The 114,082-nt window shown below is 47.8% G+C and overlaps 3 protein-coding genes across 9 annotated transcripts in view; 2 read left to right on the top strand and 1 right to left on the bottom strand.

Moving 5' to 3' along the window:
- Positions 1-26,602, top strand: part of Rnf8 (ring finger protein 8) — a 26,871-nt gene extending 269 nt beyond the window's left edge. Inside the window, exons 2-9 of one of the 4 annotated variants that reach the window (XM_085832849.1) lie at positions 4,161-4,458; positions 6,098-6,226; positions 11,785-12,528; positions 14,302-14,364; positions 16,847-16,936; positions 19,810-19,917; positions 20,884-21,088; positions 25,998-26,602. In XM_085832849.1, coding sequence (XP_085688975.1) covers positions 6,158-6,226; positions 11,785-12,528; positions 14,302-14,364; positions 16,847-16,936; positions 19,810-19,917; positions 20,884-21,088; positions 25,998-26,110 — 1,392 coding nt within the window. In that variant the 5' untranslated portion in view covers positions 4,161-4,458; positions 6,098-6,157 and the 3' untranslated portion in view covers positions 26,111-26,602. The other 3 variants (XM_085832848.1, XM_021149871.2, XM_029470956.2) reach the window with 3 other exon arrangements.
- Positions 26,603-47,521: 20,919 nt separating this feature from the next.
- Cmtr1 (cap methyltransferase 1) lies at positions 47,522-90,402 on the top strand. Its single transcript, XM_021149870.2, has 24 exons — positions 47,522-47,670; positions 50,238-50,372; positions 61,178-61,329; positions 63,530-63,688; positions 66,442-66,534; positions 68,231-68,302; positions 69,533-69,627; positions 69,736-69,808; positions 73,846-74,044; positions 75,029-75,147; positions 77,213-77,309; positions 77,625-77,757; positions 78,546-78,725; positions 81,603-81,659; positions 82,166-82,223; positions 82,797-82,865; positions 84,089-84,220; positions 84,953-85,075; positions 85,644-85,735; positions 86,258-86,326; positions 87,297-87,344; positions 88,021-88,133; positions 88,531-88,639; positions 89,201-90,402. Exons 2-24 carry the CDS (start codon positions 50,243-50,245, stop codon positions 89,340-89,342), a joined length of 2,514 nt encoding a protein of 837 aa, XP_021005529.1. The 5' UTR covers positions 47,522-47,670; positions 50,238-50,242; the 3' UTR covers positions 89,343-90,402.
- Ccdc167 (coiled-coil domain containing 167) lies at positions 82,469-103,912 on the bottom strand. 4 transcript variants are annotated; one of them, XM_085832850.1, is made up of 5 exons: positions 103,825-103,912; positions 92,686-92,780; positions 92,459-92,511; positions 91,516-91,615; positions 82,469-82,558 (listed from the first exon to the last, which is right to left on the bottom strand). In XM_085832850.1, the coding sequence occupies exons 1-5, from the start codon at positions 103,864-103,866 to the stop codon at positions 82,537-82,539; spliced, it is 312 nt and encodes a 103-aa protein (XP_085688976.1). In that variant the 5' UTR covers positions 103,867-103,912; the 3' UTR covers positions 82,469-82,536. The 4 variants fall into 4 exon arrangements, with proteins under 4 accessions (XP_085688976.1, XP_021005531.1, XP_029326817.1 ...); XM_021149872.3 differs by lacking the exon at positions 82,469-82,558 and adding an exon at positions 90,607-91,231; XM_029470957.2 differs by lacking the exon at positions 82,469-82,558 and adding an exon at positions 90,607-90,845.
- Positions 103,913-114,082: the final 10,170 nt, after the last annotated feature.

The raw sequence follows: 114,082 nt of genomic DNA, 5'->3' as shown, positions 1-114,082 counted from the left end.
AGCGGGGGAAGGCCGCGCACAACCCGGCCGGCGGGGAGGCGCCGAGGCAGCGGGCTCCGGCCACCTCAGGGCCCGGAGGGACCGGGCCGCGAGGCCAGGCGAGTCCGCGGCTTGAGGCCCGAGCTGGAGGGCGGCTGCGCGGGAGCGGGACCCGTGCCGGAGCCGCTGTAACGGACGCGGGCCTCCCAGCGAGGAGAAGGATGGGGTCGAGAACAGGCACGGTCCCTGTTAAGGGTCTATCAGAGACGGGGAAACTGAGGCAGAGGCGTCCCCACTGACTCCTAGGAGTGGCGAACCTGTCTAGGGAGTCTGAAGATGGACGCCCGGAAAGCTGCGGCGGGCGTGGACTCTCTGGAGTTGATTTTAAGTGTGATCGCGAGTTTAAGGGTAGCATGCCTAAAGCCCTCGAACTGTAATACTAAAAATAAAAGTCTTCCATTCCATCTCCGAGGGGAACTGGAGCGTCGGGGTGGGCCATTCCTGAAGTGGGTCAGAGACTGTCAGCCTTCTCTCCAGAAACTGCTCACAATGTAAGGCTGACTTAAAAGGCCTGTGCTGGGGATTGAACGCAGGGTCTCAGAACTTGGAAGGCAAGGACTCTACCAAATGAGCTGTATCTGCAGCTCCACAAACGCAAAATTAGAAACAAAGACAAAGGGGGAGGAACAGTTCTAAGTGGGGGAGAGGTGCTGGGTGCTGTTGTGGGCTTTCTATCCTTGCAGTCTGCTCTGGAAGCAGAACTGGGTCAGGGATGCGCTTGCCATGTAGAATCCTTGAGGTTTTGGAAAGCCTGTACAGTACTGAATGTTGGTCATGTGTGCTGGCTGGTCTTTTGTCAGCTTGGCACACAAGCCAGAGTCCTCTGAAAGGAGGGAACCTTAATTGAGCAAATGTCTCCATAAGATCCGGCTGTAAGGCATTTTCTTAATTAGTGATTGATAGGGGAGGGCCCAGCCCATTGTGAGTGGGGTTGTCCCTTGCCTGATGCCCCTGTTTTCTGTAAGAAGCAGGCTGAGCAAGCCAGTCAGCAGTACCCCTCCATGGCCTCTGCATCAGCTCCCACCTCCAGGTTCCTGCCCTGTGTGAGTTTCTGTCCTGACTTCCTTTGATGAGGGACTGCACTTCAGAAGTGTAAGCTGGGGGGAAAAAAAAAACCACCCTTTCTTCCCCAACTTGCTTTTTGGTCATGGTGTTTCCTTGCAAGAATAATAACCCTGAGACATCATATAAGATAAATTCAATGAATTGGTAAGTTCGGTTTTTCTGATAAGCTGTATATTCTCAATTGAGAGGCTAGTGTAGGGATTTATGGTTTGAGCTAGGGGAAGAGAATTTACACAGTGAAGGAGCCTGAGAACGTCAGGGTGGGCCAAAATGTGGCTTATTTAGTGATATTCTAGAGCAGGTCCTGCTTTAAATTAGGCATTAGAGGGCTGTTTATTTTTACCTATGAGGTTTTACTATTTTTCATCTGCATTAATCTGATCCCTGAGCATTTACTAGTCTCTCACAACCCTAGAGGGAAACTTAAGTGTTGACTTCTTCACTGAGACTCAGTTCTGTGGACTAATGTATTACTCCTGGCTAGTTGGACAGCCCTGGAGTAACGAGGGCAAGAGGACCGACTGTAAAGCACTATTGAACATACTCAGTACTGTTCCATTGATCTGTGTGGAATTACATCTATGAGACCCAAACAAACCAAGAGAAAGCTGAGGGCCTTGGGGGCCTGTGTGTAAGGGAAGCCTGCCTGGTGACCTGCAAAGTCAGGTTGCTGGCAGCATTTGGAGCATAGCCTGCAGTGTATAAAGAGTTTGACTCAAAGCCAGGATGAGATCTGACTGTGGCTCTCAGGTGATATAGCCCAGGTGGGTTTGCAAAAGGTTTTGAGAGGCGTGCCTGGTATCAGCCAATCATAACAGCTAAAGCAGGTTGGCTCCTGCCTTCCCAGATCCCCTCAAAGCTTCACTGTGCAGATAGAAACCTCTTAAGAACATGGACAGATCTAAATATCACACCGAAGGGAATCCTTCAGTTAATTATATGTCTTTAAGCTTCCTGAACCAATCTGGAGAGTTTGGTGTAAGCACAAATGAACAGGGATTGATTGCAGGTGAGCGAGCTGCAGGCCTGCAGGGAACAGCTGTGCAGGATGCCTGCTGCCTGCCACCTGCCACCTGCCTACCTGCTTCTCTTGTGTTTGGTTTCCATGACTCTTGAGTGAGTGGGGAAGGGGAAGAGGTGAGATAGCTCCCGAGTGCATCCTGGTTCTCTCAGCATCAGGGCCCTGCAGAAGAGGACGGGGCTGGTGATGGTGGTCAAGAGCAAGGACATGTCTAGACCTGTCTGTGCTAAAGGCTGGAAGGGCAGCAGCTACTGTGGGGAGTGGTGCTGAAATGGAAGCAGTGTGAAGGCCAGGACAGGGAAGGGGAGGAGGATGGAGGGCATTTCCTCTCTCTGAACTCTAAGTCCTCTCAGAACAAGGTGCTTTCCTGCTCTGATGGCAGACAGGCTGTCTCCCATCATGTCAAATGGAATATGGAAGACTTTCTCTACAGTTGCTCAGAACTGTAAGGTCCTCTTCCCAGCCTCACCCCCTCAGGGCCTACTCTAATTACTTTCACTTGCTACCAGAGATGGCAGTTGTTAGTGGATAGGAACAGTCGGTGGTCCCCAAACACTCCCTCCCCCATCATCACGCTAGTCCTCAACCCTGGACATTCTCCATTTGAAAACATTGTGTGGGTGTGGCTGTCTGCATGCTGCGGTGAATACAGTGTATATGTACAGGTCAGAGGACAACTTCCAGGAGTCCGTTCTCTCCTACCATGTGGGCCAAGATGTTGAACTCAGGCTGTCAGGCTTGGTAGCAAGTGCCTTTACCCACTGAGCTATCTTGGTGGCTTCTGATATAAAATAAGACTCAAACATCACCCATTTTGGAATCTGGGCCTATTCTATAGACAGGCGGGCATCCTCTCCCTGTCTCCACCTCCTAAGTGCTAGGGCTCTAGGGGTTTCTCACCACTCAGGGTTTGGGCAACACCCCTGTGTTCTCAAGTATCTGCTGCGCACTGTGTTGGAAAGCAGTGCCAGATGCGGTTCGTACTCTAGGAAACAGGGCGGGCGGGATGGATGGTACAGTGAGGTACTTCAGGGCTGTACTAAGCGTATGCGAGTAACATGAACTGTGCCTTACCACTCTTAGGTAAGTGTAGTTAGTGTAGGCCCTGAGTGGGGTGAGACTGGGAATAGGAGCTTTCAGTTCTGAGGAAAGAGCATTTTAAGCAGAGAGTATATATGAAAAGGCCCTGTGGTCGACTGGAGCGTGGACAGCTTTAGGTTAAGGCGGGTGTTGAAGAAGAGAGGTGATCTAACCTTTTTTCTTTTTCCCTCTTCAGCTGCTATGGGAAGAGAAAGACTCAGGTGCTGGAAACCCTGGCTGGGTGGACTGAGAGAGGGCAGTGGAGAGACCCAGGGCAGAAATGACCCCAAGACTAGGACTAGGTACAGTAGGACTCGGGAATGAAGGACATGGAATCAAAGGTGACTTCTGTGTTCTCAGCCGAGGCCTCACTCGATGATCGTGTCCACTACAAAGCGTTTAAAAGCAACTAATAAACTAGGCCAGAGCTGTCGCTGGTCTTTAAGGAGCCCAAAGATATCATTCCGAAGGATTTACAAAAGGAGGAACCAAGGCGTGTGGTAGAAAACCACAGACCATCCACGCCTTTAATCCCAGAACTCAGGAGGCAGAGGTGGGAGGTTCTCTGAGTTCTAGGCCAGCCTGGTCTACAGAGAGAGTTCAGACCAGTGAAGGATATATAGTGAGACCCTGTCTCACACAGGAAAGAGAAAGAGAAAACCATAACCTTGACTGTTTTCTGCTAAAGTCACTGTATAGGTCAGTCAGTGCAAGGCCAGCCTGGTCTACAGAGTGAGTCCCAGGACAGCCAGGACTACACAGAGAAACCCTGTCTAGAAAAAACAAAACAAACCAACCAAACAAACAAACAAAGATGGCTTAAGCACAGAAAAGAAGAAAGTAAGACCTGGATCTCAGAAGAACCTTATTTCCTTCCCTCACGTGGTTGTGATTAGACAGGTATACCAGGAAATGTGGCAGATGGGAATCTGAGCTTCGTTTCTATCTTCTACAGAAACTCAAGCTGTTCTTGTGGGGAAGCTCAGACCCAGGACTCAAAAGACTTTAGTTGTAGACTACTAGCTACTCTGAAGAGGGTATACTCCACTGTGACAGGGGCTGCAGAGGTCAGAAGAGGGCACTGAGTCTGGATTTGGAGTCATGAGCTCTTGGCCACTGAGCACCTCTCCAGTCCCCACTTATTTTGTGTACATCTTGACTGAAGGCACAATATCAACTGCCATATCAGTTTCCTGGGAATCTACAGCTGCAAGGAACATGTCTGTCTGTCTGTCTGGTGGCAGATCAAAAAGGTAAAAAGCCTCACCAAGGCAGTGTGACAAGATGACAGTGAACGAGTGAACGAAGTCAGCTTTAGGTCCTGCATTTGAATGCACATTTGCCAGCTAGTCAGGTATAGAGACACAGCATAGTAGTCTTGGGAGAGGAGGATCAAGAAATATAGTCATGGGGCTGGAGAGATGGCTCAGTGAATACGGACACTTGGACTGTTCTTCCAGAGGACTGGGTTTCAAATCCCAGCACCTGAATGGCAGCTCACAACTGTAACTCCAAGACATGACACTCTCACGTAGACATATATACATGCAAAACACCAATGCACATAAAATAAAGGTAATAAAATTTTAAAAATTGTTAAAAAAAGAATGCCATTCTTTTTTCGAAAAACCAAAAAAAAAAAAAGAGTGCTCAGATGCATGGTAGTGTGACTCCCATCTCACCAATGGTAGGAATAAATGACCTTTCGGGTTGTACATTAGCTCTTATTTATTTATTTTTGATTTTTTTTCTTTTTCTTTTTCTTTTTTTTTTTTTTTTTTTTTTGGTTTTTCGAGACAGGGTTTCTCTGTGTAGCCCTGGCTGTCCTAGCACTCACTCTGTAGACCAACTTAGAAATCCGCCTGCCTCTGCCTCCCGAGTGCTGGGGTTAAAGGTGTACGCCACTTTTTTATTTTTTTTATTAATATATTATGTGTGTGATTGTTTTGGCTGTGTGTGTGTTGTACACACACAGGTCTGGTGCCTGAGCTTGAGGTATGGGCAGAAGGCATCAGATCTGCTGCAACTAGAATTACGAATGGTTATAAGCTACCGTGTGGCTGTTGGGAAAACAAATTTGGTCTTGTGGGAGAACAGCCAGTGACTACCCAGCTGTCTCTCCAGCCCTCCATGGTTAACTCTGTTGTTGTTGTTTGTGTTTGGTTTTTGAGACAGGGTTCTCTGTGTAACCCTGGCTGTCCTGGAACTCACTATGTAGACCAGGCTGGCCTTGAACTCATGGAGTTCTGCCTGCCTCTGCTGGAACTAAAGGTGTGTGCCACCACTACTGCCTGGCTTTTACCCACTTTTGGTTATTGTTAACTCTTGTTTTTTTGTTTTTTTGTTTTTCGAGACAGGGTTTCTCTGTATAACCCTGGCTGTCCTGGAACTCACTTTGTAGACCAGGCTGGCCTCGAACTCAGAAATCCGCCTGCCTCTGCCTCCCAAGTGCTGGGATTAAAGGCGTGCACCACCACTGCCTAGCTACTGTTAACTTTTTTTTTTTTTTTTTTTTTTTTGGTTTTTCGAGACAGGGTTTCTCTGTATAGCCCTGGCTGTCCTGGAACTCACTCTGTAGACCAGGCTGGCCTCGAACTCAGAAATCCGCCTGCCTCTGCCTCCCAAGTGCTGGGATTAAAGGCGTGCGCCACCACGCCCGGCTACTGTTAACTCTTAAGTGGTCTCTTATCACAACATCTAGCTTTTTTCTGTGTGGCGGTTGTGGAGGAGAGGGGGATGGAGGAGGAAGAGGAGAGCAGATGAACAGTTTAGGGTCCACAGGTGTCTGGTTTCCTAAGTCAGGACTTGTGTTTGCAGCTGGTTGGTAAGACTGCAAAGAACCTCCCTGTTAGCATAGTGACGGATTGTGTCTTGACTGCCTTTGTCTTTCAGGTGACCATAGGACGGGGATTTAGTGTCACATACCAGCTTATATCAAAGGTTTGCCCTCTGATGATTTCCCGAAGCCACTGTGTTCTGAAGCAGAATCCTGAGGGACAGTGGACCATTATGGACAATAAGGTACAAGAGCTCACACAACCTAAGGCTTCTATTGAGTTGTGTGGATTTTTAACAATTGTATATTATTTTAACTTATGTGTGCTTTGGGGAGGGACGGTATGTGAATGTCCGTGCATGTGCCAGCCCAGCCTAGTGTTGCCAGATCCCTCTGGAACTAGAGTTGAAGCCGTGGGCCACTCTGTGCATTCTGGGAACTGAGCGGGAGATGTGTGATGCTCTTAACCACTGAGCCATCTCTCCAGCCCAGGATTTTTCTGCTTTAAACATCTTTTTTTGATTTTTGATTTTTGTATTATTTGCATGTGTCTTTTATGTACATTTGTATGCAGAGGCTTGAGGCTAGAAGACAGGTTTGGGTTCTCTAGAGCTGGAGTTACAGGCAGTTGGGAGATGCCCTGTGTAGGCGGTGGATGTTTCCAGAGGATCTAGGGTTCTCTGGAAAAGGAGCAAGCCATCACTTCAGTTCCCTTTAAATACAACTTACAGTCAGTGGCTTGTTAGGACATTTACAGAAGCCTGGACCGAGGAAACAGGTAAGGTGCCCCAGCATACGCAAGCACCCTGAGGGATGATGAAAACGGGCCATGGATAGGGGGCTTTTTTTTTTTTTTATAGATGGGAGTGGGGGAGGTCTTGTTATGTAGACCAGGTTAGCCACAGATCATCTGCTGCTTGGTGATTTCTACCTTTGTGTGATAGAATCTGGCTTCTTAGGGTCTTCTGCTTGGATAGTTAAGCTTCAGGTCTGCTAGTGTCAACAGCAACCCGTGGCCTTTATCAGACAGACATGTTTTATTTTACGTGTATGGGTGCTTTGTCTGCATGTGTGTCTGTGGACTACATTCATGCAGTGCTTGTGGAAGCCAGAAGAGGGAAACAGATTCCCTGGAATTGCAGTCACAGATGGTTGTGAGCCACCTTATGGGCTGGGAATTGAACCTGGGTCCTCTGCTTTTAACTACTGAGCCACCTCTCCCGTCTGGCATACCTCTGAAGAAGTTGGATGACGGGCTGAGGGCATGGCTCAGCAGGTAGAGCTCTTGCCACACGAGCATGAAGACCTGAGTTTGGCTCTCCAGGACCCGTGTTAAGGCCGTGAACTACCTGTCTCATGTCTATAATCCCTGTGCTCCTATCGCAAGATGAGAGGCAGAGGAGAATCCCCAGAGCAGCAGCTGTGAGACCCTGTCCCATACCAGGGGGAGGGGGCCTAAAAATATTGGATGTAGTATAATAAAATTAAGATATTTCTGTTCCTCAAAAGACACCATTAAGAAAAAGATGAGCCCAAGGTGAAAGTGATTGCTGTATATTCACAGTTGATGACACCTGGGCATGTGTGTACAGAATTCCAAATTGGGTTTTCCCAAAAGACAGATATAACCCAGTTTCTAAAATAATGAAAATAGGGACATCACAAAATAGTGTACTGAATTCCCACCATCCACGAGAAGTTGTTTAATTCAGTGCTCAAGGAAATTCAAATCCAAACCACAAGGGAATGCCACCACACATTCTAAAGTGGCTAAACTAAAGACTGGTGACACTGGGTACCAGCTAGGATGAGGGACAAGGACACTTTCTCCTTCAGAGGGAAGGCCAGTAGGCACAGGTACTGTGATAGTCTGACTCATCCCACTGTGTGTGTGTGCTCGTGTGACCGTGTGTGTGTCTGTAGGAAACATTTGTGATGCCCACCCACAGTAGAATGTATAAATATTTATTTCTACGGTGTAGTTCTACAGTGCACACTACTGTGCTGACCATGGATGAGTCTTAGAATCGTGACATTAAGTGAAAAAGGCTTCGCAGCAAGTTGGCACACATGCTAATATTTGCCTGTAACCCCAGAACTGGGCGATGGGGCAAGAGATTCTGACTCCCACACTAACCTGGGTTATATTGCCAGACGCTGTCTCAAAGAAACAAAGTAAGGGGTTAGGGAGATTGCAAGACAGGCAGTCTATGTGTCTAAAACCAGAGCTGTGGAGGCAGGCAGGAAGAGAGGGAGTTCTAGAACTCACGGTCTTATCAGTCAGCCTGATTGCTGAGTTCTAGCGGTGAGAGACCATGCTCTTGCCCTCAGAAGGCCTGGGTTCAGTGCCCAGAACCCACCTCAGGCACGTCACCTGTAACTCCAGTGCTGGGGATCCTCTGACCTCTGTAGACATTTGCACTCAAAGGTGCCCTTTTAGCACTGGGGAGGCAGAAGCAGGGAGATTTTGTGAATTTTGGGCCAGCCTGGTCTACAAAGCAATTTTTTAGGCCAGCCAGAGCTATAGAGTAAGATCCTGTTTCAAAAAAATAAAAATAAAAGTAAAAATAAATATAAAAGCAAAAATAAAAGCAAAAGCAAAAGAAAGCCAGGCAGCAAGCAGAGGTTCACACCTTTAATCCCAGCACTCGGGAGGCAGAGGCAGGCGGATTTCTGAGTTTGAGGCCAGCCTGGTCTACAGAGTGAGTTCCAGGATAACCAGGGCTCCACAGAGAAACCATGACTTGGAAAACAAAAGCAAACGGCAAAATAACAATTGTAAGGGGAAAGGGTGCTGCAGAGATGGCTCTGGTTAAGAAAGCCCACTGCCCAGTGGACTCAGTTCCGAGCATATACCGTGGTGGCTCACCACTGTCCGCAGCTCTGGGTCTCGGGAGTCTGATACTCTCTTCTGACCTCCATGGACACCAGGTATGCACAGACATCCATATACACAGAATATACACATGCAGAGTGAAGAGCACCTGAGGAAAGCACTCAGTGCTGCACTGGCCTCGTACACACGTACACATAGAGAGTATGATTTATATGGTGTCCAGAACTAGGTGAAGCCATTGTGCCAGGATCCTAGTCCCCTTGTGAGGGAAGGAGGGACGGGGTCATTGGATGCTGTGAAAAGCTTTTAAAGCCACGTTGTAGACAGGGCTGAGGTGTACACCTTGTGATTCTTCATCTAGCTGTACATTTATGATTTATCCATTAACATTGCGTACTGTGCTTTGTTCAAGATATTTAAAATATTGACTTGATACTTTTAACAGATTGCTAACCTAAAAAGTACACTGTAAATGTCAGTCTTGTGTCAGTTCAGCAGTGAGTTTAATCTCTAGTCTTTCCCAGTGTTAGAGTCCTCCCAGGATCTGGTTAGCTCTACAGTCTGTCTCAGGGCTTGTCACTCCATTTAGCTAACCCGCCTCCACATGGCACCCTTTGCTGTGCTGTAGGATTCCATTCTTAGCTGTTTCCTTGTCCTGTTTTTTCCACAAATAGCTGCTAAAAGCTATTTTGTCCTTGGTGTCTTTACCTGCTGTCTTACTTGGGGTTTTCATTGCTGTGAACAGACACCATGACCACAGTGACTCTTTTTTTTTTTCCTTAAGACAGGGTTTCTCTGTGTAACCCTGGCTGTCCTGGAAACTCACTTTGTTTCTGAAGACCACTTTGACATACATCAGCCATGGAGATGCAGAGTTTGGAGTTTGCCCAGCTGGTTTCCTGCCTTGCTTTGGGGATTACAGTTAATTAAGTTGAATGAATCTCAGAAGAGACCTTGAACTTTGGACTTTTAACATTGTTGCAACTGCTATAGACTATGAGGACTTTGAAAGTTGCACTAAATGCATTTTGCATTATGCAATGTTTAAGTATGGCCCCCATAGACTCATGTTTTTGAAGAAGTCTATGGGGACCAGGGAGTGGAATGTGATGGTTTGTATATCCTTGGACCAGGGAGTGGCACCATCTGAAGGTGTGGCCTTGTTGGAATAGGTGTGACCTGGTTGGAATGGGTGTGTCACTGTGGGTGTGGGTATAAGATCCTCACCCTAGTTGCCTGGAAGTCAGTCTTCCACTAGCAGCCTTTGGATGAAGACATAGAACTCTCAGCTCCTGCTGCACCATGCCTGCCTGGATACTGCCATGCTCCCACCTTGATGATAATGGACTGAACCTCTGAAGCTGTAAGCCAGCCCCAATTAAATGTTGTTTTTTTATAAGACTTGCCTTGGTCATGGTGTCTGTTCACAGCAGTAAAACCCTAACTAAGACAGTGTCTTTACCTGCTGTCTTACTTGGGGTTTTCATTGCTGTGAACAGACACCATGACCACAGTGACTCTTTTTTTTTTTCCTTAAGACAGGGTTTCTCTGTGTAACCCTGGCTGTCCTGGAAACTCACTTTGTAGACCAGGCTGGCCTCGAACTCAGAAATCCGCCAGCCTCTGCCTCCCGAGTGCTGGGATTAAAGGCATGCACCACCATGCCCGGCTTAAACATTGGTTAGATGCCCACACCTGGCCACAGCGACTCTTATAAAGGAAAATACTTAATTGGGACTGGCTTACAGTTTCAGAGGCTTAGTCCATTGTCATCATAGTGGGGAGCATGGCAGCAGGCAGGAGCCAAGAGGTCTACATCTTGATCCACAGGCAGTAGGGAGAGACTTGTCACACTGAATGCAGCTGGAGTGTAGGAAACCTCAAAGCCCACCTCCCTAGTGACACTTCCAACAACAAGGCCACACCTCCTAATAGTTCCACTCCCTATCCAAGCATTCAAACACATGATGAGTCTATGGGGCCATTCCTGTTGATACCTGGTAGGCTGGTGAGCACAGAGGTAAAGTGATATCAGTTATGCCAGGTAGTCTTCTAAGTATGCAACACATGCTGAATTCACTCAGGGATCACCAGAAAGATTATCATCTGATAGACACAGGAACCAAGTCTGCCCAGTGTCATTCAGCTCTTAAGTGGTGGACACATTGCCAATGCAGGCAGTCTAATCCAAGACTCCAGTGTTGGGCTTGAACCGGGTCTTCCTATGCTACCCCAGAGCTCAGCCCCTCCCCATCCATGTTCTCAACAATGTCATTTCACTGAGACAAGAAGTTCGGGATCTGAGACTTACGGTATTGGAGTGCTGTGCTGTGCATTTTACAAGACTTCTCATTGTGTAGACAAAACTGAGACACAGAGGGGTTGCGAAAAGTATGTAGCTAATAGAGCCAAGCATTGGATTTGGTCTGTGAGCCCAAGGGAGAGCCCCAGCTCTGCTTGCTACACTACAGCTCAGGTACACGGCTACTGGTGTTCCTTGGGTCAGACTCCGCAGTACACCTGTACTGTCCTCTTAGCATTTGTACACTGTCAAGGGCCCGCGTGCAGAGCGTGGGTGGCTCCTGCCTGAGCCTGGCCATGGTTGGCTGTGCCGCTGCTTCCCTCCCTAGGAGCGGTTTCTCCAGTCTTGCCGCATTGCCGGAGTTTAGGTCAATAGAGGGATTGAGTTTGAGTGTTGTTGAGTGTGTCGCTGGGTTTTAGAAAGGAGAGCTTGGCCTGTTACACAGGCGTTCTCTGTGGAGATATGAAGGTGACATAGGTAGGAAGGCAGAGCACTGTGTGCGCGGTGCTCTTTCCAGAGATGGTGCTTTACGACCCTTTCATTTCTGTTTGTTCTCAAGGGTTTTCCTTCTGAAAAGGCAGAAGGTTTTGCAGCAGCAAGAGAGAGATTCCATTAAGAGGAGGGAAATTGTGAGCTTATTTTTGTTTTTCTTTCTTTTTCCCCAGAGTCTGAATGGTGTTTGGCTGAACAGAGAACGTCTGGCACCATTACAGAGTTTTTGCATCCGTAAGGGAGACCATATCCAGCTCGGTGTGCCGCTGGAAAACAGGGAGACGGCGGAGTATGAATACGAAGTCACTGAAGAAGACTGGGAGAGTCTGGCTCCCTGCCTTGCCCCGAAGAATGACCAGAGAATGGAAAAACATAAAGGCTCGAGAACTAAGAGGAAATTCAGTTCGCCTGGGTTAGAGAATCTTCCAGCAGAGGGCTCCTCAGATCTCAGATGCCCACTGACTAATGTCTCCAGTAAACCCGTTGAGCCAGAGAAGTTGCATGGCACAGGTGACGCAGCGAGTCAGTCCTTGGGATGCTTGTGTCCTGCGCTGAATTCTCTGAAGGCGAGTGAGAGGGCTGCCGGGCCTCATGCTTGCTCTGCTCTTCCAAAGGTCCTTGAACTCAGTTGTCCTAAGAAGCAGAAGGCCTGCAGACCATCCGCATCTCAGAACAGCTTAGAACTGTTTAAGGTGACCATGTCCAGGATGCTGAAGCTGAAAACACAGATGCAGGAGAAGCAGATAGCTGTCCTAAACGTCAAGAGGCAGACTCGGAAGGGGAGCTCAAAGAAGATCGTTAGGATGGAGAAGGAGCTGCGAAACTTACAGTCTCAGCTGTATGCAGAGCAGGCTCAGCAGCAAGCCAGAGTGGAGCAGCTAGAAAAGACTTTCCAGGAGGAGGCCCATTACCTCCAGGTACCTTAGAGGCTGGAGGCAGGGTGTCCCCGAGTGGGCGGGCGGGCGGGCGCTTCAGGAGCTCCTGCCTAGAGTTTTCTGTGACACAGGGACTGAATGCTAAGTGCAGGAGACAGAGTGAGGGTGGAGCTTGGGAAAGATTGGGGTTTCAGCACACTGGTGAGGTCAGGAGCCAGGCAGGCTGCCGGGGTGAGCAAGGTGACTGAGCAGGCAGCCTGGGGACAGCTGGGCTCTGCGTCAGGGAGAGGTTGGATGACGGCTAGGATGCCAGGAGACCGTGTCCCCAGGGCTTTGCTCTTTGCTGTCAGAGCAGGTGCAGGTCAGCCAGGTCCCCTGTGTGTACATGGCAACACTTTGGCACTGCGATTGGCTCTGGCTCCCCTGGGGAGTGGGTGGCAGCAGCAGAGAATGGTTTTGTTCCTGTCCTGACCAATCAGAGCGCCACGGAGGTGTAGCTGGCTGAGTGACAAGCCACTGTCACCCTCCTGGAAGGTAAAAGAAGGAAGTACCTGAGTGGACCAAATGTGTCCTCAACTCTAAATCATTTGCTTTGCTGACAAGCTCTTGCATAAAGCTTCAGGCTGGAGTTGATCCTGTTCCTGCTTAAAATGTCAGTTCCCGTGTGGCAGGAACCGTGTGGGTCACACCCCAGCTGCTTAGGTAATGGCGAATGTCAGGAATTCCCTATTGTTGACTTAAAACCAAAAAGGACCAGTCACAGCTGAAGTGCAAAGGTGGTGGTTTATCTTGCTTGGCTCTCTCTGGGCAAGGAACAGCCTGTAGTGGTGCTGACTTGTTTCTGAAGAGTTTATACTTTTCTTTCTAACCTCTGCTATCTCCTTGAGCTGGTAGGGTTAGCAAAAGCCATGGATTACACTATGGGCATGCTTGGTGGGTGTTCATAGCTTCTGCTCCCCTTGTTCAGCGCAGACCACTGTAAGTTAACAGAGGGTGAGACTCTCTGTTTAGGGTGTCATGCCATCACTGAGCAGAATTCTCTTTAAAGGATAGTGGGTTCAGAGAGGAGAGTGTGCCTGGAATTACTATCCATGGCTACTCTGTGCTGAAGGGACAACTGCGAAGTCTTTCCTGGGGCACACGGTTAAAGGCAGAAGGGACTGGTTGAGATGCATGCCTGATGCTGCGTGGGAGCTCAGCTCCCTCTGCCCTCACGGGAACCTGGCCTGACATTGGGTTTGGAATTCTGCTTGGTATTAAAAACCCAATTTTTTTTAATCATTAAGTAATTTGTGTTCCCTATTAGCACATTGGAAGAATGTTTGGCACATCAAATTCCAAATGAGTTGAAATCCCCCACCCTGTAGGTAATCCCTAAGAACAGAGACTGCCTGAAAGAAGCTGGCGGAAAGAAAGGCAGCGGAGGCTCAGGCCAGGGCAGAGAGTGCTTGGAGAGGGTGGGCGGTGCGGAGGGACAAGACAGGGAAGGAGTGTGGGGCCAGCCTTGGGGATGTATCTGAGTTTGGATGTTTGTGGCTCTGTTCTCAGACTCCATTTATTTGAGTATTATGGCAATAAAAGCAACTTAAGACTGTCACTCCGTGGTGCTTCAGAGCTGCCTGAAGCCCACTCCTGAGGCGGGTGATGGTAGTGGAGCAGATAATACTGCTCACATCCCTTGCTGAGAGCAGTTTGAAGTAAACTGGGGTCTTCATGCCCGCTTCCTGCCCCATGTTCCTTGTGGTGACGGCTCCTAGGTTTTGTTATCTTACCCCCTTGACTGCAGAAACCTTCCATTTCATTTTGGCTTTTCAGGGTTTGGAGAAAGAGCAAGGAGAGTGTGACCTGAAGCAACAGCTGGTGCAGGCCCTGCAGGAGGTAACATAATCTCTCCCCCTTCCTTCCAGAGGCTGTGGTGGTTGTGAGTGGGGAGCAGCTAGGCACCACATGGCCACTAGCTGCCTCTGCCTCTGAGCCACTCGCATGTGTTACCGCCAGGCTGCAGATAGAACAGGTGCCAGATGCTTACACCATCAGGCTGGAGATTTGGAGCTTCACAGACACACACCAGATCTCATCGTGGAAGCTTACGGCTTCATCACGGCGCCTGGTGATGACAGAAGAGCCTGTAGACGCTCTCTGGGATGGGGCTCTACTTCAGATTAGTGGGGGCAACAGTTAGCCATGCCTGGGCCTTAGGGCCCGAGAGCGCCTGTGTGCCTCCCCATTCCTACACTGTGGCATCCAGAAACCATTCAAGAGGATTCTCCTCTAAAAACAAAACAAAACCCTATTAACAGAATAGTGCTCCTTCTGGTGTGAAGTTCTCCAACAGACCGCCAGTGGTTTATTTCACTAAACCCTAGTGTTGGGGCCGGCCAGTGGCTCACATATCCGGGTTCGAGCCTGGAAGGCATCTTGGAATCTGGAAGAAAAGAGGGAGCCTAGGCAGGTTGAGAAATAATGGAACCAAGACAACTAGTCTGCTCAAGGTTCACATGTTTAATGGTGGACATGCTTTATAAAAGGGGGGGGGGAGTCCATTCCCGCCAGTTCATCCCTGGAGCCTGGAACCAGCTGCAGGTGATGTTGGCGCAGGATAGGGGGAGGTCTCCGGAATAGCTCCGGGGCCTCTCAGAAGGTAGCAGTATCTTGAAGAGGAACAGTGGCAGTGGCAGAACAATAGAGTGATCTAGGGAGGAAGGCTCCACCCTAGGTGATCTCCTTAGTGGCAGCAAAGTCAAGTTCTGGCTCAGCCTGCTTCAGGTTTATGGGAGGCTACACCCTAGGGCTTGACTGCCTTTTATGTGCTCTTCATACCTTTAAATCTTGCTTCAGCTGGGTATGGCAGCACACACCTTTAACCTCAGAGGCAGAGGCAGGTACATCTCTTGAGTTCAAGGCCAGCCAGGTCTACATAGTGAGACCCTGACTCATAAAACAACAAAAACTTGCTTCATCTTTGAGCTTTGACTGTGATCTGTAATTTGGTGGAATTTCAGCCGAAAGGTTAGTAAGATGGTTAAAGTCTCATTGAGCACAGTGAGCAGCTTACATATAATTTGTTCAGGGTTATCTCTCTGTTTGCTTATTACAGACCTATCAGCCTCATCGGTACTAACAGTTATGTGAGAGGGAACCTGCCTAGATTTGCTTGTGGGTAGATGCATAAATGGCTTCAGAAATAATTAGGTGAAAATTCTATTTGGATTTTATTTTTTGAACTTATCTACTTCATGGGTTGAAAGGATAGGCATTGTTCCCATCTGAGTATTTAAATATATGTTTATTTTACTGTCTGTGTGTGTGTGTGTGTGTGTGTGTGTGTGTGTGTGTACAAGCATTCACATGGCACTGGAGACTTGGTTGCCAGCACTCAGACAGCATACAGCCCCTTTAACTCCAGCTTCCGGAGACTGGATACAGTCTTCTGCCTCCCAAGTCATGTGAACATGTATGGCTTATACTCATACACACACAGTAAATAAAGACATTGTGTGTGACCACGGGTGCTTGTGTACCACAGTATGTGTGTGTGACGGGAGCTTTGGGGAGTGGGTTCCCCCCTTCTCCATATGGACTCCAGAAGTCAAACTCAGGTCTGCAGGCTGCACTGCAAACACCTTTACCCAATGAGCCAGCGCACTGGCTTCCTAGTGGGTTTTTTTGTTTGTTTTGTTTTTTTCAAGACAGGGTTTCTCTGTGCAGCCCTGGCTGTCCTGGAACTCACTCTGTAGACCAGGCTGGCCTCGAACTCAGAAATCTGCTTGTCTCTGCCTCTCAAGTGCTGGGATTAAAGGCATGTGCCACCACCGCCCGGCGCTTTCTAGTGTTTTTAAACTAGTGCTTAGATGCTTTGAAACTGGCCAGAGAGTCAGGCTTTGCCCCGCTGTGAGGAAGGCCCAGGGTTTTCTGCTCCCTTGTAGCTCTAGCACCGCACCTGCTCTAACACGTGTCTCGAGGCTTGGTCATGCAGTCACGCATCAGTCTGACATGGTATCAGGGCATTCTTTCTGATGTCGTGCTTGTACTGGTGTGGATGACCCCTTTGAAAATACTCTCTTGTTCACACTGCTAGAAGAACTGTAGAACCCATAGTCACAGTGACACTGCTGCTGGCACTTGGGCGTGCCAGCTCGTAGACGACACTGGCTGGGTTAGTTCCAAAGGACTAATCCATCTGCTGTTCCCTCTCCCCTATCCTGAGCCATCCATCCTGAATAAAAGAAGGCTGGTTTTGAAATTGTCATCACTGGTCCCTAAAGCAAAGCAACCGAGCAGAGGGAGGAAGCAAAGATGTATGGCTAGCAAGAGGGTTGTGACGCAGCTCATCCTGATGGCTTACCTGCTCTTTCTGTAGCATCAGGCTCTAATGGAAGAACTAAATTGCAGCAAGAAGGACTTTGAGAAAATCATTCAAGCCAAGAACAAAGAATTGGAGCAGACCAAGGTACGGGATGGAGGACAGAGTGAGTGCAGTGCGTGTGGCCCAGCATTCTGTAGAGTTCGTGGTTGCTGTGGTGAATGCAGACGGTTGTTCCTTACCTCAGGGAGATAATCTATAGTTACTCACTGTGAGGCAGCATCCCTGTCCTCCTTTGGACCCTGCATGCTAGCCTTTGTCTAGGGGGGAGTCTCCATTAGAAGCTGTCTGTTCCCCATCAGATCAGTAGAATTCTTAAGTTATATGTTGCAAACATCAGTGCCTCCCAGAGCCAGACCAGTAATAAAAGTAAGGGAAGTGGCCTGAGTGTCAGAACACTGGGGGCTGCGAGGCTGGGCGTGCTTCCGCCTCCTTCCCAGAGGGCAGCTCTTCTCTTCTCAGTCAGAAGCCACCCAGCACTGCAAGTCCAGTCTTCTCAGATCCAGTTCTCTCATAGGAGGCAGAAACCCAGATATGTAAGTGAAATGTTTTTCTTTAAGCTTGTGTAACCATAAAATATATACTTAGGCGGAATTGTGATGTTTGAATGTACGTACAATTTCAGGGCCCCGGGTCACAGTTTCTAACCTCGAATGCATCTTTTTTTTTTTTTTTTTTTTTTTTTGGTTTTTCGAGACAGGGTTCTCTCTGTAGCCTTGGCTGCCCTGGAACTCACTCTGTAGACCAGGCTGGCCTCGAACTCAGAAATCTGCCTGCCCCTGCCTCCCAAGTGCTGAGATTAAAGGCATGCGCCGCCACCGCCCGGCTCTGGAATACGTCTGAAATCAGATTGTATCTCGCCCTACTGGGGTCAGAGCTGGAGCTGAGGACAGAAAGGAAGACATCTTCTGGCAGATCCGATGTCCCTATCCCTGGTGAAATCGGTACCTTTTATTTTGGGGTGGGGTGTGTGTTTGCTAGGGATGGTCCAGGGCCTCGGGCATCCTGGGCAAGCTCTCAGTTTTCCGAGACAGGATTTTACTGTATAACCTTGGCCGGTCAGTAACCTATTAGGGTCACTGTTGTACACCACCCACACCTGCCTCCAGCATCCTAACAGGTCCTTTTTTTTTTTGAGGTGGGATCTCATAGTCCAGGCTGGCTTCAATCTTTTACTCTGTAGCTAATATGACATTGAACTCATTTTCTCTTAAAATATATTATGAACTCATTTTTTCTCTTAAAAATATATTGTGATTATATATAATTTTGCTTGCATATGTACACATATGTATGTAGTACCTGAAGAGGCCAGAAGAAGGTGTTGGATTCCCTGGAACTGGAGTTACAGACTCCATGTAAGCTTCATGTGGGTAATAAGAGTTGAACTCGGGTCCTCTGGAAGGGCATCCAATGCTGTTACCCACTGAGCCATCTCTCCAGCCCAGTTCTACCTCTGCTTTAAACTCTTAATCCTGTTTCCAACTCCCAAGTTGCTATCATTTTGCTTTACCACATATTTTAAAACTGAGGAACTTAAAATTTTCTACAGTGGTCTGAAGAGATGGCTCAGTGGTTAAGAATACTTGTTGCGCCGGGCGTGGTGGCGCACGCCTTTAATCCCAGCACTCTGGAGGCAGAGGCAGGCGGATTTCTGAGTTCGAGGCCAGCCTGGTCTACAAAGTGAGTGCCAGGACAGCCAGGGCTACACAGAGAAACCCTGTCTCGAAAAACCAAAAAAAAAAAAAAAAGAATACTTGTTGCTTTTCCAGTGGTCCAGGTCCCAGCACCCCATATGGTGGCTCACAGCTATCTATAACTGGTTAGAAAACCTGGGGATCCAACCTCTCCACCAGTGCACATACATGTGCACAGTCATACATACAGAACACCCATATACATAAAACAAATCTTAGAAAGAAAGCATCTCAGAGATCATGGCTTTAGCCTGATCTTCCTCCTCTGTGTGACTTAGTAGTCTTGATTAGAAGAGAAAAAGACAAAAAGAGCCAACTGCTCACATGTAATTTGAGTGGCTTTTCCTCTTTGTCTTGGACTCCTGTTGCTTCCTGTTTGGGGGGTGAAGACATAACTAATTTTCAACATAAAGAGCATAGGTAGGGTCTTTCCTAACAGTAAGCCCACGGGTGTCCTGACCTCGGGGATAGAGGGGAACAGAAGCAGGAGGTGGCAAGCGTCGGAGGGTTGGACTTGTTTCCAGCCATGGCTGGGGGTCGGGGTTAGGGGGATAGGAGAGATGGGTATTCTTCTGTCCTCAAAGACAGCTGCTAACTACACCAGGGACTGCACACTCACTCAGGCCCCTGCCTCTAGAGTGCTCTGCCTCTCTCGTCCTGTGAAACTATAGTTTTGGGGAAAAGTTTTTAGCACTCAGGTTGTGACTTGCTAGTACCAAGCCCCCACCTTGGCTATTCGTGGAAAGGAACAAATTGCATATAGAGCAGATACCGAGAAAGTAGGGTTTCGTTCCTCCAGGCCGCTGCAGCTAAAACACTGTGAATCGGGCAGCTAATGAGCAACAGCAATGTATCTTCCAAAGTTCTGCAGGCCTAGGAGTCCTGGAAGGCACTGGCAGATGAGGCTGGAGTCTGGCAAGGACATAATTTTGGTCCTCAGCTGATATTTCTCACTGTGTCTTCACACGGAGAAGAGCAGAACCAGCCTCTGCAGCCTTGGTTCTAAGCCACTTATCCTGTCCTGCCCATCCTCCTAGCAACCTCGAGGCTTCTCCTAACTGTCAGCAGGTTAGCGTTGAGCACACAGGGATGAGGGAGGCAGGGAGCCAGCTTCTGTGTCAGGAGGCAACTCTTGGGGAAGGGTGCCCACAGGGAGAGTTCCATCTTTACACAGGCCCCTGATCCCACCGCGCTCCGCCAGCCTTGCTCCGGCCTGTCCTGCATTCTGCAGTTTCCCTGTGACTGGAGGTGTTGTCTTTGCAGGAAGAAAAGGACAAGGTGCAAGCACAGAAGGAGGAGGTTCTCAGCCACATGAATGACTTGCTGGAGAACGAGCTCCAGTGCATTATCTGCTCGGAGTACTTCATCGAGGTAAGTGTGCGGCGCTCGATCATTCTTTAGACAAGACAGACGCGGTCCTCACTGTGCTGCCCCTCCTTAGACACTTACGTGCACAGTTACTGTTTAACTGCAGTGAAACCCTGGGGACCATTGAGCCTGAGGGTTTGCCCACTGCTGCTGCTGTTCCTTTCCTCCGGGTGGGCATGGCACGCCGTGTGGACTTGTGGTTTGGCTTTGAAGCAGGGTAGTGAGTGTCATTGATTGTGTGGTCACTGTGGGTATCAGGCACCAGAATGAATCTATTTCATGGCTTTGTGGGTCCTTTTGAAAAGCAAACACCCAGCTGGGTGTGATGGCACACGCCTTTAATCCCAGCACTAGGGAGGCAGAGGCAGGCGGATTTCTGAGTTTGAGGCGAGCCTGGTCTACAGAGTGAGTTCCAGGACATCCAGGACTCCACAGAGAAACCCTGTCTGGAAAAAACCAAACCAAACCAAACCAAAACAACAAAAAAAGATAAGCAAACACCTGTCTCCTAGGCTACTTTGCCATGTTATCACACCAGCTGTTTTAATTTTCATACATTTTCATACCATTTGTAACCAATTCATTTTATGCTAAGTGTTATGCTTATGCAGTTGAGTAGCAGGTGAGTTTTAGTCTTTTTTACACCTTTGGAAAGGAAGATGGGTGTGCAGAGAGACTGCTGTTCCTAGGCAGCGCCTAGGAAGATTGGGTGTGTCGGCCTCCTGCAGGAAGAGCAGGTCTTTGACTGGAGTCACTTAGGCTACAAGTCATCGTTCCCTTAGTCTCCATTCTGATGGTGGAGAAGTTTAGCGTTGCTCAGGACTGTGGGAGCTGGAGGGGAGGGTGCTGAGCCAGCCGGAGCAGAGTGAGCGCCTCTGTGAGGCGGGGCTGTGGTGAGTCTGCCCATGGGCCTGGGAGATTCTCTCTGTTGTGCTTTGAGAAAGTAAGAGTGTCCCTTTCACATTGCAGGCTGTCACCCTGAACTGTGCTCACAGTTTCTGCTCCTTCTGTATCAATGAATGGATGAAACGGAAAGTAGAGTGTCCCATTTGTCGAAAGGACATTGAGTCCAGAACCAACTCCCTGGTTCTGGACAACTGCATTAGTAAGATGGTGGATAACCTAAGCTCAGACGTGAAGGAAAGAAGAAGTGTCCTTATTAGGGAACGGAGAGGTGAGTGGCTCTGAACTCCTACTCCCTGACAAAGGGCTTCCTTAGCCACAGCAGGTGTTTTTACAGGGTGAAGTTGGACAATAGAGTTTAGTAGATGTTTTGGGGGTACAGGCAGGAGAAATGGGAGTATCTGCAGAGTTCAGGTAGCCCGCATGGGAAAGAACCGAATTAGAGTTAGTCTCTGTTGTTTGAGCTCCACCTGGTAGGTGTGTCCCGCTTGCTCTGGAGCCAAAAGCTGGGCCGGGAAAACAGTCAAAAGGTTTGCCGTCTGCACACCAGGTGGTGCTGTTGCTGAAGGCAGCCGGCCAGTTAGAGATGGAAACAAATACATAGCTCCGTAAGGGCCCAGGGCTGGGGTGTAGTCAGCCACGAGGCCCTGGGCTCAGACCCTAGCACCACTATTCACACACACACACATTATTGCGTCCTGGTGGGTTTGATAACACATCTCCAGTCAGGGGACTTGGGGTGAAAAGATTGGGGATGGCGAGTGTTCCTGAACTGTCCCTCCTAGTGAACATCTGTCCATTTAAGTCAGTGGTTCTCAACATCCCTAATGCTGCAACCCTTTAAAATAGTCCCTCTTGTTCTGACTGACAACCATAAAATTAATTTGGTTACTACTTCATAGCCATCTGTACGTCTGCTACTGTTATGAATCACAATGTAAATATCTGTTTCTGGTGGTCTTGGGGGTCGTGCCCACAGGTTGAGGGCCGCTGGTTTAAGTGATGCTGCCACACTAGGGGCTTGCTGTGTTAATGCTGCAGAAAGCCACTGCTTCATGTTGCAGCAGAAGATTCTTGGTGCAGAACAAGGAAGCTGCTGGGTATTACATAGAGAGCCATGGCACAAGAGGTGGGGTGTCCGTGGCCGTTGTGTTCTGTCGCTACCTTCTGGGAATTGGAAATTAACTCAGCTCCTGTCTGTGATGCTGTCACGTGACCAGTGTGTGGGTGTGTGCGTGGGGTGGCCTGGTTATACTCCTGAGCTGAGAGATGCTGGGCAGCATAGAGGCCAGATGCTGGTCATAGCAGTCGAGTGGCCCTACGGGAACCAGCTTTTCCAGGTAGGGACAGGGATCTGTTGCTGACACATGTGCATCCATAGTGTGAGACTGGACTGGGTGCTGTGGATGCTGAGCAGGAAGGGTTCCTGGCTAGGAGTGTGAGCTGACCCTTGACGTGCATGCTTGCTGCTTTCCTGATACCTGATAGAGTATTTTGCTCAGTTTAGAGTCTCTATAAGTGTTACCTCTGCCCTTGGTTCTGGCAGAAGCCCATTGTTCTTCATTTTCACCTGTATTTCCATAGGAACATGATACTAGCCCGGGAAGAGAGATAGCATCTCACTTCCTCTCTCGATTACCTGAAGGTGCTGTGTGGCTTCAGAGGAAGGACCGCTTACGTGGGTCTGGGCAGGTGGAGATGAGAGAGGATCCAGTAGAGGAAGCCATGTTTATGCCAAGCCTTACAGCTTTCTGGATGCTTGCTTTCCAAGCCAAGGACATGACACATGTTTGCAGAACAGCCAAAACTGGGAGGGGCCTGCCAGTGGCTTGCTTCTGTCTTCCTGGGAGTCAGGTTAGATACGGAGCAGGCTATGACTTTTGAGCGGAAGTGTGTTGTCTGGGTCAGGGTGGGATGCCTAGGAGAGTTTCTTTTCTTTTTTTTAAAGATTTATTTATTTATTATGTAAGTACACTGTAGCTGTCTTCAGACACACCAGAAGAGGGCATCAGATCTCATTAAGGATAGTGTATATGGGTGCTGGGATTTGAACTCAGGACCTCTGGAAGAGCAGTCAGTGCTCTTAACCGCTGAGCCATCTCTCCAGCCCCCACTAGGAGAGTTTCTTTGCCCAGCCTATGTTGTTCTTCAGCTGATGACTGGAAGAGCCCAAGTCCGCCTCTGTCCTCTTATGGAGAGTCACTTGCATAGACTAAGGACCCCAGTCCTTCCTCCCTTCTCTGCAGAGGCTAAGCAGGCTACCCCTGGGCGCCTCTGGAAAGAGGAGTGACTATTCAGGAAACAGCGCCCTGTTGCACACCCTGATCACAGCATGTCTGGCAGCCAGTTCTCACCACAAGTGCAGCTCTGCGACGTTCTTTAGACAGGCAGAAGGTTCTGTGCCTTGATTTAGGAAAAGATGTACCAGAGCCACCAGCAGCGTTGTTGGGCTGCAGTGTGGGGCCAGCTCGCTGTGAGTGTTCTGGGGCCATTTGAAAGCTGGTTTATTCCTTAGTGCGTGAGAATTTTTAAAAAGAACTTAGGATCTGGAATGGAAGAGAGTGTTCAGTGGTCAAGAGTACTTTCTGCTCTTCCAGAAGAGCTGTGTTCAATTCCCAGCACCCACATGCTGGCTTACAACTGCCTGTAACTCCAATCCAAAGGGATCTGACATGTTTTGGCTGTTTTAGGCACCAAGAATGCACATGGTGTGCATACATGTGTAGGTAAAACACCCATACACATAAATACAACAAACCAAGCGAATACACAAAGAACACAGGCTCTAGGTTTAGGCAAGGGTTTGGTTGATTCTCACGCAGATGTCCTTTGCTCTCCAAGAGCAGGGCCTTCCTCAGCTTCCCTGACTGTAGGTTTAGGTCCCAGTGGGAACAGCACCTCCTGACTGGTTAGCTGTTGGGGATGGGAGATAGTAGGAGGCTGGATTAAAGCAGGATTAAAGAAGCATGCCTTGCAGGTGGGGTAAATAGCGACATTTGTACCAGGGTCACTGTGGCAGGCACCTTCTGAAGGAAAAGGGTTGAAATTCCCCGTGGGGAGATGGTAAGGGGAAGACCATTCTTGTCAGATTCTCCCTCCCCTGTTTTCTCTGCTCCCCTTAAATTAACTATGTTCACACTGTTTCCCCAGCCGTGTCTCCTCCTCCCCTTTTCCTCCAGGTTTTGTGGTGGCTGTAGGGTGGGTTTGAGAGTCCGACTCTAGGCCAGCCTGAAACTCACAGCCCTCTTCCCTCTGGACTTCCCAAGTGTTGGGATCTTAGGCTTGAGGTGCTGTGCTCAACTTCCTTCGAAAATGAAGGAAGTGGGGCTGGAGACAGCTGGAGGGTTGGGGTCCTCACTCAGCACGGGAGGAGAGGCATAGGAACCCAAAAGATCTGGAGGTGAATTGTTCTTTCTTTCTCAGCTCTGGCTCCTACAGACTGCATCCTCCCAACCCTCCCCCCCAACCCCTGTTCCCTTGCTATTGTAACACTAAGTTGAAGCTCTTGATGAATGTATGTGGAGAGAAGGCACCATGAATCTGTGAGATGGGCTGTTCTGAGTTGAAGGCCCCTAGGAAGATCCACCTTACCTGTGACTTCAGCCGCCCCTGTTTAGCTAAAGGAAGGTGGTGTAGAGAACAGAGAAACAGCAAGGGTCCCAGACTCCAAACAGGTCTTTCCGCTCCCCTGGAAGTGTATCTGATGTTGCCCAGCTCCTTTCTTGGAAGCCAGCTTTGACAGGATTGCTTGGTGGGTTAGTAGCCGTCAGTCTAGTGAAGAACCAGCCGGAGAGAGTGTTAGATTGCAGACACTCTGAGCCCTGTCCTGAGACTGCTGTTTACCCCAAATCAACATGTAGGGTATGGACTGTGTGCCCAAGGAAACGGCTCAGCAAACTTGCACTCAAGGTCTGGGATTGTTTATGGAGGTAGGGTCTGCTGTGTAGACTAAGCTAACCTCTAACTCACAAGAGATCCACCTGCCGCAGCCTCCCCTAGTGCCACCATGCCCAGATGGACGGTTTTGATTTTTTTTTTTTTTAAATTTAATTTTTGTTTTGTTTGTTTATTTTCGAGACAGGGTTTCTCTGTATAGCCTTGGCTGTCCTGGAACTCACTTTGTAGACCAGGCTGGCCTTGAACTCAGAAGTCTGCCTGCTTCTGCCTCCCAAGTGCTGGGATTAAAGGCGTGCACCACCACTGCCCGGCTTGTTTTTGACTTTTTAAAAAAATTTATGCTTTGCAAAATTATTGCTGGGTAAGAGTTAACAGATGTTACTAGACGCATTTGTCTGTGTGGCTTCTTCATTATTTAAAGCGAGAATTGTCTTCTTGAATTCCTTTCTCTTCCTCCTTATTGAGAGCGCAAATACAGTTTGAGATGACAGGAAGGCTGGGGGATGGCAGAGTGCTCACAAGATGAGAACCCAAGTCTCACCCCCAGAGTTAATTAAGCTGGGCGTGGTGGAACTTAAAATCCCAGCGTTGGGTAGTAGAGATGGGCTTGTCCTTGAGGCTTGCTGGGAGCTTCCTCAGTGAGCCTCAGGCCATGGTGAAAGAAAGACTGCCTCAAAGAACCAGGTGGACAGCTGAGGAGAGACACCTAGGCGCTGAGAGAGTTGACCAGCCTCCCCTCTCATGCACAGACGCATGTCTCCCTGCAGGCTTACACATCCACCGGTGGGAGTGCCTGCGTCCAGCGTGTACATAGTAGTAGCATCACAGGAACTGGTAGAGAAAGCACTGTGCTGTGGCGGTCAGCTCTGGGGCTATGTGGATTGCATGAACTAGTGACCCAGAAAGTACTGGCACCTCAGGCTTCTTGCCAGTCTGTAGTCCTTGTGATCGCAGAAACTGCCTTCTGCAAACAGTTGAGAGCTGACTTAGTGACCTGTAGTGAGAGCTCTTTGCCATGTCATCAGAAGCTGCCGTCTGTTTGGAAGCACCCAGGAGAGCTTCCCCAGCTGAGAAGACTGGCCTTCCCAAGTGATGTCAGTCCTCTTCTGTCCAAAGACAGTCGAGAGAACCGGGTGTTCAAGAACAGGCAGTGGGATGACCTTGAGTGTAGGCCCACCTCACATTTAAATATGCCTAGTGCATGGTCTGGTATGGAGAGTAGCGACCCGCCTGTGTGAAGGGGAAGACCTGCTGGCTCAAGCTGGATCCTCTTGTTGCTGGAGGCTGCCTGAGCATCACCATCAGCCCGCAGCCACTAGGGGCAAGCTTCCTTTCTCCCTTTACTCTACTGGCTGTGGAGAACAGGCAAAGAAGGCAGAGATGGACGGGGCTGTGAGCCAGTGAAACATGGGCTGCTCCTTCACATTTTTCTTTCTCTTCAAAGCAAAGAGACTGTCATGAAGGTCATGCTGCAAGGACATGTGCGAGACTCTAGGGGGATGGTGGCTTGTCATGTTCTAGAGGATTCCCTGAGGCTGCTCTGGACATCATCTGGAAGCCATGCGCTGCAGAGACTGAGTCAGGAAGTCTGTGCCACTGGCCTTCCGTCATGCTGGCCCTGCTGCCACCACCCTCCAACGTGTGCTGGGACCCCGTTCGGACCACCTGACTGTGCATTAAATGAGTTGAGTTCTGTGTTTCTTAATTTGTTGATTGTTTTTGATACCTCATGCACCCTCTTGACATCATTGTGGACAGCTGGGTGTGTCCTGTGGCTGCGTGGAAGGTAGCCTGCATTTTGAGAGTCTGGTTTACCTTTTTATGAAAACATGATGTCATTTCTTGGAAATAAAATGTAGAAAACCCGCAGTTGCTCAGCTGGGCTTCAGTGTGTTTACTTTCCTTTGTCTCCCGCTACCTCAGTCTCCTAGGTAAACACTGGCAGCTCAGCCGGGCGTGGTGGCGCACGCCTTTAATCCCAGCACTTGGGAGGCAGAGGCAGGTCGATTTCTGAGTTCGAGGCCAGCCTGGTCTACAGAGTGAGTTCCAGGACAGCCAGGGCTACACAGAGAAACTCTGTCTCGGGGGGGGAAGAGTAAGACAGCTACCCTGTTGCTCGTATCTGCCTCTTACAAAGGTATAAAAAGTGTGTTCTTTCTTTCTTCTGGGCTCTTCTCTGGCCTGCGGCCTGAGAGGGGAGTCCCCAACATATTGGGATAATAAAAATCCTCATACGGTTGCAGCAATGGCGGTCTCTGCGGTCTTTGTGAGTGAGGATCTTTTGACAAACTCCAACAAGGACCTCTGGAAGAGCAGGCAGTGCTCTTAACCACTGAGCCATCTCTCCAGCCCTTAAAAGCTTTTTTTGAGACCGTTTAAAGTAGCCCAGGCTGGCCCCAAACTGTGTAACTGAGGGAGACTTTGCCCTTTGTCTCCTCCCACCTCTGTCTCCTGGGTGCTGGGCTCACAACTGTGCCAGTTTGTGTGTCACCAGTGTTAACTGATGAGAACGAGAGGAACCTGTTCCTGTAGTGGTGATGCAAAGCTGTTCATTCCATCACACATCGAGCGCCCAATCCCCTCTGCCCGCAGCACAAGCGTGTTAAAGTGTCAACCTAAATTATTTCCAGGTGTCCCCCTTGTTTTTTTATTTGTTTTAAGACTGGTTTTTAATACTGGCTGTCCTGGAACCAACTATGTAGCCAGGCTGGCCTTGAATTCAGAGATCCACCTGCCTAGCTACCTGAGTGCAGAGATTAAAGGCGTGCCCCACCCCCAGCCCCAGCCCCAGCCTCCACACTATGTTTTGAGATTGGGTCTCATTAGCCTGGAGCTTGCCAAGTAGGCCTGGCTGCCAGTGAGTCCCAGAGGTCTTCCTTCCTCTGCCTCCCAGGGTTTTAGTTAGGCACCATGCCGGAATCAGATTGTTTCTGAGGATCGGACTTGGGCCTTCAAGTTTGCATGGCAACTATTGGGTGGGCTGAGCTCTGATCTCAACCCTTCTATTTTTAGTTCTGTATACCCTGTCAATGTTTGGGAACTATGGAAGAACAACAGTAGTAGAGACTTGCAGAGAGCTACATTGTAACATTTCTGGGAACGTGGAAAACAGAAGCTATCCCTGCTGTATTATTCCTGTGTAACAGTTTCCTGCTCCTTACACATGCATGTGTCTTACATGGTTGCATGGGGATGTATGTTTGCATACAGTCTATCTTTTCAAATGTGTGTGTTGGTGTCTGCTGCTCTGTATGTGTTCCAAGTGCTCACAGGAGCCTCTGGATCCTCTGGAACTGGAGTTACAATTGTGAGCTACCATGTCAGTACTGGGACCTGAACCTAGGTCCTCTGCAAGAGCAGCATAGCTCTTAATCACTGAGCCATCTCTCCAGCCCCTGTAGTTTATATTTTTAAAGTTCACAACACATCTTCTCAGAATACAGATAGTTTTATGGAGTGTGACACCAGACTCGGCTTCTAGCTGCTCTTGATAGAAATCCAGGTTGCCTCAAACTTTTTTTTTTTTTAAAAGATTTTATTTATTTATTTTTTTATATATGACGAGTACACTGTAGCTGTATTCAGAGACACCAGAAGAAGGCATCAGATCCCATTACAGATGGTTGTGAGCCACCATGTGGTTGCTGGGAATTGAACTCAGGACCTCTGGAAGAACAGTCAATGCTCTTAACCGCTGTGCCATCTCTCCAGCCCCCCCTTTGTTTTTTCAAACTTTTTAAATAAGTATTTGTGGGTATGTGTGTGTGCCTGAGTGTGTGAACATAGCCATGTATACTATGCAGGGCCCCACAGAAGCAAGAGAAGGCACCAGATGCCCTGGGACAGTTTATAGGTGGTTGTGAGCAGCCATGCATGATGATAATGCCCTGGTCCTGAAGGCACTGAGAGAGTGCTCTGAACCACTGAGCCCTCTCTCCAGCCCCAAACTTCTTAAACCAGCCAACACCTCTGCACGTGTATCATCAGAGGCAAAATGCTTCAACACCTTGGCTTTGCAACTGCGGGCTTGTCTACCTGGATCCCAGTTCCCAAATAACGACGCTGAGGCGTATTTATGAATAGACCGTACACTAGGCTGGCTCCCTGACTCTCAACTTTTTTTTTTTTAAGATTTATTTAGTTATTATATGTAAATACACTGTAGCTGTCTTCAGACACACCAGAAGAGAGCATCAGATCTCATTACAGATGGCTGTGAGCCACCATGTGGTTGCTGGGATTTGAACTCGGGACCTTTGGAAGAGCAGTCAGTGCTCCTAACCCAACTCTCAACTTCTTATCCCATTTATTTTAACCTAAGTTGAGCCACATGGCTGGCTTCCTCAGAGTCCAGATGGCAGATCCTTCTGGTCCGTCCACGTGGTCTCTCCCCTTTACTTTTTTTCTCAGCGCCCCCCCACCCCCCCAACCCCCAGACTGGGGTTGGAAGACCTGCCCTATTCTCTTCTGCCCAGCTACTGACTGATCAGCACTTGATTAACTAATCAGAAGTGACGGAGAACAATTTTTACACAACATTGAGACAGACCAGAGATGCATAGCAAACATCTGCACTGCAAACAGATGTGTGAGCATAGAAATCCACCCCAGAATACACAGTGCGTGGAACTATCCCCCAACGGGCTTGAGCTGGAATTCCGTCTACAGAGATGGACCACTCACTATTAATTATACTTTGTCCCTTCTGAACACCACATTCCTTATCATGCCACAGCTGGAGAAAAGAACTGTTGTGAACAGAGGAAGCTCGGAATGCATGTGTGCTGTCACTGTGAGCACAGCCAGGTCAGGGACCCATGGGAATGGTAACATCTTCCCCTGGCAAGCTTGGGAAATGGCAGCTGAGACTAAGGCCTTTCACTAACCTCCGGTGGAGACCAGCTAAACAAACTAGCTAACCACTGTGCTATACATAATAAACTGTTGAGTTTTTAGTTTTATAGTAGGTGAAATCTCCATCACAAAGAGCTCAGCCAGCCTGATCCCAGCCGCATGTGAGTGTGTGTGTGTGTGTGTGTGTGTGTGTGTAGGTGAGTGGGTGGTGGTGGAGGAGGTGGAGTCTTCATTCTCATGCCACTGCCTCCTCCCACCTCAGGCTCCCACAGCAAGCTACAGGATGCATCAAAGTTAATGAAAACAAACTTAAGGCTAGGCTGCTAGGGTTAAGGTCCCAGTCCCACTGATTATAACCTTGTGGCCTTAGACATGTTATCCACATCCCTGAGCCCTGATTACACCAGCTCTAAGTTGGTCCCCACCTCTAAGTTATTACAAAATGAGGCCTAAATTATATCCTAAGTATTGTTGCAATGCTCACAAGCCAGAATGCACTTTTGGGTTTAGTTTAGTTTGTTTGTTTGGTTATTTTTTGGGTTGTTTGTTTGATTTTTGAAATTGGGTCTCCGTTTATAGCTTGGGCTGCCCTGGAACTCACTATGTAGACCAAGCTAATCTCAAACTACGCCTTTAATCCCAGCACTTGGGAGGCAGAGGCAGGCAGATTTCTGAGTTCGAGGCCAGCCTGGTCTACAAAGTGAGTTCTAAGACAGCCAGGGCTACACAGAGAAACCCTGTCTTGAAAAAAACAAAAACAAACAAACAAAAAAGAAAATCCTAATTTGAAAAGATACAAAAATTAACCCAGACTTCCATGTGTTTCAGGATATTTCTTGCCTGGAGAGATGGTAGATATCAAACATCTTTCTCACCTACAATGACATGCTAGCTCTCCTACCTACCCTGTAGCAGGAGCATGGTGCAGTGGTGCCAGTGAAAGAACCTAGTGGGGAAACCTCCACTCAATTCCCGTTCGGCCTGTACCCAAGAATCACGAACAGACGACCATTTTGATGTAAAAGCATGAGGTAGTTTAATGACTGAGCTCCGGGCTGACACATATCTCCCGCAGGAGACAGAGGTGTCGGCCATTTTGGCCGATCTCCAGGTCGAACCGTATCTCATGCAGGAAACAGTGGATACGACCCCGAGGCTTGGAAGTTAGGGGTTTTTTTTTATAGAAAAGGGGTGGGGCTGGGGGAGGAATTGGCGTGGTTTCACATGATTGGTCCATTTAAACATTAGCAGCCTGTTAACATTTAACTTAGGTCAGAAGGGTGGGAGATAGGGAGGTGCCGGGCCAGTCCAGCATGTCTGGCATGCCATTCTCTTTATCTCTCTTTATCTTTAGGGCCAAGCAGCCTCAGGAATGTCTTAACGATGGGCAGGCCAGTCGTTATATGTCCTGACTGGCCTGGTGCCTCCCTATATCCCACCCTTCTGACAGTCTGTTGATGTTTAAATGGACCAATCATGTGAAACCGCACCAATTCCTCCCTGCCGATGTTTAAATGAACCATTCATGTGAAACCTCGCCAATTCCACCCCCATCCCCACCCCTTTTCTATAAAAACCTCTAGCTTCCAAGGCTCAGGGTCAAATCCACTGTCTCCTGCGTGAGATATGGTTCGACCCGGAGCTCCGCCATTATGGCTCCACCATGTGGTCGACACCTCTGTCTCCTGCGGGAGATATGTGTAGGCCCGGAGCTCTGTCATTAAACTACCTCATTCTTTTACATCAAGATGGTCATCTGTTCGTGATTCTTGGGTGCACACGGAATGGGAATTGAGTGGGGGTTTCCCCACTAGGTTCTTTCACAGTGAGTGACAAGAGACATTTCCCTCTGTGGGCTGCATAGATGAAAGCCTATCTTCTGTTTCTTTGATTGGAAGCCCCTTTTATTAAAAAGAACCCTCAAATAATTCTTACATTAGTAGGAGTGTCTCTTGTCACTCTCTTCTCCTGTGAACTACCAGAGTGCTTACTTAGACTAGATAGCTCGTGCCAACTGCCCGTGTGTGTTTCATAGTCTTCCTCTCCATCCCTCATCTGAGGATCAGCTGAAGTAGAGGGAGCCCCAGCAGTGCTTTGGTGACATCCATTCTAGCATGCCTCTGATGAATGCTAAATACAGAAATTAAGAGGAACTCTTAACTTCCATTGTGGTCTTCATCTAAGAAGAACCTAAGAAGATGAGAAGATTCTGGGATTCTCTTGAGCCTATTAGTCTTGTTAGAGGAGATGTGGGGCCTGATCTGAGTGGGATGCAGCCGTTGACTACAGCAGGCCATGGCCTGTTCTGAACACTGTTAATCTCATTCAGAGGAAAAAAAAAAACTTTGGTTGAATTTTGTTTTGTTTTTTTCGAGACAGGGTTTCTCTGTGTAGCCATGGCTGTCCTGGAACTCACTCTGTAGACCAGGCTGACCTCAAACTCAGAAATCTGCCTGCCTCTGCCTCCCAAGTGCTGGGATTAAAGGTGTGCGCCACCACCGACAGACTGGCTGAATTTTCTTTTTATTTATTTTGCAAATGGGAGTTGCCAGTAGGCACAGGTGGCTTCTCTGATGAAGGTATGACCTTGGGGATGAAAACGAATGAACTGTCCTATTCAGCCCTTTAACTGCAGTGTAGCAACAGGCTGGGCATCTGATAGATTCTTAGCAAACACTCAGATGCCCACAGGCTATCCCCTCCATGATGGGCTAACCTGAGCTCAAGGAGTCTCCATAAAGTTCAGCCCAGTTTCCCTGCTGCTTAACTTACTCTTGAGTGTTGAGAATACTCAAAACTGGTCTTTTGTTTTTGTTGTTGTTAATACAATGATCTTTCAATAAATACAATTAAGTCATAGTTACTTAATTCTTATTTTAAATTGTATGCACATGATTTTGAAAGTTTATGTGTTCCACCTGCTTGCAGGAGCCTAAGAAGGCCAGAAGAGGGTCAGCTCCCTGTAACTGGAGTTACAGGCAGTTGTTAACTGCCCCGTGGGTGTTGAGAACTTAACCTAGATCTGTAAGAGCAGTAAGCCATTCCCTCAGAGTTACTGAATTCTTCGTTTTGTTTTTCCAGACCAGAGTTCCTCTGTAGACCAGGCTGGCCTCAAACTCACAGGCTGCCTCTGCCTCCAGAGTGCTGGGATTAAAGGCGTGTGCTGACACCACCCAGGCTAATTACTGAATTCCTAAAAACACTTGGGTGCACAAACTTTAATATTTGTTATGGTAATAGTAGGCTGCTACATCCTAGCACCGGGTTTGTAGGTCAAAGGCAAGTCTCTCAGTGGCATGATCATTCCACAGGCTTCCTACAGAACTAACTTACAAGGTTCTTCACATTTCTCAGCATCCAGACAGATGGGGCCTGCATGCTACACTGCATCCTCCCCATACTCACAGGTAGTATCTCACACTTGGTTAGGCCAAGAGGTGTAGGAACCACCACTCAGAGTTCACTGGCCTGTTCCCAATTCCATAGCTGGGATGAGTTTGGACTCTCCACATGAAGACTAGGCCCAGAATCTATCCAACATGTTCTTGTTCTTTCTGGAAATCCTAAACACTTGTCTCATCCTCTAAACACTTGTCTCATCCTCTGTGGAACAAAAATTACCCTCATCCTACAACCTAAGAAGCCAGGTACTTCCCCAGCATGCTGGAAGCTAGACTGTTTACCTGATAATGATCTTTTAATTTAGTGACCCTCAAGCGCTGCAGTGGACACTTGTGATGCACAGAAGCCAGGATCCATTGTGTGACAGTTCCTGGGTGTGTGTGAGTGTGATCTAATGCCTACTTATTCAAGTCACCAAAGTCCAACTTGATGAATCAATGATTGTATCAGGACTAATTAGAGGAATGTAGGTAAAGGGTTACATACAGAAGCAGGAAATGACTCAAAGCCCACCCTAACATGGTGACAGGTCTCAAAAGCCGGAAACCTGGATCAAACTTCACAATTTAGAGGCTGATCAACAGGTTAGAGAGTGTCCTTTCCAGGTAGCTCAGTGGGTCTGACCTTTTGGGCAGTTGGGCCTGTCCAGGAGTATGTAATGGTTGGGGAAAAGGCTGGCTGGCAAGAGCTAGTAAATCTGCTCAGTTTCATGGACTTCCTGAGACCTTTGAGTTAACTTCCTGAGATTAAGGAGCTTCCCTGAGGATGGACTGTCTCAACCTCTCCTTAGAGCAACCTGATTCTTAACAAGCTTCCTTCCAACTGGCCAGTATTATATGGGAGGAAATTGGTACACAACAGGGTTAGGTGAGGATAGGGGCTGATTGTCTAGTTTCTAGAGACATCCGTAGCCATGATACTCATAGTATTGCCCACAGTCAAGGATATTTGCTATTCAAACTTTGATGCAGGTACCCTGGTGTCAGAGGTTGTGACTTCAGATCTAGTCTATTTCATTTGGAGAATTGTTTCCACCTGCATAGCTGCCAAGCCATTTTTCTTTCTTTCTTTTTTCTTTTTCTTTCCTTTTCTCCTCCTCCCTCTCCTTTCTCTTCTTCCTCTTCCTCCTCCTCCTCTTCCTTCCCCCCTCTCTGTCTCTCATCTCTACATCATTTTAATCCCTGTGATGATATAGTCTTTTTTTTTTATTTAATATACTCAGAATTTATTTCCAGTACATACAGGGCCTGGTCCAGTCTTGCCTCAGTTCTATGCACTAGGCTATTTATTCTATGCAACCATTTGCTTTTAGTTTGCATCTGAGACCTATTTGTATTAGGTAGCACATGTATTGGTCCCAGGGATGGGGGAAAAAGATTATTTTCTTCAAAGGACATTATGAGACAACTGGTAAGGCATAAATGAGGTTTATGGGTTACTGAGTCATATTAATAATGTTAACTTGCTTGTTTTGATAATTAAGGATAAGTAAGGGCCTATCCTTGTTTTTATGATGCGAACACTGTCGTGTTTTGGCATAAGAAAGCATTTTGCCCACAATCTCATTATTTATAAAAAATAATCTATATGCTCATATAGAAAAATGAACATATAATAATACAGAAAACTATAGCAGATTGGTATTATTATATGTAGGAAGAAAAGGGTAACCAGGCATGATAGCACATCCCTTTGATCCCAGCACTTGGGAAGCAGAAGCAGGTAGGTTCTCTGTGAGTTCAAGGCCAGCCTGATCTACAGAGTAAGTTCTAGGCCACCAGGCCTACACAGTGAAACACTGTCAAACAAAACAAAACAATAACAATAAAAGGGTATGTATGTGGAAATAATCTGTATTATTCCTAACCTTTTCTCTTAACTGAAATAATTTCAAAATGAAAAATCTTAAATGAGTTGAACCGATTCTATCTTGCCTTCATCTTGTGTGTATTATTTACTTGTGGAAAGGATCTCTCTGGCTGGCCTGAAATTCACGCTGCCTCTGTTGTATGTTGTGACTCTGTCTCCTGCCCTCTCCCCTACCCCCTCCTTAAAGGTGTATACTTCTGTATGGTTTAAACTTTTTTAAAATTTTATTTATTTTATATATTTGAGTACACTGTAGCTCTCTTCAGACACACAAGAAGAAGGCATCAGATCCCATTACAGATGGTTGTGAGCCACCATGTGGTTGCTGGAATGAACTCAGGACCTCTAGAAGAGCAGTCACTGCTCTTTTTTTTATGAATACAACATTCTGCCTGCATGTATGCCTGCAGGCCAGAAGAAGGCACCAGATCTCATTAGAGATGGTTATGAGCCATCATGTGGGTGTTAGGAATTGAACTCAGAACCCCTGAAAGAGTAGTCAGTGCTCTTAACCTCTGAGCCATCTCTTCAGCCCATGGTATAAACTTTTGTTTTTTGGTTTTTGGTTTTTTGAGACAGGGTTTCTCTGGTAGCCCTGGCTGGCCTGGAACTCACTTGTAGACCAGGCTGGCCTCGAACTCAAGAAATCCGCTTGCCTCTGCCTCCCAAGTGCTGGCATCCACCCGCCACGTTCGCCACTACGCCCGGCTAGTTTAAACTTTTTTTTTTTTTTTTTTTGGTTTTTTGAGACAGGGTTTCTCTGTGTAGCCCTGGCCGTCCTGGCCGTCCTGGAACTCACTCTGTAGACCAGGCTGACCTTGAACTCAGAAATTCTTCTGCCTCTGCCTCTCAAGTGCTGGGATTAGTTTAAACTTTTAAATTTGTTTATTTATGTATTTTTATTTATTATTTTTTTTTTTTTTTGGTTTTTCGAGACAGGGTTTCTCTGTGTAGTCCTGACTGTCCTGGAACTCACTCTGTAGACCAGGCTGGCCTCGAACTCAGAAATCCGCCTGCCTCTACCTCCCAAGTGCTGGGATTAAAGGCGTGCGCCACCACGCCCAGCTTATTTATGTATTTTTTTAATGTAGGAGTGCTCTGTCTTCATGTACACCTACATGGTCAGAAGAGGAGATCAGATCCCTTTATAGCCCTGAGCCACCATACGGTTGCTGGGAATCCAAGGCAAAACATCTCAAAAGTAGCCAGTGTTCCTAACTGCTGAACTATCTTACCAGCTCTTATTTTGCTTTTTTGAGACAAGGTCTCAAGTCCTGACCTCGAACTCTATGTAGATCAGGCTATCCTCAAACTCAGTGATCTACCTCTCTCAAGTCTCCTGAATCCTGGGATTTAAGGCTTGTGGCACTGGCTTAGGTTATTATTTTATATTTTTTGGTGAATTTTTATTTTATTGTTTTGTTTGGTTTTGGTTTTTTGAGACAGGGTTTCTCTGTGTAGCCTTTTGTTTGGTTTTTATGACCTCAATTAAAAAAAAAACAGTATCAATGAAAAGCAGAATGATAAAAATCATGTATTACATTGTTTCATTTCTATTTTTGATTTGAGAGAAAAGCATTCCAGCCAGGTTTGTGGTGGAAGCCTTTGGTCCCAGCACTATGCAAGTAGAGGTGAAAGACCCCCGAAGGGAGACCCTCACTCAAGTCTCGGGATAATAGCAGACCCCCAAGAACTCAGGAGAGACCAAGCTTGATGCAAACCACTTTATTCGGCTTTATTCGGAAAAGCCAGAGCTCTGGGGACGACTCTTATCCCATGCAGGGGTAGAGGAGTTGACCCCGAGGGGAAAGGGGTCCCAGTTTTTATAGGCCCTCAGGGGGAGAAGGAGAAGGAAGGAGTAGGGGATTTCCAGATCTAAACAATATCTATTCTAAAATGATTTCTCAAGAAATGGGTATGGGAGGGGTACAAGGAAAGAATCTGGTGCAGGTGCAGCAACTCCAGATTGGCCCCGGCTGTGGTTGCCGTGGAGATTTTCCGACTCTTCCCCAGCAACCAATATCACAAACACCTTGCAATGGGCTTCATCAGTGGGGGTACACACGGGTTCAAGGAGCGGCCAGAGCATTGTGCACCTCTATTTTTCCAAATCAGTGAAGCTAGTTCTGCTAACAATGAAATGTATTTTGCCAATTTCAGGGTTTCTGTGACCTTTTACATTCTGTCAGGATCTTTCAGAGGCAGGCAGAGTTCTGAGTTCGAGGCCAACCTGGTCTACGTAGTAGTTTCCAGGACAGCCAGGGCTACAAAGAGAAACCCTGTCTCGAAAAAAAAAAAAAAACAACAGAGAGAGAGAGAGAGAGAGAGAGAGGGACAGAGGTTGTGTGGTTGTTTGTGTGTGTGTGTGTGTATGCGAGAATTAATTAATTTATTATTTATTTATTATATGTAAGTATACTGTAGCTGTCCTCAGATACACTAAAAGAGAGCATCAGATCTCATTACAGATGTTTGTGAGCTACCATGTGGTTGCTGAGATTTGAACTCAGGACCTCTGGAAGAGCAGTCAGTGCTCTTAACTGCTGAGCCATCTCTCCAGCCCCAAGAATTAATTTTTTTTCCGCTTCAGCCTCCCCTCCCCGAAAATTAATTTTTTTTTTTTTTTTTTTTTTGGTTTTCTGGGAACTCACTCTGTAGACAGACCAGGCTGGCCTCGAACTCATAAATCCGCCTGCCTCTGCCTCCCAAGTGCTGGGATTAAAGGCGTGCCCCACCACGTCCGGCTGAGAATTAATTTTAATTGAGGTTTGATACCAGCAAAATTGAATGTGCACATCCCATCTCCCCACCTTGAAAGGTGTGATTGTTTATATATTCTTGGACCAGGGAGTGGCATCATCTGGAGGTGTGGCCTGGTTGGAATAGGTGTGTCACTGTGTATGTTGGTTTAAGACTCTCACCCCAGTTGCCTGGAAGTCAGTCTTCAACTAGCAGCCTTTGGATGAAGATGTAGAACTCTCAGCTCTGCCTGTGTCATGACAGCCTAGATGCTGCCATGCTTCCACCTTGATGATAATGGACTGAACCTCTGAACCTGTAAGCTAGCCCCAATTAAATGTTGTTTTTTATAAGACTTGCCTTGGTCATGGTGTCTGTTCACAGCAGTAAAACCCTAACTAAGACAAAAGGCTATCTCAGTAAGCTGTGCATCCAACAGGCATCTCTTTATGTAGTTAGCTCTCTCCTTTCTTGTGTGCACACTGAACCCATCAAAGAATTCCCATGTTATGCATCCTTTTGCAGACTATGAAGAAGGCTTTGAACAGTTTGAAAACAGTAAAAAGGACTTTTTTTTCTTCCTGCCAAATAAATTTTGGAAATAAACCCTTGCCACTATGCACAGAAGGGACAGCCAGCGTGCCTAGTAATGTATCTAGCAGACTGATTTAATGAGAGTGGACTTCACGTTGGCATTATTATCTATGTATCTATCTATATTTATATCTATCTATATATCTAGATGTGTATAATTTATTTACACATATATTTTTTCATGGATGAGCACCACAAAGATTCTTCTTACAAGCCTGTGAAAGAAGTTTTGTCAACAGCCTTAAATGTCATCAACAAAGCAGGTTTCCGAGTCAAGCAAACACATTTAAACAGCATTTTGAAAGATACTAGGAGAAAGCACGAATTGCTTTTGTGTCTCACAGAAGTCTGCAGCCACCCTATCATGAAAATATGTCTTGAAGTGCTTTTCTGAGCAAAAAGCAGAAATATTTACTTTAACTGAAATAAAAAAGAATGAACGAAAAGAGAAAACTCACTCCATGGACATTATTAAAAAGGAATTTTATTGATGTATCGGCTTGCCTGGAGGATTCTTTTAACCACGAGAATGAGTATAACCTTTCAATTCAGGGTTAGGAAGTGAAGATTATGGGCGCTACTAAAAAATATTGGAACATTCTCGGCCAAGTGGTGGATATGGAAGGACCCACCTTCTTAATGTACAATCCTAGTATTTCCTTTTAAAAGGAATACTTCAGAATTCTTTCAAAGCTGTTTCCACCTTGATGACTTCTAGGTTGAGTCATAGTTACACAGTCTGTTTCTTTCTTACATAAAGTGATTCAGAAGTCTTAAAGATATTGACTTACGGGATGATGAATTCTTAATCTTCAGAGAAAAGAAATACAACGGACCTACAAAAATCCTGGAGAACTACCAGATTTCTTCAGAGCAGATTATTCTTGCTTTTATTTCTTTTTTTTTTTTTAAAGATTTATTGATTGATTATATGTAAGTACACTGTAGCTGTCTTCAGACACTCCAGAAGAGGGAGTCAGATCTCATTACGGATGGTTGTGAGCCACCATGTGGTTGCTGGGATTTGAACTAAGGACCTTTGGAAGAGCAGTCGGGTGCTCTTACCTGCTGAGCCATCTCACCAGCCCTTGCTTTTATTTCTAAAAAGGAAAGTCTGGAAGCTTTAGTTTTACCTTTACAATGCTCTTTTCAAATTTAGCCATAAAAATGTCCCTATCGTTGGTCACTGAAACAAGTTAAACATTAAATGTCAGGGTTAGAGAGATAGCCCAGTATTTAAGGGCACTGGCTGCTCTTGCAGAGCACTAACGTTTGGTCCTCTGCCACCCACCTTGGGCTGCTCAAGATGCCTGTGGCTTCAACTTCAGCGGATCTGACATCCCCTTCTGGCTGTTGTGAATACCTGTGCTCACATGTGTCCATGCTTACACACACACACACACAAATAAAATTAGAATATTTTTAAAAACTAAACACATCACCAGGCAGTGGTAGTGCACACCTTTGATCCCAGTACTAGAACCTGGGAGGCAGAGGCCAGGTGGATCTCTGAGTTCAAGGCCAACCTGCTCTACAGAGTGAGTTCCAGGACATAGTAAGACCCTGTCTCAAAATAAGATAAACAAATGAATAAATAAATGAGTAGGAGGTGACTTAATGGTTAAAAGTAGTGACTTCTTTTTCAGATCCCGTGCATTCTTCTGGTTTCTATGTATACCACACAAGCACAAGGTACACAGACATGCATGCAGTCAAAAACACCGGAAAAGAAAATAATCTTTTTAAAATAATTTGATGTCTACAAAACATGCATGTCGAAAACAATCTTACAATTGAAATTTCTTATGTAAACCAAGTAGTAGCCTTCTCTGTTTTGCATTTTAGATATATTATGTCTGTATATGTATACATGTATGTATGTGTGCATGTGTGCATGCACATGTACACATGTCACAGTTCACACGTGGAGGCCAGAGGACAACTTAGAGAATTCAGTTCTGCCTTTCCATCCTCTGGGTTCCTGGGGGGGTGGACCTCTCACTGGTCCCAGCCACAGCCTGCTCAGTGCCTTCATTCACCTACATGTTAACTTTGCTTTGCTGAGGTGAAGTTACAGGAGTGCAATCACCAGTCTTCAGGGAAAAACAGTTGAGGGAGTTTTGACTGCGAATTTACTTCCACCATCACTGCGACAATCACACTTGTGGCCAGTACATTTTTCTTTGGCTCAGAACCAACCACTGCCCTGGCATCAAGAGTCCTTTGCATTGCTCTTGAGCTTTATGTGAACCATACATATGACTTTGAGGAATTGTCTTGATTGTTCGTTGATGTGGGTGGCGCCATTCTCTAGGATAGTGGTCCTGGGCTATTAAGTGTGGAGAGTGAGCTGAGCATCAACAACTCTTCTGTGCCCGGCTTCTTTCATGCAGTCTTACATCTCTGATGTGACATAAACAAAACCAGGGGTATGCATGTGCCAGGTCTTTACATACCCACTCCTAATGAGTACTGTACTACATGTAGATATGGAAAAGTGAACCCCCAGACTTGTTCTGCTGGGTGTTTTGTTTTGTTTTTGTTTTTCGAGATAAGAGTTTCTCTGTAAAGCCCTAGCTGTCCTGGAACTCACTCTGTAGACCAGGCTGGCCTTGAACTCAAAAACCTGCCTGCCTCTGCCTCCCAAGTGCTGGGATTAAAGGTGTGTGCCACCACTGCCTGGCTCAGTCTGCTCATATTTTGTTTCTATACTCATGAAGGACATTGCTCTACAAGTTCTTCTGTTGTCTGAATCTGTTCTTGATAGCAGGGTCATGCTGGCTTTGTAGAATATTCTAGAAAGTGTTCCTCTTATAAAATATTCTCCAGAAGAGATTGTACAGAGTTGGTGTCACTTCTTTATGTTTGTGGTTGTCACCAGCGAAGCCGGCTTTGATGCTTAGTTCCTGTTGCCAGTTTGCATGACCTAAAATTATGTGGAAAGAGAGAGGCTTCATGAGGGAATGCCAGACTGCCTTGTGAATATGACTTTGAGGGATTGTCTTGACTGTTCATGTGGGGAGACCCAGCCTACTGTGGGCAGCACCATCCCCTAGGCTGATGGTCCTGAGCTATTAAGTGTAGGGGGTGAGCTGAGCATTACAAGCATGCATGCACTTCACAGTGGGTGTGATTTGACCAGCTGCTTCAAGATCCTAATGCCTTGACTCCCCTTTGATGATGGACTGCAACCATTGTAGCTAAAGTGAGCCCTTTCTCCCCTAGATTTTTGTTTGTTTGTTCTGTTTTTGCTAGGGTGTTTTATCTCAGTAACAGAAATGAAACTAAAGGGTCATTGGATTTCAAGCTTTTAAAGGATGCTTAAAAAGAAAACAATTATGAAAGCAATTTCTTTAGTAGATATAGGACTAGTCAGTTGTCTAATTTGTCTTGGGTAAATTCCAGTAATTTGTAGTGGTTAAGGAATTGTCCGAAATCAGTCAGCCTATAGAAGGTCTCAGAATGTCTTTAGAAAGTCTTAACATCTGCAAAACTATTTAACATCTGTATGATGTCCCCTGCTTCAGCCTGGCATTGGTAATTTTGTAACCTTTTGTTGCTGTCTGGTAATCTGGAAAGAAATGCAGCAAAGTTACTAATTTTTGTCCATAAAAACCCCAGCTTTTTGTTGTTAAGCAGGGTTTCATGTAGCCTAGGGTGGTCTAAAACTTACTGCTGAGATGTGTTTGAAATCTCCATCCTTCTTCCTCTGTCTCCCAAGTATGTGGATTGCAGCTGTGCCCTTGGGATGACTAAACATTTATTTTTAAATAATATTTAAAGATTTAGTTATTTTATTTCTATGAATCCACTGTCACTGTCTTCAGACACACCAGAAGAGGGGATTAAATCCCATTACAGACGGTTGTGAACCACCATGTGGTTGCTGGGAATTGAACTCAGGACCTCTGGAAGAGCAGTCAATGCTCTTAACCACTGAGCCATCTCTCCAGCCCCTTTAAATAAATTTTTTTAAAGTTTTTTTTGTTTTGTTTTGTTTTTGTTTTTTGTTTTTTTTTTTTTTTTGGTTTTTCGAGACAGGGTTTCTCTTTATAGCTCTGGCTGTCCTGGAGCTCACTTTGTAGACCAGGCTGGCCTCGAACTCAGAAATCCGCCTGCCTCTGCCTCCCGAGTGCTGGGATTAAAGGCGTGCGCCACCACGCCTGGCTTGTTTTTGTTTTTTGAGACAGGGTTTCTCTGTGTAGCCCTGGCTGTCCTGGAACTCACTCTGTAGACCAGGCTGGCCTCGAACTCAGAAATCCGCCTGCCTCTGGCTCCCGGGTGCTGGTATTAAAGGCGTGTACCACCATGCCCGGCAAAAGTTTTTTTTTTTTTTTTTTAAATGGGGGATTGTCATATAGATATTAACTTTACATTGAATTTAAAAATCACTATCTTCCCTCTTCCAGTGAAATATAGAAAGCTTACCTCTCAGTTCCTTTTAGAATCTTTCTGAGAATTATTACATCTATTAATACATTTCAATGTATTATATACATTGAAACCTCCACCAAACAACATATTTGCTTTCAGCTATTATGTATATATTTAAGAATTTGAAAGTATGAAAAATGATCCACATTATGCTTACCTAGTTGGGGGTATTTATGGTTTAAAATTATTATTAAATAATTATGCAAAATGTTAAATAACATAACAAATATGATAAATATAACAAACACTAATAAAAATAATAAAATTATTAAATAATATAATATATTATAAATTTTTTTTGTTTGTTTTGTTTTTGGTTTTTGAGACAGGGTTTCTCTGTGTAGCCCTGGCTGTCCTGGAACTCACTTTGTAGACCAGGCTGACCTCGAACTCAGAAATCCACCTGCCTTTGCCTCCCGAGTGCTGGGATTAAAGGCGTGCGCCACCACGCCCGGCCTAATATATTATTATTATAATTATAATTATTATTATTATTGAGAGTTTCACAATATAACTCTGGCTGGCCTTGAACTCAGAGATTCTTCTGCCTCTGCCTGCTGAGGTCTGGGATTAAGGGTGTGTGCCACTCCTCTTTCTTTAGGTAGATTTTCATTCTGTACCCAGGCTGGTCCAGAACTCAATATATCAATATGTAGCATAGTGCTGTCTTAGACTTGTGGCAGCCCAAGGCTACAAGACCCTGAGTTAAAAATATTTTTTTCTGTATCAAATTTTTTTTTCTTTTTAAAGATTTATTTATTTATTTATTTATTTATTTTTGTTTTTTTCTTTTTCCTTTTTTTTGTTTGTTTTTTTGTTTTTTGTTTTGATTTTTTGAGACAGGGTTTCTCTGTATATCCCTGGCTGTTCTGGAACTCACTATGTAGACCAGGTTGGCCTCGAACTCAGAAATCCACCTGTCTCTGCCTCCCAAGTGCTGGGATCAAAGGTGTGCGCCACCATGCCTGGCAAGATTTATTTATTTTATGTATATGAATATACTATTGCTGTCTTCAAACACACCAGAAAAGGGCATCAGATCTCATTATAGACAGTTGTGAGCCATGTGGTTGCTGGGAATTAAACTCAGGACCTCTGGAAGAACAACCAGTGCTCTTAAGCGCCTGAGCCCACCTTATGAAATAGTTGTTGATACTGTTTCCCTGCCCCATTCCTCTCCCACTCCCTCTTCCTTCCTCCCTCCCTCCCTCCGTCCCTCCCTCTATTCCTTGGTTTTTGAGACAGGGTCTCCCTGGTTGGCCTGGAATTCAGGTGTGTAGAGCAGGCTGGACTCAAACTCAGAGATCTGCCTGCTGCTGTTTTCAATTGATTAATTTCTCAGTCAGTTATTTTTTTTTTCATCTTCTGTCTCTCTACTGACAGTGACTTTCTATATTTTAAGATTCTTCCTGCTGGGCGTGGTGAAGCACACCTTTAGTCCCAGCACTCCGAGGCAGAGGCAGGCAGATTTCTGAGTTTGAGGCCAGCCTGGTCTACAAAGTGAGTTCCAGGACAGCAAGGGCTACACAGAGAAACCCTGTCTCAAAAAAACAAAACAAAACAAAACAAAACAAAACAAAAAGATTCTTCAGGGGTCAATGGCTCAGAGTCTAATCCACTTTCTGCCAAGCCTCATAAATTTAGAGTCTTTTTTGATGGTGTCTTAGGGTTTTACTGCTGTGAACAGACACCATGACCAAGGCAAGTCTTATAAAAAACAACATTTAATTGGGGCTGGCTTACAGGTTCAGAGGTTCAGTCCATTATCATCAAGGTGGGAGCATGGCAGTATCCAGGCAGGCATGGCGCAGGAGGAGCTGAGAGTTCTATGTCTTCATCCAAAGGCTGCTAGTGGAAGACTGACTTCCAGGCAACTAGGGTGACAATCTTATACCCACACCCACAGTGACACACCCATTCCAACCAGGTCACACCTATTCCAACAAGGCCACACCTTCAGATGTTGCCACTCCCTGGTCCAAGGATATACAAACCATCACAGATGGGTATGGTGTGGTGGGAGGCAGGATGCAGTGCCTGCTAGTTTTCCTAAATGGAGGTGATGGTAAATACCCTTGTGAACTCTGGAAAGGTTTCCACAGGGGAAAGTGCTAAACCCATTGTTTCAAGCGGGACCATAGGGATGCGTGGTAAATACACACAGTATAACAAGAATTCTGTTTTATTATGCTGAGGGTCATCACACAAGATTCACACTCTAAATTCCTAACTATGGCCCCAAGCTTATCTCCCCAGGGCCGCTCACCTGTGTGACGTATCCTAGCTGAGGGTCAGGTCCAGTCTCTAACAGAAGTCTCTGATTCGATGGTCAGGATCCTGGGGTCGGGGGTGGGGAGACTCTTCAGCTATAGGGAAGATCATGGTATTGTCTCTCCAGATGTGCAGAGCAGAGCATTGCTTTTGGTCTCTGCATGCATACTGTCCAGTGGACGTCATGGGGTTCTAGGATTGTCTGGTTATCTTAAGTGAGTGATGTCACTGGGTTCTGCTTATCTGGGACAGCCTTGGGTGTAGAGGGGATCCTGACTAAGCTATTTTTACTTATCTAAAATGCATATTTTACTATCACCACTACACTCAAACTGGAGAGGTAAGTGGTCATTAGCATCATGAAGGGAAAGGATGGTCCATTGAGAGAAAGCAGGGAGAGAAACCCTAGGGACAAGGTGTTTGAGAAAGACGGCACCAGGAGGGTGAGAAGTGATGGGCTAGTAGGACAAGGCTGAAGGGCTTTGAGGCCACCCAGAGAACATTGGTGTCATCCTAAGAGCAGTGGGAAGTCACTGGCAGGGTCGAGTCACTGATGGGTTGCCATAGGCTCACACATGATAATACAAACAAAGCTTCAAACAGAAATGCTTGGAGACAGGCATCATAACTTGGAGATTACTGCCAAAACTTTAGGGGTGGGGAAGAGAGGGAGAAGGAGGGTTGGGAAGGGGGAGAGGGGAGGGGAAGGGGAGGGGGAGGATGAGGTGTGATAGGGTAGGAGATGTTTACCTGACAATTAGAAGGCAAACTTGAACTCAAGTCTCAAGTGCATTGTTGGCTTCAGGGAAATGAAGAAAAGGTAAACTCATCAGATCTCTGGACAAATAAACAGACTGAATCATATAGTGCCAGCCACCTGGGAAAGGGGCTGCAGAGATGGTTCAGGGGTTAAGAGCACTTACCGCTCTTCCAGACCTGGGTTCAGCACAGCACCCACAGCTATCTGTAATTCAAGTTCCAGGGGATCCAATGCTGTCTTCTGGCTTACAAGGATACTATATGCATGTGGCATACATACATATGTGTATGCAGGACACGCATACACATAAAATAAAAATAAAATCCTTTTTTTTTAAAAGCAGCATTATGGGAGAACATATGTTGACATTTGAATTCTCGGGGTTTAAGAGACAAACGCAGCTGAGATGTCCAACAAAGTTATATTGGTCTGAAAATGGGAAGAGGAGTTAGAGTCACAGTCCATCTCAGTGCATATGGTCAAATGCCACCGACGCCATTATTTCTTTTAGTCTGCGGCATTGAGAATCAGACCTAGGATCTGGTGTGTACCGGGCAAACAGTCTTGACACTGAGCTATGCCTAGTCCACTGTTAAATATGTCCTATGGAACAGGGACAGGTCTTGACCTTGGCCAGCTTGTGTCTCTGACTGTATTCTTTTTGTTTGTTTGTTTGTTTGTTTTTTGAGACAGAGATTCTCTGTGTAGCCCTGGCTGTCCTGGAACTCACTTTGTAGACCAGGCTGGCCTCGAACTCAGAAATCCGCCTGCCTCTGCCTCCCGAGTGCTGGGATTAAAGGTGTGTGCCACCACGCCCGGCTCCTCAGACTGTATTCTTAAATCTATATAATGACGATACTGTAGAGAGCTACCAAACTACAGTTATGTCATGTTGTGAAACACTTTCTAGGATTTTTTTTCCCACTTTCCAAGTCAGGGTCTTACAATATATCCCTGGCTGTCCTGGAACTAGCTATGTAGACTAGGCTGGCCTCGAACTCACAGAGATATGCCTGTCTCTGCTTTCTGAGTGCTGGCATTAAAGGTGTACGTCACTACCACCTAGCTCCTAAGAATACTTTCATTGCTAAAACTATCTTGGGCAAAAATTCGTCTCCGGTCACTTCGACCAGTCATTAAATCTTATGCTAAACTGGTCTCTTGATCAGCCATAAATTTTTTTTTTTTTTAATTGGTTTTTCGAGACAGGGTTTCTCTGTATAGACCTGGTTGTCCTGGAACTCACTCTGTAGACCAGGCTGGCCTCGAACTAAGAAATCCGCCTGCCTCTGCCTCCCCAGTGCTGGGATTAAAGGCGTGCGCCACCACGCCCGGCTCAGCCATAAATATCTATACCATGTGATTGTGATTCTGACCTAAAGGTTAACTGCCTCACCATTTGTTATCTCTCTGCTTCTGAAAAGAAAAAAAAAAAAAGCAATGTTTGCTTGTTGCACATGTTTGGAGCTGCCTTTCTGTATACATCACAGTTGCAGTCCTTGTCTTTAAAATGTCGAACAAACTGGAGGTCCGAGGGTGCTTCCCGCTCCTCTGCCTGAGACAGCCCCACCGGTGGTAATAAATAATACAGACTCCACATGATTTATTAAGACATCTTGGGAGTTTTCCCTCTTCAGGTACTCCATAAGAAGATGAATAAACTGAGGTGAAGTATTGATTTCTCTTCTTTATGGCGGGAGTAGACAAGGGTTACTTTCCTAGTGGGTTTTCTCTGCCCCCCATTCTTTTAAGGTCCCCCTTCCGCGCAGGCGCCTCGGGTCCTGCGCGCTGAGCGACCTGGGCAGTTCCCCAGGGGCCAAGCTTGAGCCCAGCGGGGGCGGGGCTGGCGGGCTCGTGACGTTATCAAGCGGCGCCGCCCGCGGGGCGGGTTCCGAGCGCGACCGCGCAGCTAGCCGGCCCTGCGAGGAAAACGAAAGTGAGGGAGGAGGAGGTTGCAGGGACAGCCTCGGCGGCGACAGTGGCGGCCTGGTCCCTCGTCTCCGCTCGCCGGCAGCTCGCCCCATCCCCTCAGCGTGAGTGCAGGCGCGCGGCCCGGGGGGGGGTGCGAGCGGGCGGGCGCACGGGCACAGCATCCTTCCCCTGCGGCGGCCACTTTGCCCGCCTTCGGGTAGCCTCTCTCCGCTCCTGCCGCTGCTGCTGGTCGCTGCGCACACAGTATCACACCTGACGTTTCCAAAGGAGAAGCTCCGTCGGGGAGATGGCGTTCCCTTCTTTCCCCTCTGCATACGGGGGTTAGCAGCGCTTAGAAGTGCCTGGTCACAGCGCGTCTGCCATTGTAGGTCACTCGATAGCCCTTTGGCCTTCCCCTAGCCGAGGAAATGAGAGGATTGGCTTGGATTCCCTGCGAGGCCCCAGTCGAAGGTGCTGTGGTGGAGGGGACGTTCGTATCTGCCGCCTTGCCCTTCTACAAAGCTGTTTCCTGTTATCTCACTTGCCCCATCGCAGACCACACTGAGTTCCTAGTGGCACCCCCCCCAACCCCGCTTCACCCACACCCACACCCACCGGGAGGACTTAAGAGTTAAATGAGACCCATTTTATGTGCTGTGACTAGATGAAGCCTCAGCGATGAGCTTTCCAGTAGGCTCACCTATCTATGATGTCAAGTAAAAAATGTGGCTCCTCGGGCCTGGCTTTCTGTTGGCTCAGTCGCCTGGCTTTCCTGCTTTCCTCTAATAGGCGCTGCCACTGTCACTTAGGAAATTGCCTCCTGAGATTGGGATGATTGTACATTGGGTCCACAGGTTCATCCTCGGGCTGGAAATACGGAAACCTTTTGCTAGGTTTCAAGGGGAGGGATTGCTATACCCCTTCAGATTCCATTACTTTCATTCCTCAACTGCTGATGCTCATTCTCCCTCCACCCCAACAAATGTTTTGAAATAAGTTGAACTGGCTCTGATTTTCATATGACAATATTGAGTAGTCAGTTCATAGTGAAAACAACACATGGTCTTAAAACTATATGTCTGACTCAAACGCCAGAGAAGTCCATTCTTGTATCCCAGCGTCCCTGTTCCCCAAAGATACCAGTGTACTTCCAACTTTAAAGTCTTTTCTCTTTCCTGAGTTCTTTGAATACACTACTTTTCCTGAAGATTTTGTAATTCTTTTTTTTTTTTTTTTTTTTTTTTGACTTTTTGAGACAGGGTTTCTCTGTGTAGCCCTGGCTGTCCTGGAACTCACTCTGTAGACCAGGCTGGCCTGGAACTCAGAAATTCACCTGCCCCTGCCTCCCAAGTGCTGGAATTAAAGGTGTGTGCAACCACGCCCAGCCTGTAATTCTTTTTTTTTTTTTAGGTTTTCTTGACTATTTTAAATAGGCATGTGGGTGCCTGCATAGGCCAGAGGTGTTTGTTTCCCTGGAGCTAGAGTTCTAGGCAGTTGTGAGTTTTCCAGTGTAGGTGCTGGGAATTGAATTTAAGACATACACATGTCTCCAGCTCCCCGTCCTGTTTTTTTTTCTTTTTTTAAACTTTATGCTTCTCATAAACCAGCTCCTGGCCACCGAGGGAAGCTTTCTGTTCTTCCATTTCCCCTGTGCAGCGCTGGGCTGGGATCCAGGGCCTTGCATGTGCAGGGCAAGGCTCCGTGGGAGAGCTACATCCTCAAGCCCTTGGAGTTTGCTGCAGGTTCTCTACAGGTTTCCTCAGACTCCTGAGTGTTAAGACAGAGGCAGGTGCCAAATGCACCCAGCTCTCCATTCCTTATTGTGGAGTTGTACTTGTATTTTTTTTTTTTTAATTTTTTTTTTATTTTTTTTTTTTGTTTTTCGAGACAGGGTTTCTCTGTGTAGTCGTGGCTGTCCTGGAACTCACTCTGTAGCCCAGGCTGGCCTCGAACTCAGAAATCCACCTGCCTCTGCCTCCCGAGTGCTGGGATTAAAGGCGTGCGCCACCACGCCCGGCTTGTACTTGTATTCTTAAAAGTTAATGTCAAAAAAATTTTTTTAAAGGAAAAAAAGTCATTTGTATCCCATTACTAAGTCATCTGTTGTCTCTTTCACCCCTCTTGGCTGTCACTCAGCTCGTACTCCCATGCCTTACGCTGTGCTCTTTCTTTTTTCAAAACAGGAAACAGGCCGTATCCCATCATTTTCCCCATATATAATAAGATCTTCATTGTTCTGGTAAAGATGATGAAAAAAAATCATTCTCTGACTGTCCTTGGAAATACTTGTAACTGTTACTTAGTAGGGTTCATAATTTGTTTCCAGTACACATTGTTATAAATAGCCAGTATTGTCTCTAAAGTTATAGAATAGCAGGCACTCAAAGGCCTCCTGTGCCTTGCTGAGTTAATCTAACTTTTTGATATCTGATGCTAATAGCACTGAGGGCTCTGATTCTGAGAGCACCTCATTTCCTAGGGAAGCTAACCATCGTTACTGAGAAACAGAGCTCAGCTAGCCTCCCTCCTGGACCTTTCTTGGAGGAAGAGGCTGCTCAAGTGTTAGCATTAGGAGATGCGTGCAGTGGCCACATCTCATCCGGCTGACGATGGTTGTTACCTTTGGGATCCTTGCCTCATTCCCAGTAGTTCTAACCTCAGAGCTGACTGACGGGATTTATGGTTGCAGTAACAATGAAGAGGAGAACTGACCCAGAATGCACTGCCCCCCTCAAGAAACAGAAGCGAATTGGGGAGCTTGCCCGGCACCTCAGCTCCACATCTGATGATGAACCTCTCTCCTCTGTCAATCATGCAGCAAAAGGTACACTGGCCTATGTGATCTGAGGCCACTGGCCATCTGGTTGTTTGAATCCTTAGTGCCTGGACTGAGCAGAATGTAGTTCGCTGGCCCTTGAGCAAAATCAGCACATTTGGCAGAAAGATGGAAGCTATAACAGCAGCTCTTCCGTTCTGCTGCTATTCTCCTACTCAGAGTAGGGAAACGTGTTTTAAATTCTAAAAGGTGGAGCGGTTCCAGAAAGTGCCTTTGATCTGTTCCTGGTCCTTCAGCAGGTGACCCCCTCACAGCCTTAAATCAGGTAGAAGTGTTGAGCATTGAATGTGGTGTTTTAAATAGCTATTAATAATTGAGAAGCCCCTCTGTAGAGGTGGGATGGAGCTGCCTGGTCTGACTTGGGTCCTTGCGTACAGTTTTCACAGTTCCTTTAGCAGTTGGAATCAGAAATACTCAGCTGTGGTGGAGTGTCTCCTTGCCTTCACTTTACCTCCAGCTCAAAGATTTGGAAGAAAGATACTATGCTTTATCTGTTTTAACATTGTGGACATTTACAATACATGAATTTCACCCATAATTTCACCAGACAATTAGAAGTACTCTGTTCATTTTAACTCTGACAAGCTGCCTGCCTGCCTTCCTTCCTTTTGTTGTTTGTTTGTTTGTTTGTTTGTTTGTTTGTTTTGAGAGGGGTCTTACTATGTGTCTCTGGTTGTCCTGGAACTCACTATGTAGACAAGATTGGCCTTGAACTCACAGAAAACCATCTGCCTTGGCCTCCGGAGTGCTGGGGTTAAACATGTACACCACTCTACTCGGCTTCCACTCATTCCTGAGAGCTGCTCTATGGAACAAACTCTCGCATGCTGCACTGCTTACGATAGAGCCATACGTCTGGAGAGCAGTGGGCTCACCCAGGTTGTCTGCAGGGCTGCATGCTCTCTCTAGGAAGGCTCTTGGGAAGGACTCCCCTTCCCTCTCTTACTTCTGTAATTCTCTGATGGCTCACTGACAGTCCTTGGTACTGCATGCCTCTGGTGGTAGTGTGTCTCTCTAGTTTCTGCCTCTGCCTTCCTGCATCTGTGTCAACATTTCCCTATTAGGAGGATGTCAGTCATTGGATTAGGACTTATGCCTCTTTAGTGTTATCTTATTTGAACTTGATTATATCTGCAGAGACTCTTGTTTCCAAATAAAAGTCCTCCCCAGTTTATAGGTGACAGGAATTTTGGAGGAGGATGCTGTTTTCAACCCAGTACACTAGCAGACTTGCCTTTTGTATGCCCTGTGAGATCAGTGGTTGACTGGAATGGAGCTTGGTAACAGACTGTTGACTGAAAGGATATGCTACTTCCTTGGTAGGTGTGAGGAAGTGAGGTTCACTTTCTAGTGGTAGGCTCATGGGAGGCCGTGAAGATGGGCAGCCGTGATCTAGGATGGACTCAGTCTCATGATCTTTCCTGTGGAGGTGTGGGTCTTCAAGGTCTCAGTGATGATGGGCACCGTCACATCTTCTGGTTCCTGATTGGATGGGAGGCTGACACTGGAGAGATCACTTGACCTGGTGAGCTTGAGACAAGCCTGAGCAATGTAGTGGGACTCGTCAAAAACAATTGTGAAAATGTCTGAGTGGATTTCAGGGTAGAAAAGAAAGTCTGTATGTGACCAGGGTCATTAAATGGAAAGCAAAAAAAAAAAAAAAAAAAAAACACCCAAAAAACTACCAACAACAAAAAAACCCCATGCTTGTGCACAGGTCCTCTTGGTTGTGGAGAGGCCTGTGAGGGAAGGACAAGAGTGAGCGTGTATAGGGAGTAAGTGCTTAGTGCTTGCTTGTTTGTTTGTTTTTTCGAGACAGGGTTTCTCTGTGTAGCCCTGGCTGTCCTGGAACTCACTCTGTAGACCAGGCTGGCCTTGACTTTAGAAATCCACCTGCCTCCCAAGTGCTGGGATTAAAGGCGTGCGCCATCACGCCCAGCTAAGTGCTTAGTGCTAAGTGGATCCTTGGACATGTCCTGCCAGTGACATTGTTAAAAAGAAGAGAGGACAGGTCCCAGGGGAGTAAGGTGAGCATATAGAGTTGGGGCTCCTTTAAGGAAAGTAGTCTGATTAACCTCTTCTTCTTCCTCCTCCTCCTCCTTTTAAATTGTTTTTAAAGATTTATTTATTATTATATATAAGTATACTGTAGATGACTTCAGACACACCAGAAGAGGGTATCAGATCTCATTATAGGTGGTTGTGAGCCACCATGTGGCTGCTGGGAATTGAACTCAGGACCTCTGGAAGAGCAGTCAGTGCTCTTAACCACTGAGCCATCTTTCCAGCACTGTGTTGTTTTTTTCAAAACAGGGTTTCTCTGTGTAGCCCTGGCTGTCCTAGAACTCACACTGTAGACCAGGCTAGCCTCCAACTCTCAGAGATCTGCTTGCCTCTGCCTCTCAAATGCTGGGATCAAAGGTGTCATGCCCGGCTGACATTTTAAAGTTTTAAAAATGTGACTGTGGAAAAAAGAAAAGAAATATTTAAAAAAAAATGTGACTGTGAAGTGTGATTACCAGCCTGGCACAATCCCTTCATTTTACAAAATAGCTTTAACCTTTTCTGGAAGTAGCTTCATGACTCAGTTAGGATTGACAGTGGCTGTTGAGTGTAAGGAGTGGAGATTTGAAGCTGGCCAGTTTCTCTTGTGTCTGACAATACCAGGTGGTTTCTTTCAGTTGCAGAAAGCGAGGCAGGAGGCAGAGGCAAACCCTCAGAGGTACATACTTCCAGGTTAATTTACCATAGGAAGAGGGCAGCCTCATAGGGTCCCGAGTCAGGACAGGAGTCCACCTGACCACTCAGTGGTTCCTGTTCGCTCTTCCATGACTGGCAGCGGAGCAAATGCTTAAAGCATAATGATTGGACAGGATTGAGAAAAGATCATAGTGTCAGTTTCCTAAGAGCCTTACCATGCCTGATGTCTTTACTTTGCCCCTCCTCCTCCATCTTGTTGACCGTGTTCCTCTTAGGTTTTCCTGGACAGTGTACTTGGGCAAGTGTGCCATCTTGTCACAGGAGTTGAAGGTGCAGCTTTCCTCTCCGGGTTGTTGAATTCCAGAAGGGTGCTTCCACTTGCTCTAGCTGCCTCTACCTGCACACACTGTTCAGCTAGATGGCTGAGAAATGCCCTTTGGGAACAATCGGAAAAGAGAAGAGTTGTAGTGACTTCCTGTCTGGACCTTGTGTCTTGATTGATGCGATGGTTGTTTAGCCGAACGATTCAATCAGTTTGTTTGTTTGACATTATTCACAAGGTAGATACATTGCTAGGTCAGCAGCCTGACCTTTATCCAGGGAAAAGAAGGAGGGGATGTTAACCCTGGCCACCTTGGCATCATTCATGCTCTTCCAGGGACCTCGGGAGTTTTTTTTTTTTTTTTTTTTTGGGTTTTTCGAGACAGGGTTTCTCTGTGTAGCCCTGGCTGTCCTGGCACTCACTTTGTAGACCAGGCTGGCCTCGAACTCAGAAATCCGCCTGCCTCTGCCTCCCGAGTGCTGGGACTAAAGGCGTGCGCCACCACGCCCGGCTCTCAGGGGAGTTTTAAAGCATTTTGTGTGTATATAAACTCTTGGGAACTTAGAGTCAAATTACCCTTTTTGAAGTAAAAAGAGATAGATGAGGATATTTGGTTCTTATTAGTTGTTTCTTACAGGAAAACTGGTCTATATCCTAAGACAATTTCCTTTTCTTTCTAGCTGTGCGTTGTAGTGAGCCTCATGACCCTCTTGTAGCAGGTTGGTTCAGAAGTCGCAAAGCTCCTTCACCGCATTGAAAGCACCTTCCCCGCTACCAGGTTTAATTCTTCCCTAAATAGACTTTTGCCCTGAGACACCATCGCTTTCCTGTCAGTCCAGATTCATGACCTTAATCAAAAACTCCCTTTGGTATCTGTTTCAATTGGCTCTAATGAGTTACTGTTTGTATGGCATGAAGGAGAAATGGCATCTTTAAGCAAGAAGGAGTGTATTCCCCAGCAATTGTTAGGTAGGATGTGATGTTTATTAAAATTCATAATTTATTCTGTGTGTGTGTGCTGTGCTCACCTTGGCCACCATTGGTTAGAAAGCTCTCCTGCAGTATCACTTTAATTTTTAACTTTGGCAGGCTTGTCCTACGGTTCTATTGCCGTGTGCACTATTTTGCCAATAGCTTGGAAACCTATTCCTTTATAAAGTCAGCCTTTAAAATGAATTAGGAATGATTTCTATCAGGTAGGGCAGAAATCCTAAATGAAAATCCTAAGTAACGTTTGAGGCTTTCTGATAGATTTCAGAAGGTTCGTTCCTTGGGATGTAAAAAGGGATGTCACCCAGCTTTGGCAAGTTCTTAATGAAACTAATGATTTTAATAGACTGGCTCTATTAGTTCTGTTAATGTAGATCTTCCTTATGGTCTTAGGAAACAAAGTCCGCCCTTCAGGTCTCCTGCAGCCATGATAATTCTCCAACTCCTCTGAAAAGAGTGGTCCCAGAGGCCAGGGTATAAAAATGACTGTTTCGGTCTTTGGACTTTAGGAGCAATCTAGGGAACGTTCTCCTAAGTCATGTCAGGTGAGGAACTGGCTTTATGCGCATGAATAAAAGAGCGGCGAGGCTTAGTAGCCTTTCATAGCTCTCTTTGTCTCACGAGGAATTACAGGCCTTTGAGCTGCCAGGGCCTTCGCTCTGAGTGTCCATGCAGCAGTCAGAGCATGGCAGGAGGCTGCAGTGGAAAGATCTCTGGGCCAGTCTCATGCAGGCTCTCTGTACCTAGTCCAGCACTTGCCTAGAAAGCTTTCCACCCAAATCTGACTTTTCCTGTCATTTTTTTTGCCCAAAGATGTTGTTATGAAAGGAAAGAAGAGCTGACTTCCTCTTAGGGAACTAAGGCTGGTGAGACACGCAGTGGCAGTGGGGTGTGTGCCACAGCACTGTCACTGTTGGATCCTCAGGAAGGCTAACAGCTGGATGACTGCTGACAGCTGGATGTCTCCCTTGAGCTGTACAGAAGGACATGGGATTTTATCTAGACTTATGATGTTTTCAGGGTAGGCCTGTGCGTGTCCACAAGGCTAGTAAAAGGATTAAGAGCTGCGTCAACATTGCATTCTAAGGAGCCCTGTAGCAGTCTACTTCCCAGATGTGAGGGAGGCACACTCCCTACCCTGCCTTTGGTACTGAGCAGTGCCCTGGTAGAGGAACGGTGGTAGCTGAGAAGGGAACCTGCCTCTTGACACAGCCCTCCTCAGCATCTGCTGAGGAGCTCTCGGCCATATGGCAGGGATGGATTGCAGCCCAGGGAGCCTCGCTCTCTCTCGGAGCAGCCTCGTGATGAGTCCTCTGGAAAGGAACCAATCTCTCCTCAGATATTGGAGTGGTAATCCTTTAGAGCCGTGTAGGCTTTTTTCACCTTAATTTTTGCAGGACAGTATAAAATGGAAAATAAATATCACCTCACCTCTCTGTTTCCATGGTTACTTGTTGTTAATGTTCTGGCTCTCCAGAGTAGCACTCTCTGCCACTGTGCCTTGTGCTACATTGGTGGATATAAACAAGATACTTCCTTATTAAGAAATTTAGGCAGCCATCTTAATGGGAAAGGGCAGATTTCATGCCTCTTTGAAATTTCTCCTTACTATAGGATTGGTATAGAAAACACAGTTTTGAGTATATTTTGGGTATACTTTGAATGTTGTGGGTTTTTATTTTTTATTTTTTGTCCATGCATTTACTGGCCTTTTTCTTTTGTAAAATGTTAATATTCTTTAGACCTCTCATAGAACAGGTTCTGAAACTACGGAGCTGTCTGATCTAGACAAGCAGTATCTTGTTTTTTTATGTAAGTACTAAGGATCCAATTCAGGCCCGTGTATGTGGCAAGCACTGCTCTAACACTGCGCTATATTAGCAGCCCCAGTTGTCTGATACAGTAAACAAGATCAGTGCTGTGAGCTCTCATATCTCATTTCCTCTAGGCTCCCCTCCACCCCTCAGACAGGGTTTCTCTGTGTACTCCTGGCTGTCCTTGAACTTGATCTGTAGACCAGACTGGCCTCAAATTCAAGAGACCCGCTTGCCTCTGCCTCCTGAGTGCTGGAATTAAAGGCATGGACCACTCACTACCTGGTGGCCTAGTTTTTAAAGTTACATTTCTTTGTAATTATTTTTTACATTTTTGTTGTTGTTGTTGTTGTGGGGGGGGTGTTAGTTGGGGGCTTGTATAATGGCATGTGGAGGACAAAAGACAGTCAGTGGGCATTGATCCTCCCCTCCTGCTGGGGTTTTAGTGTTAGGACTCAGACCCTTAGGCTCTGATTGTTGAGCCATCTTATTGGTCTCTGATGTATCTAGTCTATTTCAGACTGGTGGTGAAATTGGGGTTAGGCATGGTCTGAGGAAGGCCAGGTTATTTGTACGATGTATTCTGTCCCTGTCTTTTGAGGTTTGAACACCTGGCACTTCTTGTACCAGGAAATAACTTGAGGCATATTGTCATAGTCAGGGTTTACTGCTGTGCACAGACACTACGGCTAAGGCAACTCATAAGGACAACATTTAATTACTCAAAGGTTCAAAGGTTCAGTTCATTATCACCAAGGTGGGAACATGGCAGCATCCAGGCAGATGTGGTGCAGGAGGACCTGAGAGTTCTCCATCTTCATCTGAAGGCCGCTAGCAGAATTCTGGCTTCCAAGTAGCTAGAGTGAGTGACACACCCACTCCAACAAGGCCACACCTCCTAATAGTGCCACTCCCTGGCCCAGGCATATACAAAGCATCACAGCATATACTTAGTAGGGCCTTAGATAAGGCAACAGCTGGCTGATTTAAGTCTTTTCTACTAAGTGAAGCCTCACCCTGAGTGTTAGAGATACAGCGTTGGCTGTGGCAGAGTTCCTGCTCTTTATGAGTAATCCTGACCCTTGTGTAACATGTGGCAAGAAGTGGCTTTAACTCACACACTGGGTGCCCTGCTGATGGTGGGATGACTTAGTACTGGACCCAGTGGACAGGAGAGCTGGGTAGGCATGGAGGGTGCGGGGAGACGAAGGTGTTTGTGGGAGAGACGCAAGTGTGAGTCTCTGCTGCAGAGGGGTGACGGTAAGCTTGAGAATCATGTAAGTTTCACATTGTATTCTGAACAGTGACCACCTTGGTTCAGTACAGAGCTGTGTAATGGAGCCTTTGCTCTGTTTTTGGATTCCCACAGCACCAGGGCACCCCCCCCCCCAGCCTGAAGTGAAGATATTCTTGCCTTAGGCTCCAGGGTGTTGGGACCATGGGCACATGCCACTGTGCCTAGCTTTGGCTCAGCGACCTTCATTTTCCTCAAGGGAATTGCTAAATTAATTTAAAAATATCTTATAGTTTGATAAGTAATATATGTTTTTGTGGTTCTTATACATTTAAAAGGTATAAGAAGATAAGCGCAGGACAGATTGCTTGGGTGGCTCACAAAGGCCTAGATCTCTCACTCCTGGGGATCCAACGCCTTGTCTGGACTCTGCGAGCCCTGCTCTCCTATGTGCATGCGGGTGGGTGGGTTGGTTGGTTGGTTTGTTTTCTTTGGAGCAAGGCTTTTCTCTGTAGCCCTGACTGCACTAGGAACTCTACAGACCTGGCTAGTCTCGAGCTCAGAGGTCTGCAGCAGAAAAGCAAGTTAGAATAGAACTTGGTGCTAGGGTGACAGGGTATTGCTGTAACTGACCTGACCATGTTGTCATGGGGGAGGATTGTGGAAGGAGTTTGGAACATTGGGCAGGAAACGCTACTGATTGTTCAGAGCTTATTGAACTGTGTGAGAACTTGGAAGGTGATGCTGAGAGCTGTGCCGACGGTAGAGGCCCGGCTTGGGAAGTTCCAGAGGGAAGTTTGACAGTTCCTTAAAAACTCTACGGGGAATTGGTTATGTTTGTGAAATTTGAATTAAGAATCTGTAGTTGTGGTTAGGTGTGACTGATCACTGGCTATGATCGAGAAGGGTTCAGCACCACTCAAGTGGAACTGCTTCACTTGGAGCAATTGATGCTGAGTAGCTGGAACTGGAGACCAGCATCCCTGAGGGGAAATCTTCTGGGAGTTATTATCTCAGGGTCAGCACACAGAGGCCGTGGCTGAGAGGTGACCGAATCTATAGTTCATGTTGGCTTTGATGGTGTGCACGTTTCTTTCATGTGGTCCTGTTGTTGTCTTTCCATTTTATGTGCATTGGCATTTGCTTGAGAGTTGCCATGTGGCTGTTGGGATTTGAACATGGGTCCTCTGGAAGAGCAGCTAGCGCCCTTGATCACTGAGCCAGCTCTCTAGCCCGTAGTCCTGGTTTTAAAGACACGAAGGGGTCATAGACAGCAGCAGAGGGTTGGCACTTTTGAGAGGCCAGGAGAGGCCATTGGATACACCAGTACAATGGGATGACCACCAAGGTCAGCAGCAGCTTTGGTCCTGGCCTCTGAGGCACAGTGCATGTGCTGTGAATGGCAGAGCTGGAGAAATAGAGCTATCTAGGCCTTTGGAACCCAGAAGATCATGAGTGGGTCCCAGACAGTAAAGGTGGAGGGTTTTTGTTTGTTTTTTTTTGAGACAGATTTTCTCTTTGTAGCCCTGACTGTCCTGGAACCAGCTCTGTAGCTGGCCTCAGACTCATAGAGCCACCAGCCTCAGCCTCTTGAGTGCAGGGATCAGAGGTGTGTGCCACCATGCTGGGCCCGAATTGAAATTAATTTTTAAAAAATTTATTTATGCCGGGCGGTGGTGGCGCCGCACGCCTTTAATCCCAGCACTTGGGAGGCAGAGGCAGGCAGATTTCTGAGTTCAAGGCCAACCTGGTCTACAAAGTAAGTTCCAGGACAGCCAGGGTTATACAGAGAAACCCTGTCTCGAAAAAAAAAAAAACCAAAAAAAAAAAAAAATTTTTTTTTATATGAGCACACTATAGCTGTTTTCAGACACACCAGAAGATGGCATTAGATCGCATTACAGATGATTGTGAGCCACCATATGGTTGCTGGGAGTTGAACTCGGGACCTTTGGAAGAGCAGTCGGTGCTGTTAACCGCTGAGCCATCTCTCCAACCCCAAGACTGAACTTTTTTTTGTTTTTGGTTTTTCGAGACAGGGTTTCTTTGTATAGCCCTGGCTGTCTTGGAACTCACTCTGTAGACCAGGCTGGCCTTGAACTCAGAAATCCACCTGTCTCTGCCTCCCAAATGCTGGGATTAAAGGCGTGCGCCACCACGGCCTGGCTAAGACTGAACTTTTAAAGTGTTAAATTTTTTTAAGACTGTGAGACTTTTAAAGTTACATTTTATTTTATATTGCAATATTAATATTAACATTACATTTCAGGGACAAATGAGAAAAAGACTATAGTTGAATAGTGATGTGTCGTGTGTCCAATTGACCAGTGCTCAGTTGGGCTTGCTAAGTTGTGACAATCTAGGGTCATCTGGAAAGAAAGAACCCCAACTGAAAAAATGCCTCCATCACATTGGCCCATAGGTCATTTTTCTTAATTAGTGGTTAACACAGGAGGATCCAGCCCAGTGTGTGTGATGCCATCCATCCCTGGGCAGATAGTCTACTTGGATAAGAAAGCAGACTGCTGAGCAAGCCATGGAGAGCAAGTCAGCAAGCAGCACCCTCCATACAGAATCTCTGCTTCAGTTCCTGCCTCCAGGTTCTCCCTGGGTTCCTGCTCTGGCTTCTTGAAGAACAGTGAGCTTTAAGAGGAAACCAATCCCTTCCTCCCGGGTTGTTTTTGGTCTATGACAGTAGAACTCCTGACTAGAACTGCTTTGGGTGAAGTAGCCTTCAGGTAAATAGGCTTATTAAGCACATGACAGGGAATGTGGGCACCCAAGTTGAGTGCCCACTCTGGAGAGCATCCCTCCTTGATGGAGAGGTGGCTACTCTCCTTTCTGGCTGCTGCTGACTTAGGTGTGATGTGGAGTCCTTTGACTGGGTTGATGATGGACAGTGGAGAGGATGGTGTGGCCCCTCCTGTAGCATTCACTGTCTCCTCTACCGTCTGCTCAGTCGGTGGTCCTGCTGGAGTTTCTCTTCATCCCTAGCTTTCCTTTCCATGTCTCTCCCCTCTCCTTTCCTCTTTCTTTTCTTTCTCTTCCTGTAGCCAGCCTCAATGAAGACCTACTCGCTCGTTTCTAAGTTTGAAGGACTGTGAATGCAAAGGGAACTAACTAGGAGGTTAAGCAATCAAAATTGAGAAATTTGGGTGGGAGAGATGTCTCAGCAGGTAAAGATGCTTCCTGCCAAGTCTGAAGACATGAATCCAATCTCTGAACCTACTCTGTAGAAAGAAGGAACCAACCATAAGTGTCTCCTGGACGTCACACATAATCACTCTTCAGGTCCTCATGCAAACAAACAGATGGAGGAGTGGGATAAAAATGAAAGATAATTTTTAAGAGAAATAGATGTTAATTACTGAGCATTACTGGAAAACACCAGCACCATCGCCGTACACATTACAGTTGATAGTGTGCTTTCTTCCATATTGTTTAGTTTTTAAGCAGCCTGATGAGGCAGGTTTTATCATCTCAGTTTGATAGTAGATAGAACTGAAAGTGAGGTAAGGAAATGGTTATGTGTGCATTCCTGCTCTGTGGCGTGTTTCATGTCAACAGGAACGTTGATGACATATATGTATATAGCTGGCAAGAGTAGAGATGTCACAGTGACCTCCATTGAGTGCAGGACCCACGCTAGACATAGGTGGAACATGTGGACTGTGGGTGCATGAGGCAGTCCTGTCATCTGGACCCACCTAACGCTTCTCTTCTTCTTCCCCAGCATCTGCTACAAGCCTCAGTGGATCTGACAGTGAGACCGAGGGGAAGCAGCCCTGCTCTGATGGCTTCAAAGATGCCTTCAAAGCAGATTCCCTTGTGGAGGGAACATCGTCCCGATATTCCATGTATAACAGTGTTTCCCAGAGGCTTATGGTATGTCTTGGCTTAGAATGGACTTCTAAAGTTGCCCAAAAGAGGGAGAGGAAGAGGGCCAGGGTGTATTGGTGTTGGGGGGTGGGGTAGGGCACAAGTTAGCACAGGATATAGGTTGTGAGTATTTTTTTTTCTTTCTGGCTGTTAATTTATTTATTTTGGTTTTTCTTTTTTCTTTTTCTTTTTCTTTTCTTTTTTTCTTTTTGTTTTTTTGAGACAGGGTTTCTCTGTGTAGCCCTGGCTGTCCTGGAACTCACTCTGTAGACCAGGCTGGCCTCGAACTCAGAAATCCGCCTGCCTCTGCCTCCCAAGTGCTGGGATTAAAGATGTGTGCCACCATGCCGGGCTATTTGGGTGTTTCAAGACAGAAGGTTTCTCTGTGTAGCCCTGGCTATCCTGGAACTAACTCACTCACTCTAGACCAGGCTAGCCTCAAACTCACAGAGATCTGCCTGCCTCTGCCTCCTAAAGGGTGGGATTAAAGGTGTGTGCCACCACCACCCCGTGTTTGGCTGTTGAAATTTAGTAGAGAAAGAGCAGCCTCCTCAGACATGTCTGTCGTATCGGCGTCATCCGTGAAAAGTGTCAGGATGTGCTGTCCTGCAGAACTAGATCACAGCTCAATGTCCTCACTACTTCTTGACCATCATAAGTATTTGTGAATGTGCTTTGCTGGACTGGGTGCATGCCAGTGCTTGTGGAGGCTTCGTGCTGCCTTTGCTCTAGTGAAGACTCTTTTTTTTTTTTTTTTAAATATTTTTATTACATATTTTCCTCAATTACATTTCCAATGCTATCCCAAAAGTCCCCCATAGCACCCCCCACTTCCCTATCCACCCATTCCCATTCTTTTGGCCCTGGCATTCCCCTGTATTGGGGCATATAAAGTTTGCAAGTCCAATGGGCCTCTCTTTCCATTGATGGCCGACTAGGCCATCTTTCGATACATATGCAGCTAGAGACAAGAGCTCCGGGGTTCTGGTTAGTACATCATGTTCCAACAATAGGGTTGCAGATCCCTTTAGCTCCTTGGGTACTTTCTCTAGCTTCTCCATTGGGAGCCCTGTGATACATCCAATAGCTGACTGTGATAGTGAAGACTCTTAAAGGGAAGGACTCGATGCCTTTTGATTCTGAGGTGCTGAAAAGTAGGCAGCATGATCTATCTCCATGTAAGACCCAGCTCTCTCTGCTTTCATACCTACTTGCAGGAACCAAGATGAGAAGGGAAGCTGCTCACTCTATAAAATGTAGTGGCTGATAAAGTGTAGAGATGGCCACATTTGCCTCTCTCCAGCTTCACCAGTGTCATGGTGGGCTCCTGTAATTTTGTTGGATTAGATTCAGAATGAGGCATGCCCTGCTGAAGTCTTAGGTCAGGCTCTAACCTGAAGCTTGTAAGCTTTGGGTGGGTGGAGCTTGGGAAAGCCCAGGACTAAGACCCTGGGAAAGGGTCATGGCTCTACAGAGCCTGCCCATGCCTAAGCTTCAACAGCAGCTTTCAAACGGAGTGGGGACCCCCTCTCCCTAGGAGGAATTAGTTCTTGGCACTGAAGTGCCTCAGTTGGGTAAGAGTTGTGGGATTTGGGACTTGGGTCCCTGGTCATGGAGGTCTTACCGTTGTCTAGTAACTCTGGGGTCTAGCGTGCACATATTTATACCTTTTAGCTGCCATTAAGAAGGCATTTCTGTGCCAAGCCCTCCACGTGTCCAACCCTCTCTGTTTTACATGAAGTGAACTTTCAAATTACTCTGCTAACTGATGGTTCCTGTGAGCCCTCCCTGTCCTGGCCTGAAGGCCACATGCCTGGGCAAAGGGTAAGACCAAGCTCCTGCTTGACTTGACACTGCTGTGTCCTAAATGAGGTTCTCTCTGAGCAGGGTTCTACTCTGGATCTCCTGTTCACTTAGTCAGACAAAATGGCTGCAAACGTCCAGTGAGATTCATTAAGTATTTTTGGTGCTTTTAATTACAGTGCTACAGTGATTTATCTAACTTGGGATTGTCCTAGACTTTCACCTGCAGAGCAGACACTGGCCCACAGTGAGTTAGGTATGCTTCCTGCCATTGTTAGACTAACAGGCAGACTGTAGGCCTCAGTCATCGATACTTCTCAGAGTTTATCACTGGATGGCCTGTGATAAGAGACTAAATAAATGATTGTCGACTGAATTAACTGTGCTTTGTTCTTTTTTTCAGGCCAAGATGGGCTTCAGGGAAGGCGAGGGATTGGGTAAATACAGCCAGGGTCGGAAGGACATCGTGGAGACCTCCAATCAGAAAGGTCGCCGTGGTTTGGGTCTGACGCTGCAGGGCTTCGATCAGGAGCTGAATGTGGACTGGCGAGATGAGCCGGAGGTAACTGGTGAGGGTGGGAAACAGGAGAGCTGCTGGTGTTCTGGAGTGGGTGGTTCTCTGAAACCGTAGTTTAACAAATTAGAACCCTTGGGAGGCAGTTTGAGTAGGGTCCTATGTCAGCTTAACACCAGATTGAGTCATTTAGAAGAGAGAACTCAATTGGGCAGCAGATTGGACAAGTCTCTGGTGTAGTATGTGATAGATGGGGGAGGGCCCAGCTCATTGTGGGGGATGCCACTCCTGGGCTGGTGGTCCTGGGTACTCAGGCATTGATGGTGGCGCATGCCTTTAATCCCTAGGAAGGAGAGGCAGGCGATATATGAGTTCAAGGCCAGCCTGGTCTTCAGTGTGAGTTGCAGGACAGCCAGGACTACACAGAGAAACCCGGTCTCAAAAAACAAACAAACAAAAAAGAAAGACTGATCAAGCAGCCACCCTTCGATGACCTCTGCATCAGCTCTGCCTCCAGGTTCTTGCCCTGGGTGAGCCTAGTCACTTTCCTTCTCAATGGCGTTTTGGTTGTGGTGTTTCATCACAGCAGTAGAAACCCTGAGACAGAAAAGAACCCTTGGAGCAGCATGCAGAGGCTGCGGCGTGTTCTGCTTTCTAGGACTAAGGCTAGCAGACAGTATGGAAGAGGAAACTGGCTACACAAAGCCCTTTGGAGGCTAAGTGGGATATTCCTCGCAGCCCTCACAGGCTAGGGAGCTCTCTCTCTAGGAGGGCTGGACAGGCAGGTGAGCACCCCTTCCCGCTCGTGTGCAGGACAGAGTAGGAGCCTCTTAGCTTCTGTCCTCTCAGGTTTGTCAGCCAGGTCCTGAGCAGGTGCTCGCTTGAGTGCTGCTCCTGCTGTACAGGCGGCTCGGTTGTTTATTACTTGATTGTATTTGTTGTGAGCCAAAGAAACTTCTGCAGGGATGAGAATCAAACTTTAGATCTTACACTTTCCAGGAAAGCACTGACCGCCAAGCCATAGCTCCAGTCCGAAGAGAAGCTTTTTCTTTGTTATGCACAGATAGTGTTGAAGTTTTACCCATTTTTCCTTATTCCTCAAGGGTTTGAGGTGTCAAGGTTTGATAAAAGCACCCGAGGACAACAGTAATCTAAGCGCTGCAGAGCTGAGGTCAGGGAACAGCACAGTTGTCTGACCACAGCATGGTGGCTGTAGTTAGGCAGCAGTGGCTCTGAATGCCGGGAAACCGCTGCGGTGCTTGACTCTGTGACATCTCAAGGAAAGGAGGCCAGTGAGCTGTGTATGGAGAAAATGTACTGGGATTTTCTCCGATTCTGACGGACCCTGACCTAACACTGCATGGTGGGCCTGCTCTGTTGCCTGTGGATGCTGTGGATGGGACACTGTAGGATGGGGTAAAGATTTATAGTTGTGGCTACATGGAGCTGTGGCCTTAGAAAGACCGAGGGTTTTCCTCATCTTCATTTGTGTGGAACAAGTAAGTAATGGCTCTGATCCTTTCATGGGGCAGAACCTGAATACACTTTGTTAAATTTGAAGAATGAAAGTCGATTGTAAAAATCGCTTTTTAAGGAGATAGGCTATAAAAAAATCCCTTTTCTGTGGTGAGGCTATTGCTGTTACCATCAACCATAATTCACTGTCTCAGGCAGAGGCTGCATAGTCAGTTGAGAGCCACTTCCTTAAGGCGAGTGAGGCTAGGTGGGGCACAAGGAGAGTGGTGGTTCCTGGAGCCCATGTGTCTTTCAAGGTTTGACGTCTCAGGCAAATCTACCCCCTGAGTAGTCTTAATGTACAGGCATCTGTGGGGAGATTGGTTTTGTTTTTACCCATCAAAGGGATGTCCAATGTGTATTTGGGTTTCTTGTCATGTACTGCGTATAGTTTGCATTTATGCTTAAAGGTATGGATTAGACGGGGAGAAGAAACCATACCTTACTACCAGATCCATGCATAAAGGCTGTGGTGATTTTCCTTTTTAACTTTTCTGTCTTGATAGTGGTTGCCTTGCCCCAAGACTTTGCATTGTGATACCATGTTATGCCTTTCAGAGCATGTAATATTACCTTTAATCTCATTGCCTCGGCTTTCAATGGTGATTCTTGCTTGGGAAGCCGTCTGCTCAGCTGCCACTCAGGTTAGCCACTGGGGTAGGAGCCTCAGTGTTCTAGTCCTGGACTCACTGGCCAGTGATTTGGAGACTGAAATATATTCAGTCCCAACCTCTGAGCAACCACAACAGTGTGCTGTAAAGGGCATCACTCTTCAGCGGCTCTGCAAGGGAAGTCAGTGCAGGGCCGGGTGAGACCCCTGCTCAGCCATTAGAGCTGCTCTGCTCTCCTGGAGTCGGTGCTGGGGGAGACAATCTGCTGTTTTCTGGATTATGTTGTGAACAGAACTGAAAGGCTTTAGGACAGTTGTAATTATGTGACACTGCCTAGTTATTTCTCTGTCCTTGGGCTCTTATTAAATGCTTTAAGCCAAAGACTCTTCCTGCATTCTGCAGTTGAGTGTTTACGCACAACAGACAGTCATCAAGTAACACTGAAACAGACGAGAGGAACCCTGATGATCCAGAAACTTCCTAAAGGATTCAAAGCAGAGTCTGAGCTGTGCTCCGGAGTTCTAGCTTCCAATTATCATGTCTGACCACTTGTATTTCACATCACCAGCTTAGATCCTTCTCAGCCTGTCGTTGTTTTGGGGAAACCCTAGTGAGTTGGGCAGAATCCTAAGGCCTGTCTCATCTGACTTGTCTGCCTTGTTTTTTGGTTTTTAGCCCAATGCCTGTGAGCAAGTGTCGTGGTTTCCAGAATGTACCACTGAAATTCCTGACTCTCGGGAAATGAGTGACTGGATGGTCGTAGGAAAGGTAGGCTCTTTGGGCTCTCTAGAAAACATACCCCTTTCTGCCTTTGCTTTTTTTTCTCTTGGGTCTGATGTATGCTTACTGCAGTTAGAGAAATGTGGAAGTGGTATCATTGGTGTGCCCCAGGAGGTGTGGCATGAAACCTGGAAAGTAGAAACAGTTACCCTTGTTTCCCCTCAGTGGGTGCCTTAGGAGTCACCTGTGTTGTGTCTGTGCAGCCTCTGCTCACTGCTAGTCCCTGTTCAGGGAGTGCAGGACAGCATTCTGTCCTCAGAGTGACAAGGACATTGTCAGCAAAGGCACTTGTTTAATGTCATACTAGAAAACTGAAAGTGAGGTGAGTGGTTACCACTCAGTGTGGTCTCGAGGGGTAGGGTGACCTCAGGAGTGCTCCGGGGTCACAGCTGCCTTCACGACCCCCGCTCCCCCATCTCCTTGTGTCTAATGGGGCTTTCCAGAGGCCAGTGCCTGCCTGCAACAGCTGATTAAGATGCAAATCAAGGCAGGGGACCGGCCCCTTCCTTGTCCAAGCCACACACTGAAGAATGTCCAGGAGTAAACTTCATTTTGAAAATTTTATTTTAAATAAAATGATTTAGCACATTACTTTTTTGAAGTAATGAACATTTTTTTTTAAGATTTATTTATTATATATAAGTACACTGTAGCTGTCTTCAGACACTCCAGAAGAGGGCGCCAGATCTCGTTGTGGATGGTTGTGAGCCACCATGTGGTTGCTGGGATTTGAACTCTGGACGACCTTCGGAAGAGCAGTCGGGTGCTCTTACCCACTGAGCCATCTCACCAGCCCAGTAATGAACATTTAAGAATCTCAGTTTTGATTTCTTTTAATAAACTACTATCTAATTCATATAAACAATAGCTCTTGGGAGGTTTTGTTTGTTTATTTGTTTGTAGAGTGTTAGGGATTGAACTTGTGTATACCAGACCCAAATATTCTATCCTGAACTATATATACCCTCAGCTCCCTCAGTGACTTTGAGAAGTGTAAAGTTTGACACTAGGCAAGAGAGATGGCTCAGTGGGAAAAGACACTTGTATGTAGGCCTGATGGAATGTGGCTGCAGAGAACCAACTCGTGAGGTTGTCCTCTGAACACTACAAGCATGTCATTGCTTGGATATACCTTCACATACACACATACACACACACACCCCATGGGAGGGGGGACCTTTAGGACCCGAGAATTTTGGATGCTGTCTTTGAGGTAGTGATGCTTGGATGGGCTGGGCTAGACCTGACATTGGTGAGGACTAGTTGGGTCCTTGTCTTCTGTAAAGCTCACAAGTCAGTGCCTAGTACCCAGCATTTCTGCTCATGTCAGAGTGAGTGGCTTACTAGATGAAGTACAGGCTTGTCATGTGGGGGAGCCCCGTCGTCTGCCTTTGCTCTAGGGGCAGACAGCTTGTGTATCTCCTTCCTTTGTGCTCTTTCCAGCCTCAGCATTTGGGCATGCTGTGACCATATGGTATCCACCCAGAGCTCCCAACAGCCTGCTTCATCTCACAGCCATCTGGAGCACAGCCAGAGGGATTTGGGATTGTCTCTTTGTCCCCTCAAGGATTGCTGATTCTTGGCAGGGACTTAAGTCCCCTCTTGCTCTGAGCACTCCCTAATCTCTCACTCTTCAGGAAATAGTTACACTGGGTCAGTATTTATGATTTCCTTCTCCCCACAGAGAAAGATGGTTATTGAAGATGAAACAGAGTTCTGTGGGGAAGAGCTGCTTCACAGTATGCTCAAGTGTAAGGTAAGGCTGGGCTGGGCCAGGCGGCAAGCCGTGGGTGAGGGCATGGGGCCTTTGTTTGCTTGTTTGCTTGTTTGCTTGCTTGTGGGAGTGTGGTTGTTTACGTTTTTTCCTGGAGATGGGAATGGAAGTATATGTGGTGGTGTGTCCAAGGCAGTGCTTTTCTGGTAACCCTCTGGCCTCAGACTGGTGTTGTCCATGTGGTGAGCAGTTGGCAGAGGCCTCACCAAACCTCACTGTGTCAAAGCCTGGTAATACTCAAGGGGCCTGCTGAAGGGAAAGTTGGGAATCATTTTGTAGTATCAAATCAGTATTTCAACCTCATTTCTACTGGGCTTTTGTGACCTTGGGCTAGTAGCTTGGGTGTTTCTGAGTGTCTTCTCTGTAAAGTTGGTGTTGAGTGTTAAATGAAGTCGGAGTGTGTAACAGCACTTGGGTGTTCGCTTCCTTTGCATCCTCTGACCTGGTGCAGGGCAGGAAGCACACACCAGTTACACTTTGAGGAGGAAGTGGGGTAGAGAAATGAAGGCCACCTCACAGAGCTCTTCTTTGTGCAGACAGGGTTGGAAATATATCCATAGGGAACCATATCTCAAGTGAAGTGAGGATATCTGTTTCTAAAGGGGAAGTTGGAGAGGACAGTTAGAAGGTATGTGTGTGGTGTGTGTGTGTATGGTGTGCATGTACATGCGCTTGTGTTTGTGTGAGTGCTTGTTTGTCTGTTTGTATTGGCTTTTTGAAACAGGTTTTCTCTGTGTAGCCCTGGCTGTCTCAGAACCCACTCTGTAGACCAGGCTGGCTTTGAACTCAGAGATCTGCCTGCCTCTGCCTTCTGGGTGCTGGGATTAAAGGCGTGTGCCACCACCCAGCCTGTTTTTAAGTTTTGAGTTCCAGTCAGTGGAGCTGAATGCTGGGACTTCAGTCCCTTGGTAGGTTGTGGTGTCATGGGGAAACAGTTTGCTGGGAGGATTAGCTGGACAAGAGTTGGTTTTTTGTGTAGCAGGGGTGCTTTTAATCACTTAACACAAGCCAGGCACCTGCTTCGCTGGGCTTTTACCACTTTACAGGTGAGGTAATTGAGGGTCAGGGAGATTGAGCAACTTGTCAGGGTTACACAACTGGCTATTTCAAAGCTGTGATACAATAGGAACCCAGTTCCTTAGAGGGCAAACCCTCTGTCGGACGCCAGAGGCCTGGGATGGTGATGCTCTAGAGTGTCTTTCTCTTTGGCAGAGTGTGTTTGACATCCTGGATGGGGAGGAGATGCGGCGAGCGCGCACCAGAGCCAATCCCTATGAGATGATCCGAGGCGTATTCTTCCTAAACAGGTGGGCTGGACTTCACTGCTTCCTGTTTGCACATCTCTGCTTTGATTTGAGCCTTGGTTTTCCATATCCTGGGGTTGACCCATGCTTTTCTATCTTGCTTTGTTACAGGGCAGCAATGAAGATGGCTAACATGGATTTTGTGTTTGATCGTATGTTCACAAATCCCCTGGACTCTTCTGGGGTAAGATTTTGTGGTGTCAAGTGCATTTAAGCTTGGGTAGCCTGCAGATCACCATTTGTTCAGTGCGAGTGTGTTCCTGCTATGCAATAGAGATGTGTTTGCTGCATTCCCCAGATAGAGTCCTTCAGTGCTTCCTGGTCCCAGGAGTGGTCCTGCGTGCCAGGCCCTAAAGATCTGTGATTTCAGCAGGGTCATTTTCTCTTTCTGCTACTCTGAACAAGCTCTGTGTGGGATCGTAATTATGAGGCTTGGCCTTTCTCTAGATGCGGTAGAGCAAAATGATTTTCTGCTCTGTTTCATCTCATTTCTCTGAACGTCAGCCCTCCATAGTGATAGAGAAAGCCAAAAGGGAAATTTCATTCTAGAATTCCCTTTGGGGTCAACGAGCTTACCCATTCCTAGAAAGTTGGTTTCCTTTCCAGTGACAGGGCCAGGAGCCAGTTGTCCCCAAACCTGTTTCTGCTTTACAAACTCTCATTTTACTAGACTCCGCCCCCTTCACTACTCCCCAGCTAGAGGAACTTATTTCCAAGTTCTTTGATGTTTCAGCTCTACCTGCCTAACTACTTGTCCCATGCTGGTAAAAACTGGCACGTAGACCCTCCAGCCTTTACTCATTTGCTTTCCCAGGGCTCTCTCCCATCTTCCAGGGCCAGCAGGCAGCACAGAGGCTCTTGGAATTAGCATCTAGAGAAAATTAGGTTGATACAATGTTGATTTAATTTTCTGAGCTCCCAGTGATTTCCTGTAAAGCCCCTGCCTAGCAGAGGAGGTCCTCAAGCTGATGAGAAGCCACAGCATCATCTGGGCTTTGAACCTAGACGACCTCAGCAGCTGGAATCTGGTTATTGTCTGGTGCTGTCATGAGAGTGAAGTGTAGGCACCAGGACTCTACCATTCAGGCCCAAGTGGATGCTTGTTACGTAGGGAAATGCCGCATGTTTGGACAGCTTCAGGCAGCTGCTTGACCTGAACTGATTGATAGATACTAGCCAGGGAGAATCACCCTGTCAGTGGTATGTCTTTGCACTCCCAATGTAAAAAGTAGTTTCTGTCTAGTGCACTGTGTGTTCTTCTTTTTCATCTCTATTTTCCCAGAGGACCAGAGTAAAAGCCTAGCCTAGTGTGTTCTAGGGGGCTGTTGCCAGCAGGCGTGGGAGTGGCCAGAAGCATAGGCACACTGGGACCTAATGTTTTAGGTCAGACAAATTATTGCATAAGCACTGGAAAACTGGAAGCTTGGGCTATAGAGAAGGAGAGAGGAGGATTTTGTGCTCAGGATTTTGTTTATCTAAAAGAAGCCTGCCCGTAACATGGGATGGAAGACAGTGAATGTGGGGATTCCCTTTCTGTCTTGTGAGTAGCAATAGAGAATTCGACAGGGCCCTTACTCACTTTATGAATAATACTGCACTTGGCAGATAGAGGAGAAGAATACGGAAATGACTAGAGTTTTGACTCTAAGGAAGTTGATCTAGTTGAATATAATGCCACCGTATATTTGTGGCTAGTTTATAGTTTAGAAAGATTTTTGCCGGGGGCTGGTGAGATGGCTCAGTAGGTAAGAGCACCTGACTGCTCTTCCGAAGGTCCTAAGTTCAAATCCCAGCAACCACATGGTGCCTCATAACTACCTGTAATGAGATCTGATGCCCTCTTCTGGTGTGTCTGAAGACAGCTACAGTGTACTTACATATAATAAAAAAAAATAATAATAAATCTTCGTAAAAAAAAAAAAAGAAAGAAAGATTTTTGCCACAGGTTGCATTATTTAATCCTACAGCAGCCTAGAAAAATGCCTACACCCAATTTATAATTGAACTATCGAGCTTAATAGCTTCAGATACGTGCTTGTCCTTGACTGCATAGTGAGGGAGTGGCAGAGCTAAGAACTAGCGATTCCTTCCTGAGCAGACTTCTGGACAGGCCTCTTGTCTCATTACAAGGTCTTGCTATGTAACCCAGACTATCTTTGACTTTGCAGTAATCCTCCTGCTTCAGCTTTCTTTCCAAGTGCTGAATATGTACAGTACCACGCACCTAGAAGCCACTGGCTTTGAAATCCTAGGATGAGTCCTTGAGTTTCCTGCTTTCCCTTTGGCCAGAGAGGTCGGCGCCCAGGGCTAAGGCATCCATGCTGAGGATTGGTTTCTTCTGTGCAGTGCTAGAGTACTTAGACTTAGGCTAGGACTCCTGCCCCACACCCACTCTGCTGACTGCAGAACAACGCTACATGATGGCCTTGGCAAATGCTGTTAGGTCTCTTGGTGTATATGTAAATGATTATAATCCCAGAATCCATTCCAGAATACTGGGGTAGAGTAGAGAGCAGGCTGGGGAAGAGCTGACAGGTCCCAGTGTTCCTGGGTGGGCTTGTTAAAGGTTGGTGAGCTTTACTCTGGCTAAAGTCGCTTTCTCCAGAGATGTGCTCACTTGCTAGCCTTTGACACCTAAGAGTGACAGGGTTGCAAATACATTATGATTTCTGCTCTTATCTAGCAGTCACGCAACCCTGGATAGTCTGCCAGCTTTCTCCAACTTGTAGGATAGGAAGACTGAGGTGGCCCCAGCCAGGAAGGAAGGAATCCCAGAGCAGGCTAGCTGTAGGGTTCTGTGGTCACTCACTCTTACAGTTCATAGTCAGTTGGGAGGTCACTGTGCTGGCCCAGGGCAATGTGTGAAGCTGAAGCACCTGCTGCTGACCAGTAAAGTGACATGAGGCAGACATAGACTGTCACTAGCCAGGCTGCTGCTGGTGGAGCACGCCTTCAACCTTAACACGTGGGAGGCAGAGGCAGGCGGCTCTGAGGCCAGCCTGATCTACAGAGCAAGTTCCTGGACAGCCAGGGCTAGAGAGAAACCCTGTCTCAAACTGGCCCCTACCTAGCCCCCCACCCTCCCTACACACCTAAAAAAGGAGAAAAAAATACTATCAATAAAAAGGCAAGTGAATTTTTTTGGGCGGGGGGGGGGGGTTCTCATCAGTCCTAACATGACATGGGGCCTCTGAGGGTCCCCAGAGACTACTGCCACTAGACTAGCGTCTCCTATGCCTCCTCAGCAGCTCCCAGCATGCATTGGACAAAGGCAAGAGGACACAGGAGGGTAGTGTGTGGTGTGTTCTAGCAGCAAAAGGGAGCCAGTGAAGTCTGAAGCCTGGACTTTACCAGTGCTGTACTAATCCTGCTCTCGTAGTCCCAACAACCATGCCGTGCTTATGCAGACTGTCAGTAAAACTGGCAGCTACGCCAGCCGGGCGTGGTGGCGCACGCCTTTAGTCCCAGCACTCGGGAGGCAGAGGCAGGCGGATTTCTGAGTTCGAGGCCAGCCTGGTCTACAAAGTGAGTGCCAGGACAGCCAGGGCTACACAGAGAAACCCTGTCTCGAAAAAAACCTAAAAAAAAAAAAAAAAAAAAAAAAAACTGGCAGCTACATGAGAAGCATGGGAACTCTGCACTCTGTTGGTTATCGAAGTATAAACTTATTCCAAAATAAAGGCAACTGAAGGGCACCACGGGAGGAGGAGCCAGGGAGGGAAGATTGAGGCTGCCTTGTAGGAAGGCAGGCCCTTGAAGCTGGGGGTTTGGGTCATGCTACAGCCACCAGACAGGGGCTGCTTAGGGAGAGCCGTCATCTAATACTCAGGTCTCCTAGACTCCAACCCAGCTCTGTGCCAGCTGCTGTGTGTCTCAGTATTTCATTCTGTCTGCAGTGTTCCACTTACCAGGGTACAAGCAAGGGCCAGTGTGGTGAGGGCAGGACCCTGAGACATGGAGACAGCACTTAGATAGCCACAGAGGTACTTGTCTGAGGAGTCTTGAGTCGGCCTGGCTGGGGGAAAGTTGCTAAGGATGTTTTGGGTGAGGAAGCTCCAGTGGGCAGTGGTGACCAAGGAGGTGTCTGGGTGTGGGGAGTGCTGGATCATGCTTGCTGATAAGTACTTCTATTCTTTTGCCTCCTCTTCCTTGAGTTCTCCTTTCTTTTCCTCACTGAGCCACCTGTTTCCCGATCTCCTTTTCTTCCACCTCTCTCTGCAGAAGCCACTGCTGAAGGAGTCGGACATTGACCTTCTCTACTTTGCTGATGTGTGTGCAGGCCCGGGAGGCTTCTCCGAGTACGTGCTGTGGAGGAAGAAGTGGCACGCAAAGGGCTTTGGGATGACGCTCAAGGGCCCCAACGACTTCAAGCTGGAGGACTTCTACTCGGCCTCCAGCGAGCTCTTCGAGCCCTACTATGGTAGGGACACTGAGCAGGGCGGGGACTAGGAAATAGGAGGCTTGCTCCGCTCCCATGTGGGGACTTCAAGGCCCAAGCTGTTGCTACCTGTGCTCTTCCTGTTCTGTTAGCCAGGATTCACAGACCCTGGCGTGAGGGTCTTAACTCCCTCTCAAGCATCTGTCTTGTTTTTTGTTTTTTCAACCACCGGCCTGTACTCCCTAAGTAAACTCATCAAAGCCGTACAGTTCTCCTTGCAGGATGGTGGTTCGTGTGTGGTGACGGGGGTAATGAAACTGCCTGACTCCTAGCTGGAAACTGGCAGTTATTAACAAAGCTGGGTCATAAGCCCAGCTGCAGCCCAGTGTGTTGGTATGAACTGCACTCACTAGCAGCTCGGCAGTTACAGCAGTCCCTCTGCCCTGACAGACGGACTGTGATGTGTCAGCGGATCCTGAATTCTTTCCTAACAGTTCTTATGGAGGTGGTGGTTGTTGTTTTGTTTTCTCATGGTTTGTTTTTATTCTCTTTGTTTGTTTGCTTGCTTTGACACAGGGTCTTTATGTAACCCTGGCTAGCCTGGAATTCAGCTGTGTAGACCAGGCTGGCCTTAGTCTTCCACCTGCTTTAGTCTCCCAAGTGCTAGGATTTGATGTTTTGAGATGGGGGTCACTTTGTATTCTAAGCCAATGTAAAACTCCCTGTGTAGCCCAGACTGGCCTTAAATTTATGGGCAGTGTTTCTGCTTCAGCCTTATGAATACCTGTAGGCCTGAGCCCCCATGCCTAGCTAATACTGGTTTTTAAACATAAGTGCTTTGAAAAGCAAGATCCTCTGCTTCAGTTGATAACTTTAGGTTGGTCAGTTCCCTTTGAACTGTGGCTTCTGAGAGCAGGGGTTGGCTCTTGCCGGCTTATCAGCATAGCCCGGATGGGTCCTGCTTCTCGGAGCTCCTGGCCTGGCTGCTGGAAGCAGATAAATTCATAGTTTTTTGTGTCCCATCAGGTGAGGGTGGGGTCGATGGAGATGGAGATATCACCCGCCCAGAGAACATCAATGCATTTCGGAATTTTGTCCTGGACAACACAGATCGCAAGGGCGTCCACTTTGTGATGGCAGATGGGGTAGGTGACTCCCTCTGGAAAGACGCTTTATGGGTGTGTTGTGAATTTAGAGGTTTGTTTTGTTTGGTGTGCTTAGAATTGAACCCTTGGCCTTGGGCATCCTTAGTAAGTGCTATGCTGACGACCCCCCACCCCCACCCTAGCTGCCCTTGAAAAATGCTTTAGTTTTGCTCTTGAGCTGACCCAATAAATGGTAACTCAATGTTCATATCATAGGGATGCACATTTTTATTTATTTTATACATTTTCCTACAATTTTTATAAAGATTCTCCTATTGTAAAAAACATTTGCTTGAGCTCACTGTGCTGACGGAAAAGCCTCTAGTTGCTGAGGGACTGGTGGAGCGTGGGCCCCAGCTGGGGTCAGCTAGGCAGAACTGAATGGGAGGCACCCTGCCGGCACTTGTCAGCCGGGTTGTTGCTGTTGGAGGCTGTCTCCAGGTGGCTTCTGAGCCTCATGTGCACTGACAGATACTTGAGCAGTAGCAGCAGCAGCACAGAGTCCATGGAGGCCCTTAGCTAGCTAACGTGAGTTTTCAAGGGTCTACCCGAGCAGCTCCTTGGGATGCAGAGGAAACCTGCCACCACACTGTTTAGCAGAGGCCCTCTCATCCAGTATCTCATAGCCCAGGGGAGCCCTCTCATGCCAGTCATTTTGGGAGGAAGGACAGACAGAATGTCATTTGCTACAGGATGGCAGAGCTTGGGTTGAGAAGAGCCTTTGGAGTTCTTTGTGTATGGAAGAAAGCAGAGCGTTAGAGGGACCTGAGGATGCCCTGGCTCCCTGAAACCTGTACACAGTAGGGCACAGGTGGACAGAGTTGGGGCAGGCTAAGAGGAAGGGACTGCACCTATTGAGCAGATGTGTGGGGTCTGCCAGTTGCCTTTTCTGCCTTTACTGCAGCAGACAGCAGGGCTGTAAGCTCAAGGATTTTCTGCTTTGGAAGCAGGAGGGCTGGCCTGGCCTTTTGATTTATTTCTGTTATTTATTTTAAATGTTGTATATGGTAATGTGTTGTACAGGATATTTTCATACAAGTTTATATATATTGTACATTGAACATATTCCCACTCTCCCCCTCCCATCTCTATCTTTTCCTTTCTCTTATCTTTAAAATTTCTTTTTTTTAGTCAGAGTCTCAAAATAGCTCAGGCTGGCCTCAGACTTTCTGTAAGCTGAAGTTGGCCTTGACTCCTGATCCTCCAGCCTCTACCCCCCAAGTGCTGGGACTACCAGCATGTGCCACCACGCCTGGCTCTGTTTTTGAATACCTAATTAGCTCTAAAACAAATGTGGATTTTGAGAAACATCTTTAAGTCTGGGAGACAATGCTTAACATTACTTTTATAGGACTGCATCGGTGAGATCTGGGCCTATGGGGACAGCTTAACAAAAGCTAGCATTCTTGCTCTCTGCTGTACAATTATAATGTACAACATGGTTTGTCCTAAGCTTAGTAGTTTGTCTACTCAGTCTGTTGTGTAACTATTTCCAGAACTTGTCATTTGTAAACTGAAGCTGTACCATTCAGACCAGTTCCTCCTTCCATTGCCTGACTCCTTTCCTTGGCTGTAAGTGTGGTTCACGGCTGGCAGCTCTTTGCTGAAGGGAGATGCTCTGGGAATCGCAACCTGCATTCTTGGAGCAGACCCTGGTCTGAGAGTGTGTGCCAGCTGGAAGGAAGGGCTCCACAGCCAGGGCAGTGTAGTGGTTACTGTAAGGCAATCCTCGGTCCAATCTTTGTCAGGCCTGGGACCTGGAGAGGACAGCAGGACATTTACCTTTCTATCTGTTGACTGACCAGTGATAAAGCCAGGGCCTCACCTCTCTTCTGCCTCACTTGTCCCTGGATTCCCATGTGGAATTCAATGTTTTCTGGACCGTTCTTTGGAAAAGCAGACTTGGTCGTGTGGTTTGGGAGTGACAAAGCAGGTGCGTGGCCTGAGTTGAGCAGCGACTACCACATAACTCTGATCAGACAGATGGCGGCCCCGATGAAGCTTAGGTAGTAGGCTGTGCTTCTCAGCCCTTATTGTCTGTCTCTGGGCTTGTGCTCTGTTTCAGGGCTTCTCTGTGGAGGGGCAGGAGAACCTGCAGGAGATCCTCAGCAAGCAGCTCCTGCTGTGCCAGTTCCTCATGGCACTGTCTGTTGTCCGCACAGGTGATGTTTCCCCAGTTCCATCCTCGTCAAGGACCCACTCACCCTGCTGATAGCTGACAAGTACAGGGGTTGGTTAAGAAATGTAAAAAAGAAAGAAAAATAGAGGAGAAAGAAACGTTGTATCAATCAGGTAGCTGGTGACCAGAGGAGGAATACAGGGAGGGAAAGGCAAGAGACCCCCCTCCCCCCAAAGCACTGTCTACAGCTGGCTGTCACATAAGTTACCTTGGGCTTGTTGTCTTTACTGTCTGAGGTGACCTCCCCCACATCCTGCAGTAGCCACTGATTGCCCTGGGCATTTTGTCTCCAATCCAGGAGGCCACTTTGTCTGCAAAACCTTTGACCTTTTTACACCGTTCAGTGTGGGCCTCATTTACCTCCTGTACTGCTGCTTTGAACGTGTGTGTCTCTTCAAGCCTATCACCAGCAGGCCTGCCAATTCAGAGCGGTAAGACTTCCTCTCTGTCAGATCAGCCGCAAACCCTGTGCTTTTGTCTGGCATGAACTCTCAAACTGTTAGGAACCTTGACTTTGGAGGCGTGATTCTCCAGTAGAAGACAGGGTCCTTGGTCTTGAATGGTGCCTCCTCCACAGCTGTGTTTACCATACTTGCATCTGGGATTCTCATGTTGGCCCATGAAGAATGTGACTATTAAGAGAGGGTATAGGTTGGCAATAGGCAAAGGGGTTGTCATATAGAAGTATGCAGGCATCTTGGTGCCCACAGACAACATTAAGAGAAAACAAGGCTGATCCGAATTGTCAGGTAGCCTGTTAAAGTGCAGACTTCGGTGGAGACCTTGATCCAGTATGTCTGTTAACAGCCTTTCCAAGTCATGTCTGTTGGTACAGGACAGTCGGGAACACCTCTTAGATGGACATACAGTCTCACATATAAAGAAAAGATCTTATATATTTTATTTTGAGATAGGGTTTTACAGTATAGCCCTGGCTGGCCTGGAACCTACTACATAGATCAGGCTGGCCTTGAGCATAAATAAGATAATCCGATTGCCTGTGCCTCCCAAGGAGGATTTAAGGCATATGCCACCAATTTGTATGAAAAGGAGGGACTTGAGGTAACTTTTTTTAAGGCACAGTTTGTGTTGCCCTTTGAACTCAGGCTTAAGGTTGACTAGAAAGACTGTTTAGCTCAGTGACTCCAGTGGCAGGCAGGGTAAAGGAATGGGCGGGGGAAGGCTCTTGCTCCTTGGCGTGACAGGGTATCTCCTGCAGGTATGTGGTGTGCAAAGGGCTGAAGGTGGGCATAGATGATGTTCGGGAATACCTCTTCTCTGTGAATATTAAACTCAACCAGCTTCGGAACACTGAGTCTGATGTCAACCTGGTAGTTCCCTTGATGGTGATCAAAGGAGACCATGAGTTTAATGACTACATGATACGGTCTAATGAGAGGTAAGCTACCTGGCTCTCTGCTGGTACTGTTGGAGGGATGCCTAGAGAACATTCTGTTATCTGGGTTTGCTCTGCTGGTTCTGTGACATTCGAGGACTTTGGGCAACTTTTTGGCTACTCTGTTCTATTAGTATGTCCTGTTCCAGGGAGTCAGGTGGATCCCTGGCTCCACAGTCCTGCCCACAGGAAGCTGGGACTAACGGGGAAGAGAGCCTGAAACGAGAAGTTGTGGTTGGGGCCTTGAGAAGACCCTTGCCTAAAGGCCGGAGATTACGTGGAAAAACAAGGGTAGAGCATGTTCTGTAGGAGCCCAAAACTTTGTCAGTTGGGGGTTCTACGGTGGGTGTTGGAAAGCTATGTCTCCCCCTTCTTTAATTGACACCCCCCTCCATCCTCCACCCTCACCCAGGACTGGAGTTACAGGCAGGGGTGAGCCACACCCCACATGGGCGCTAGGAGCTGAATTTGAGTTCTCTGTTTTTTGGTTTTTCAAGACACAAGAGAAATCCTGTCTCAAAAAACAAAACAAAACAAAACAGGTTTTTCTTTGTAGCCCTGCCTATCCTAGAACTTGTTCTGTAGACCAGGTTACCTGCCTCCCAAGCACTAGGATTAAAGGTGTGGACTGCCCCACTTGGCCACTGAAATGTACATTCTTTTTTTTTGTTTGTTTTTTGTTTTTGTTTTTTTGAGTGCAATGTACATTCTTAACTGGTAAGCCATTTCTCCTCTTCAGACTTTTGTTTGTTTGTTTGTTTTCTGAGACAGGGTTTCTCTGTATAGCCCTGGCTGTCCTGGAACTCACTCTGTAGACCAGGCTGGCCTCAAACTCAGAAACCCACCTGCTTCTGCCTCCCGAGTGCTAGGATTAAAGGTGTGTGCCACCACGCCCGGCCAGACTTTTTTTTTTTTTTTAAATATATATATTTAATGTATAGGAGTACACCATAGTTGTCTTCAGACACACCAGAAGAGGGCATCAGATCCCATTACAGATGGTTGTGAGCCACCATGTGGTTGCTGGGAATTGAACTCAGGACCTCTGGAAGAGCAGTCAGTGCTCTTAACCGCTGAGCCATCTCTCCAGCCCCACTTTTTTTTTTTTTTTTTTTAAGTGTTAGGTTTTTTTTTGTTTTTTGTTTTTTTAAATAAGTACTTCATTAAAAGGCTCTCCATGTATTTTGGGCATTAATCTCTTACTAGACTTGATTGTGAAATACTGTCTCCTGGTCTGTATTTTCTTCTCATTGTATTATGTCCTTGGCACGGAAGTTTGTAACATCAGTATGGTCTGGCTTACTCATTTCTTATTGTACTTCTAGTATGAGGCCTCTCCCTGTGTTTTTTTGTAAATTTATAAGTTTTGCCCATGTGTTGAGATATTTTATTTTTAATTATTTTTTGGATATGGCATTAATTTTTTTCAGATCTTCCAGACCGTCCTTTCTTTATGAAATGGACTTGGCACACTTTCTAAAACTCTTTTGCTACTTGATTAGCAATGCTAATAAACAGTAGTAAATGAGTATTTATTTCTAGGCTTTCTATCTTGTTCCAGTGGCATGTCATCTGTGAAGTGAGATAATTTTATTTCCTTTCCAGGTTGGCTATCTCAAACTTTTAAATTTTGATAATGAAATCCAACTAGGCTTTTTTTCTTCTTCTTTTTTTGGTGAATAATTCATTTTCTCTCCAAAAAGTCTTAGTTTGCGTGCTCTGTGTAGCTTTGGGTGGTTAGAACTTGCTGTCTTCCTGCCTCGGTGATCATCCTGAGTGCTGGGATCACAGTGTCTTGTCTGTCCTTGGTATTTCCTGACACACCGACTCTTCCAAAAGTTCTAGCTTCCTTCCTGGAGCACCAAGTTCCTATTTGCAGTCATTCCGTTTCAGCCTATAGACTTCATTTTAGAGACACTATCTCCGGCTTTTGTTTATTTAAAACTGCATTTTTTAGGCATCGTGGTGTGCACCAGTAACCCCACCACTCAGGCAGGAGATTCCTGTACTTCCCCAGAGAGGCAGGGCTACATAGTGAGACCCTAACTCAAGAAACTCAAGAAACAACATATAAAACATCACAGAAAAGCATGTCTTTTATTTTTGAGGAACATTTGAATTGGATATGGAATTTTTCTTTTACCACTTTAAAGATAGACCATTCCACACTTCTTCCTTCCCTTTCTTCTGATGGGAAGCTCACCCTTGGGTTTTTTAAAATATTTATTTTCTTTCCTTTTTTGTTTTGTGTCTGTGCACGAGTGCCATTGCCCATAGAAGTCAGAGGCATTGGAAACGCCCCCCCTCCCCCCCCCAGCTGTAGTTCCCAGTGGTTGTAAGCCATTTGATATGGGTGCTCTTAACCACAGAGCCACTCCAGTTCCCACCATTGGCCTTGTCATTCTTTCCTTGTGTATCATGTCGTTTCCTCTGGTTGTTTTCAAGAGGCCAGAGGTTGGCATCAGGTTGTCAGTTGCTCTTCACCTTATGTATTGAGGGAGGATCTCTCACTTGACCCTAGAGTTCACCAAACTCACCTAGTCTAGCAGGCCAGCTTGCTCGGGGAGGTTGGCAGCCGCCTCCAGAGTGCTGAGATTCCAGGTGAGTTGCCAGTGCTCGCCTGGCGTTTATTCAGGTCCTGGGGATGGGCTTTGCTGTTCCTTAGTCAGTTCTTTAAGGGAAGGGGAAGAACCTTCTTCTCAGCAGGACTTGTACTCTGAGTGTCTCCGAGTTCCACTCAGTTCTCTTCTGCTGTCTTTGGGACCCATGGAACTGCTGAGTGGGCCCGCTTACCTCACCGGCGACTTCCTCACACATAGGTGGCCTCTGCTCTGGCTACACTTCTGTGCTGATGTTGATGTGTGGCTTCTTTTTTCCTAGCTACTGCAGCCTACAGATCAAAGCTCTGGCCAAGATCCACGCGTTTGTGCAGGACACGTGAGTGCTGCATGCTCACCGCTCTCTTCCCACTGGCTCTTTCTCTTTCCTTCCCTCCCTCCCTCCCTCCCTTCCTCCGTCCCTCCCTCCCTTCCTTTTGGTTTTTGAGACAGATTTTCTGTGTAGCCCTGACTGTCCTCATACTCAGAGATCCTCTGCCTGCCTCTGCCACCTGAGCACTGGCATTAAAGGCATGTGCCACCACTGCCTGGTGACAGTCAACTCCGTTTCTTTAACAGTGATTTAAAGCCACTCTTGTGGGTTCCTTTTGCCTTGTGGAATATCAGCATAGTGACACTTCTTTGAGAACAAAGGAGAAATCAGAATGTGCTGGTGGGTGGAGGGAAGGGCGTGTATAGGGGATACTGGCCTCCTGGTGGTGCTGGCTACAGTCTGTGGAAAGGGAAGTGATTTCAGTCTATAAGTTCTGAGCTGTCTCTAGAGGCTAGTCCATTGTCGCAGATGTACTCCTTTAGGTCATAAAAGGCTCTGCTTTTGTTCCCTAGGACCCTGAGTGAGCCTAGGCAGGCAGAGATCCGCAAGGAATGCCTCCAGCTGTGGAAGGTAAGCAGCCTATTGTCCCTCCAGGCCAGGAAGCTGGAGTTAATGAGGGGATTATCACCTTTATTCCCCACCTGAAAGGGTGCCCAGCTCCTTGGCATGCTGCAAGTTACCTCTTTGGCCCTCTGACAGCTTGGCCAGCAGCTGGGTCAAAAGAACACAGGTTCTAGGCAAGCTGCATTTTACCCTGATGGCACCATATGCATGGAGAGGAAAGGATTTGGTGTGGGTTGTGTTGATGTCGTGACTTGACAGGGAGTGAACGTTATACCTCCAGCTTCCTTGCTTTCTTCTTCCCCAGCGTGGATCCAGCTCCTCACACATATGTCCACAAGGTCCTTAGAAACCACAGCCAGAGAGGCAGCTCAGCAGCTGAGAGCACTGGCTGCTCTTCCAGAGGACCCATGTTTGCAGCACCCACATGATAGCTCTCAACTGCCTGTACCTCCAGGTCCAGAAGCTCAGAAGCCCTCTTCTAGCCTTGGCAGGCACCAGGCACACACACATGTAGTATACAGACACACAGCCAGGCACCACACCCACACACTTACAAAGCCCTTTGCTGTCTCTTTCCAGATCCCAGACCAGGCTCGAGTTGCTCCTTCCTCTTCAGACCCAAAATTCAAGTTTTTTGAATTAATCAAGGTAAATCCGATTCATATGGCAACACATAAGTGGCCTTTTTTCTAGGGTGGACAGTGTCACCCTGGCTTCTGTAAGGCTTGAGAAGGCGTCAGCCTTGGACCTAAAGGGTGGTCTAGTTTCCCCAGTGTATGTAGGGTTTCCCAAGAGCTCCCTAGGCTGGCAACAGCATTCTGCTACCAAAGGGCGTGCTGGCTGCTGGGGTCCAGCCCCAGCCATTGACAGGGTGGCCCAAGAGGAGAGAAGGAGTCTCAAGGGAGGAGTGAGTCAGGTGTTGTGGTCAGGGGAATCTTGTAGCACTGACTGACTAGCAATCAGGTTGTTTCTTTCTTTATACAGGTTTCACAGAGCAAAGGCAGACTAATAATTATCCAAGAAGTACAGATTGTATCATTTTGTCTATGGACATATGTTTGACCTTTTTTTTTTTTTCACTACATGGCTGGGGTTACAAGTTCAGTCACAATTAGAAAGTACAAATAGAATAGATTTTATTCTTTTTTTTGAGACAGGGTTTCTCTGTAGCTCTGGCTGTCCTGGAACTCACTCTGTAGACCAGGCTGGCCTCAAACTCAGAAATCCGCCTGCCTCCGCCTCCCGAGCTCTAAGTGTATTGTAAAAAGAGGCTTTGAATTTGTTATCTGTTCTTAAAATGTAGGGTCATAAGGGATTTGTAGGGGGAGATAGGGATAGTGGGATGATCTGAGGCAGGAGAACTGTGTAAAGGAGCCACATTGGGCTGGCCTGAACCATCTTCTCCATCCTGTTTTTGGTGAGCTAGTCTTGAGTTTTTCTGCTATTAGCCTCCAGCTTTTTCTAGGGCATCGCTTGAGGCTGGCCTAGTTGTGGCCATTGTGTTGGTTTTGTGAGGGTCAAAGACTAAAGAATGAGGTTCAAGACTTTTCTGAATGGGGTAGAGAGATCATTCCTCTGCTCTCAGGCCGACTGGTGGACAATCCTCACTTTCGGTGTCACTGAGAGTGTGGCTACCTATTCTAGTGACATTCCCTGGTAAATCCATCGTGCTTTGGATTCTGTGTTCTTCCTTTCTTAGTTTCTCCTAGTAGGTCCTAAAGGAATACTTGAAATGGATGGCATAGATACTATTCAGTGATGAGTCAGGTAGAGAAGAGGATATAGGGGAGCCTGCTTCTGAGAGCAGATGACGCCTGTGCTTCACCTCTGCCAGCCTGTCCCAGCAGCCCTTTCTCTGATCCATGCCACAGGACACTGACATCAATATCTTCAGCTACAAGCCCACACTGCTCACTGCCAAAACCCTGGAGAAGATCCGTCCTGTGTTGGAGTATCGTTGCATGGTGTCTGGCAGTGAGCAGAAATTCCTCCTGGGCTTGGGGGTAAGTCAGCAAGCAGCTGGCCTCCTGTTGGCTTGGGGTGGTAGCAGTGCCCTTTGTGTATAGATGTAGACAGCTTCTGGCCACACTGTATGTGTTCGTTCCATTGGCATCAAAGAGGTCTTCCTTGAAACTTTACTTCCCTTCTTGCCCAGACTTAGCACCCACTCATGCTTTTGTTTCTTCATTTGTTGGTTTCTTTCCCACTGCCTAATCTTGCCTGGCTGAAGGGAAGGCTGTTGCTTTTCTTGAGATGCAGAGCCAGTAAGTAGGTCATCTGGCTGATCCTGGGTGGCCAGGTCTCTGCAATCCCACCCCTGCCATTCATTGACTGTCAGGAAGACACCTCTTTTCCTCTTTTGGGCCAATGGGGGCTAATGGAAGGAGGGACGATGAGCCTGTTAGCTTCACATCTTCCTTGGCGAGGCAGCCTTTGTGCTTTCCTACCCTGCATCACGGACTTGACTTCTCTCCAGTCACTTCTTTGTGTCCATGCTTCGTCTTGTTCTCCTCTTGCTTTCTCTTCTTCCTATCATACTAACCTCCACATGGACATTGAACTTGATGAAGGTCTTTTGTGGGTGGAAGTAGAGAAGTGTCATAAAACTCATCTCCCCTAGACATTTGCTCCTGAAATTAGCCAGTCTTTGTCTGCTTGGAGCTGCCAAGAAAGCTTCTTTGAGAACGAAGCCTTTCATTCCTTAGTCTCTATAACCTCCCTCTCTCTGCCTGCAGAAGTCCCAGATCTACACTTGGGATGGCCGCCAGTCAGACCGTTGGGTGAAGCTGGACCTAAAGACAGAGCTGCCCCGGGACACACTGCTCTGTGTGGAGATTGTGCATGAACTGAAAGGGGAGGTCAGCAGGATTTCTGTTCACAGACAGCCCTGAGGCAGGAGGATGGGGGCCTGTGAAGACTAGCCTAGACAAACCACCTGAGTTTGGTTTCATATTGTGGTAGAATAATTCCCTCTAAGGCCTTGTACTGTGGGAGGTACTGGGAAGGGGCAGACTCAGAAAATCTGTCGTCAGTCCTTGGATTCTACTAGGTGTTTAGTAGCCAATTTAGTTCATAACCAAGAGTCCCTTAGGAAAGAAGAGACCTGCCATTTTTGGGAACTTTGAGTAACTACAGGACAGGTGTGACATTCAGAATACTCTGTAAACAGGCCACAGGGGAGGCTAGCTCTGGTTAGAGCAATCATGGCGGCAGTCTCCCTGGATTTGAGGTTCAGGAGGGCTCCCATCCCTAAAGCCTGCTCTCAAGCCCAAGCTAGCCTCTGCTCAGGACCAGTGGGCAGGGAGGCTAGATGCAGCCTTTCCCCAGCTTAGCTATGTGTGGTTGAACACCAGCATGGCACACACGGTAGGCAGAGTAGGCCAAAGGCCTGCACCTGCACAGTAGACAGCATGCTTGTCGTTGTAGGGGAAGGCCCAGCGGAAGATCAGTGCAATCCACATCCTTGATGTCCTGGTGCTGAATGGCAGTGACGTCCGTGAGCAGCACTTCAACCAGCGGTGTGCCGGGGCCCTAGGGCAGGGAGGGCAGGACTACTCATGTCCATGACAGGCTGGGCCCAAAGGCAGGAGGAAAGACCAGTTAGTTGGCCTTGCAATTTGCTAAGATGTGGGCCTTAATTGTCAGATTCTAGCACATTGCATCATGCCACAGTTGCTTAGATTATTGAGGTCGTTTTTGTGTAAAGATTGAACAAGGGTAATCTTGTTTGAAGAGGGAGGGTTTCTTCTAAAACTCATGGCCAGAGTGTGGGCAGTCTCAGTTTAGTGTTCCTGGGCTAGAGTGACAGAGCATGTGTGTAATGTGACAATACTTGAAGTCCTCATGGAGATGACTGAACACAGCAGGACATCTTAGGAAAATCAGAGGTCAGAATCCAGAGGATAGATTGGGCTCTGAGGGCATGAATGCTGCCATTCGGATGGTTTGTGTAGGTCTGGGTCCTCTCACCTGTCTGGTGGAAATGCCTTAGTACAGGTAAGGTCCCTGCCTTGCCTCTAAGGATTATGTTTGTATTATAGAATTCAGCTTGCTGAGAAATTTGTGAAAGCAGTCTCTAAGCCCAGCCGGCCAGACATGAATCCTATCAGGTGAGTATGTCGTTCTCCTTCCAGAACCCGTGGGCTTAGGGCTTTCTGTCGCTTGTTTCTCCTCTGTGGCATGACAGGGTGCGGTGGAAGGATGGGTTAAGATTTCCTCATTTGAGATGCACATGTCTGCCCTGTGAGTTACCCATTCACATTTGAACATCCTTAGCTGACTGCATGGAACGGGGATTTGACTATGAAACTTGGTGCTTGAGGATAAAGAGGGCCCTGTCAGCAGTCAGCATTAAGGTGAAAGTTCCAGGCAGGAGGAGGGAGGGTAAGTGGAGCAGACTAGCTTCTCCAGGTCAGAGGCTGCTAGAGTACTGGAGGGTATGGTGCTTACACCTACATTAGCACAGAAGTGTTGGTCATACTAATCAATAAACTTAGAATTGAACCCAGCATTGAGGATGTAGAACAGTCTCAAAGTGAGCTTAGTCTGTGTTGTATGATGTCCTGCCTGCTGGTTTCAACAGGCAGCTTACTCAGGAGCAGTTCCCAAGGCAGGTTTGGTACCCCCAGATGCGGAGGGCTGGGCCTCAGACTAGAGCCCTATTCCCTGTATAAGGTCTGTGCCTACAAGAATAGAACTACCAGGGCTATTTAATTAAGCTGTGGGAAGACCTAACATCAATGTAGATGTAGCCAGGACTTGTGGCCTGTAGTATGAGGAAAGGTTATTTGAGGATAAGGGTATGGCTAGAGAAATGTGCCTGCAATATTTTTCCTCTTTTAACCCCCCTGTCTTCAGGACTTCCTGCTGAATCCCAGCTACTGGTGCAGTCCCAGGGGCCTATGTGGTAGCTTTGAAACCTAGGCAGGCTGTAGGATAGTAATGCCACTGGCTCAGCAGCCTCATTTTTGTGGGCTGCTGGTTGCAGGGAGGGTCTGAGGACAAGGGCAGGTGTGGCCCTCCCTATCATGCCTTTCATGAGCATATCCCAGGAAGCTCTGTCATCTGCTCTGCTCACAGGGTGAAGGAGGTGTATCGGCTAGAAGAGATGGAGAAGATTTTTGTCAGGTGAGTAACTTATCCATATGCTTTAGATTGGTGGTGGGATGTTTAGCTGAGTCAAGACTCATTTTATCTGCAGGGTGGGTTATAGAGCTGGCCCTGGCACTGCCTACCACACACTTATACTCCCTCTCACTGATATCCTGGTGAATCTCAGCTGTGAGCTAGCTCAGCACCTATCGGGAAGGAAGCAGGGTGACTTAATGTCAGGCAGAAGTTTGGTCAAAATTAATACTGGAATAGTTAAGATTGTCCTTGCAAGGAGTAGAGATGATGCAAGCTGCTTGGAACCCTAAATCTTAACTCACAGACTGAGCCCAGAGTGGGCAGTGGGCATAGATGTGTTTTATATGCCTTCAGTGTGCCTACCGCACTCAGCAAATGAGTCCCACTGTGAGAGAGCTCCATAGTAGTCATCTGAAGACCAAGTGGTGGAACTGCTTTCCGATTTCCCATTGGCATGGTTGAGGGGCAGTATCTCTGCACCTGCTGCTTGTCCGGCGTGCAGAGCCTGTGCTCTACCCTCAGCTCTGCCACAGGTCTCCCTAGCACGGCTTGGAGCAGTATTGGTTTCTTCTGCCAAGCCAGGATAGGATAGTGGGATTCGTGTCACTGTGACTAGCATGCCAACTCTGTCCTTGTGCACATGCTTCCTGGATGCCTGTCCATTTGGGGAGACCAGGCTAGAAATGAAGCTCATCAAAGGCTCTGGCGGCACCCCAAAGCTCAGCTACACAGGACGTGACGACCGGCACTTTGTGCCCACAGGCGTATACATTGTCAGGACTGTAAATGGTAGGTACTGAGGGACTGTCCCTGCCCCCTAGCCAGCAAGGGGAACTTGACTCAAGACTTCCTTGTTGAGGTGGACAGCAGTCAGCTGACAATTTCTGCGGTACCTGCTGGAAACACCCTCAATTTGGGCCTGTTCTGGCCTTTGGCTGGGAGTAGGGAGAGATGAAATTATAGATGCTCATAAGGTATTCTCAGCGGGTAAGCATGGCCTCTCCACTGTGTACCTCTATAGGCTGGAGACGTCACCCTTGTAATGCTGAGGACCAGGCTAGGCCTTGGGGAGGTTATAATCTGCCATTTGGGTGTGGCCATAGGAAGCTGGACGGACTAGGCAGGGGAAGGAAGGACGGGCACGCCCATGGGGACTGTCCTGAGTGCCTGCCCTTGTCTCCCTCAGAGCCATGGACCATGGGGTTCAGCAAGAGCAATAACAGGAAGTTCTTTTACAATAAGAAAACCCAGAAGTCCGTCTATGCTCTCCCTACAGAATCCATTGCCCCCTTTCAGTAAGTAGCCCTCCGTTGTCTTAGAACCCATCACTGCCATGCAGAAAGAAGCTGCCCCAAGTGTGGACCTGATTCATCCAGATCCTGGGTAGAGAGCTGACTGGCTAGGTGGTGGAGGGGAACCTGCCAGAGAGTTTGGAGGAACATGTTGTAGGAAGCTTGCCCCTTATGACTCAAGGTCTCAGGTATTCCTCCTTAAGACGTGTTGGTCAGATTGCTGCTGGACATGAGCTTCTATCGCAGCCCCAATAGGGCCTCAAATTAGCCATGAGCACTTGTTTCTGTAGCTGGCTAATACTGACCTTAGTGGAACAGGTGAGCTAGGAACACTAGTAGTCTAGCTGGATGCAGGTTGTGGCAGCAAAAGTTAGTTCTTGGAGGCATGGGAAGAGCTGGGGCCCACTGGGTGGAACCTTTAGATGCCAGAGGGGCATCTCTCAACTTGAGTCATTGACAGAACCCAGTATAAAAAGCACCTATCTGGGGATGTGCTAGTGGTTTCTTGGTCCTGCACCACCTAGATACAGCACTCTGATGGCTCCTTCCTCCACCCCTTTATAGTACCTGCTACTACAGCCGGCTCTTCTGGGAGTGGGGAGATGGCTTCCACATGCGTGACTCCCAGAAGCCCCAGGATCCAGACAAGCTGTCCAAGGAGGACGTTCTTTCCTTCATCCAGAGTCACAATCCTCTAGGCCCTTAGGGTTTCCACCTGATGAATGTCCTGTCATTCTTAAGGCAGGGCCCACTGTCTGGTTTCTTCTGCCTCTTGGAAAGGAACTGGGACTGTTCTCCCTGGTGGTAAGGGAGATGGGCTCCTCCCCATTCCCAAGGAGCTCTTTCGGGGCCTTAGGACACATCTGTGAAACTCTGCTGTCTGAGAACTGGCACCACCAGGAGTCAACCTTAAAAGCAGCTGCGCAAGGGCAGGTCAGCACTTAGGACTTATCAGAGGCATTCCCACTGGAATTTATCGACTCAGTGTTCTGAGTTCCATTTACTGCCCTTGAGAGCAATCAGGTCATTGTTTTGCCCCATTTCTACTAGGCCAGCCAAATATGAAGGCCCTTCATCACACGCTGGCCAGGAGCAGCTGTCATACCAATCAAAGTTGTTTCTTGTGATCTTTTCTTCACCCCAATCCTGGAGTTTGTCCTGGCAGGTCGGGAAGGAGTGTGGACCCAGTACCTTTCAAACATTCAGAGCTTTGGGTACTGGGTATAACTGCTCCTTGAGTTTCCACCTCTGTGTAAGCACTGGGCAGCTCCAGGGGAAGAGCAGCCTAAAAACCTGCTCTTTGACTTCCTGTCTCAGCAGTAACAGGAAGTTACTCTAGCAGTCTAGGCCAGAGTTCTGAGCTAGCAGTGGCTCCAGCTGCTCCTTCCTCTCCACTAGGAGGTACATAGCGATCTGTTTTGATTTGTCTATAGTCAGTCACTCCATTTCCTGTCTCTGTTAGAGGGAGGAATGGCAACAGCTTTGGGTTGGGGAGGGCATCTGTGGTTGTTTCTAATGGGAAATCTCTTTCAAGAGATGTTCATGCAGGCTCCCTAGGGCCCCATGCCAGCGCCAGACTGGTTTCCATGGAGATAGGGCACTGAGGCACCTGTGAGGTTGGAATTGACTCCACCATGGGAGGTCCCTTCCACCAGCCCCCAACACCAATCCTAGCAGCAAGTGCTAGGATGCCATATTTGCACCCAATTCTGGGTCTATCAGTGTGTCTTACAGAATCTTGGATCATTAAATGTATTTTTACTGCTCGTGTGGCTCTGTGCTGGGCTGCTGTTGTCCACAGTGCTGTGTAACTGAGGAAGGGGAGTGTTTGTGGAAGGCAAGCTTTTCCAGCTCCTGAGACTGCTGTCTGCTAGACAAGGAGCCCAAGGCTTATCCAAGTGCGGTTCCTGAATAAAGCAGAACTTGGGGGTGAATAAGCTCCCCCCATACCTCACTGCACGGCAGCACTGTAGCAGTCCAGGGTCAGTCTGTGTGACTAACATAGCAGAGGCTTCAGACCAATTACTGTCACTAGACAAGACAGGAGACAGGATCTTCTGCTGACTCTGGCCAGCCGCCTCCACAAGAGGCCACATTCTGCACAAGCCCCAGGTGAGAATTCCTTCACCTGAACGTCACATATGTTGGTGGGTTGCCTCCAGCCCATTCTGTCTTCATGTTTCACAGCCTGGTTTTACTTGGCGGGCTCCTGAATGAAGCAGTGAACATTCTTTCTCCCTTAGGGCCCTCTACTGTGAGTGGAGCTAGGGGAGAATCCTAGGGAGCTGCTCCTGACTGACCGCCTCCTCCTCACTCCCACCCTACTCACTCTACTCACTGGCTCTTGTCACCATGTCAGTCTGGTCACTGCCATAGCTCTTGCTGGCCATGGGCACCTGCAGGCCTCCCTGGCCCTGTCTGTCTCTGGGAAAGGAGATCATTCCGCACACCCCCGGAACCTCCACGTCAAGCCCAAGCCACCTTTGCTGTGCATGCTGCATTTTCTTCAGTGGTGGTAATCACAGGCCAGGGCAGGCTGGAGCTGCAGGTGGCAGGCACAGTGCTTGCACTCCCAGCTGCACGTCTCCCTTCCTCCTGAATTGTACATAAGAATTTTGGAACATCCCTTCATCTTTGAGACAAGAGTGCCTCCCTTGCTAACCTCACCTTGTCAGCAGGAAATGGTTACCAGACAGCAGAGCCTGGGGCTCTTTATTGCCCCTCTACTAAGCAGAAGGAAGCAGTACCATGCCCCTCTAGCTGCTGGGGGTGGGGGGTGGGGCAACCACAGGGGACAGGTAGGTCCCCACCTCCGTGTGAGCTTAGTCTCTGGATGGGGAGTGGGAGGGAACCTGCGTGGCTGGAGATGGCTGACTCACATAGTCCAGTAAGCATAGAGCAGGGCGAAGACAGTGAAGATGGCCACGGAGAGGAGCGTGTTCTTCCGGTTCTCATGCCGAAGCAGCTTTAACTCCTTCTCTGGGAGGAAAAAGATGGAAACAAAACAGAACACTGGGGCTCACCTAGCTGCTTTTGTTTCCCAGAATGGACATTCTGATGAAAAGAGGCGTCTCCTTCCAGGCACTGTCCCCAAAACCCAGCCCTGTCTTTCACCTGCCCAGACCCTCATAATCCTTTAGTTAGACTTAGACATAAGACTTGCTCAACCACTCCTCTGTGAGTACAGTACAAGTATGTGTGAGGTGAGGCCACCTCTGAAAGCCATAGCAGGCATATGCTCAGCCTGCTACAGATAGCTCTACCGTGCTCATCCTTCAGGACAGCTGGGCCTCCTCAGGCTCACACTACTCCTGAATTCAACTGCTCCATTGGGTACAGGTTCTACCTTGCAAAGGCTAAACTGATGTCCTGGCCACCACCTCTAGCTGTGCACTGAACTAAGAGGAGAACTGGCAGCCCGCTTTGGGCTGAGTAGAGGTGGGATGGTACACATCTGAAGAGCTCTCTGCAGACCACAGTTCTAGCCTCAGGGCAGAGGGTGCTGGGCTCTGCCTAGCTCTGCTTCCAGCACCCAGAAGGTGGCAGCATTGCTCCACCCACAGAATGCCTTTCCTGCCCCGAGTAAGGACCATCATCTACCACACCCAGTCTAGGTTGTTCTGGTGGGGTGCGACATGAGATGCAGAATCCAGTGTCTGTAGACGTGGGCCTTTTTCCTGGACATGGCCCAGATACCCCAAAGAATACAGACCCCTTGTTACTGCTTCACTGCTTCCTCCTTTAGAAAAAAAAGAAAAAAAAAAGAACCATTTTCTTCCCAGGTGCCAGGACCAGGCTGGTGACAGGAGGGAACTTTCTTACCATACTTGGAGGCTTTGTTCATGAGGGTGTTTTTCTCCTTCTCCAGAGACCTCCTGTGGGGAAGGAGTTTACAGCTCAGGCCCTTTTTTTCTGTCTTAACCAGAGAAACAGTAATTCTTGTCTGTTTGAATAAGGAAGTCAAAAACTTAGGGTACAGGAGTTGAAACTCTAAAGTTAGGGGCCATTCTGCCTTGGCTTAGAGGGTCGTGACTGGATGGAGGCATTACCTGTCCTCAGGACTGAGCTCTGCCCTGTAAAGCTGGGAGGTCACGGCCTCCAGGTCCTTCCGACACTGGGACAGCTTTTCCTCTAGCCCGTCAATCTGAAATAGACAGAGGCACTGAGCTTTCTGGACACTGGCACCTCAGAGGGACTCACCTTTAGGGGCCCCCACCCTGCCTGTGCACCCCATGTCTGTACTGGACAGGGCACAGGTTGAGGGTGAAGCAGAACCCCAGGTTAGCTGTGTCTTGTAGGAACAGGGCACCAGTTGTTTCCACCAGAGCCTGGTACCCTGTAGCATCTCCCTGTGGTGTGTACTCAAGGGAAAAAGCACTGCAGAGCCAGTCCCAGGTCCTGAGCACTCCACGTGGCGTGGGAGGGGTTAAGTGTCAAGGCTGCTTCCTTGTAGATATCCTAACAATGCAGTCTGTGTTGTCACAGGGACATTTTTCTGAGAATCAATAAAAATTGGCGAAACAATGCAACTTAAAACCACCCCTGTTTCTCTCTGATGTGGCTCTTGGGCAGAAAAGTTGCTCTCACCAAGGTCAGCAAAACTCAATGGCAAAGTAGCCAAGCTCCTGGAAGCTGGAGAGCTGCCAGACGTACCTTCTCCCGTTTACTCGGTCAGTTCAGAGCTGTGATCTCAGAAGATACCCAAGCTGTGGGAAAATGACTACCCACACCTGTGTGCCATGTCATGCGCCTGGCCTTCACTTGGTCTCCGGGTGGCTAAAGTGGTCTCTGGCTGGGTCTAGGCTGGCTGGTTAGCACCCTGCTTTTTGGCAGCTGGATGTGTTGAAGGCTCCTTAGGTCCCTGTAACACTCTTTTTCCATCTCCGACTTCACCCACATCCCCAGGAGAGACAGCAAACAGGGTTCCCTAGATGGAATCTTTTTTCTGAGGAGTCACAGGCCCTTCTGTCGGTCTCAGCCCCACTCCTTATTGGAGCTACCCCTGGAAGACTCTTCCCTCCTAAGCAGGCTGCTCAGAGTCTGAATGTCCCAGGCCACTAGTCTGGGGCTGTGAATCAGGAAAGTTAAGTGTCTGGGCCCCTGGCCAGCAGCCATCTCAGACAACCCTTTCCTGCAATGGGGTCAGGAGGGCTCTATGCATGGAACAAACTGCAGAGCGTCCAGGTTACCTCATGGCTAACTGTACCATCTCTCTGCTGATGAATACCAGCCTCAGCCAGTGGTCCCCAGAGAAGCCACAGCCGCCTTTGAACTGCACTGTAGGGAGGTGAACACAGGAGAGCCAGGCTTGGGGAAACAGTCTGATATAGGTACTTCTAGCCGCCATGACTGCCTGGCCCCAAGAATGCTTGAGTCCTCAGTTTCTTAGGCCACCTGCCACCTCTGTGCCCAAAAGGCCTGGTCTGCAGTCTTCCCTATTTGTGGCTAGAGTGAGTGGCACCTCAGTGTGGATGGACTGAAGGGCTGGGGACAGGGACAAACTGATAGGAATTTAAACTACTGACTTTTGAAAACCTTGGGCTCACTAAAACAAGAAAACAGCTGTGCTTGCACACAGCTAACACAGCTTGCTCCAGATGTCCAGTTCAGGTTCAGTTCTCCCTGCTGCTCTTTGGGCAGGGCCTGGGAGGGATCAGGTTAAGGATTTCCATCCCTGAATGCCTCTGGAAGGTGCCCAGGTGCCCAAACAAGTGGTAATTGCCCCGGAACAAGGCCAGGCGCTCTTGCTGAGCAGTCTTACAGCTGAGGCTATGGCCAGGCTGCTCTGCCATCATGCTCTGGACAGGGCCTGAGGGGCTGGCAGTCAGGGGCCTTTATCTGAACAAGCCCAATTTATTTGCAGTTACACTGAATATCCCCACTTTCATTTGCCACTTTTTAATGAGGCTTAAATGGGCGAACACAAATCAAGGTTTTAGGGACTCAGTTCTGACCTCCCTCTATGAATATTTATGTCCTGCTGACAGTTCTGATTCCCTTCTAAATATTAAGTTCTCTTTATAACGGCCTGTAGGCTGCAGGGGAGGGGGATGCAGGAGGCTGGGTGCTGAACCTGAAGGAGGCTTTTCAGCAAGCAGCAGATTCATCCTTAGAAGGGGTCTAGACACCAGCTACAGAAGGCAAAGTTAGAAACTAGTAATGGGGCAAAGAGTCCGGGAAGCAGGCTGTGGAGACAGGAAGGAAGGGATGGTCCTGATGCTGGTTTTAGATGTGACTGGGAGCCACATAGGTGGCTGCAGAGCAGACTTAACCCAAAAGACAGGTCAAAAAAGCAAGAAAAGACCAGAAAATGGACCTTACGGAAAGTCCCCAGTTGGAGTGCTCTCAGGCACATGGGTTATGGCTGCTGATTGTTCTCCTTGGGTCACTCCCTCCCTGCCCTCAGGCCAAAGGAAGCCAGGCCCAACAGCTATGAGCTTTAGGATCAGAATAAGGAGACAGGTCTCAGAAAGATTCTAGAAGAGTAGGGTCAGGGCTGGGCCAGCAGTTGGACTGAAAGCTGGAAGCTTAAAAATGGCATGGGATATCATGGGAAGTGCCAGTACAGGGCTCCAGCTGTAACTGGTCACTTGTCACTTGTGAATGAATGACAGGCTCCTTAAGATTGCTTGTGCCTCAGGTGACAGACATCTCAGAGCTGTGAGGATAAGGATGAGCTTAGAAGAGCACTTCACATAGGTGAAGTTTAGTACCAGCTGCTGTTAAAAGAATGGTACTCACTGGCTCTGTGGTGAGAGGAACACCATGAGGGCAGTGGGGTTGAGGGTGGCATGAGAAGCCCTGCTGCAATGGGCAGGCAGCAGCGGGAGGGAGCTTCGTTGGCAGGAGATGGCTGGTCCTTTGTCTACGGAGGGGCAGTAGGGACAGCAGGGCCTCCACCCTGAATCAGCCCACCAGCTGGCCCAGAACATGGCACATTGGCAACCTCTGTAATCTTGGGGAAATGATGCTAGGATAGGTTCAAGTGACAAAGGCCAGGTGTGGGGGAACCCCTAAGGGTGAGGCCAACAGAGCCCCAGGCAGAGCCCCGAGGCCCAGGGAAGCAGTAGTCCTCTGAGGAAATGCAGCAACATAGCGGCCCTGGCAGCCAGTAAGGCTGCAGTAGGATGGGTATCCTGGGGATGTGGCAGAAAGAGGTTCAAACAGAGATGGGAGCTATTCCAGTGGACCGGGAAGGCCATCGGGCCACCCAGAGCACCTGCCTGGCAGAGAGAGCGGCCGCTGGCTACTCAGGCTAACCTGGAACTAAAGGGGGCAGCGTGGCCCTGGGAAATGGGTGTTCCCTGTTAGACTACGAAACATCCATGTTCACACCCAGGAACAAGGTGGTATCAGAGAAAAGAGGAACCAGTGGCTAAGCAGGCTGGCAATCTTCTAGAAGGAGCAGAGATACTGAGACACAAGGGTGGAGCTGGAGTTTCTGAGCTAGCAAACTTCTGGCTCGGAGGCACCACGTACGCCCCCGTGGAGCAGTTTGGTCTTATAGAGACGAGCCTGGACCCAGCAGTGACTAGGCAGTAGCTAAGCCTGTCTGGAGGCAGGGAAGAAGCAGCAGATAAGGTGGAGAGGGGAGGGCACAACCCTCAAGACTGGTGGAATAGTTACTATTGTGAGGCCTGCACTGTAGTCTGGGTAAGAACAGAGGCCGTTGGATATCTGCAGCTGAGCAGGACTCAAGCCAGCTGCGTAGCTTAGTGTGCTGGGAGGGAAGAACCGCTGGAAGTGGATGTCAGAGCCTCTTCAAGGGCTTCCCTCTCCAGCCCACAGCTCTGAGCCTGTCTGCTCCAGGTGAGGGCGCCCAGCCCCAGGCCAGACTAAGAGCCCCTCCCTGACTCAGGAATATAGCCTTACTCCCAGAGCTTTAGGCAAGTCTCCCTGGGGTCCTATGCTCTGTAAAACCACTGTGTTAAGAGAAACTGTAAAATTCATCTGAAATCCCCAGGAGGCATCTTTTCAGAGGATGGAGCCTCCAGGAATCAAAGCCCCAAATAGGCTCCTCAGAGGCGGGAACTCGTGGCACTTGCACAGACAGCTGCCCCAGCACAGGTCAGGTCAGGCCCCACAGGGTGCCAGCTCTAGGGCTGCAGCAGGAGCATGGGCAGCTTTTATTCCTTTGATAAGCAGGAGTCAGCAGGAGCCACAGGCTCTTCAGTAGGAGAGTGAAAAACTGAATATAACACTCAACAGAGCACCTGGACATCAGAAAGGCAATGCCTGGCCCGCAGTACTGCCACTGCAGCTACCTGAAGGCCAGGCTCTACTGGGAAAGGGCAGAAGTTCCCCTGCAGCTTGCACACCACCCGCCCACTCAGTTTTCTAGGTTGAGAAGAGGTTTCTGCCTCTCAAGGGCCTTGGCTCCTGGGAGCTTCTGGCCAGCCAGTGACAGGAGGGTGGGAAAGGACTTGCCTGGGGGGCCAGGTCCTGGGCCATGCTCCACCCGACTGGCCAGGAGCTGGCTGGGTACTGAGGACTTAGATGGTGTCATGAGTCTGGATGAGGACAAAAGGAGCAGCACTGGGAACCAAGAGTCCAAAAGATGGATACAACACCTGGAACACATCTGCAGCACTGCCAGGTGCCAGGCTCTGTTCTAGACACTCCACACAGAGGAGGATGGCAAACAACCAGCGTCCACGTCTTACAGACAGGCAGACTTGAGTAAGGAAGCAGCTTATCCAGGTGTGTCCTCTAACCTCATCACCCCACAGCAGAAAGCTGTGACTTTTTAGCCTAGAAGGTAACTTCCACCCCCCATGCCCTAGGATGGGCAGCTGTGGACATTCAGTCTGACTTTGCATCCACCTTGCAAAGGGGCTGTCACTACTGTGCAGAGAGCCAACTCCCAGTAGAGATGATTAGCAGCTTGGTAGAGGTTACACGGCCGAAGGTGGTGGGATTAGGTCCTGGTCCGTGCACTTTCCTCCAGTCTTCTCCAGCACCACCATGGAAAACAACCACAACCAACAAGGACTAGTGACATTCAGAAAAAGAGTCAAGCACAGCCCCCGAACCTGTGCAAGTCTGTTGGTCTGGCTTCAACAGATGCTCTCCTCGGGGTGACCTTGTGCCTGGCTGTGCTTGGTCTCTTTTCACACAACAGATGCGCTGCCTGGAAGGACCTGCCTGCAGTCCATGTGCTGGGAGATCGAGGCGCCAGGAGCCTGGCGTCTGTCTGCATACTAAGCTGACTGTCCCTTCACAAACACCCTCCCCCACATTGCCACGCTGTCAAAAGTACCCTCCCAAATGCACACAAAACATGTCGGAGTTTGGATAAGGAAGTGTGTGGGCTAGCTAGTAAACCCTCTCCATCCCCAAAGGGCATCGAAGCTTCCTCCTCTTGTAATTCACTGCCTGGGAAGCTGGTCCAAGAAATCCACTCATTTTCACACATCAGGAGCCCTGGGATGTTTACTGTAATGGGTAAAGGCGATAGACCGCCTACCCAGATGGTCCCTGGCAATACCACTGGGGCTTTCCATCTGTGGCCTCCAAGCCACACAGCCATGTCACAGGGGACAATGTACCTTATCTTCCAGGTAGCCAGCTTCAAACCTAAGTGGCTGATCCCCATGACATTGGTTAAGTGCTATCTTTCCGTGGAGGAGGCTCTCGGAACTGTCAGAAAGCAAATCACCAGAGCTCCCAATCAACAGGCCTGGTGTAAACTTTCTCTTCCAGGCACAGCATGCTGGTCAAGAAAGTGGGCCTCCCAGTATCTCGTACGTGACTAGTGACAGCAACCCCACCCACCCCGGCTCGGGAGGATGAGGGCTGCAGTGGTCCAGTAGAGCTGCCAAGGTCAGCACAGGGAGGGGCTATACAGCTTTGGAAGTCGCTCTGCAGGCCAGACCTTGCCCTAAGCCTTCAGCTGCTCTAGGCCAAAATGGAATCTGGGGTTTGGTTTCTTTTCTTTCTCCCCAGATCTATTTTTTGATAAACTGGCAAAAGCTTCTCCATCGCTGAAAGGCTCAAAGCATTTTTCAAGAGCTGGCATCCGCCCCGTGCCTTATGAATTCATTAATTAGGACGCTGGCAAACAGCCACTCCACACATGCTGACATCCAGCAGTGTTAGGTAATGAGGTTTTAGTCTCCTGACCCCCGTTAAGTGGAGCGGTGCCAGATGCAGGCTGCCGAGAGAATCACCTGCCCAATGGCGACCTGTCGCCTCCACCTGAGCAGGTGAGGCTCATTTAGTGGTCAACAGGCCCTGAACAGCCCACGTGCCAGACTCTCCCAGCAAGGCAGCAGTTAGTGTCAGACCCCAACTCCACCCCCAGCCGGAATCAACAATGCCTTCTGCCACCTAGGCCAACTGGATAAGTACTTCCTTCCAGCCAGGACACTGCCTCTCACCCTGTCCCAGGAGATTGGGGGCTTTCCAATCTTTACACGCTCACCCTAGGACTCCGAGACTAACCGTGGTCAGTTAATGCAGGCTAAACCATTTCTTTCCCAAAGCCTCCACCTGCCCTGTCCTCTGTCTGCTGAGAACCAGGGGACATTAACTGCTTCCCATGTGCTTTTATCCCCCACTGAAGACACTGTTAGCTGGCCAGTCCAGCACCAACACCCAGCCCTTCTGCTCAGCTCACCTGCACTGCAGATGTTGGGAAAAAAAAAGTCTGTTGACAGCCAGGGTCACACACCGCTCTGCTCCAGGCAATGAGATGTTCCAGATGTCATCTGGGAGACTCCTAGGAGTTTATGCTTGGCTAGTTAAGAGCCTTGATTTATGGGTAAAATGTGATGGCTGAGCTATATGGCAGCTGTCTTGTGACTATGGACACAGTTAAGGGTATGCAGAAACACTAGCCCTGCTATTAAGTACTAGCTACTGAACAGAGCTGCACTTCTGAACCAGGGCAGGAGCCTAGCCATCATTCCCATGTGCGTTAAGACACACACTCCAGTCTTCAGAAACCCGACAGACAAAACTCTCCAAATGGACAAGACTTTGTGTACTAGGACCAAATCTAGCCAAGTTATCTCCTTCAGGATGTTGGCTGGGGACTTAGCTTGGCAGCAGAGCACCTTCCAAGCATGCAGAAGGCACTGGGTTCAAACACGAGTGCCGCAAGGTGGAGGCAGCCGAGACTCATACTTAGTATCTTAAGGCCAAGTGGCCGAAGGCTGCAGGCCAGCTTCTATCACAGTTCAAAATGCAAGCAAGTTTCCTACCAGGCCGAACTTTCCCTGTCCAATTTGGGGTGGTGACTTCAGAATCTAACACACAGTCAGTTGTTCCTGACTGAGTCTCACAGGAAGCAGAGTTGGAGAGTTAAAAGGGGGCCTGGCTACCCTAGAGGTAACCACCTGGCACAGCTGGCCCGTGGCCACCCTCGAGTGAAGGCCACCTGCTTGGTAATTGTTTCATTACAACAAGTAAGCGAGGGCTGTTTGCAGGTGCCGAGATCTCACTTGTGGGCTTTTATTGCACTCGTCAGATTAACAAACATTTTTGATTAAATCACCACTTCACTAGCTCTGAGCGCACGACTTTTAATAAGAGGACAATATCTACTGCTACAGAGCATCAGTGCACATTCAATACTCAAGACCCGCTGGGGGCAACAGAAGAGGAAGCGGAGAAACAGCCAGATGCCAGGTCTCTGCGAAGGCCCAGGGTTACAGGTTTCAAAACCTTGAATATCCCAGCAAAAAGTCATCTTAGTGACAAAACCGAAGATACATGTTTTTATGTAGACATCTGTATATTTACCAATATTTAAAACATCCATGCAAACATCTGTAAGAGCGTAGTGTAACTGAGGGGGTAAAATGTGCTGGGGATATAGCTCAGTGCTAGAGGGCTTGCCTACTGTGCGGGTCTCTTGTTAAATCACAGCAGGTTCTTCAGTCACAGCTGACCAGAGCTACATACATGTTCTCAATACAAACCAGCCTTCAGTCAGTCCTGAGCGAGTCTTGTATTTGCCCTGAAACGTTACAAGCCAGGTCTCCAAGGTCTGTGCTGCTCTGGGTTCTTTTCCAGGCTCCCACAAACAGCTCATTAAGCTTTGATCACTAATGGTATTTCCAGCCCCAGGTTCTAAATGCCTCCACCATCCTCCCTAAACAACATGGTCAGCAGGTCTGCCACCGCAGTAACCCATGACCTTGGTACCAGGATCAGCTCTGGTTTGCTCTTCTGTTGCTGTGATAAACAATATGACCAAAAGCAACTTGGGGAAGAAAGGATTCATTTCAACTTAAATATTTATTTATTTATTTATATGAGAAAATCATAGTTGTCTTCAGACACACCAGAAGAGGACATCGGATCCCATTACAGATGGTTGTGAGCCACCATGTGGTTGCTGGGAATTGAACTCAGGACCTTAGGAAGAGCAGTCAGTGCTCTTAACCACTGAGCCATCTCACCAGCCCTAGCCTGCTTTCTTATACAACCGGGGACCACCTGCTCACAGTGGGCTGAGCCCTCCCACCTCAAATCATTTGCCCACAGGCCAATGTGATGGAGGCAATTTCTTGAAGGTCCTTCTTCTTAGATGACCCTAGTTTGTGTCAACCAGACAAAAAACTAGCCAGCACCCTACCATTCATAAGGCTGCAAAATGGGTAGATCTGCTCCCATATAAAACACTAAGAGAATACACGTTGTGTCAAACTTAAACACTTCAAAAGTTGATGGTGTAGCTCAATGGTAGATCACTTGCCTAGCAGGCAGGCAGCCCTGGGCTCTAGCCCTAGCGTAGGTAGAGGTAGATAGATAGAAGATTGATTGTGTCAGCCTGACAAAAGACAGGAGTTTCTCCTCCATATTACAGATGTAGAAATGAAAGCAGGAAAAAGGGGATAGATTTAAATGGTTGGGGTGATGAAGGAGCCACTGTCTGTCCTCCGCCACCTTATGCCAGGCATGCTCCGGGCACCTGACAGCCACATGGTGAGGAGAGGTGTGCTTTGCAGGGAGATCTGCTCCCTATTCCCCTGGTGATCAGACTGGGCATGTGGGCAGCTGGGCATGTGGCCTCTTAGCTGATGAGCCCAGCCCAGTCTCAGCTGCCCTGTAGGTAGTAGTGGGTGCACCTTGGTTCGTAGGAATAGAAAGTGGGCATTTCTGGGCCCAGAGTCCTTAGCGCATCGGGCACTTTCTCTATTCTCTTCTTGACGAAGAGCATGCCAGTGGGGTGGTCCTAATTTTGCTGATAAGATGGCAGAACCCTGATAAGCGAAAGGCTGTGGACAGAATATATGCCACTTCCTCTCCTTACAAAGAAGGGGGTTTTGGTTTTCTCACTATTGTTGTCTACGCTGACCTTAAACTCACGAGCTCCCTACCTCAGCCTCCTAAGCACACAATTAGCTTTAAATAAGGTCTCACCGGAGCTGCTACACTCACACTGCCCACGGCCGCCTTCATATGAAGACAGACTGGTTATATGATTGCTGTATTTTTTGTTTGTGTATTTGAGCCAGGATCACATGTAGCATGGGTTGAGCTGTGAAGGTCTTGTGATCTTCCCCTGATTCCCAAGTGCTGGGGTTACAGGCATTATGTCACCATAACTAGCCATAATAGTTCTTACGAATGTTTTGCTTATATGTTTGTGTACCACATACATGTCTGGTGTCCAGAGAGGCAAAAACAGCCCGTGCTCTTAACTACTGAACCTTCTCTCCAACCCCAGTACTGATATTCTTTAAAACTGAGCAAACATTAATTAACAAATACTAAAGTGGGCTGGGCTTCCATAAAGCTCTGGTCAACTCATGGTTATCATCAACTCATACAATGTTCTCTGATGTGTACTTCTTATTTAATAAACGTACAGTTCTCATTAGCGTTGAACTCACTGCCCAAAGGACCACATAATACTGAGTTGTTTCACGCCTGAAAAAGGGTTTATCTAACAAACCGATTGTCGCTCTAAGCCCCATCACAGTCCTGGAGCACTAGACAGCACTTCAGCGCGGTGCTTACGGATCCCTCAAAGTAGCAAAACCACCACTAAAGAGAACAAAAATGCAGCCAGGCATGGTGGCGCATGCCTTTAACCCCAGCACTTGGGAGGCAGAGGCAGGTGGATTTCTGAGTTCGAGGCCAGCCTGGTCTACAAAGTGAGTTCCAGGATAGCCAGGACTACACAGAGAAACCCTGTCTCGAAAAACCAAAAAAAAAAATTAAGAAAAGAAAAAGAAAAAGGATCACTGAGGAGATAAGTAACCTCTGGGAGGATGCCTTGAGGGCGTCCAATATTTTGACATTGAAGCCTGATGCTGTCATCTACAAGCATGCTGTATCACATTCCTAGATGTACTGGAACACCAGTGGCCTAAGGGCCCAGGCTGAACATGCGGAGAGGAAACGCATCCCCACTTCCAGGAAGCCCACCTGAGCATCATTCGCTGCTCTATCACCTTCACCACTTTAAACTGGCTTCCGCCTTTTCGTTTCCTTTCGGTGTTGCTCTGTAACCCAGGCTGGCTTAGATCTCTGAGCCCTGGGATTATAACCATGTGCCACCTATGTCCTGAGTTCTACGTAGACCCTCAGTTCCCTCATCTATATGAGCATAACAGACATGCAACGATTCATTGAACATGCAAACGAAACATGCATCAGACGGCTTTCTTTCCATGCATGACAAACTATTTTAAAGGCCTTCCCTAACACCAATTCTAGGAATCTCTGCAGATTTCCAAAGATCCTCAAGCTACAAGGCTGATACCCCACAGGAAAAACTTCCCCTCTCTGGAGATGTTTAAGCCACTAGCAGTATACTGGATAATAGCCTCGCACTCACCCTGGAGTCTTATTAGCTCCATGGTGGTCCCTCACCTACAAGTCCCGAACACCTTTGGTTCCCACCTGTCTCTTTCTGCTAAAGTCTCCCTTAGTCTCCGAGTCTCTCCTTTTAGAATACCCACTATGGCCTGTCTTCTTTGGGACTCCCCTGACCTCTGGGTTCTCAGCTCCATCACTGCCTTCCTCATCGTGACCCCTCACCTCCGGGCTATGCCCCTCACCTCAGGAGGTTCACTGGGCCCTCTCCCTTCACAGCCTCTCCCAAAGCCACGTCGCCCTCGCTTCCTCCCTCCGGCCCTCGACGTCGCAGCCGCCGGGCCGATCGACGCCCCTGCGTCGGCACACAGTGATTAACCACGTGACCCGAACCCGAACCCGATTTCTCCCCTCACCTCCTGAGCGACACCAAGATTCTCCCGCTTCTTTTTAGTCATATTGCTTGCTGTCTTTTTCCGCGCTGGACCAGCCCATTAAGTCGCAGGACCTCGTGCTTCTTTTTCATTGGTCGGCGCAGAGGAAGGAGGCGGGACTTCTGCGTCGCCATCTTGTTAAGGGGCGCGGCCATGTTTGTGAGGGGCGGCCGGGGGGCGGGGGGCGGGGGATTAGATGTGCAGGGAAGCAGTTTCAGGTCTACCCGTGGGTGGAGACCTCTTTACGCACTTGAGAGCTTTTTTCTTTCCTTCCTTCTTTCTTTTCAAACATCTTCCTTCTTGCATCCCTCAGGGCATCCCTGCACTGTTTTTTAGGCTATCCTTGTTTAAATGTTCTCGCTCCTGCAAGGCTCAGCCTGCAAGCCCTGGTCCTTCAGTCCCAACTTGAACTGCTCTAATATGGCCTTGCACCGTTAATCCTTTCCGTCCTGTGTTCTTTCGCCTTAGCTTGTTTTCTGGTGAAATGAGAACAGCCTGCAGACATCACGAAAGGCATGAAGAAGGCTCGCAGCGCGCCATGTTAGCCTGAGATTCCTAGGTCTCACCTGGGTTTCTGGCTTTCCTTTATAGGCTTGTTCATCCTTAGGATTTTAGAGTGTTTAGACCTGTGGACTTGGAGATGTTTTGACTATAACCCTACCACAGGACATAGACATAGAGCTGAGACCAAAGTTTTATAAGTCAGTACCTTTATTTTTCCATTTTTTATTAGATATTTTTAAATTTACATTTCAAATGCTATCCTGCAAGTTCCCTATACCCTCCCCCCGCCCTGCTCCCCTACCCACCCACTCCCACTTCTTGGCCCTGGCCGTTCCCCTGTACTGGGGCATGAAAAGTTTGCAAGACCTAGGGGCCTCTCTTCCCATTGATGGCCACCTAGGCCATCTTCTGCTACATATGCAGCTAGAGACACGAGCTCTGGGGGGGTACTGGTTAGTTCATATTGTTGTTCCACCTATAGTGTTGCAGACCCCTTCAGCTCCTTGGGTACTTTCTCTAGCTACAAGTCAGTACCTTTAGCATCTGTGAAATGCTATGGTATATATATATATTTTTTTATTTAAAGTGAGCTGAGCATGGTGGACATACGAGTAGTTTCAATTATTTAGGATAGTGAGGTGGTGCATTATTTAGAGTCCACAGTTTTGAAATCAGCCTGGACAACAGTGAAACGATAATAATAACAACAACTTTAATTTTTATTTATTTAATTTTTTTTAAAGATTTATTTATTTATTATATGTAAGTACACTGTAGCTGTCTTCAGACACTCCAGAAGAGGGCGCCAGATCTCGTTGCGGATGGTTGTGAGCCACCATGTGGTTGCTGGGATTTGAACTCTGGACCTTCGGAAGAGCAGTCGGGTGCTCTTACCCACTGAGCCATCTCACCAGCCCCCTAATTTTTAAAAAAATTGTGGTGTAACAAAAAAACTAAAAGTAGATAGATGTGGTCTGAAAGAGTGGGGATGTGGTTCAAAAAGCTGCCACAGATCCCACAGGTACCTACGTCCCATTCTTGTTCTGGATATTATCTCATACTGCAGGGCCTCTCTGTGCTTAGGGAACAGAGCAGACCTCTGTGCACACACAGCTCTGTCCTTCCGTGTCTCTTTCTAAAGATAAATTTGCCCCCCGTGGAATTACTAGGTCAGAGATGATGAGACCAGAATCGAAGCTCCTTGTTTTTACCCACTTATCTCCACTCCCGAGTCCGTTTCTCTATGTGAATAATAACCCCACCTCAGTGTTTGGAGGAGAAAAAAAAAATGTTTTCAGATCTGTGTTTTCTTCGTGATAGAGCCCTTGAGTGATGGGGCTGGAAGGGACCTGAGATACCATCTCGCTTGGCTGCCTGACTGCGACCCGCAGAGGGAACAGGTAGTAAATTCTACCTGAACAGGACGCAGGCTGCTGAAGTTGTTTAGTGCAGTTCTCAGCTTAACACCCGGCACAGGAAAATCTTCCTCGAGAACATTGTCTATCAGCTGTCAATCAACAACCCTTCCAGCATTGGTTCCGTCCCAGAAAAAACAGACTCTGCTTCCCAATTATCACAGGCGCTGGCCCAGGGGAGGTGAGAAGACGAGAAGGAGAAGCACTGTGTTCTTTTAGAAGTGGCTCCTTCTGTGTTTCTCTGGCACCAAGAAAAAGCCACAGAGCTCTGGGTGTGCCTTATGCGGGTCTCATCTCTTCCCAGCTCGGGACAAAGTCACCAAAGCGCACAACTTCCATGTCTTTTTTCAACAGACCTTCTCCTCTGGGTCTGATGATGGAATAAAATGCTCAAGACGAGGGGCTGGAGAGAGGGCACCACAGTTAAGAGCATTTTAGCCCCTGCATGGGACCTCTCGGTTCAATTCCCAGCATCTACACAGTGGGTTATTGTTTGTTTTTTTGTTTTTTGTTTTCGAGACAGGGTTTCTCTGACTAGTCTTGGCTGTCCTGGAACTCACTTTGTAGACCAGGCTGGCCTCGAACTCAGAAATCTGCCTGCCTCTGCCTCCCGAGTGTTGGGATTAAAGGTGTGAGCCACCACACCCGCCTTACACAGTGTTTAATGACAGCCTATAACTCCAGCTTATTAGCATCCGATGCTTCTGGTGTCCTCAGATGCTGCCTACACATGGTGGACAGACAAAACATGCAGGCAAAACTCTGAAGCACAAAAATAAAGTAAATAAATCTTTTTAAAAGCCAGTTGTTGGTGGCACACGCCTTTAACCTCAGTCCTTGGGAGGTAGAGGCAGGTGGATCTCTGAGTTCAAGACCAGCCTGATCTGCAGACCAGGACAGCCAGGGCTACACCCAGAGAAACCCTGTCTCAAAGGAAAGATTAAAAACAATGGACTGAGGCCAGGCAGTGGTGGTGCTCACCGTTAATCCCAACACTTGGGAGGCAGAGGCACATGGATCTCTGAGTTCGAGGCCAGCCTGGTCTACAGACTGAGTTCCAGAACAGCCAAGGCTACACAGAGAAGCCCTGTCGTGAGAAACCAAAAAAGAAAAACAACAACAACAACAAAAAACTCAATGGACTGGAACCAAGTTCTTTGTGAGTTATAGTGAAAGGGGAACTTTAAGGTGAAGCCCTCCTGGACTCCAACTGCACCGGAATCATTTTGCAGCTGTACAAAGTAGCAATGTGGAGCAAGGTACTTCCGTTTTCCAGGCCTCAGTTTTCACATCTGGTAAGGGTCATCATGCCAGGTGTGGAAGGTCCCCGTGAGACCTGCTAAGAAGTTGCATCTGCAGAATGAGTGACCAGGAGAGTCCACAGGACCGAGGAGCCACCAGTCACTGCCGTTTGTTTTCTTGTCTTGAGCCTGGTTTCTGTGAGCCTTCACCTTCCTATAGCACATCTGTTGCTTTGCATTTGAGGCAAATACCTGGGGTGTGGAGTTCACTTCAGCCACAGCATGCACAGGCATCTCCACTGAGGGGTCTGCCGTCTCTCTCACCACTTGTCCTTGAGCTGGGACATCAGTCACAGTTTGATGTGTCAGGGCAACACAAAATTCTGCTGATGGTGTGCTGTGGGTAGAGGCTGCCCGGGCACCCAGTAATCCCCTCAGGTCTTAGCCCACCCCGCGTGACCCTGGCAAGTACAGAGACCTGGCTGCTATTCCTCTGAGGGCTCTTCACTGAGCTATCTGCAGCCTGGCCTGGCAGCTCTGCCCAGGAACAGATGGGAGTCCTGGGGGGTGATGGGCTGCTTGTGCATCTTTGTTCCCTAGTGAGCTGTGGGCCTGAGCTGTCTTTTTGAAGGTTTTTGGAGTGGCTAAGGCAGATAGAGCATGTGTGTTGGTGGGCGGGAAACCTGGGTGACTTCTGGAAGGTTCTCATGGCACAACCTCGGGCTGGTCAAGCCTCCCCTTTGGCCACGGTTTTCTTTCTCTGCAAAAAGGACGGAGCAGGGATTGCTCGCCAGCTTCGACCCCCGCCATTCTGCTTTCATGACCTTGTTGTTCGAAAGATGCCCAGACATAAGGCGCTGTGATTAACTGGAAGGTAGACATATGCCGTAAGAACAAACTCGTTCTTACCCTCATGGTATCTTTAATCCAGTTAGAGAGACAGACTGACAGCACGAAGTAGCAAATGCCAGGCATGGTAGAATTAAATGCCAGCTGCCTGGTACTTACTTTTGCTGCATTAGTGGCTCCAATAGAAGCCATAGAAGAGTGCTGTGGGCATCTGGGGTGGCTTGGCAGGGGCTCTAGGTCAGAGGGCACAGGTGAGACTGCACTGGGCGTTGATGAGAGGGGATCCCAGTTGGCAGTGAATGCCAGAAAGAACCCTCTCCAACTTTGGATAACAGCACTACAGAAGCTGGCCCCAGCCCAAGCTCCAGATGGTTCCTTCCGTCCTTCTCCTCTGCCTGGACTTGCCTGAACTGTAAGACCCAGGCTCCTGTCCCCAGCAGTGCCCCGAGGGAGACTTCAGAGCAGGGGCGAGCGAGAGCTGCATCGTTCACCATCAGAAGCACTTCAGGCAGGAAATGAAGAGTTTCGTAGGTGGTTTAAAAATACAGTGGGAGCTGATTTATGTTTGAATTTTGTTCCAGGGCAGCAGATCATAGCCCAAAGTTCCGAGGCAAAGGCAGCGGTGTCTTTATGGGCTGCTCGGATGGGTTTCATATCTTTGTGGGTTTTATATGTTTCAGCTAAGCCAAGATGCTGAAACATCTTTTTTTTTTCTTTTTCTTTATTTTTATTTTTTTTAACCTTGCTGGGGGAACTTTGTATATACCATGGCTTAGATCCAGCTTCATTTTGACTATATTATAAAAACTAGATTTTTTTTTTTTGCTCATTTATTTGGTGACCAGTTCTTAGTCAAATGAAATTGAATAATAAGTAGATAATCTAGAGATTTTGAAAACAACGGGATGGAGGATTGTTGAAGGCATAGAAATCCAGATTATTTGATCCCTCAGTATCTGTTCTTGAAGTTTTCTAAGACGCAGTCTTGAATTTACTAGGTAGATGGGGGATGACCTTGAACTCACGATATTCCTGCCTCTACCTCCTAAGTGCTGAGATTAGATTACAGTCATGTAGCTTCATGCCCAATTGTATGCATCAAACCCAGGGCTTCTTGCCTACTAGGCAAGCACTCTGCCTCCTGAGCTAAGCCTCCAGCCCTTCACTGGCCTCTTGAGAATGTCAGCCCTGGGGTCTGGTCTTGGGGTGCCCTCCCCTTCTGTGATTGACAGAGATTGCCATTCTCCACAGACCTGTTTGGGGATCTTGAGTTTCCTCGTTGTAGGTCTTCCCTGGCTCTGCTCATGCTCTCACTGATCTCTCTCAGCTCCGTCACAGTGTCTATTTCTTTCCACTTAAAAATGTGTATTTTTAGCCGGGCGTGGTGGCGCACGCCTTTAATCCTAGCACTTGGAAGGCAGAGGCAGGCGGATTTCTGAGTTCCAGGCCAGCCTGGTCTACAAAGTAAGTTCCAGGACAGCCAGAGCTACACAGAGAAACCCTGTCTCGAAAAACAAAACAAAACAAAAAAAACCAAACCAAACAAACAAAAAAAATGTGTATTTTTATTTGATGCGTGCAGGTGTTTTGCCTGCACGGATGGCTGTGCACCATGTATGGGCCTGGTGCTCTTGGAGGCCAGCAGAGGGCCTTGGATCCCTTGGAACTGGAGTTACTGAAGGTCGTGATCTGCACTGTGGGTGCTGGGAACTAGATTCTGGTCCTCTGGAAGAGCAGCCAGTGCTCTTTCCTGCTGAGCCATCTCTGCAGCCCTACAGTGTCTATTTCTAGCTCACAGGATGACGAGCATTTCACTAAGATACCTGGAATCCTTTTTTGGGAACACAAAGGAACATGAATACATCAATAAATGCATTCCGTGTTTGTAATTGTGACACTTTATTCTTCCTAAAACAGTTTCTGTATCCATTAGCTCTGTGGCTAAGGAAAGGAGAGCTGGCTTAGACACCCCCATTTCGCAGAAAAAGGAATAGCATCCATCTGTAAGTAAGTTGGCCCACAGAAAAGGGCAGGGCCGTTCCTCCTGTGTAGAGGACCAAATGCCTCCTTTGAAGAAGACAAGAGGATGAAGCTAGCAGCTAATTAGGTGGTTTAGAAAAAAATCTTTTAAAATGTGTATTTTTAGTATGTATTCAAATATGTGTTCGGGCACGTATGCGGAGGTCAGAAGACAACTTGCAGGAGTCAAATTTCCCCCCAGTGGGTGTTGGGGATCGAACACAGGACGTCAGACTTGGCAGTGGGTGACTTTGCCCACTTAGTCACCTCACCCACCTCAGCAGACTCTTAGCAGATGTTCCTCCTCCTCCTCCCCCTCCTCCTCCTCCCCCTCCTCCTCCTCCCCCTCCTCCTCCTCCTCCTCCTCCTCCTCCTCCTCCTCCTCCTCCTCTTCCTCCTCCCCCTCCTCCTCCTCCTCCTCCCCCTCCTCCCCCTCCTCCTCCTCCTCCTCCTCCTCCCCCTCCTCCTCCTCCCCCTCCTCCTCCTCCCCCTCCTCCTCCTCCCCCTCCTCCTCCTCCTCCCCCTCCTCCTCCTCCTCCTCCTCCTCCTCCTCCTCTTCCTCCTCCTCCTCTTCCTCCTCCTCCTCCTCCTCCTCTTCCTCCTCCTCCTCCTCCTCCTCCTCCTCTTCCTCCTCCTTCTTCTCTTTTACAAAAACTAAATTAAACTTTTTATTTTCAGATTTACTTATTTTTATTTTATATGTGTATTTGGCTTCTATGTACATACATGCACCATGAGTGTGCCTGGTGCCTAAGGATGCCGGAAGAGCGCATCGCATCAGCTAGAACTGGAGTTATGGATGGTTGTGAGCTGCTGTGTGCTAGAAACTGAGCTCTGGCCATCTGCAAGAGCAGAAAGTGCTCTTCACTAGCCGAGCCATCTCTCCTGCCCTTTCTGAAACCAGAGATTTCCTGAATCATGTAGGGGGTTTTGGTTTTTTTTTGTTTGGACTGAGGTTCTTGTCTTTTTCATTTCCTTCCTTCCTTCCTTCCTTCCTTCCTTCCTTCCTTCCTTCCTTCCCTTTTCTCTCCCATAAATGGTGCTCCCCGGGTTGGAGAGGTTCAACCATTAGGAGCTCCCCCAGAGGACCTGAGTTTGAATCCTAGCATCCACTGTCTGTGGTTTCACCTCCAGGGGATCAGATGTCTCTGGCCTCCCAGGTACCTGTACTGACATGCACACACACACACACCCTAATGTAGATTTACACAACTACACATAACCTAAAAATAACAAAACTAAATGCCTTTTTTTTTTTAAATGATGTGTCCTGAAGTTCAGGCTTTGGTCTCCCAGACCCGCAAGTCAGACCCCTGAGTTCAGTTTTTCTGTATCTTAGACTTTGGGGAAGTAGTCACGATACAACCATTCACACTTGGTGATCCAGGGGGAGACATCCAACCCTGCTGTTCATCAGCTGTGTGATGCTGGGTAAGTTATTTAACTCCTGAGCCTCAGTCCCTTCATCTGTGAAATGGGGACATCAAGAGGAGAAGAGCTACTTAATAAGGTACATTTGTGATGAAAGCCAGGGTTTCACACATCAGTCAAATGCTTTGACACTGACCTATATCCCAAGGCTTCTCTATTTGACCCTTTTAGACAGGGTCTCACTGTGTAGCCTGGGCTACTTTTAGGCTTGCAGTAATCCTTCTCCTTTGGCCTCTCTAGTGCTGGGATTACAGGCCACATCATCATGTCTGGCCTTAATAAGGTTCTTGTTAAGGTTCAGGAGTGTTCACGAGCACCCTGGAACCTAAAATAGCTTAGAATACAAACTGACACAAAATGTCAAGACATGGAGATTAAAAAAAAAAAAAAAAAAAAAAGCCAGGGAGTGGTGGTGCAAGCCTTTACTTCCAGCACCACTTGGGAGGCAGAGGCAGGTGGATTTCTGAGTTCAAGGCCAGCCTGGTCTACAGAGTGAGTTCCAAGACAGCCAGGGCTACACAGAGAAACCTTATCTTGAAAAAAAAAAAAAAAAAAAAAAAAACAACCAATCAGCTAGCCAACCAAGCAAACGAAAAAGCTTGCATTGCATGGCTCTGGAGGAAGAATTTCATAACCAGCACTGTGTCATGATGTCAAAGGTCAGACACTCCTGGTTGCCGATAGCTATCACACCACAAACATAGCTCAATTATTTTGCATAATTTTACAGTCACCCAAACAACCCCGTGAATGAGACAGAATATATGTGTCTGGCAAAAGAAAGCCAGTATTCTGCAGGGGTGATGGCCCTGCCCAGGCTAGACAGCAGTCTGGACTGTTGGAGTCGAACCCAGAGCCATCTCCTTTGGGTCGCACTTCCCAAATGACAGCAGTGCTGGCTTCTGTCAGGAAGCCAGTTTAGTAGCTTATAAAGGGCACTGTCCCCGGAGGCACAGAGTCCATTAGAGAAGCCAAATCCTTTCCGAAGGCTGTTCAGTGAAGACAGAGGATGGGCTCTGGAAAGATGCCCAGAGTAAAGCCTGCTTAAGCTGGCATGCCCAGGCACCTCCAGCCAGCGTCTACCCACCCTCTTCTCTTCCCTCCTGCAGGTTCCCAGCACCCACGTCTTACATACACAAGTTTCTGGAACCCAGACTGTCAGACTCAGGGCTAATAGAACTCTCTTACTCATCAACTGAACACACATTTATTAACCACCTATGGTATGCCTGGCATAGCCAATGTAATGGCTCAATAGACCCGAATCACATCTCTCACTGTACAGAATAGAAAGGCGGTTCCCCAGCGGGATGACTGCTTCCCTAGAGACGACAGAGAATTAGAAACTTTCTTAAGGAATCTTCTAGAAAGGTCTGCATCCCTCATGATGGTCTCCCTCTCCTGAGGCTGATGTGCGAGGAACTTCCTGGTCACAGCTGATTGGACCAGAAGATAATAGCTGTCTGAGCTGGGCCAATCAGATTTTACCTTCCAGGAGTCTGACTCAGGAAAGAGAAATGGTTAAATCTCCCTGTATGTAAGACGTGGGTGCCAGGAACCTGCAGGAGGGAAGAGAAGAGGGTGGGTAAACGCTGACTGAAGGTGCCTTGGGCATGCCAGCTTAAGCAGGCTTTACTCTGGGCATCTTTCCAGAGCCCATCCTCTGTCTTCACGGCGTGGAACTGGAGGGGATTTACAAGATGTTACAAGGTGCCTGACAGGGTTCTGTGAAACAAACTCAAGTTCCATGAAAGAGCAGTCATCTCCTCAGCCCTTATCTATCTATCTATCTATCTATCTATCTATCTATCTATCTATCTATCTATCTATCTATCTGTTGTTGTTGCTATTGTTATATTTGATTTTTTGAGACAAGGTTTCTCTGTATAGCCCTGGTTGTCCTGGAACTCACTATGTAGACCAGGCTGACTTCAAACTCAGAGATCTGCCTGCCTCTGCCTCTGGAGTGCTGGAATTAAAGGTGTGCACCATCACTGCCTAGTCTAATTACTATTTTTTGACAGTGTCTCTGTGTAGCCCAGACTGTCCTCCAACTCACAATCCTCCTGCTTCAGCCTCCCAAGTACTGGGATTGCAGGTGGATACCGTCACACCTGCCATAAGAATAATGCAAATAAGACTGTGGACCATCCACTGACAAGATGACGCAGTAGGGAAAGGAACTGGCTGATATGCCTGATGACCATGGTTTGACTCCTGAGCCTCACACGGTAGATGGAGAGGGCCATCTCTGGAAGTTGTCCTCTGATTCTGTGCATGTGTGTGGGCGTGCGTGGGCACAAACACACACACACACACACACACAAAGTAAATTAATTAAAAGAACAAGCATAATTAAAGAAACAAGACTCAGGTCCAGCTTGGGTTCAACAGGGGATCCCCGGCTGAACCCCATGCTTTCCCATTAGACTAACTGGGAGGGAAGACTGGGCTCCACACTGACATCTCAGAACCTAGCCCCCTACATATGGATTTTGAGATGCCAAACATATTCCCATGATCCATGATTCTTATCACTTCAGGGATGGGATCACTGGGCTATGCCAAGTTCCCTAACCTTTAACGCCATAGCCTGAAGTGTGTAAGTGACAGACTCCAGGGTGTGGCACAGCAGACTGGCAGAACCCACAAGCCATTGTGCCAGCCAGTCCAGGGCCTCTCACCAGCCCTGTGTCCTGATGGGATATCACCCTCAGTCCCTTCCTCCGCTGCTGATCACTGGTGTCTGATCGTCTCCAGTTTTTCACAGCCTCCAATATA

The sequence above is a fragment of the Mus caroli genome, unplaced genomic scaffold (genome assembly GCF_978045245.1).
Source record: "Mus caroli unplaced genomic scaffold, Mus_caroli_1 scaffold_18, whole genome shotgun sequence".
Taxonomy (NCBI): Eukaryota; Metazoa; Chordata; class Mammalia; order Rodentia; family Muridae; genus Mus; species Mus caroli.
The sequence above is the reverse complement of the archived record's forward strand: the minus strand, read 5'-3'. Positions and strand labels throughout refer to the sequence as shown.

Bases quoted from the DNA above. Each gene is read 5' to 3' on its own strand.
- Cmtr1 (XM_021149870.2), top strand. From the start codon at position 50,243: ATGAAGAGGAGAACTGACCCAGAATGCACTGCCCCCCTCAAGAAACAG. The intron at 74,045-75,028 runs GTAGGGACACTG...GTGTCCCATCAG, and splicing joins GCTCTTCGAGCCCTACTATG to GTGAGGGTGGGGTCGATGGA. The intron at 84,221-84,952 runs GTAAGTCAGCAA...CTCTGCCTGCAG, and splicing joins AATTCCTCCTGGGCTTGGGG to AAGTCCCAGATCTACACTTG.
- Ccdc167 (XM_021149872.3), bottom strand. From the start codon at position 103,866: ATGACTAAAAAGAAGCGGGAGAATCTTGGTGTCGCTCAGGAG. The intron at 92,512-92,685 runs GTAATGCCTCCA...CCTTCCCCACAG, and splicing joins GAGCTCAGTCCTGAGGACAG to GAGGTCTCTGGAGAAGGAGA. The intron at 91,232-91,515 runs GTGAGTCAGCCA...TGTACAATTCAG, and splicing joins CTCTATGCTTACTGGACTAT to GAGGAAGGGAGACGTGCAGC.